General features: G+C 36.5%; 6 protein-coding genes across 8 annotated transcripts; 2 read left to right on the forward strand and 4 right to left on the reverse strand.

The window, feature by feature from the left end:
• The first annotated feature begins 19,352 nt into the window (after nucleotides 1–19,352).
• slc25a48 (solute carrier family 25 member 48) lies at nucleotides 19,353–26,479 on the forward strand. Its single transcript, XM_053505316.1, has 7 exons — nucleotides 19,353–20,059; nucleotides 20,711–20,754; nucleotides 21,725–21,796; nucleotides 22,018–22,270; nucleotides 22,498–22,779; nucleotides 23,016–23,149; nucleotides 26,104–26,479. The coding sequence occupies exons 1-7, from the start codon at nucleotides 20,014–20,016 to the stop codon at nucleotides 26,209–26,211; spliced, it is 939 nt and encodes a 312-aa protein (XP_053361291.1). The 5' UTR covers nucleotides 19,353–20,013; the 3' UTR covers nucleotides 26,212–26,479.
• Nucleotides 26,480–36,914: 10,435 nt separating this feature from the next.
• On the forward strand, nucleotides 36,915–57,783 carry cplx2b (complexin 2b). The gene is made up of 4 exons (XM_053506303.1): nucleotides 36,915–37,014; nucleotides 51,593–51,749; nucleotides 55,382–55,557; nucleotides 56,525–57,783. The coding sequence occupies exons 2-4, from the start codon at nucleotides 51,719–51,721 to the stop codon at nucleotides 56,720–56,722; spliced, it is 405 nt and encodes a 134-aa protein (XP_053362278.1). The 5' UTR covers nucleotides 36,915–37,014; nucleotides 51,593–51,718; the 3' UTR covers nucleotides 56,723–57,783.
• An 8,997-nt stretch (nucleotides 57,784–66,780) lies between these two features.
• thoc3 (THO complex 3) lies at nucleotides 66,781–71,359 on the reverse strand. The gene is made up of 6 exons (XM_053505318.1): nucleotides 71,157–71,359; nucleotides 70,719–70,875; nucleotides 69,352–69,556; nucleotides 68,314–68,475; nucleotides 68,012–68,112; nucleotides 66,781–67,858 (listed from the first exon to the last, which is right to left on the reverse strand). Exons 1-6 carry the CDS (start codon nucleotides 71,334–71,336, stop codon nucleotides 67,695–67,697), a joined length of 969 nt encoding a protein of 322 aa, XP_053361293.1. The 5' UTR covers nucleotides 71,337–71,359; the 3' UTR covers nucleotides 66,781–67,694.
• A 4,157-nt stretch (nucleotides 71,360–75,516) lies between these two features.
• On the reverse strand, nucleotides 75,517–94,425 carry shtn3 (shootin 3). Its single transcript, XM_053506334.1, has 18 exons — nucleotides 94,357–94,425; nucleotides 94,148–94,212; nucleotides 92,049–92,109; nucleotides 86,087–86,181; nucleotides 85,754–85,916; nucleotides 85,206–85,303; nucleotides 84,839–84,920; nucleotides 84,368–84,462; nucleotides 83,946–84,092; nucleotides 81,631–81,784; nucleotides 80,146–80,314; nucleotides 79,936–80,006; nucleotides 79,731–79,831; nucleotides 79,598–79,612; nucleotides 79,122–79,187; nucleotides 78,890–79,010; nucleotides 78,289–78,526; nucleotides 75,517–76,255 (listed from the first exon to the last, which is right to left on the reverse strand). Exons 1-18 carry the CDS (start codon nucleotides 94,382–94,384, stop codon nucleotides 76,111–76,113), a joined length of 1,914 nt encoding a protein of 637 aa, XP_053362309.1. The 5' UTR covers nucleotides 94,385–94,425; the 3' UTR covers nucleotides 75,517–76,110.
• Nucleotides 94,426–95,939: 1,514 nt separating this feature from the next.
• Nucleotides 95,940–98,877, reverse strand: tmem216 (transmembrane protein 216). The gene is made up of 6 exons (XM_053506344.1): nucleotides 98,846–98,877; nucleotides 98,141–98,154; nucleotides 97,914–98,007; nucleotides 96,790–96,882; nucleotides 96,476–96,677; nucleotides 95,940–96,279 (listed from the first exon to the last, which is right to left on the reverse strand). Exons 1-6 carry the CDS (start codon nucleotides 98,856–98,858, stop codon nucleotides 96,264–96,266), a joined length of 432 nt encoding a protein of 143 aa, XP_053362319.1. The 5' UTR covers nucleotides 98,859–98,877; the 3' UTR covers nucleotides 95,940–96,263.
• Nucleotides 98,878–100,854: 1,977 nt separating this feature from the next.
• LOC128531601 (matrin-3-like) lies at nucleotides 100,855–116,998 on the reverse strand. Of its 3 annotated transcripts, none has more exons than XM_053505582.1 (21): nucleotides 116,933–116,998; nucleotides 111,860–112,667; nucleotides 110,029–110,090; nucleotides 109,829–109,867; nucleotides 109,487–109,497; nucleotides 108,788–108,894; nucleotides 108,015–108,076; nucleotides 107,327–107,365; nucleotides 107,200–107,231; nucleotides 107,069–107,115; nucleotides 106,846–106,965; nucleotides 106,426–106,550; nucleotides 105,312–106,110; nucleotides 104,329–104,410; nucleotides 104,182–104,219; nucleotides 103,411–103,542; nucleotides 102,942–103,075; nucleotides 102,704–102,767; nucleotides 101,505–101,592; nucleotides 101,278–101,399; nucleotides 100,855–101,157 (listed from the first exon to the last, which is right to left on the reverse strand). In XM_053505582.1, the coding sequence occupies exons 2-21, from the start codon at nucleotides 112,646–112,648 to the stop codon at nucleotides 101,125–101,127; spliced, it is 2,925 nt and encodes a 974-aa protein (XP_053361557.1). In that variant the 5' UTR covers nucleotides 112,649–112,667; nucleotides 116,933–116,998; the 3' UTR covers nucleotides 100,855–101,124. The 3 variants fall into 3 exon arrangements, with proteins under 3 accessions (XP_053361557.1, XP_053361556.1, XP_053361555.1); XM_053505581.1 differs by having other exon boundaries at nucleotides 111,860–112,976; nucleotides 116,933–116,992; XM_053505580.1 differs by lacking the exon at nucleotides 116,933–116,998 and adding an exon at nucleotides 112,852–113,714 and having other exon boundaries at nucleotides 111,860–112,763.
• Nucleotides 116,999–117,693: the final 695 nt, after the last annotated feature.

Consider the following 117,693-nt stretch of genomic DNA (forward strand, 5'->3'; position numbering starts at 1 on the left):
ATGATAAACTACAGACCAGGATTAGCCAACCAATTCAATAGTAAAATGATTAATTCTCAAATATTAATTAAAAACCATGTTCTGTGATGAGATTAAATACATTATCTTGGGTATAAAAAGAACATTTACTGATTTTACTTGGAAATCCAAAAATAATCTTTGGAAAAATGCCCAGCTTATGCTGGCCTATATAATCAAATAGAATCAAGAATATATCTGTATAACTTAAGAAAATATACCCCATTTGAATTATAAGGTTTTGTCTGACTTTTTTGTTGTTTAAATGGGTTATTCTCATTTTATTATTCAGTGGCAACTTATTAGGAATATGTGAATTGTTTTTTTAGTTATATGCATTTGTGGACACTTTATTTGGAAAATTCAAAAGGCACAGCAGAGTATTGCTCGATGGAGTGCAAAAACTTTGAAGCACAATATCTAAAAGCTGCTCAAAATGCAGATAGAACCTTATCATTCCAAGGGAACGAATAGCAGTTATAAGATGTTAGAAGTGTACTTTTATAAAAATGGAACCTTAAAAGTTTATTAGGAAACTCTAATAAAAACGTTTAAAAAATAGGGTGCTATAAAAAAATCCAGTCAAACCATTAGGAAGCTACAGTAGGGATGCATAATTATCCAATGATTCCTTGATAAAGCAATATTATTTTTCCGTATTACCTGGTGCAAATAGTAATTATTGGTAATTGTCAAACATGTAAAAATAAGCTAAATTGAATTGGTATCATTTGGTAATATGAATTTTCGAATAAACAAAACACTAACTAAATTCTCCTCAGGAGCTGGACACACACTCTACCCAGAGCACTTTGAGTTCTTTGAGGGTTTCCGGGATAAGTAAGATCTCTTAAAATCTTAGCCTCATAAAAGGGATCCTCCCAGAGGAACAAACAAAGAACCTTTAAATGGTTTAATTCTTTTAAGAGTGATGGTTCTGTGTAAAGCCTAAAGTGTATTAGCTACTAGAAAGTGCATAAGTGACTATTCGCTGTAGGTCCAGCCAACACAATAGACTAAAGAAATATCTCTTATTTGTATTGGACAGTTGAATTGGATGACTATCACAGAATTGGGGGGAAAAACATAAAATGTGTGTACATAAAGTACTCAGTAGTAGGTATATGTACAATCTGCTCTGTGTCTCATATTTCATAATGAACTGTTTCGGTTTTGCTTTAGGCCATTATATTCAATAAACATCAAGCCATAGGATTCTATTGTTATTTATGGACTGCAGCATCTGGGACTTCTCATATCTCAGTAAATATGGGGAACTGTGGGTGAAAAACACAAACAAACAAACAAAAAAACATTATACTGTAAGTGTTCTTTACTACGTTTGACAATCAGGCAGGTCTCAGGGCCAGAAAGGACCACATTGACTTTGCCCATGACAGAGAATAGCAAGACCTTTCATGGATGATTTACCAAACACATAGATCAGGCACTGGCTGTGCAACCTTTAAAATGCTGGACTGATTGCAAATTACTATTTGTCCAAATTGGTTTTATCACATGGTGCAAAATTAAACAAAGGCATAAAATGGTGTTAGATATTCCATTATAGAGAATCAAGTAATTTAGCTGCCTAGCTTTTTCCACTAAAGACTACAATTATTTTGTGCAGTATCATGTACCATTTCTTTCATTGCCCCTTGAGAAGAAACCAGTGATGATATAATATCATTCCAAAAATAATAGGGCTTTATTCTTAGTGTTTTCCCATAATTTTCCTTTTGGGGTTTTCTTTCCAGATTGCAGAGACATAAAAGTTGATTTTGCCCCAGTGGTTTTAATTTATTAGGTTTCCCCAAAGAGTATGATATTTCAGTCCTTCATACACTACCATACAGTCCTTTCCATAAGTCGACATGTGTGACACAAACAAAATGACAGATATTTCAGGCAGCTATTTTAAGCTAGACATTCTGGTTGCCAAATTGTAATCTATAGGCTACCTGTCAATTGGGAGATAAAATCAACAAGTTCTGATTATACCATTTTGTTTCTGGTTATAACATTTCTCTGTGTTTTCTAATTAGAATGGAAATTGGAATTTCATACAAATGCATGCTGTCAGCAGAGAATTAAATGTGCTAGACCAAAGCCAGGGGAAGTGTTTCAAGTAGTTTTTGGATCTAATTAGAACATTGACTTTAAAATATTTGTGTTTCCGCTAACATTAAAAGTGTAACCCTTTTTATGCAATAAATCATCAAAGCCCATCTAGACTTCAAATGAAGCTATTTATATTGACTGCTGTAGGACTTTATTTTGTAGGACCTCAATGGGGCATTTTACCACTGAGGATTATTAGAGCAAAGCACCCTGTCGATACATTTTGATAACTCAAAGCTTGACAAACTCAAATCATTCATGGAATCGAGGACAGTGCCTCCCTTATCATATCACCAGCAGCGCATCCTGTGACCAATATGAAGAAATGGCAGTAGTGACTAAGCACAAAAACACGTACAAAAGATGCAAAGCTTTTAAACGTATTAGTTTTTTTATGGAGACTAACAACAAACTAACTATTATAACAACATGTTTAAAACGACCCTTCTAAATTATCGATTAATACTTTATTTCCTGTTTCTCTTTCATATATCAAAATATCACATCTGTGCCCTGTCCACTTTATGGTTTGTTGTAACTTTGTTTGTTTTAAATCATGCATTTTTAGAACTTTGGCACAATACATTTTTACTTGATCTACTGTTTGGACAGCTCCAAAATCAGCTTTTGTTTCATACTAGCCTATCTAATCCTCTCTTTGTTACTCCCATTGGGGATTGTCTCAGTGTACAGTATTTTTATTTCTGCATGTTTGGTTTGACACAGGTTTTGCACCCGATTCTGAAGCATTTTATCCTACTGCCCAGATTTGGTGCATTGGCCAGGAAACAACTCACAGACCTCTCTCATTGCAGAAGAGGATTCTACCCCTGTCCAATGCCTACTACTCTCACACTAGTCTATAAGGTTCAACCAGAGCTACTATTTAGGGCTTTGTTGGCAGTAATCCCTAAAGAGAACCATACCACACAGGACAGATTTCTCAAAGTTGATTGGAGTGTGTAAAGCAATGCTGATGGGGCAAACCACTTCTGACCTCCTAGTCCTGGTGTCACACTCTTGTCTTTGGATGATTTTCTGGCAATTTCCTCTTAGTGGAGGGATCAACATCTGCATTTTATCTTACGCAAATAATAAAATAGTTGATGATATACATAAGCAAATATGTAATGAAGCATTATCAGGTACATCTGGACATTTTGGTTGTTTGGGAACTCGACATGACACAAGTATAATGTGGTCCAGACCAGTCAGCCATGAGTTGTCATGTTTGTGCACAAAAAAAGGAAAGTTGTCACTTCAAAAGCTTTTCATGAAGTCTTTTCTTAGTGAAACAGTGAATCCCCCAATGATAAGGTGTAAAAATACAATTCCACTGTTTAAAATTGGGTTTGAACTGTATATGTCATGTTAGTTGCTCTGTAATATTCTTATTATTATTATTATTATTATTATTATAAAAATAATAATAATAATAATACATCTATAAGAAGGCTAGAGGTTAAACTGTTTAGGAACTTATGAAATGTTCTACATCTATAATTACATAATCTGTTTTGCCATTTTGTTATTTAGGATTCAAGCAAAATACATAAAGTCATTGACAATATACAGACCCTCTGATACAGAGGCTCATGTAGAATTTGATGTAGCAAAGACTGAACATGAGTTTAGGTAACGAGAGATCAACACACTTACCCTGGTGTAGAAAACTTACATATTGTCAAACTCTTGATCAAGGTTAGTCTGAAAGAGATGTTTCTACAGGGGTTGCCTTTTCAAGGCATCAAAGTAAAAAATAAATGAATAAATAAAAACATGAGTAAATGCCTGTCTTTAAAGAACACCATCAGAGCAAGATGTCAACCATCTCAAGATGCTGCAAGAAGCAAAAAAAGAAATTATACAATTATAGCTTTTTCTTTCAAGTAACAATCTGTAGCATCCACACTTTAAGATACCAATCAGCCATAAAATTAACAGCCGGCTGCACAGGGGGCCTGGCAGAGAAAGAACCCAGGACTGCTGACCCAGCCTCCAAATTAGCCAGATCCCAATCCATGGGATGTACCGGACAAACAAGTATGACCAAATGAGGCCTCACCTCATAACTCACAGTACCCAAAGGATCTGCTGCCAAGGTCCCTGTTTCAAACACTACATCACACCCTCAGGGGTCTTGTGAAGTCATATGCCCAGGGCACAGAGCAGCCCTGGAGGCACACGGAGAACCTACACAATACTGGGCATAATGTTTTGTGTTGAAATGTTATGGCTGATCGGTGTATCTGTAAAGAAATGCTGCTGTAAGATTTTTCTTTTTTTGTAAGTGAGTAAAGTATTTATTCCAGGATTAAACTTGTAGAAACCCCAACCAGTCAGCAGCCAGTGCTGTTTGCCTGACCATATTAAAAACACTAAGCATTAGTCTGTGCATCTGCTTAATTTGTTGCATTAGGGGTAAAGGTCAGCTTTTACATTAGCACTTTATTCGTGTGCAAACCATTCCTGTGACTCAAAAATTTTAAATCCAGTATAGTGAATCAAAGAAAACCTTCACTCTGTCTTTCTCACAGACACAAATTTTCCACTTTTTAAACTGAAACCCAAAGAAATGCAAAAACATTAGCTGGTATAAATGACAAGATGCAACTTTTGGTTTGTATTCGCATTTTAAATTAGACGATCAATCTGTTATCGTTTAAATGTTTGCATTTGTTGTTATAGTCACACAGTTTGTCCTAACAGCTCCAAGTTTAGTCACTTGGCAAATTTGTATTCCTTCTTTCGAGCTCTCTGTTGTCCTTGACTTTTAAAAGGAACAGTTCCTTGAATGCAAATGAGCTCTGTACATCTGCTCACAAGTCATCGTGCCGAGTCTTGCCATGTAGTTACAGTCTGTATGCATGCAAGATCACTGTAAAGACCAGGTTTACAAATGAGACTGTGCCCTGGCTAATAAAAACACAACCCTATGGAATTTGCAGCCAACATGAGAGACTAGTAAATGGGGAGAATTGTTAAGATGCTTCAGTCTTACAAAATTATAGTGGGTTTTTTCCTACCATGTTGTTATTTGGCCACTCAACGACAGCAGAAGCAACCGTCTAACCCAATATTGCAAATAGCCAGATGGACTCAGAGTAATTATCAGCCTGTAGTTTCCAACATTGCACTTGTACAATGTAGCTGGTGCCAAAATCTGTAACACTTTAAGGATGAGATTTTTATTTATTTTTTTTTGCTTTTTCCAGAAAACTTTAGAAAATTCCCAGGTACTTAGAGGTGAGTGCAGTGCAACCCTGAGTCATTTGACAAAATGCCAATATTGACCAACATGGTAAGCAAAACCAGGAAGGTAAGCCAAACCAATAAAGGTAAATCATCAATTAATTTTCCAGAATCAGCAACCAGACATGGTTGCGTCTTAAACTGCTTATTCTAGTGAAGCAGTTAGAGAGTCCAAATTAAGAAGCATATGTTCATTTGCTTTTCCTATTTAAAAGAACACCTTATTAATGTCACTGCACACTGCCTCATTGTACTGTGGCGGAAAATTCCACGAGAACAGGCTGAAACACATTACAGATTAAATGCGTAGTCAAGACAACTAAGATTAGTTAAGGAAGGTGCATGGAGGACAGAGAGGGGGATTTATAGAAAAGCTCTACAGACTTTGGGGAACTGTTCCAAACTCTTACACTTTGTAACAAAAGACTATCAGAATCAAGGAAAGGTCAGTGGTAATTTAATCTTTGAAAAGGTTACTATTAACCAGGGACCACCAAAAAGACTTAAAACAAGAAAGAAAGAAAAAATACATATACTGTAGATTGCGCTCTTCTGCCACCTGCAGGAATGAAATGCAATTACAGTAAATGCAATAATAAATACAATGTTATTAACAACTTTGTTGTAGTACCTTTTATAGGTTACATTTTAAAAGATTTAAAAATATTTTTGTTTTATTGCATGTTTTGTTAAAATGACCACCAATTTAAATTTAATTGAAATACCAATTTAAATTTAATTTGTTTCTTCTTTTCTTCCAGGATAGTGGCTGATTGTGATTTTTATTGTGTCTTTAAAATAAAAGTATATTCTTCAAGAAGTTACACTTAAGCAGAAACACATGTCAAAACCCCTTTTATGAAAGAAGTAAAAACATGACCTTTTGGATTACAAGTTATTTTGGCAAGGTTTGTTTGAATTTCTGCCAGTTTCTGTCAAATTTGACCATGGGTTCAGTCTTGTTTTTATTTCACCATTTGAACTGATAATGCTGATGCTCTACTCAATTCAGGGTTTAAACAACTTTGATCTTTAGACACATTAAGCAAGGTGAGTGGGTTGTGTTGATGCATTAGGTCAAACACAGATATGAATGAATGTCCATAGCACAGGGTTTTTTCCCCCTCTAAAAGTGATTTGCAAATACTGACCTGGTTCAGGGCCCTGTGGCTAGAGTCGGGGCCAGTCATATTATATATACAGTGGATATTAAAAGTGTAGACATTTCTTCAGATTTTATAAATCAAAATACCTACATTATGTTTTTTTTTCACCTTTAATGTGGTATAACATGCAAATAAAAATAGCTTTAATATCCTTAGGTTTTTTTTTAAGCATGCACACCTGTTTATTATCAGCAATATAATTGTGTGCAGAATTAGCCAGTCATATTCAAACTCATGTCCAGATGTAATTAGCGTATTCATACCATAAATGTCCGTAAAAGTCACTGTGTTTAAGCCCAAATAAAGTTCATCTGTTTCTGTAGAATTTTATTGACACCTTGGATTTATTCGACTGCTGCAGCCATGGTTGGGAAAGAGCTAACAAATATAAAGCAGCCTTTATTTTACACATATACAGTACTGTACATTCCAGTACAGTGAAGTTTATATCTTTGCATGTTCTAGATTGTTAGGACTTTTTAAGTCGGAGCACACTGTCAGGTATGATACAGTAGTCCTGGAGCATAGAGGATTACAGGCCTTGCTCAAGGGCAGAATAGAGGCACCTTGGCAGGGCTGAGCTTGTAAACCAACATTCTCATGAGTTGTAAACATAAACCACTTGAGCCACCATTGCTGAAAATTGTGCACTGGATCTCATTTAAAGAAGTTGTCTATCAGATCAGTGGCACAAAAGAATTTCCAAATCTTCAGATATTCCATGGAACGCTATGCACTGCAAAATCAATACTTAGATTAAAGGGCACACCACAGGGACGTTACCAAAAACATAGTACTACCTGCCAAACTGATAAAAAAAAACAAGAAGACTATATATAACTAAGCCTACAAAGAAACCCATGGTGATATTAAAGGAATTGCAGGAATATTTGGAATAATAATCTCTTGGAATTTTGTAGGATGACTAGACAGAAAATAACAATGACTCCTTTTTAAATCATTCAGAGCCAAATGGAAAATAGTGTAGTGTTTTACCGCCAGGAGGATCTTGGAGAACAAGTGATTGCTGCCCAATGCAATGGCTGGGAGAACTTTATTTCACACACCGTCACCACTACAGCACGGGAAACACATTCACTCGAGAACCACACCCACATAATTCAGCCAAAGCATGAACTGGAGCACAGTTAGCACGAGGTAGCACACACTTAACACACAAACATGGCCGAAGCCACCAACCTAACTAAACTTCCCCAACAGGGTGAACACATAGAAAACCCCCCGCAAGGCATGATGTCGTCAGCTGCCGCGCTGACTACGCCACAATATACAAATTTCTGAAGCAAAAGTCATACAAAGATTACCATCCACACCCTAGGGTTAGGGTGGCGGCATCATGCTACAGGTTTCTTCGTTTTAGCTGTTTGTGAGGATCTAGTCAAGATACAGGTAACCACTAACCTGAAGTGCTCTGTTACATAGCTGCAGACACAGAAACAGAACATTCACATTCAAGCATGATAATGATCTTAAACACTGGAACAAAAGGACATAGTCTCATCAGAAAAAAGAAATCAATGTTTTGGAATAGCTCATTCTTATAAGTCCTTATATAATTCTGGATAATTAAGGTTTCTGAACTCTATTTAAATTTTCTGGGACAACGGATGTTTATGTGGTTACATACTGTGGTATATCTGCAAATAAATTACTATAGACTGAGAACATATACTAGAATTTTTCTCATGGAATGTAAATGGTTAGTGTTTACGTTTCACATTTCCAAACTCATCAAGTGTGGTGAACAAAAATGGTAAAAGTAAAATATGCAAATAAATGTGTGTGTATATGAATTTTTTTTCCCTCCGACCCACGTCAAGTCACCGCCCGCATCTTTTTGAATTGCTTGCTCACGCCCCGTTAGGGACGCATAACACACTCGAGGACAGCGCTATCTGCTCCTTCCGCTTGCGTGAGCTCACAGACACCCTTCATTGTTACAGCATCACCCGGGGATCGAACTCGCGAATAAATGTATATTTACCCAGTGAGGAGTTTGTTGACCTGTTTTGATCTTTGCAATCCCAACTAAACCCAACCATTGATCTGTCAAACCCATCGGACGTCAATAGCCTTGAACTGTTGTGCCCTAACATAAAACAGTATCTCTCTGAATTAAAATCAGCTGAAATGTTATGGTGTCTGCGAGACACTCAGAGTAGGAAAATGTCCAGGTAATCGTACATCCACTCTGCAATGATTACACCAGGCAGCAAAGATTTCGTTTCTTGATTCATTTTGGGTGCATCATGTAAAACTTTGGCTTCTAATAATAATGCGAAAATATCTTACCATCATTTTATTGAAATGTTCTGCTTTCTCACTGTATGATAGTTTGTGCAGCTCATGCATCTCCAGGCATTCACTCAGGACAGATTGCATACACTACTGCTCAAAATCACTTGCAAATTGCTTTATTTTTGTTTAGTGATTTACTTTCTACATTATACAACAATATTAGGGATTTTAAAACTATGAAATAACAGATATGGAATTAGGTAATTATGTAACAACAACAAAAATAACAACAACAGTCAGTTGTTGTTTAAAGATACTCGAAGGTCAGCCTTTCTGGAATAGTTCTAGTATTGTCAATTGCATTTGCAAAACCCATTAAGCACAATGATAAAACTGGCTCTCAGTTCTCAGGAAAGCAAGAGCAAAACTTCTCTCTGCTGCAGAGGAGAAGTTTATTTAGAGTTACCAACCTCAAAAGTCACCAATTAACAGCATTAGATCAGATTCGAACTGTAACTGTTCAGAGAAGATTATTGCATATTTCGGATGCCTTTAGCATTGCTTTACAATGTAGGGAAAAAATCAGCAACGACCATGCAGTTAGAAAGGGATCCCAAGCTTTTGAGCAGTAGTGTATGCTCTATGCATTGTACTTAGCAAATGTTTTGTGCACCCTGTCATTTCAGGGCAAATTTTATTATTTAGTCAGTACAAAAACATTTCTAATTTCCAAACATCAGAATCCTAACACAAAATGACAAAGTTGCAAAAAATATTTGTATGTAAACAAAGAAACGTATTATGTAACAAGTCACTTTTTAGACAAAAAGAAAACTGCTGAAAAAGAAGCAGGCGCAAGAGTCCTCAAAAGAAATGTGAGTGGTTCTACAGGAATCTATGTAAAACTTAGTGGTTTAATTTTTTCCTGATGAAACTGCTCAAACTCTACCTGACACTAAAGGAGCTTCAAGGCAATGTCACACAAAATACTGACTTTGTTTCATGAAGTTCTTTTTCCTTTGAAGGAATTCCTGCTCTACAGCATTTATTGCATGCTGTGAACTACCTGTTGGCTATGGGGCACACAACAAAGAAACAAATGAAAACATGGAATTGTCGTTAAAGCATATGCAGTACAACAAGTGCAACCAGAATTTTGAAAAGTAATGGGTGTGCTGCATGGAACACAACTCGTACTATACATACTGTACGCAACTCGTACCACTCGAATGTCTTAATTTGTGAATGGAAAAACATTACATTAAAAAGAAATTGATACCCCAAAATAATTTGGTTCCAACAATGATATTTTTGTGTCTGCATTACATAATATTCAAACTGATGAAAAATTTCGTGAAAATGGTTTACAAGATGTTTTCAAGAATAACTATTTAAGCAAGGCCAGAAAAAATCAGCTGAAAAGCATTTGAGAATGACTTTAAAAATTGCCTTGGCCACTACAGAGCACCAAGTTACATACAGCTGGTTCAAATGCTTCTTACAATATACACACCCACAAAGTGTGAAATGTCACTGAAGATTCCTTTTCTGCATTCACACTTGGTCTTGTTTTCAGAAAATCAAGGCTCAGTCAATGACGAACATGCTAAACATGCCAAAAATCAATGTTGGTTGAGTATTGTTGGATACTGCAATGAGACACACTGGACAATGAGTACACACAAAAATCAGCAGCAAACACTTTTACTGCTTTTGACCCTGCGAATCATGTTGAAAACCTTATCTTAAAAAATACTACATTCATTAAAAGTGAATACATTGTTTATTAAAGTTCCTGCATGATTCAGTCATTCTGAAATTAGGAGGGGACTTTAAGTTATGTAGAATAACAGAACACTGTTATGAAGTAAAAACCACCTTTAATTTTTTTTATATAATTCCATGCATACAGTCTTGCACTTATCCAAGCATTTTACTAGTGCTTGAATACCATGAGGATAGAAAGTTCTCTCAGTACACCGGAGGCATGATGGAACACCCTGACCTTCATTCCTGTCGAAACGTTCCTTTAACTCACCATAAATTAGCAATCTTTTGTGGCGGTCAACGGCAGAGAGCACTCCCAATACACACTGTGCGCTCACCTTCCAGAAATGAAGGTGTTTGTGAATGATTGGGTGTACAGTTCCTATGGACAGATGCATCTGGTTTGCAAGTTGGCAGCAAGTTAACCATCAAATCTTTAAAGATCAGGCGTTTTCTGAACTTTCTGAATGTTAACGGGAATGACTGCATTGGGTTCTGAACCACCTCGGCCGGGATCATCATTTACAGACGTACAGCCTCCTTCAAAACATTTACTTTACTCAAATGTCTCAATCATCGCAATGTGATTAAAATCGTCTGTAAATGTCAATCGTTTTTCACGCCTTCATTCTTCCGCTCACGAGATGACAAGTCCCGGTTTGACATGACCGTCATTCATATATTTGTGTTCAGCATGAAGGTGTATATAATGAACAAAAGCTTTTCAGGAACCAAAAACCTTCAGGTCTTACAAACCAAAGGAATGGGATAATAAAGGTTTTGATTTCATTTTATTTAACTAACTTATTTTTAACTTAGTTAAGGGATAAATGCCAATTACGTTATAAAAATGTATATTCTAACTGCACATTTCTTGCCCTAGTCAATAGAACTATAAACTGTATATTCAATTTTAATAATTTGATTGAAATTATTAAATTTACCTTGGATCAGTTCTTCTGATATTTCCTTGCTGCAGTTGTCTTCACATAAGCATCCACTATAGTATCCACTACATCACAGTCATCCTATTTCTCATTTTTTTATTGTTGAATGATCCTTTCCTCTCATATTGTTATTGCTATAATATGAACTGTAGGCTATTCCCTATTTATACCGATTTCATTAATTAACTTTTATGCATTCCTAAAAATGTCTTGTAAAAGTACACTCCCAAAATCTACTGCCTCCAATGGAAAATCCAGTCAACTCATTTTTAGTGCAGGCTGGTGACTAATAAACAGAAATAAACAAGCTCTATATATTCAATATATGTTTTACCTCCAAAAATAGAAGTAGATCTAAAATACTTAAATATCTTATTCAAATAAATATGTCTGATATGTACCTGTGTCCCATGTTTCAGTTAACATAGGTCCCAGATTTTAACATAGGTCCCTCAAACTTCCTCTGTTTCACTCCTCTTCTTAACACACTGTTTCAAAATCTGTAGAAATGAACTACTGTCAAGGCCTTGCTCCACCAGAGATCAGCATGGTTAAACAACAAGATGGAAGAGTACCTTCTTACTTGGGGTAACTTCTAATATTGGGAATCTAGTTTAAATCACAAACTAGTGTACTAGATCCCATACCTACAGGTTTCCTCAAACAAATAATACCAAAAATAGCTGAAACGTTGTTTTAAATAGTTAATCTTTACTTAGAACTGGCTACTTTCCTAAATCTGTTAAAATACAGTTATTAAATCTTTAATTAAGAAACCTGATATTGAACCCTGCATATGCAAATATCAAAATCCCCTTTATATCCAAGATCCTAAAAAATGTTGTCGCACAGCAACTATGCTCATACTGTAGCACTGTTGAAAGTGGTAAATGACCCCCTACTGCCCTTTAATCATTATTGTCTCACCTTGTTTGTGTTACTTGACCTTAGTGCCACTTTTGACACCATTCATTATACTATTGTCCTTGATAAATTACATAATGTTGTAGGAGTTAAGTAAACGTCCCTCTTATGGCTCAGGTCAAATTTAACTAACTATTATTAGTTTGTAAATGGTGACTATTCTATGTCTACTAAGGTGAAGTCTGTTGTACCACAGGGTTCTGTTTTAGGTCCACTGCTATTTTCACTTTACATGCATCCTCTGGGCAACATAATTCTTAAGCATGGTCTTAGTGTTCACTCGCAGTTCTACTAAGCCGTCATTGAATCCGTCCTGTGCATTTAATACCAATAACTGTCTGGTTTGTCTCAGCTACGAAAGCAGACATCAAAATACTACAAAGGACGGTTCGGACTGCTGAAAGAATTATTGGCACTCCCCTACCCACGCTGCAAAAACTGTATACATCCAGAGTGAGGAAAGGGGCTCAGAATATCACTTTGGACACCTCACACCCAAGCCACCTTCTATTTGAGCTTTTGTCGTCGGGTCGACGCTATAGATCACCAAACACTAGGACAGTCAGGCACAAAAAAATTTTTTTTTCCCCAGGCAATCTACCTCATAAACAGTTAAACATCATTCTAACTGTCAATAAATATATGTGCAATATTGTGTACAGTACCACTGTGTAAAATACTGTATAATACCAAAGATTTCAGATATTCATGTAACTTATTTAAAAGTATCTCACACCCTACTCCATTTGATGTCAACCTTTTTTTTGTGTGTGTCGTGCTATTTTGTCTTGTCATTATTTTTTTTTCTGTTCTGGAAGCTCTGTCACTAAAACAAATTCCTTGTACATGCAAGCGTACTTGGCAATTAAACTCTTTCTGATTCTGATTCTGATTTATGCTGATGACACACAGTTATATACGGTTATATAAATACCAGCTTAATAAAATTGTGGAGAGTGTGAAGGACATTAGATACTGGATGCTTATGAATTTCCTCCTGCTTAATCCTGCAGAATTACTGGTACTGGGACAACGTGCAGCTAAAAGCTTTCTGATCTCACAGTTAATCTGCATTGCCTTTTTCTTCATTGCATGCAGCAGTAAAGGACCTTGGGGTAACGACGCAGGTCACAGACCCGCGCATAAACTGTTCAGAACGGGCAGATCCACAGGCTGCTACCACGCCGAGTTCTAAACAGGCAAAGGCGCGGCCGTTTATAGACACACACAGTTGCCAGGCAACGCTGCAAATCAGCCTAAATACGCTGATTTATAGCCCCGGCCGTTTTGGATTTTTCAGTTTTCTTTTGGTTTCCTTTTAAGTTCCTTAATTAATAATCCCACAGAAGGGTCTTCCCGTGCATATCACAAGCACTTTCACAAACTCCTATTTCACTGACCCCCTCTAAAACCCTATGTTAGGGCTCTTATTAATAATATCTCATACTGTAACACTTGGTAGGATTATTGATTGCAGTCTTTTATTTGACATTTATGTAGATAATATTACTTGGATGGTGTTCTTTCATCTTAGAAATATTGCCAAAATAAGTTATATATTTTCACTAGAAAACTAGTTGTCACCTCTAGCTTGAATTATTCTAAGGCCTTGCTGTCTGAATGTTCTATTAGATGCATAAACAAGCTCCAGTTAGTCAAGGATGCAGCAACCAGAGTCCTCACTAGAACCAGAAGATATGAGCACATCTTCCCTATCTTTTCCACACCATATTGACTCCCAGTGGAATTTCGCACTGATTTTAAAATACTACTATTGGCCTATAAAGCACTAAATGGTCTCACAGTACCTGAGTGAACTGCTAGTGTTTTATGATCCGCCATGCCTACTTTAATCAAAAGACGCAGACTACTTTACAATACATCGTATTATGAAAACTACAGCCGGGACTTACTTCTTACAAAGTCCAAAATTCTTCCAAGAACCCCAGACACACCTTAGTGTTTAAGTCTAGGCTGTAAACCTATTTATTTGTTCAAGCTTTTTGCAAATAGAATTGTAATAGGTAATTTGGAGGACTTCTCGATATAGAGTTTTATGGCAAATATTCTGTACATCTGTCAAATGGTTCTTTTGTCCTTCATGCCCATTTAGAAGTGGAGTTTGCACAGAACCTGGCATTGCATGTGTTCCATACATTTTGCGTGAGACCTTGGTTTGTTTAAGTCCCAGGCAATGTTTTGTTTCATATGTTTCTCTTGTACTTACAAGTCTAAAAATAGCACAAAAAATAATTATGAATAATAGGTATTCATTGAGTAATAAGCCATTGTGTTCACAAAATGTGTGAGTTTCTCTGGAACACCTGCAATGCCGGATTTTGTGCATACTCCTCTTTCTGTATGAGTATGATCAAATGAGCTTTTTGACAGATGTATAGAATGTGTAGGGCAAAAGTATGCAGCTTGACTTGTGAGCTATGCAAAACGTTTAATGAAAGACAGATTTGTAGTCCGAAAGTGGGCACAATAAATAAGCATAAACCACCCACATACTGTACACTTCCTGGCAGGAATGTTGAGAGCAGCACCCCAATTATAAAAGTGGGAATACTACTCTTTTGACAATTTCATGAGTTAGTAAGCTGCAAGACACATACCTACTATCTTATAGAAAAGCATACCCACCTGTCAGTCAATGTACATTATCTCAGCCAGAAACTACACATGGGTTGGCCAATGTTTAGTCAATTTCAAAAGACGGGTATGATATTTCAAACCTTGATGGCAGAATAGAAATCACAAAAAAAAAAGACAACTTACTGCCTTATTTATTACAACTTATTTATTGTGGGTCATTGACAGAGCATAACCATACTGTAGATATAGCCAGAATATATTAGGAAATTCAACAATGAAAAGTGTCGTCGTATATCTGTCTGCACTGTGATATTTTACTGCTACAGTATATACATTTACATATTTGGCAGATGCCCTAAGCCAGAGCAACTTACATTTTTTAAATACCATTATACATCTGAGCAGTTAAGGGGCTTGCTCAAGGGTCCATCAGGGACAAACTTGGTGGTCGTGGAATTTGAACCTAGGACCTTCCGAACCATAGTCCAATGCCTTAATCACTAAGCTACCCCTGACCTTATAAACTAGTCAGCAACTTGCTATGTAAATATAAAGTAGCTTTCTTAAGACATTAAAGATTATGCGGACAGGTCTAAATGTAGCCCTTTACCCCATTATTTAAAGGTTTTTACAGTAATATTTTATTTTTGAACTGCAGTCAAACTACGATATAAACACGTCTTATAAACATGGTTAAACCTAAATTATCTACAGCACCCTCTTTGTCATGGTTTAGGAACAGCACCAGCTTGATGTCCATATTAACATTGGTGTCTAGTTGTATACCATTACATTAGGTGTTTGTGTTTAATCAATTAATAAACGAATTACATACTCTATGCTGTTAAACTGAGTGCCTGCTAAAGCTGGGACAAGCGAACAAACACTATTTCTCTCTTAGGCTGAAAGATTCTCACCAGGTTGTCATATGCAAGCATGATGTTCTGTGTTAATATTAAGAATTATGGATGTGTAATTCATCTAGTGGATCTGTAATCCATCCTGCCTACACTTAGTAGGATGCGTGAATACACACCAGATGGAACATTAGTCCATTGCAGGGCACCAGGTGTGTGCAGATACACATACATACATTTATCCCTAGGACCAATTTATCTTCACCAATCCATTAACAAGTTTTTTGGAAAGAAGACCCTGAAGAACACAAATAATATGCAAACACATTGCACATACTGTAATCTCAAGAGGTTCAAGAGAACTAAAGCTGTGAGGCAGTAGCACTACCCTATGCACCACCATGCCTGAGATAGGTTTATTTAAGCGATCTGAAGTGATGTTTGTCTTGCTTAGAAAAACAAAAATGTTTAATGTTTACAACATCTCTATAACACAAAGGCCAAGGTGACTATCTGCAAAAGTGTGTGTGTGTGTGTGTGTGTGTGCTTGTGTGTGTGTGTGTTCCCGCTTGTGTGCATGTGTGCGTGCATGTGCGTGTGTTTGGAAATGGATACAGGAAATCCAACTGGAATTGTAAATGAGCTATCCAAGTCGATATTTTCATTTACTTGTCCGGCCATTGTTGTGTGTAGCACTATAAAAGATCCTTGCAAAGCTCATTCACAAATGAAACCTAAATCAGCAGTTTTCAACAGTGTTCTGATTAATTATACTATCAGGTTAAAAATTGAATTGGCTGTTCAGCTTTCTGTTGCATAGCATGGTCTAGGTAAGGTTATTAAAGGACAACCCATGAGGTCATGACAAGTTCTTAAGTTAATCATAAGACAAAATTACCAACAGCTACTGTTGAAAGAACTTTTATGGAAACAATTCAAGCTATCTGTCAATTCTTAGATAGGGTGTGTTAGGGAAAAGAGAACCGATTTACTGAACAGTGAGCTAATGGGAAGTTGTACCCTAGGGTTAATAAGTGTTTCAAAATAGATCAAGTGGCCTTTTTACAGGTAAGTATTTTATTTATTTATTTATTTATTTATTATTTTTAACCATAGATCCAATCCAAGGTTGATATGGCATGATTATTTACATATGATTAGCTCTGTGTTTTCTAATAGAGGGAATAGTAAAAATCTAATAAATTACAGACTCTTTTATTGTGTTTGTTCTCAATAGTATTGCGTATCGTTCTGATCTCACGTTTAATTACTTAAACTTGTAAAATTGTTCCAATACTAATTCACCAGGTAAAATTCTTTAAGGCAGAGCCAGTGCTACCAAAACTGCAAAAAATAATAATTTGCAGGGACGGAGGAGAGGGAGTGATGTTGTACAGCCATACTAATAATAAGTAAAACCAGCACGACCTCAAGGGTGATCGTTTTTTCATACAGTTGGATAGTCTAGTTATTTCTTGCAACTTGCAGAACTAACTAACCATAACTGGAGAATAAAAACAGTCAATTAACAGAAATAGAAGTAATTTAAAATGCCTACGGGTACTATGCAGCCAAAAGGTGATGAGAATAACCAATGAAGGTGGTGGAAAATCCTGAGAAAGTTTTTGTAAAATAAAGAAACGTATGTCTCCATTTATTTTACTTTAGAATAGCCTTAGCTAACCAACTGTTCTGGAATTGAATCCCAAAGTGCTTTAAATGGAAAGCTAGTAACATACTGTATAGTTAAACATCACAGTGTTGTTCTGCTCTATATCACATGCTTTATATGGAATGACTCTTGTCCAAATAAAACAATCAGAACTGTTCTTTTTTAGACCTATACAAAAATTTTTATATACAATAAGAAATACAATAATTCTTCTAATAATTAAAAATATTTTGTGTAGTTTACAAAATTCAGCAGTTACATTGCGACACTGTTGTTGTTTCCTGCGCAGTTCCCTTTGTACTAAAAAACAACAAGGAGCCCATTAATGTACTTAGTAGAATGTACTTAGTGTTAATTGGAATTATCAAATTTGTTAAAGTGCATAGTTTTTTAGTAAATACAACTGCATGTAATGTAAAATATTTTATCCTACACTAAAAACAAAGCAGGAGGTCAGCCAAAGTGGATTAAATGTGAGAAAAAGCACATCAGAGGGCTTGATAAGGATTTCACTCCTGGATTTGACTCATGTAGAGTTGTTCTACATGCTGAGCAGTTTCAGGGTTCACACATTAACAAAGCAATAAATAGTGAATTTGATGATATGCTTTAAATGTGAAAAGTACTGGTCATGCTGTGCTGTAGGATAGCATCAGGTGCAGGTATTGGTACAGTTTCAGCAAGCTCCAAAATTAAGGTATTTGTGTTCTACTTGACAAGAAGTGGTATCATGGCATGTCTATGTTTTTGCTTTCAACTGTTATTGTTGAATAATGAGGATGTATAACTATTCTCCAGCAGCCCTTGTTGTAAGGGGATGAGATGTTACTGAGGACCCCAACCTTCTGCAATGTATAAACACACACATCTACTTGGACACTGTGGATATTTTGGAAACACCAATTAGTCTACAATGTTCTCTAGTTTAACTAGTCTGTATGTTCTCCTTAGGTGTGTTCATATGATCTTAAGTCAGAATAATGTAAGTCAATCTTTAACCTTTGTTTATCATGTGGTTATCAGGTTATTTTTATATTACTTTGATGCACTTAGAACAAAAATGATTCCATGTCTTTTTTTCTGGTATAAGGTGCTGCCATATGTATAAGACACCACTGGAAGTAAGAATCAAGAAGTGAAAACATGTTTAGTAAAACCACAGGCAAAGCTATATTTAGTGACGTTAGTTATGGTCATCAAATTCCACACAGGAATGTGAATGGCACCATACTGCCTGTCATCATCAACGAAATCATGTTGTTATGAGATGTTATGAGATCACAAAAAAAAAAAACAGATTATCATCCTATAATCAGAAAACATTCAGTATGTATGTCTTCTGATTATAAGATATCATCTGGATATAAGATAAGGTACCAGGTCTCGGTGTTTAATGATTCTGTAAAAGTCTACACGAAACCCTCATATAGAGCCTCATCTTATTACTGTAACAGGTGCAACTCTTCTAGTAACAGTATCTACAGTAAGGGGCAAGTAAGGGTTATGAATAGCATAACAGCATGTTATGTGTGCCAATAAATCTTAAATCATTTTGAATTAACCGTGACAAGAAGAATGCTATCCTAATACAATGTACACAAATACAAATACACAAATACAAATAAACAACAAACACTAATGTATATTTAATCAAATTGTTTAAGATTTTATATAGGTATAGGTATATATATATATATACAGACACACACCCTGTTTGTGAGTTCTTGTTCTTCGTCTCTGTTTGTTTGTTTGTTTGTTTGTTTTTTGAGCCGGGCCAAATATATGACTTTCCCGCTTCAGCAGTCATCCTAATGACAGCATCCTGAAATGCATGGCATCTCCAAGGTTAAATGTGATCATTTACAAGCACAAAAGACTCACATGATAATGCATCATTGCTCATGCACCAATAAATATTTAAACAAGATTAATAATTAAATAAATAATGAATAATGCATAATTGAACAATTCTCGAACTGTCAAATGAATAAATGAAGGTGAAAAAATCCATAAAACATGCATGATCACATTCAGTGGCTACATCTGCACAATATACAGAAGCCTCCTGAGTAACACTAGTGCACGACACATACACAGTATTAACACACTGCAATACACACAGTATTAACACACTGCAATGACAACACGGCCAGAATGTAGGGATATTTGGCAAGTGGCCAGGTTTTCTTCCAGATACCTTCAAGCTGGAAGAACCTCTTGAGATACCATTGGTTCAGGGAACCGTGTTTCCACAAAGCCTCGCCCCCTGAAACGCACAGATCGAATGAAAAGTTGTTTTTGCCTGAACTTGTTTTTTGCACTCAATAAAAAGCCTGTGATCTAAAATGCTGTCTGCAGTTTGAACAGGTCGCTTGTTCGCGCTGAATGCGCAAAAAAAAAAAAAAAAAAAAATTTTAAGGATCTGGAACAAGATGAGTTTGTTTAAGGTGGAGGATTTTTTAGCGGGATGGATAGGAGGTAAGCAGTTTATTTATTTATTTTTTATATTTATTCATTCACGTTTGTTTAACCGTATGGTAAGTGGATTTAGAAAAGAAATGAAAAAACTAATTCTGGCTTTGAGAAGTGGGTTAATATATTGGGAAAGGTGGCTCGATGAGTGCTGTGCAAAGTCAAATGAAACATCGTTACGAGGGTCGATAACACGCTGGCTGCCTTCTCGTCCGTGTGCTGAATCAGAATGCTGAAACTCAGGTTAAAGTGCTGCACTGGTGTTTAACCCAAAAAATCTCGCATGTTTCTAGAAACGTCTGGAAACTTTCTATACTTGGTCGCAGGAAAAACATGAAACGGTTGCATCTTAACCCCCTAACAGCCGGTTTAAAAGAGCTGTGCTTTCAAGTTTGTTACAATTAATTTACACCCATAATTCATGCTTTTTTTCAAAGTGCCGAAGTTTACTTGCATGTTTTTTTGTTGTTATTGTTTTTTATAGCACGGAGCTGCAATATTATGCATGAAGCACACAATGTGTGGTATTCAACAGAGAGGACAAAGTGTTATTCATTCAACAGCGCTCAGGCTGGACAGGAACATTTAAAGCTGAACTCCAGCAGCCTGGTGCTTCTCTTTAAAACCGGCTACTGAAACATTTTTTTTTTCCATCAGGTGCATCCAGTGTGATTGTAGGACATCCACTTGACACAGTAAAGGTATCCTCAAAATAGTTACACAATAACAATGGCTATAGCTTTTAAAAGCTGGGATTTGAACCTTTCATCCCATTCTTGTGCTCAGGTATTATCTGAAATCTATACCGATCAGCCATAACATTATCATCGTCATCGTCTATACTGCTTCGTCCTGTATACAGGGTTGCAGGGGGCCTGGAGCCTATCCCAGCGCACAAGACGGGGTCCCAATCCATCGCAGAGCACACATACAGTACATACACACACTCAGTCATGCATTCACACACCACAGGTATGACTGAGTATGGGAACGGCAATTAGTCTAATCTGCATGTTTTGGACTGTGAGAGGAAACAGCAAACTCCATGCACACAGACAGTGCTAATCACTAAGCCACTGTGCCACTGCCATAAAATTAACACCACATAATTATAACACATTAACACTGATTATATCAATTAAATACAGTACCAGTAACCCAGAGACAGAATCATGGCTTATTTATGCCTTTGGGGAGCAAAGTTTACCCTTTCTCGTCTGATCCCACTGAAAAGCCACTACAATACATCTTGTTGGAAAAAAGTCAATATTGGCCATGATAGAAAAGCACCAGAACATGAAGTGTGCCAAAGCACACAGGGCCCAGCAGGCAAAGAGACCAAGAAAACCCAGCTGGCTTTCAAATTCCCCAGATATCAATCTGATCTAGCATCCATGGGACGTGGTGGGCAATCCACGAAATGCCCACCTCACAGCCCACAGCACCCCAAAATCCATTGCCAACGTCTGATGCCAGACTCCACAGCACACCCCAGACGTCTTGTGCAGTCATGCCCCAAGGAGCCAGAACTGCCCAGGTGGCACAAGGGATACATGCAAAATACTGGTGATAATATTTTGCGTTGTAATGTTATTGCTGATCAGTGCACTGTACTTATGAGAACTCATTATTCTTTGTTAATGTGTAATCCTAAAAATTTCCATTTAACAGACACGTTTACAAGCTGGAAAAGGGTACAAGAATGGCTTCCACTGTATCCTAACCATCTACAAAAAGGAAACTGTAAGTCATGCAAGCATTTCTTTATACTCTATGGATAGTTACAAAAACATATTAAAAAGATCTCATTAGGTTATTATGTCTCATTATGTTGTCCCCTTGTTGATTCCTAAATATTCTATGAGACCAAACATTTTTAAAATGTCCCTAGAGGATTTCTATTTTATACATGTGTAAATAATGTCTTAAATGAATACAACTGACCTTTTATTTTTCACTTGCAGCTTACTGGCTTTTTTAAAGGCCTGTCCTTCCCATTAGCAAGCATCCCACTGTATAACTCAATGGTATTTGGCTTGTTCAGCAATATTCAGAGATTTATTAGTGATATTCGTTATGGTGACAGAAGACACCCTTGCAATATTCTTGACCTTACTGTGGCCAGCATGGTGACTGGCCTCGTATCAGTGAGCCTGGGGGCCCCAGTGGACCTGGTCAAAATTAGACTGCAAATGCAAACTCAACCCATCCTCACACGTAAGTCTGAAAGTGAAAAAAGAAGGCCTGATGTAGTGCTCCTTCTAGTGTAGGTCATTTTCAAGTAAATAAACGGTGTGCTCTCCCTTGCAGATGTAGTTGTTAAATTTTGACGCAGTGCAGTAAGATTTGCCAACGTCAAATCATTGTTTAGGACTGCAGAGTTAGCAGAATGGACACATATTTATGTACAATGTCTCAGGTGTTATAATGGCATATGTTTTTAGAAAACCTAACACTTGCTGGCAGTGGCAGCGTCCCTCTTCACTCAGTGGGACTGCAGCCTACAGAGTGTCCTGTATACAGAGGACCTCTTCACTGCATCAGCAGCATCCTGCAGACTGAGGGAATCCAAGGGCTGTACAGAGGAGCAGGAGCCATGATACTCCGTGATGTGCCTGGTTATGCCCTTTACTTTATCCCATATACACTCTTGTGTGGCTGGATGACCCCTAATGGTAGCAGTTCCCCTCACCCCTGCTTCATATGGATTGCTGGTGGGTTAGCAGGTAAATGACACTATGGCGTGACAAACTTCATGAATTAGGAAAAATAAAAACATATTGTTAATATTTTAAAAAAACCAACTTAAACGACTCAGTCCTGTTGTGTCTGTTCCACATTTGTTTCTACATGTTAAGATTAGGTCTTTTGGCAAATTCTGAATGAACCAACAAAATTAGATTGTTTATATATTTCTCACTCAAGCATGTGTCTTGCTTTTTAAATGTGTCTTGTTCCACAGGATCTATCTCCTGGGCCACAGCAACCCCAGCTGATGTGGTTAAGAGTCGCCTGCAAGCTGACGCAATGCACCATAGAAAATATAAAGGAATCATTCATTGCATCTTACAGAGTTATAAGGCAGAGGGAATACATGTAAGTTTACTTACTAGTTATCCATGTAACTGTAGTTACAGAGTATGCAACAAAATGACTGCACTGTGTAATATGTCATATGACTACTGTTGTTATACAGACACATTTCACTTTAACATTCTCACCATTGTGTGAAAAGATGTAGGTTTCAAAAGACAGGCAAGCTAACCCTGGAGATTATCTTGCGTTCATAGAACCACAGTTGTATACATAAAAACCTGTAGGCCTAATTGATGAAGTCTATCACCTTGTTTAGAAGGCTCTCTCAGACAATAATCCTGCAGGGTGCACACTGTGCATAGAATTGAACACCACAGGTTCATATCAAGAAATGCTGTGAGGCCAATACATTGGTTAAATGGATGGTTTGGGCAAACAACAATCCTATATTCTCCACGTGCCTGGTTATAGGTTTGATGGCTAGATAAACATTTCTTTCTAAAAGAATTGAATATTCAAGTTTGCCTAAAATTTTGCCTGTGTTATAGTCTGACAGAGCCATGGTAGAATTTTTTTTTGTTGGCATATTTCAAAAAATATCATACTCATAATGAATATAATACTCAGGATGGTAGAGACACGTCATTCTATTGGCCTGCTTTTCCTCATTTGGGACTAGGACTCTAGTAAAAATAGAGGAAATCATTGATGGCTCCAAATACCAATCTATTTTAGTCTCTGTTAGACAGCTAAATAGCAAAAGTTACATATTTTAACCTGATAATGACCCAAAGCACAAATGCAAATCAACAAATTAATAGATTCAACAGGAGACATTTTGAATTGGCCCAATCAGAGCCCAAGCCAAAATGCTATCCACTACCCATTTACTTGAGGAGGGCTGTGCACAACTAAAGCATTTCTGCAACGAGTAGTAGAATTAAATTCCCAAATTAAAATAGACTAATTCTAATGTTCTGAATTTATACTATGTATACACATATGCCACCAATAGTTGGTTTGCTATGAAATATTAAAATAATAAGGTGCCCCTAATCCACAGCAAGGTGTGGAGGATAAATAGGCTGCTAGGAGGATAAAAACATGACACTGTCTCTTTGAGGTTAACTTGTGTAGTTACCTTGCCAAAGAATCAGACTTTGGTGACCATGTTGTTTCTGAGACCTGTGTCCAAATAGGTTGACTATCTATCTATCTATCTATCTATCTATCTATATATATATATATATATATATATATATAAAACACATTTTGGCACATACATTTGATCATAAAACTATGGATTTCTGGTTACTTCTTACATGTCTTTGTATGTGGTCAATAAGGCATCCAAATGTTTCTCACGCCCCACAGCAGGGGAATATTATCAGTCAGGTATAGCACAGCGTAACATCATTGCATACAAGTTCATAGATTAGTTAGGTGCATAGAATAATTCATGTTTAAACAGTTATAGTTTACTTTTAGCTTCTAACGTGATTCATTCTACCAGATAGTAGTAAGCAGTAGGCACTCAAGGTATTAGTAAAATATGTCTCAAGTTGTTCTCTGTACAAACAAAAAAGCAGATGGTGAAAGAACAAATAATATTGAAGGATTTAATTAAGCTTTAAGGAACAAAAAATAGTTTTGTGTTGTTGCCATAATAATTAATAACTAACTAACTAACCAACTAATAACATAATAACAATAGTAACTCCTAACATTATATCTAACATGATTTTGTTTTATCATGATAATACCCAGTCTGGTCTAAAAAGCTGACCAATCCTTATTTCATGATTCACAACAACAGTAACTTAACAACAAATCCATCCAGAGTTGCATACATTTTGGCTGACATTTTGTATTGATGAAGGAAGAGTCAAACCAGTATATTAGTCTTTTCCAGCATAATGGGCTTAAAGTCACGACTTTGTGGTGGCTAGTTTATGTGTGAAAGTGATTCCTCATGCTCTCAGTATTACTCTTTCACAATTTAGGCCTGATGAATCTTGGTATTATTGGAATCATGAAATATGTCATGCCAAATTGATTGTTGGGATATCCTGGTCATTTAGTACATTCAGATCACCATCTGACTTTTTTATAGCATTTTATTGCCACATACAGTAATGTTGCTAAGCCTAGACCTGACCAACAAAAGCAACCTCAGATTATAACACTGTCTTCAGAGTCTTGTACATAACGGGTCATGTATTGTTTTATGAGCTTTGCTTCTTGCTCTGACACACCTTTCCAATGAAATAGGGTCAATTAGGACTCATCAGACCACATGACCTTTTTTCATTGCCCAGTCCAGTCTTTATGCTCCCTACAAAGCTGAAGACTTTTTTTTTCCAATTAGCCTTACTAACAAGCGGTTTCCTTGTGGCCACACATCTATTTAGAATAGTTCTTGCCATATTGTGTGAATGGAAATGCTCTTACTTTCTATTGTCTCTTTTTTACAATGCAACTTAAACAAAATTTGTAAATGATCAGTCATGGACATATATACTTTTTGTGACATTTTTTCCGCTAATTTGATCATTCAACACTCTCATTCCAGGTTTTAACAATGTGCTAAACAGTTCTTAACCCAATTCCATTAATGTCGATAATCTCCCTGATTGTTTTCTTTGCTTAATGCAGGCCAATATTTTGATCTTCAGAAACACATTAGCAACATTTCCATGGGAACATATGTCTACCGACATGGTTGTTTAAGAAATGAGCAGCTACTCACTTAATTAGTTAGGGTTAAAATAACTGGTGTCTGCTAAAACATATTATTTACTGAAGTAATTATCTAATCAAAGTCTCTTCAGTATTTGTTTATAACTATTTCTAATAGCATGATAATGCCTTTTTGACAAAATATTATATTACTGGATTAGTATAATAAGGCAACTTATAGTTTATATTATATACTGTTGTGTACATTGTACTAGGATAACTGGATCGTGGAACTATCTGTAATGCTTCTAATCTCTTTTCAATCCTCAATTCAGGTCTTCTTCCGTGGTGCATCAGTAAATGCCATCAGAGGATTTCCAATGAGTGCTACTATGTTCCTGGGTTACGAATTGTCCCTCAAGTTTTTCCAGAGTCTAAAATAAGTGTCCAAAATTCCACCTAACACAGCACCTGACTTTATAAAACATTAGTTTTTATTTGTGTAGTACATGTTACCTGGTTGTTGATACTTTACTTTAGTATCAATTAAAATTGTGCTTACTTCTTATATTAAGAAAAATATGAAGCATATGAATTAAACATGATTTTACAAATCTCAGATTTCTATCGGAACATATTAATATATGTATATTTAATAATGTTGCTTTTGTTAACATGCTTTCTTTATAAATGTTATAGTATAAGTGGCAGTACTTGCAAAATTTGTATTCATTTAAAAATATTTTACTCATTAAATGTAAAACTGGCGAACTTCTAACCAGAGATATATGGTGGTTCAATATGATGTAGTCCTGTAAAAGTAAATTTGAATACAGTTTAATAAAAAGTACAAGTGAGATTGATTAAAAAACAAAAAGTTTATGCATATACATAAACAACATTTGACACTGGGTTTTTGAATCAGAAATAACTGCAATAAAAATACCAATCAAGCCTAGCCTAACAAAGTCACCAAGCCTAACAAAGTCACCAAATGTTTCTACTATAGGTAACAAAATAATATTACTTCCCCTGGATGCCAACGTCTATAGAACACTATCCTTTATTTTTCTTCACTTTAAATGTAATTAAGCTCATCTAAAGAAACTTTAGATGAAAAATTTATTTCTTGTCTTATTCATTTTTACTTTTTATATTTTATATTTGAATGCTTAGTTGTGTGTTTCATTGACCAATAAACTAAATGCACCAACAGACATCTTTATTGCCACCTAAAATGGCATGACTTGGACTTGGGAATTGATTGTAAACAACAAACCTGAAATGACCTCACACTGTTTCCTGAGGCAGTTGAAAACCACCTTTGGTGTCAAACTCTGTAAAGATCAGTGTGAGGATAATTCAGCACTCACCTTAGAGTCACTTCTTGAGAATGTAGCCCTTGGGGTCATCTTCCCCATTATCCCAGAAAGCACTCACTGCACTATAGCACTTACTAGCCTCACAGTGGGAGGTTATTGTTTATAAAAATGCAAGCAGTTACAACATAAGCGCAATAAATCAATATAAAATGTTGTTGTTCTTTCGGCTGCTATTAAGGGGTCGCCTCAGCAGACCGTCCAGTCCACACAAACAAGCACAGGTTTTATGTCGGATGCCCTTTCAGATGCAACCCTCTCATTTTATCTGGGCTTGGGGCCGGCACTGTATCCAGTGGCTGGGGTCTGGGCACTGGCTGGGAATTGAACCCGGGCTTTTCGCATGGCAGGCGAAAGACCTACCACTAAGCCACCAATGGCCATAATAAAGCAACATATGGTAAATGTAATATGAACAAAAGGACCTTGGAACATCTAAGTGCATTAGAACACCTTACTTTATATACCCTGGTTCTGTGACTTCTGTGAGCACAAGGTCGGTTTATACCTTACTGTCAAACAATATGCAGAGATGAAATGCTTCTTACTTTTTATTATTATTACCCCGTTGAACGGCTACTCCTCTTTCCACAGCTGTTGTGAGTTGGAGAGGAGGCTAAGTTTCCCCAGCAAGGGCCGAAACCTCTTCAGACTGTCCTGTCGAGCTACAATCCTTCTTGCACCTATTTCAGTAGAATATTTATTTATTTTAATATTTATTATTTAAGCTTTCAATATAGCTTGGGACATTACATCACCTGTAGTTAGGAATAGTTATTACATATGGCTACTCAAAACATTAGTATGATCCATAACAATATATACAGTATATAATGCGTGAAACATTAAAGAGAGTAAACTAAAAACGGGTGTGATACATCTTTCCACCAGGTGGAGGCATTGAATCAAAATTTAACGGTCTGAGTGGAGTGCGTTGTCTGTTCCTTTTTTTGCCGCTAGGGGTCAGTAGATTATATACAGTGCTTCCGGAAAGTATTCACAGGGCTTCACTTTTTCCACAATTTATGTTATAACCTTATTCCAAAATAGATTAAATTCATAATTTTCCTCAAAATTCTACAAACAATACCTCATAATGACAAAGCAAAAGACATTTGTTTAAAATATTTGCTGATTTATGAATAAAAACAAAAACGAGGCACCTTTGGATTTGTGCCTCGATACAATCCTGTCTCAGAGATCTGCAGACAATTTTTTAGAATTGTGCTCTGACTTGCACTGTGGAACCTTATATAATCAGATGTGTGTGTGTGTGTGTGTGTTTCCAAATTATGTCCAATCAACTGAATTTACCACTGGTTGTAGAAACAACTCAAGGATGATCAGTGGAAAGAGGATGCACCTGAGCTCAATTATCAGTGTAATGGCAATGGCTGTGAATACTTAATAAAAATGTATAATAATTGTTTATGTTTTATGGTGCGTATGTTATGGCTGATCTGTGCATTTTATAAAAGGTTATTTTACAAATATTCATCTTATTAGCAAACTACATAGTTGCTTAAGCATATTCATTATACATTATACAAATATACATTAAGTACAATGCCTTGCCAGTATTCATTCTCCTTGAACTTTTCTACACATTTTTCACAAGTTACAACCACAAATATAAATGTATTTTATTGTGATTTTATGTGATAAACCAACACAAAGTGGCACATAATTGTGAAATGGAAGAAAAGTGATTTAAATTTTTAAACCTTTTGCTGCAATTATAGCTGCAAGTCTTTGGCACATCTAGAGAGTGAAGTTTTTGGCCCAGTTCTCTTTACAAAATAACTCAAGCTCAGACAGACCAGTTAGAGAGCACATGTGAACAGCAATTTAAGTCTTGCCACAGATTCTCAATGGGATTTAGTTCTGAACTTTGACGGGGCCATTTTTTAAATCTAAACCATTACATTGTTGCTCTGACTGTTAAGGGTGCTTGTCCTGCTGGAAGGTGAACCTCTCATGTCTCTCATGTCTTTTGCAGACTCTTTTAGCAAGTTTTCTTCGAAGAAACTTCCATCTTCCTATTATCTCCGACCAGCTTCCCTGTCCCTGCTTAAGAAAAGTATCCCTGCAACATAATACTGCACCACCATGTTTCACGGTGGGAATGGTGTGTTCAGGGTGTAGTTGCATTTATGGCAAAAAGTTCCATTTTGGTCTCACCTAACCAGAGCACCTTCTTTCACCTGTCACCCTGACATGTCTTGTCACAAACTGCAAAATCTGACTTTTTATGTCTGACCTTTAACAATGGCTTTCTTCCTGCCATCCTTAAAGGCCAGATTTGTGAAGTACACAACTAATAGTTGTCCTATGGACAATTCTCTCACCTGAGCTGTGGATATCTGCAGTTCTTGGAGTTACCCTGGGCCTTTTGGTTGCTCCTCTGATTAATGATTTTCTTGCCCAACCTCCTTGTTTAGGTGAATGTCCTGGTAGGTTTAAAGTTGTGCCATACTCTTCCCATTTTTATTTGATGGATTGAACAGTGCTCTGTAAGATATTTTTTAATAACCTAACCCTAATTTAATTTTAAACTTTATCCCTGACCTATCTGATGTGTTTTTTAGGCTTCATTGAGCTGTTTAGTGAGGAATGTTGTCTAACAAACCTCTGAGGGCTTCACAGAAAAGCTGTATTTATACTGAGAATAAATTACACACAGCTGGACTCTCCCACAGCTGGACCCTCTCACTCGCTATTCACTCATTAGGCGACTTCTGAAGTCAGTGGATTTTAGTTAGGGGTATCAGAGTAAATACAAATGCACACCATACCTTTTAGATATTTATTTATTTAAAAAAAAACATTTATCATTTTACTTTCAATTCACAATTATGTGCCACTTTATGTTAGTCTATCACATAAAATCCCAATGAAAATACATTTACATTTGTGGTTGTAACGTAGATGTAGAACTGTAGAAAAGTCTAAGGGGTATGAATATTTTTGCAAGCCACTGTATAATTGATTATCATTGTTAATGTTCTATGGTGTTAATGTTATGGCTGATCAGTTCCAAATGTCTGTAATATTCTTTTTTAAGACCTTCTGGTAACTTTCAAAACAAAATTCTTGTTATTTAGTTTAAAAATTGTTTGCTTATAGGATTCTTCTATTTTCTATGATAAAAAGATGCCAAAATGGATGTCATTCATCTACAGCACGTGGACACTGAGGCCAGAGGCTCAAGCTGCCATAAGGGTGCATTATGTTTCAGTATAGCTGAAAGCCTTTAGCCCTTGCTCCACATGCACCAACTGCTTTCTTCCATTAGCATCCATTAGCAAAATGAGTCAAGTCATGGGTTAAAATCAGCAAGTTACTTGAAAAAATATAACATGTATTATGATTTACTGTTTTATTTTGATGTGTTGTTTGGCAGTCAGTATACTGCACAAACTCCAGTGTTACCATAGGATAATGGTAGCTATAAATAAGGAAATGTGTTATTTAAAATATGATAATCATAATGTAGTAAGTGATCTTACTAATATCTGCATTTTGTGACAAGACATTGCATTTTAGCATAGTGGTTACATGGCAACAGACAGACATGTTTCTTCCGTGATTATATTATTTCTGACTGGTCATAAAATGTTGTAGATTAACGTATTTAAAATCAGTGTCTAAGAGGTTGTGTCTTCATTACAATTTAGTGTTAATTCTAAGCAACTGAACAATATTGAATCTAATAATCTCTGTGTGACTGAGCAGGTTAAATAGCAGATGATCAATACTCCCAGATCCAGCACACAAAAAAGGTGCATGATCTTGGAGTGCATATTATATTAGGACCACAAAGGAGATCAGGTTTTTGCATCATCTTAATGCTTTATGTCTGGGGAAATATAATCTGTTTCTTTCTACGAAGAATTGAATTTGATATACAACAAAATATATGGAAAATCCCACAGTAAGAAAATGAGAAACGGCAATTTGGTCATTGATTTCTTTCACAGGATTAAAATGGAATCTAGGGGGGTTCGAAACCTCCTGAGCCACATAAATGCATGTGCACTCCAAACAGAGATGGATTGACCTCCTCATGTCTCTCAGCCTAGTGATGTCTGCTTGATTCGTCTGCTTTAAAAATAAAAATAAATCACAAACCAAAATACTGACTGTGTTGCAACAATAAAGGAAAGAGTAATATTCATTTAGTTAGTTAATGTTGCAAAATTCATGGCATATAAAAAAAAATCAGATTGTTTTCTGATTTAAATATTAATTAAGGAAACAATATGTTAAAAATAAATTCAGTTACAGTTGCACTTAAAAGGCACTAATCTTTGAGTCTCAAAAGCACTGGCAGTCCACATGCTTTAATTCATTGTGCATCAGCGACTGTTTCTCTGCAGAGACATTGTGATTGGGTTACCTCAGTGTTTCCGTGGATGTCATGAATAAGGTTTTATTGCTCTTTTATTGTTGAGACAGGGAAGGTTCGCATGCCAGCTGCTGCTCCTGGCTGGTATATAAACCCCCTGAGTGCACCTCCCTACAAAAAGCAAACATGAGACAAGAGAAACATAATGATCAGCCTTTGCACTACCTGGGGATTCCTCTTTACCAAACCGACAGACTGTATAACAGGTTATCTGGACATTATTTTTATAGCAGCGACATCAGTGATCTGACACAATATACACCAATAATAAGAAAAATTCAGTCGATACAACATGCACGTTTTGATTGGCACAAAACTTCCTAAGTTAGATTGAATAGTATTGAAAACATATGCAAATGTAAACGCATTAGAGTGTTACACAACGCCTTGTTAAAATTGTATATACTTATTACAAAAATACTTATTTTTAAAATAAGATCAACCAAAGGATAATCGCAACAAATCACAATGCTTTTAAAATCCTTGATGAAATTACTTGACTGAAATCCTTGATGAAATATGTTCACTGAACAACATTATTCTTGATAGTAATGCACAATGTACACTACTTGGTCTAAACAAGACATATATTTCCCCTGTGGATCATCAAGCTTATCTCAAAGCTTAGGCTAACTTAATTACCTTGAGACATGTGCTTACAGTAGGTGGACACTGTTTCCTCAAACAGACTAAAAAACAACATGGTCTTACAACATTTTTATATTGCGTTTATTATAATATTTTATGTCTGATATTGAATTTGGAACATGGATATTCAATTCAATTTCTATTTTATTTATATAGCGCTTTTAACAATGGTCATTGTCTTAAAACAGTTCCACAAAATAAAAAAATATATATGGAGATGTATATAAACAAGTAAAAATGTGTATAGATCATAATGATCGGATTTTCCCTGATAAGCAAGCCAAAGGTGTAGTCGATGGTGGCAAGGAAAAACTCCTTGAGATGGCAAATAAGACAAAACCTTGAGAGGAACCAAACTCAGCAGGGGACCCATCCTTATTTGGGTCATAACCAATAGCAGGAATTTTATGCCAACATACTGTACTGTACTGTATTAGGCAGCTGAAAGTTCAATACAACAGAAGATGTCCAAGTTAACATGGAGTCCAGGATGAGTCAGACAGGTGCAGAGGGCAGAGGTGGTATGGATCACTGGGAGCTCAGGAGCAGCAGTATAGCTGCAAACCATCATGAAGCAGAATCCAGGTGGAGGTTGTCCTTTTCTGGATGTCTCAGGATCCTCACAGGGTTGGCCTCTGTCTAGTGGAGTTTGCACAATCTCCAGATGCCTAGGGATGGGTAGAAAAAGAAAGAAAGTGTGGAAAACAATTAGCGTAGCTGCCGTTCATTATATAAGCAGCACTAGATGAGAGTGTGCATTTAAATGTACATGACATGATTTAGAGCTGTGTGTTTTAGAGAACAAGACAAGAGATCAAGAGAACAAGATGGATTAAATTACCCATATTGACAAAATAATCACTTTGAACTGATTATTCCTTTTTCTCGCTAGATGAGTCAAAATGGTATGTAAATTGTACACACTATGTTAATTAGCAGTTTTTTCTTTTCACTTGGGGTTTTTCCACATCAGATGATCTGATCCACAAGTTATTGGCACAGGTTTTATGCTGGATGATTTTCCTGCTGCAACACATCAATTTCTCCAGGCTTTGGACTAGTATATATATATACTGTATATATATCACGCCTAGGCATAGGGTTAGGGACCTTGCCCAAGGGCTCAACAGTGGCGGAGTTGAAACCCCCACCCTCCAATCAGCAACCCAGAGCCACAACTGCCTGCCCCCCTGCAGCATAGTTACCTTATTATGGCAAATCACCGTATAATCCAAGTTTTCTTTAAATGTTCTAATTATTCAAACATATTTCAAAGCAGCATTGTAATACTCAATGCATACTTCATACAAGATTGTATAGATCTATTTTTAGCAAATTGCAATCAATTGTTCAGTGAGCTGCAAAGTCATAAAAGAGCTGTCCATATGGTCACAAATCTTGCAGTCAACATATCACTCCTACATAAATGACTAATGCTTTCACATAGATACAGCTTTCTGGACTGCAGGATTTTTTACATAAAGCTTGAATGCCAATACTAAGTAATCAGGTTTCTTGCAAGATACAAATACTGTATTATATAAAAAAATACACAACATACCTAAGAGATAGGTCAGCTGTCATCCAAAATGATTCCTTTTTTTTCTCAAATGCCCTTTTAAATAAATTTATTTAGTTTTTTATTAATGAATGACATGTTGGTTTATGGTTCATTTTAGTTTTATGGTTACTAGCAAAAGATCTGTTATGTAATATCTAAGCTTATATAAAATTGAAAGTTTTCTATTCACTAGTATAAAACCTTTTCATAACCTAGAACTCATTTTGGCTTTAATCACGCAGACATAAGCCTCATTGTCCACTTTCTCCAACGCCAGCCTCAGCATACCAAAAGAAAATGTATAAACAAAAGGGAATTTACTCAGTGTGGGGATTTATTTTATTGCCACATAAGGATGCTGAGCCCAGAACTGACCAACTGAAGCAATTCCAGATCAAAACACTACTTCTGGAGGCTTGTACACTGGCCACTACACTACTGTATACATGATGGGTGCATTGATTTACAAGTTTCCCTTCTTACTCTGACACACCCATACCTCATACTCACTAGACCACAATATCTTTTAATTTTGCTTCAAAGTCCAATCTTTATGATCCCTATCAAATTTAAGCGTAGTTTTTTTTTTTTTTCAGATTTGTCTGACTAACCATTGGTTTTCTTATGCAGTACCATGCATTATGTATATATGACATACATGAAGTAGTTGCTCTGAGCATCAGAACAGAAATTAATTGTTGTCTCTGAAAAGTGTGTAGTTTAAGAGTGTGGGTTGTTTAAATCTTTAAATCATTGTCACGTCTATAACAGAACCAGCATGGCTTGCAAACATGGCTGCCGTGGACTCTTCTTTACTGTTTTTGATTCTGATTTAGTTGTTTGTTTTATAACTGACTTTATTATAACTTGGCTGACCTGTACTTGTAACCTCACCCCTATTTATAACAGTTATAACCCAAAAATTTTCATTAAATATTTGTAAAACTGAGTATAATTAAGTTTTTTAAACAATAATAAATAATAATAAATTCAATTAAATGTGATGTGTGTTTAATCCAAATATATAAAAGTCATATTGCAATCATCTTTTGTCAGCTTCTATGGTTCATAATTTTGTAGCCTGGCTTTGCCTACAACTGCACTGAACAGCTGTCAGTAGTGTTTGTTCGGCTCTGATGAATAGGAGAGATAATGACAGATGAGTACAGCATCACCAAAAACCTGTAAAACCCCTCTTATAAATAAACTAAAGCTACCGAACCCATGTAATGCTAAGCTGTTGATTGATGCTCCCAGTAGGTAAAAAGCAATAAAACACACAATTCGGCACTGATCTCTTCTTTAGCACAGGTGAGAAAAGATTACATGGCAGACTAAGTAATTAATGTTAGTAAAAAATTAAAGTAGTTTAAATCTCCTTAAAATGTTTAATGTCTTAAAAAATAATTATCAAATCACATGCCAGAATAGAATATGGCTAATTGTTTTACTACTTTTGTCACTACTGAAGTACAATTCCTAACGTAGTATAGTTTAAAATATCTTTACAAATTATACATCCATAATACTGTACTGTATATGAAACATGCTAATAGGCTACAAGTTATCATTTTAATCTAAAATTCTAATATTTTTTATTTTGTTGACAAAAAACAATTTTATGAACATGAGAGTACATTTACTGATTTGAGTGTACGGTACACCTTATGTGATAATGCAACATTGCATGAATAAAGGTTTATAGAAATCTAGCAGTTTTGATGACATAAATTTCAGACTCTTCCTAAGTGATCCTAACAAAGAGAAACATGGGCGTATGTTGAGAATGCTAGTGCAAGAGGAGAAAAGCAGCATGACTGACAGGCAAGAGGAGATGCCTTCTTGTCATGGTTGGTTGGATGATAAAGTTTATTCATGTGAGTGTACATTTAATAGACAGCGCCAGATTGGAGGAGAATTTAACAAAGTATTACAAAAGTTTTTTTTTTATTCCAAGATCTAGTTTAATACTATGAATTACGAACAGTCTACATGTTTCCAGGGCTGCATGGTGCTGCAGCAAGTCACCTCACAGTTCCAAGATGCCTGCATTCAATCCTGAGGCACCTTGCATCTCCAGGGTCTGGGTTCTGATTGATCTTAGGGGAGTTTTTTTTTTTTTTTTGGTACCATATAGGCTTCTGGCCCCCACAATCCTGTATACAGGATAAAGAGGTAAAGATAATGAGTGAGTGACTGAGTGTTGCAGCTCAATGTTCCTAGAATGAATGAGTAAATGAATGCAACATTGTAAGCAGTGAGTAAGTGAGTATGTGTGTATGCATATGGCCCTGTGGTGGTGTTGCAGCTCAGTGTTCCTAGAATGAATGAAATTAATGAATGCAACAGTGTAGGCATTTATTCAGTACCATATATTTTCATTCAGGGTGTACAGTTTAGAGACATAAAATAATATAAGTGGGTGGCATAGTGGCTTAGTGGTTAGCACTGTCATCTTGCATCTCCCCCGTTGGGTTTGATTCCTGCCTTGGGTCCGTGTGCATGGAGTTTTTGTGTTCTTCCTGTGCTTGGTGGGTTTCCTCAGGTTTCCTCCCACAGTCCAAAAGCATGCGGATTAGAGTATTGTGAGTGTGTGTGCACTGCAAGTAGAGATGATGAGTAAGTGAGTGAGTATGTGTGTATGCATAAAGCCCTGTGGTGATGTTTCAGCCCAGTAATCTTAGAAAGAATAATTGAATGCAACAGTGTAACCATTTATTCAGTACTGTATATGTTCATGACATACAGTAGAACAATGTAAGTGTTAAAGTGCATGTAAGAATATACAATATTCATAACAACATCATTTCATCCAATGCATCACTGTTAGGTGTTAATGCAACAGTGTAGGTATTTAGCACAAGCATACTGTAACATATTGAAAACGCCGATGTAAATGTAATATTAGGCAAATGTTGTTGTTATTGTTGTAAGTACTGTTGCATGTTTTTGCACGATTTTTTTACGCGTAGGATTATTGATTCCTATTTATAGCAGGCTTGCAAAGACTGAAGTGAGGGGACAGAAAGAGAGAGAGAGAGAGAGAGGAGAGAGGAGGCGGGGATGCACTATGAAGGGATGCACGGAGAGAAGGAGGGAGGAGGAGTGGATCTCTGCGGATGAAGGGAGGGACGGAGGGTAGGACGGAGACTCGGAACAGCGCACGCGAGCAGACGCCGTTCTCTTCAAAACAGATAAGGCGGACTAACCGGGAGAACCGAAGCTCTCTGTCTCCGTCCTGTCGGCGCAGGTCTGTATGTCTTCTCTTCACTGATTCACTTTTTTTTTTCAACCTCTCCATCATCCGCAGTGTCGGGCTCGCGGCCGCACGGTAGCGTCGAGCGCGCGACAGGCAGGGCGCGCGACAGGCAGGGCGCGCGGAGTAAGACGGGATGCGCGGCTTCAGCTTCATGTTGCACTCGGGGGGTGGAGATAAAATCAACATATACACACACACACGCACGCACGCACGCACACGCACAAATATACGCAACACACACACACACACACACACGCACGTTGTGAGTAAAATACCAGTTTCCAGGTGCACGAGCGCGTGCATGTGCGTCTGATTTTATGCGGAGAAATAGAGACGAGACGAAGGATGATGATGATGAGGAGGAGGAGGAGGATGTGTTTCCGATGCTGCTGTATCGGGTTCGATGTGCCTGTTACCGGTGTAACGCTGGTGTCCTAAACCCGGGATCACACGTCCCTTCTTGTCGTTCGGTTCCATCCATCAGTAACACGCACGGGCCTGAACAGATGCACTTTGCTCATAGTTGGCTCTTACATATTTAGTATAAAACCAATTTAAATCATGATGAACGGATCTTACTTGGTGCTTCACGATCATGTGTGTGCGTGTTTGTGTTCTGTAAGCCTTACCCTATGCATAATGCTTCTGTGCCACTATTTTTTATTTTTCATTTTTTTGGATCAAAAGCCTCACTGTACAACATGTATATTAGTACCGATGTGCTATAGCCTGTGGTGCTTAACACAATATATGTTTGTGAGACAGAAAACCCACAGGGCTTCCCTGTGTTGCAGAGCCAGTAGTTTCTGTACCAGTAGACTAAATGCACATTGTTGCACCAACTGTTTTACACCATTGCTTCCTGAGGCAAAAGAAGAAGAATGTGTAGCATCTGAACATGCTTTGTGTGCGAGGATCCTGTCATCGCTGTAACTCTGTCAAACTGTGATTAATGTAGCTTGTACTGCTCAGATTAATGTGTGCTGTTTGGTGTATGAACAATGTTACCTTAATCAAAGGATAAAATGGCACGTAAAAGTTACACAGTTACAAATGGTACAATTATGTAATTCTATAATTCTATTAAATGTAAGCGGACATTAAATGCAAATAAAAAAACAAATGTAAAGGGTACAAATAAAATAAATGAAAAAATGATGTGGAATTTAAGACAGATCTAGGAAAAATTATCAAATTAAATATTAACACTAAAACATACAACATACTGGTACCTCTTTGGGCCACTGGGTCGTAGAATAACAAGTGGCCTTGCTACTCTATTCACTGTGTAAATATTTGTTTTAATCTATTTATCCAGTCTTGAAAGGTCAAAATCCAGCAGAGTTTTTAATCTTTTTTTATTATTATTTAGTTTTTTTTATTATTTCCTTATATTATCATGTCTACTAAACATGATAGCCTCATGGGAAGCCTTTGGCTCTTAATGTCATTGGTGTTGTATTCAGCACACACATTCACAAACACGCACACACACACATGCATTATTTTAAACAAATCAGTTTTGACTATAAAAAAAAGTGAAAAGTGTATACAGCTTTACTAATACAGTATATGAACAATAGGATAATCTGAAGCTTTTTCTTGTGTTTTTCTGTAAAATCATGAGCAGAGACCCAGCAGCATAGAGAGAAATCAAGTGCTAAATTATTCATATCTGCACCAAAGAAGAAGCCCAGGCAGGATGTATTCTGAGATTTCTCTGATTCAGTTATCTTGCTTTGTTATAATAGCATTTATCCCATAGGACTATGTTAGACATGTAACAGCCAGAGGACAAAAAAATTGTAAAGATTTTTTTTTTTCTTCTTTTTTGGGGGGGTTTTGAATGTAAGCTCAGTTATTGCTCCTGTGTGCTTCTAGTAATGAACCTCTTGTGCCGAGCTTTTATTTGGTTACTTATATTGCAGGAAAATACTGTAGAACCTCCTCTGGAGCTTTTTGCAGAGGACTAGTTTCAGTCTTTGTTTGCCAGCCTTAATCATTGCCAGCCTTAATCATGAAATACGTCCAGATCAGTATATTTCGTATGTCTTTTTTTTACTGCGAGAACATACTACATTCTACTTGCTTAGTGTATCAATGTATTTTTACAACTATGAATAAATGTGCACAGTATTGAACTGATACTCAGTACTATGATACTGTAGGTATCGAAGGACCCCTACTTTACAATTTATCTGAACATTTCCCCAATAATACATCTTATCTTCATCACATTTATTGACCGTCTAAACAATATTAATTGAAATACAAACAAAAGCTTTTCCCCGGCTTGGAGAGCCTCATGATGGCAGGTGTGTATGCACAGGTGGGAGTGTGAATGATAGACATAGACAATGGAACAACCAAAATATAATAATAATATCAACTTATTCTTCTTTTTTTTTCAGATTTATGCGTATCAATCATTTTGAAAATGTTTACCTTGTTAGTCCAACATTAGAATGACATAAACATAACCTTTTTAATGGAAATATGGTTTAGGAATTTAGAAATCTTTAGAAACAAAGATCCAAGTGTATGAGGGTATCACTTAGAATTAATCATTTCGATCCCAAACAGAACAGACAGTAGGTGTTGCATTTGGCAGTAAGGCATTTGGGAAGTTAGCAGAAGACCTTTATTTAGACTTAACCGTAAGGGTTAATTCTTTTGGTTGCCTACACACAGCAAGCATTTTAAATCAGAGCTTATCTGTCTTGTCCCCATACATCTTACTATTAAATGGTGCACGCCTAGGCAGACACACAGGACACCTCCAACTCACAACAGATATCTAAGGTACCCAGATGTCACTTCTTCTATAATTAAGTTTGTTATTTTTACTTTTGATACTGTTTAGTTTGTGTGATGTTATGTTTATGTGTATATGATATGCAGCACAGTAGCTTAATGCCTAGCAGTAATGGGTTAGCAGAGTTAAGGGTTTGAGTCCTGCTTTTGGGTCTGTATGTGTGGATTTTGTATGTTATCTTTATGCTTGGGTACTCCGGTTTCCTCTGGCAGTCCAAAGACATGAAGAGTGTTTCCAAATGACCCCTACTGTGTGAGTGAGTGTGTAGATGCATTGGCACCCTTTTCAGGGTGTACCCTGCCTAGTGCCTTAAGTCTGCTGGGATAGGCTCCAGGCATCCCGTGACCCTGTACAGGATTAGTAATATAGAAAATGGGTGAGTGAATAAGTGAATAAAATAGAATAGAAATAGTTTTAGATTATTACTTTTCTTTCTAAAAAAATTACACACATTTTAAATAATTAAATAAATGAAAGGCTCTATTATACTTCATAAAGCACAGTAGGCCTTTTCCGGTGCCACAGATGGACTAATATCTCTTCCACAGGAGCACAACAGCTTATATCATTTTGCTAATCTTAAAAACTACATGTGGTGTAAGAAAATCGAAACTCGCGTTCATGTGAACGCCTTACATGACAGATGTTTCAAGCCTGTTTCGTTATTGTTTATAAGATCCGTTAACTACCTGCTGTTTATACTGATATAATGAGAAAACAGCAGACACTGTAGTAATTAGCCTTTCCACCAACCCAGTAGTCATTGTAGCACACTTTACAAATTATTTGTACATGAAACAAGCAGAGAAAAAAAAACAAGCCAAGATTGAGTTGGACTAATAAAACATCGATAAAAAAATTATAAGTAAATGCTAAGTGATAATTTAGTTACCAGACTTTTAGGCACGTACCTTTTGTAAAGCAGTTGATGGCTGCCAGTGATGGTGTTTCGATTTTGTCAAAAGAATTAAAAGAGTTGAGATTTATTATTGTAGCCAAGTTCAAAATCTATCAACTGTTAAGACTAGAAGTTCGAACCTTGTTCGTTAAAACAGACAATACATTAACTTAAAAATGTTCACATTATGGTGCTAATAAATAATATTCCAAACTTATTTTTTTCTACTATTTTTTTTTTACTTGCAACAGAGTCCAGTAATAAATAGTAATACATTAATATGTTTTGACTCAGTCTTTCATAAAAATATAATTTATGTGCTTCTTAATCTGTTTAAAGATTTTAATACTTTGATTTACTTGATTGAAGGAGGTAATAAGTCATAATCATATAAAACTTAAAGAAGACATAGAGAGCTCCCTTTAGGTATCCAATAATAAATCAAATTAGTGTTCCAGTAAATTTACATTATCCCTGCACGTTATCTTGTGTGTGATTTCTGTTGGAACTATGTACTCTATTCAGCAGACTGTGATGTAGATGTGGACTGTGATGTAGACATGGTGTTGTGACAGAGGCTAACTGGCCGCCATATGAGAATGGAGCTTGTGACCTTCCAGGTTATTAGCACACAATGATAAAATGATATACTTTGACATGAACTTAGCAGGTGGTTAGAAAAAAATAAGTGCAGAACCCTTCATTGAAAGCAACTAGCCCCAACTCCTCCTGCAATGAAAATTTATATATTTATATATATTGGCCTAAGTGGGTGGTGTTTGAGGCAGTATACAGTATAGGAAAGAAAAACATTGACAGAATGAATAATATGTGATATTTTATATTTTCATTTAATACGCAATATACAGGTAATATTAAAGATACAGCGTGTATTATTTCTTTAAAAAAATGTGCCTAAAATCAAAGGACAAATTTTATAGTGTATAATAAGATGCTCCTGAGTCACCCTGGCCATCCTGTTCTAGTAATTCATAGAGGGGTCAGATTGGAACTGGCAGGAATTATAGCAGGTCATATGTCAGCTGGGATATTTTCAACATCACAGCCAAATTCACGAACAAAAGATGTCTGGTTTCACCAAGACAGGCAAGTACCATATGCTATGATTGTGTTTATATCCATGAAGAGGTGAATATTGTGTGAAACTGTAGGGACTAGGGTTCAATTCTTGCCTCGGGTCAATATGCATGGAGTTTGCATGTTCTTCCTGAGCTTGGTGTGTTTCCTCACATAATCTAAAAACATGTTTATTAGAGTAATTGGCTTTTCCAAATTGCGTGTGCATGCTTGTGCACTAGGCAGGACATGTGATCGTCTAGGGTGTGTCCTGCCTTGTATCCCTGGGATAGGCTTCAGGCCTCCTGCGACCCTGCACAGGATAAGGAGTAAAGAGAATGAGTGAGTGAGCATTAGTTTTTTATTTAGAAAGCTTGCAAGAAAGATTCACAGGGCATCATAACTAGAGACATGAATTAGGACTGAGATCCCACAGGACACAAAAAAGTCACAAAAGCAGAAGTTTTTTACTTTCATACAGGTATGAGCGAGTAGTCAGTTATCAAGTTCACAGTACAGGTAAGACATGCAGCACTGCACAGTGTCCCTAGTAACTTCAGGATCAGGAGTTTCAATTTGTAGTAAAAACAGAAGCAACTAAAAATTTTGCAGTGCAAATAATAATAAGTAAAATGCATGAGCAGAATGGAAAATCGGTCCTTGTTGAGGCTAATTATAAATTTGAATTGTTTAGCTGAGGTTGAGGAACTGTCAGTGCCATATTTCATATGTTTTTTCATAAGCCTGTGCTGACAGTGTTTGCATTTCAATTTCTTTTTTTGTGTGTGTATTCCATTGTTTATTGTGGCATGGGGTTCATATTTCATTTAAACGATAAATAAAACTCTTTGGTTTAGGCCACCCACGTCTACTTTGGGTTTTAACCTGAGGCTAAACAGACACCAATCCAAATACAGTTAGTATCAATGGCATGTGCTACTAATCTCATAATTTAGTGTGATAGATAGCACAATTGAACACAGAAACATAAAACCATTTTGAACATCTGTTTGTTGATAAATCAATTTTAGTTATATGCAAATTAGTCTGTTTAACAATGTTTTAATATTTTATATGTAATTTAATGCAAAAAAAGCTTGTTTTTTTAACAGGATAACATCATTTTGATATAAGTAAAGAAAAAGGCTGTAGCATACAGTATGTAACCTGAACTAATAAAAAAAGACCTGAGAACTTTTTGCTGAATAAAATACAGAACAGATGTATGTAGCAGTAAAAAGTACAGTGACTGATATATCTTGTAGACAGTTTCTTACTCATCTTCACTCCATCATTTTATTGGCCATGATAATTAGCAAAAAAATATTATTCCTTGACAACTAGTTGACATTTCCAATTGACAAGGGCCTGAGAGATGATGCAAAACCTTGGCAAAAATTAGCCGAACCATATTCCAGTCAATGCAAGCTTTATTCTGTAAGTCCCAGGTACAACCTGATGTGTGGAGAAGCATACAGTATTTGAAAAGACTGAAAGGTAATGAAAAGTTGATGTCCTGGAGTCTGCTGTGCTCCACTAGGCCTCATCATCTCCTCTTGGTACCCTATATTTTACATGGGAAGCTGTTGCCCTGGTAACAACTCTTCACACCTGATTCCTAAACAACACTTCATTTGCCCTTGTCAATTTGTGCGATACACTCAGGTGGGACCTGCGAGGTTATTTAAATTCACACTTCGGCTAGATTTCCAAATCTCTTTTTCCTTGAGTATTAGCTTCGCAAATCGAATTTAGAATATTCACCACTGGAATGTTTCAAAAACACAGCACCTCCGAAATGCTTTTCTTGAGAAAATTAACAAGATACTGTACGTACATTATCTATATATGTCATATATGTATATAGTTATACTTCATATACACAACAAAGGTGCCCTTTTTACTAATTGCCAATATAGGAACTATTGGGGTGGTGTTGGCCAAAAAAAAGGATGGGAACCCCTGGATTACAACAAATGTCTCATTCAAACTCTACACATACTGTCTCAGCAGCACAAGGAACACCGTCACTCATTATTAAAACCACAAATTATTGTTCAGTCAAGCATACATGAAGCAGGCAAAGCTTTGGCCAAAGTTAATTAACAAAACAGCAGGAATGAAACAGAAGTGAAGAATCCCATGAAGTCAAACTTCACACAGATATGTAATGTCTTTTGATAAGAGCATAGACGTCCTCAAGAGACATACCAGGACTTTAATTTCCCACATGCAAAGCCAGCTTTCAATTACTTATCAATTTATTGGGCTTTTTTTTTTTTGCCGAAATTAAATTTTGTCAGGTAGGTTTGACCACTTTTATAACAAAACACAATAAATGCCATTTTAGACCTTAACACATTTTGGCAAATCATTTTTCTCTGACACACAATTTTTTATACAACACAAGAATAACATTTAATTTGACAACCCCTATGTAATCTTGGTTAAAAAGCTTTAAACTTCCAAGTAGGTGGCATGGTGGAGTAGTGGTTAGAACTGCGGTCTCACACCTCCTTGGTTGAGGGTTTGATTTCTGATCTGAGTGTGGAGTTTGCATGTCCTTCTTGTGCTTTTTGGGTTTCCGCTGGCTACTCTGGTTTCCTCCCACAGTGCAAAGACATGCATATTAGGCTAATTGATGTTCCCAAATTGCCTGTAGTGTGTGTGGGCGTATGTGCCCAGTCATGGATTGGCACCTCCAGGCTGTACCACTCATGTGCACTTTGTGCCCAAAGGCTCCAGGGATAGGCTCCAGGCCTCTACAACCCTCTACACGGGATAAACGATATAAAAGATAAACGAATGAATGAATGAACTATCAAGTTTTAGGCAAATGATGACATGCAGCAGCTACATTTTCAAGCAAAAGCTGACACATCATGAATAGCCAATTAAAACAATTCTTTCCTCCACATGATCGGGGTAGCAGAACCACAATTAAATAGTGGCTTCTGTGATTAAACAAAATGTGTACAGGTTATTTTTGAAGAATGTTGGAGCCAAAAGAAAAAAAAGATTTGTACACACTGTTACTGCCATTGCAGTCACCCCAGCAGTAATGAATTACCTGTATTCATCACTTAATGTTCATGATATGTTCTATAAAAAGGATATTATGCAATTTGGTTGTTGTGCAAACAACATAAATAAAATACACTTAACCAAGCTATGTGGGATACTGTAGTGTAATCAATGTGTCATTTCCAAATTAATACAGAGCCAGGATGCACTCGGCTATGAAATAAAAACACTTAAAAGACATGTGCACTTTGTGTATGAGAGACATGAGATGCATGTGCTTTTTATGGGAAGACTTTGTGTGCATTCACTTTGTCTGCCTACTGTACCTTAGAGGGCTACCTTAGGGGGCAACTGATTTGATCTGCTTATGCACAAATGTTAAACAGGGAATACTTGTGATATTTGAGGGAGCTGTGGTCAAACTAAAATTAGTAGAGGAGGAGGCTGATAACGCTGTAAACAGATCAATATTTTTTTCTTCATCCAAATCACAATCAAAGCTTGACTTTTTAATAGTATTAAAACTCAAGCAAAACTATTTTATATTTAAATATTCACAAAAACAACTGCAGACTGATTTATCCATAGTGACAAAACTATGGGAGGTGAAGCTATCGCATTTTGAAAAATCACACAAAATTCACACAAATGATTGCGACCTTTTTTTTGCGAATTTAAACTTTGACTCAAAGAAAACATGCACAAACTAGTATGTATAATTTTGCAATATGTCTTCATTTTTTGTGCTGCTTAATAATGTTCATTTTCGCTTTTCCATGAGCCCCTTAATGCAATACTTTAATGAGTATTCTATTTGAAATATGCCTATATACAGTAAAGACAAGGAAAGGGTTAATGCTTCATGTGATGGATCTGCACAGCATCCTCTCTTGGCTCTATGTCTTTCATTTAATCTCACTGTCTATGGTGCTTTGCTGTCAGAATCATTTTGTAAACCAGGCTGGGAATCATGCAGTTTAATTTAATTATTCTCCATACCCTGACTTCCAGTATGCTGTCATATGAACCCCATTTGTGTGTTCATGTTGAATAACTCTCAGTTGTTTCTTATGCAGCTAGGAGCTGATTTCTTGTTTTTTAATATAAAACAATACAGAGATAGTCTACAGTAAAAATGTACCGTAAATCAAGTATATACACTGCTTGGCTAAAAATAAATAAACAAATAAAATAAGTTATAAATAAGTTATTTAAAAAACGAATTAAACTGTGAAAATTATTCCTCGTGCCCCCAAAGAACTGCTCTTTCACAATTTAAGTCCTGGAATAAGCCTCTGCTATCAGGAAAAGAAATGGATTGATGTAATAACCTGGTCATTCAGATCATCAGCTGACATAATTTTATTGCCACATAACATTGCTGAGCCTAGACCTGACCAACTGAAGGAACTCTATGCATGATGGGTGCATCGCTTCATGCATGTCCTTCTTATCCTGATGCCCCCATCGCTCTGGCATGGAGTGAATCTGAGCTCATCAGACCACATGACTTTTCTCCAAAGCTCCATGTCTGATGAGTCTCACTAACGAGTGATATTCTTTTGGTCACTAGCGATTTAGTCCCAATCCTGTGATTTCTCATCACCTTGTGTGTATGAAAATATCCACTTGTGTTCATTAATAATACATAGACGTTCGATGGGTTCGATTCCGGCCTCGGGTCTGTGTGCATGCAGTTTGCATGTTCTCCCTGTGCTTTGTGGGTTTCCTCCGGGTAGACCAGTTTCCTCCCACAGTCCAAAGACATGCAGGTTAGGTTATTTGACGTTTCCAAATTTGAGGAGGATTGGAACAAAACATGAAGGTAATTACTACAAGGATAATAAGTAAAACCCAACAGAAAGTCAAGCACATTTAAAAGCACATTAAATCAAAGTATTCAAGGGAGTCATATTAAGAAATTCGACGCTTTATGTACACAGAGATTTTGCGGCAAATTTAAAATCTCTATTAAAGAGCACTTTATCATGGTTGATCTGCAGAAAAATATGCCAATTTTTTTTTTTTTATTACTGCACATTTGAAGGTAATATCTACATTTTAGTGCATGCTGGTAAACATTTCTACCGTTCAGTGTTCCAAATAAAATAAAAAAATACAGTAAAGGGGTAATATAATATCCAAAGAGTTGCTAATCACCACTCCAAAGTCAAATACTCTTTTATAGATTACAACTACAACGTCACTAACACATATATATACAGCCAAAATAAAAAAGTTGAAAGCAACAAAAAAAAGCAAGTAAAAAAAAAATCTAAACAAACACTCTTAATTGCAGTGTAGTTCCTTGAATCTGTAGTTTTATAGAGAATTTATATATACAAAAAAAAAACAATTATAATAAAAAGAATCTCCTCGTGCCATTTAATTTTTAAGGTTCATTTATACTATGAGATATCAATTTTGTAATGACTTTGTTCTTCAAGCAATGGGAAATGAGATGGCTTTTTTTAGAATCTATTCTCAGGCTATGGGGTAAAAATGAGTTGAGTTCCACTAATTTGTTACAGACCTCTAATATGATGGGCTTGGGCTATGATTGTAGTAAAAAATTAATGAAACCAGGCCACCTTTCTCTCCAGCAGGACCTGCTGCTATAAATTATTACCATCCTGCCACAGGCATAAATGATTTTCATCTATTAACTTAGCAGTTATAGATGAGAATATTTGATGGATTAAGGTATTTGTTTTATATATATATATATATATATATATATATATATATATACCAAATAACAAAATAATTCAATATAATTTTTTTCAGTTAATATGAAACAAGAGAGGATGCTGCTTTATTTCTATTAAATGTCTTAATAAATAAATGACTTTCTAGCCAAACAGCAATTTCTGTTTATTTATCTCTGACAGCTTTAAAACACCCTGATTCATTGATTTTCCCATTGCCTTGTCCCACTCGCCAAGGTCATTATGGTTTTCCTGGAAACCCAGGGTTGCAATAGAATTATTGCATGTAACCAGTGACCAGAAGACATTTTACACCCAGAGGCAGATCAACTGACATTAAAACATTTATGCATATTGATCTATATGTATATCTATGTCTATGTCTATATCTACATTTTTTACATATATAAATCTATTATGTTTGTAATATATACTGTACGTGTAATATACTTTATGTTTAAAATTAGAAAAAGATGTTATGCTCACTCTATATATCCAAGTATTTGAGTTTGATCTTAAGCTTAGGTACAGTCTGGAAGTTTTTCCATGTCCATGTGGGTTTCCTTTGGGTTTTCTCTCGAAGGTAGAACGAGTCTTGGGCCTAGTGTTTCTGGAATAAGAAGAATTTCTTTGGATCCTGACCCTGCATATAGCAGTTAGTGATTACTAATCTATGAGAAAAAGTTTATAGGATTGGTCTTCTTCAATCAATATTCTTGTTTGTCCAAAGGATTTGATTTATAAAAAGGTCTGATGCATCAAATCAATAGATTCTGTTAAGATAATAAAAATGGGGTATGCAATCTGGTAACATGAACAATTTTGATTCATGCACATTCACATTCCATACAAACTTAAATAATTCTTTTGATTGTGTAAAGCTGCTTTGCGACAATGGCAATTGTTAAAAGCGCTATACAAATAAAATTGAATTGAATTGAAAAAAAAAAGTACATACATTCTTGTATAGACCTAGCTGAGCCACTTTGCTACTCTATTTAAAAAAATATTTATCCTAAAAATGCAGTATGTCAAAATATTAAAATATTTAATTTTGAGTTTGAGTGAATTCATACAGTATAAATACCATGCATCTATTGATCTAGTTCGGGGCCAGGGGTAGCTCAGTGGTTAAGGCATTGGACTACGGTTCGAAAGATCCCAGGTTCAAACCCCACAACCACCAAGTTGCCACTGTTGGGCCCTTGAGCAAGGCCCTTAACCCTCAACTGCTCAGATGTATAATGAGATAAAAATGTAAGTCGCTCTGGATAAGAGCGTCTGCCAAATGCCTAAATGTAAATATATGGGGAAGATTGGTGAACAGTTGTCAACCACAATCATCAACAACCTCCCCATGAGGGTAAGCCACAGAAGGTTCCCTTTTGAAGCATATTCATAGAAAGTTGACTGGAAGTAAAAAGCATGGTAGGAAATTGTACACAAGCAACAAGGATGACTGCAGTCTTAGGAATATTGTCAAAAAAATATTCCAAGAACTTGGGGTTCATGAGCATTGGAGTGAGGCTGGAGTCAGCGCATCATGAACCACCACGCACAGACATCTTCAGTTATGTTGCATACCTATTATCAAGCCACTTCTGAACCGGACACAACATCAGAATTGTCCTACCTAGACAGAACTAGATCCTTTCAGTGCTTCGATCATCTTTTCAGAAGAAAGCAAATTTAGCTTTTTATTTAGAAATAACTAACCCTAACCCATGGTCAGAATCTAGAGGAAAAGTGAAGAGGGAATTGAATTCCTAGTTGCTTGATTTGTGGTTCCATCTTTTCTGCTGGTGTTTGTCCACTGAGTTTTATCCAAAATCCAAAGCTAACACAGCTATGTACATCAGGAGGTTTTAGTGCATTTCATGCTTACTTCTCTTAATCCACCAGGACAAAACTACCACTAACTGCTGGTTTGCTGATCATGATATTACTGTGCTTAATTGGCCAGCCAATTCACCTGACCTGAATTCATAGAACATAGAGAAACATGGACCCAACAATACAGACAAGCTGAAGACTCTTATCAAAGCAACCTGGTCTTCAATAAAATAAATTAAAAAAATATTGTAAATTGCATCCTGATAGTTTTTCAGATTTTAATTTAGGCGTAACCGATTTCCACCTGCACTCCCACATCAAGGCTACAACCACCAACAAGGAAGGGCGAAGGCTAGCACGGGTTTCCTCCAAGCCATGTGGAGTCACCAACCGCATCATTTAGAACTATGAGCTTATGCACCATAGGGGGTGGTGTAACAGACGCCGGTGATTGGCTGTAGAGCCTTGATTGACATGTGAGTGCTACAGTAAGTGCCTCCCATCCCTCCCCTCTAAGAGAGCTTGGCCAACCAGCTTTGTTTAGGCTACAGCATTAACTTTGATGAGATTGTTACCGTTGTGCCACTCGGGGACTGTGGTTTGTCATTTTTTAAAAATGGGTCTCTAGAAGAAAAGTTTGGGAAACACTGCTGTAGTTTGTTAAAGTCTATTATGGTCTAGTACTCATTCAGACTTCTAGTTCTTCTAGCATTATTTTGTTATGTCTTACCGGTGTAAAACCTTTCTTGTATGTGTGCTATTAAACGTGGATGTATGTTTTTAATTTACTGTTACATCAGAATTCTTTTCAACATTTTGGGTTGATCCAGACGTTATGGCTAATCATAACTTTCCACAGGTATTAACAGGTTTCTGGTCAGTGATTTTATGCACTCTAATCTAATAAAGTCTTTTCAAAGACCTGTCAGTTCAGCAAGATGGATGACATGAGGTTGTTTCTTTAACAGCATAATGTACTGCTACATATATTGCAGTGCTCAGGGATGGAAACTGAAATTAGGTTTAGGATGTATTTCCAGTAATGATCTACACTCTGAATAAGATTACTGTTTGGCTCTTGTTTTGCTTTATTATAATAATAATAATGCATTTTGCTCTTTCCTGAATTCAACTCTCAAAATGTCTGTTTTATTTCATAATGTTTGTCAAATCCCACAATATTACAATCTATGCATCCTAAATTATCAGAAAACATAAAGAAGACTTGATGGTTTATTAGACATAGTGATTGCAAGAGATTGCTGGTTCAGCTATGCTATGGAAGATTTAAATACAGTACCAGAAACCTATCATACAACAATAAGAGCTTATTGCTTAAGAAATGCATGCATTTATGTTTAATAGGTTTAAAAAAAAAATGCATATTATGCATATACCATTTTTTCTATTTTGTTTCAAGAGATTTTCTGTAAGCATGGCTTTCTATAATTTCTTGTTTGAGTATTTTTTTATTACTTTTCAAAAACATCTTGTGCTGCTAGGGAAACCATGTCGCCAAGGACATGATTAATAGAGGCCGTTTAATTTATTTGTTCTATACACCTATTTATAATTTTGTGCTAGGCACACCACCAGAAAAAAAAACCCTTTAATGGATTTGATTCCCATTAACATGCTATACATCAGCTATCTGTTTGCATTTCGGTCCATTAACATGATCTAACAAAATATCATGCTTAATTTACCCAAAGGGCAGTTTGTTGTAAGCATTTTGGGCAACAAAATGGTACATTCTTGATTTACATTGCATATCACAATATGAGGTAATGTTTCTGCTAGATCAGATACTTAATTTGATAATTAAATCCTTAAATCTTTGCATTTTATGAATGTGATTTCCTCAATCTGGTTTCTCAGGTTTGCAGACTTTTAAAGGAACCCCCACCAATTTGCAAAGTGTGTGTTCATAATTAATTTTATTACTTTACATTGACTTGGAGCTCGACTCAGTTATGGAAGAGATTATTTGCACCACATGGGTCAGATTTCTCTTGCTATAGACAAAGAGAGAACAGACAGCACTACACAAAAGCATCCCAATATAATATATATGTAAAATGTGATTGTTAAAGTACGATCTTAACTGTAATATTGATTAATAATATTGGTGATTGCAAATTTAATGTTGTCTTTTTTATCTGGTAAAGATGTAGACCACTTATCAGCTTTTTGTCTTTTTTTTTTTTCCAACAGACGTGAAAGCACCATCACCAAGCAGAAGAGAATACACACTGTAGTGGCCTAACGCGATTGGGACTACAGATAGATTACATGCAAAATTCTCTCTAGCTTTGTCCGGACCAGATATCAAAGTGCATAATGGATTTTGTAATGAAGCAAGCGCTGGGAGGTAAGTAATATTTTCTAACCACTAATATAGTCTTTATAAAGGCAACAAGCTATTTTCAGACTAAGCTTAAAAATATGACCATGACATGTAGAACAATGACCTGGTTTATTGTTTCTCAATTTTACACAAGGCAATAGTTCAAACAGGTTGTGATTTCAGACATTTATTTATATGAGATATAGATTTTCTAATTTAAGAGGATGAGGTTTTCTTTAAAGGGCAACTCCTCAAATCAATTCCATGCATTGGTTTCATCAGCTAAATGCCTGTCGATAATGTATTTCCCAATTGTCTCGGATGGGTCCAGATGTGTCAAGCACTGGAGAGCCAATGTGATCAGACGATGACCTTTTATGTATTGTGTCTCAGGCACAAAAGCACTAGGCTTGAATTACTGCCTGGAATGGCTTTTTTGTCTGCCAATGTTTTAGCACTTCAATTAACAATTGTTCCCCTAAATTTGTTCTGAGCAACTGCAGTGCGACTGCTACTGGACTGTGGCTTTCCACCCATTGCAGTTACATTCATATCTAAGCACTGACTTTTGTCATTTTTGTCAATTTTTTTTTTTTTTTTCGCTGGCGGGGATAGGACCATAATTGTGCTAAAAATTCCAAATTGTGCTAATTCTAGATGCAGGGCTGTTTTTTTTTTTTTTTAATAAAGCATTTTATTCTTCAAAGTGCCTTAGAATGTCCCGTGCCAAAGCAAATGCTTGGAAAATCTACTGTATGTTTAGAGCATATTAAATATTTATCACATAACATGATTATATCCAGACACATCTCACACCTTGCACCAGTTGGTACACACTGTAGGTTTTCCCCCATGTTTGACGATTCTATTTCTTTGAGCTAATCTGTGTGCAGTTCTGTAGTAATAGTATCAGTACATGATTTATCCATGAAGGCCATCAATTATTCAGAACACTTCTACTCAGCAAACATCCACATCCTGTACAAATTATTAAGTAGTATATACTGTAACATTTCAGGGACCTCCTTAGATGCAACCTTTCTTCAATTGAAAAGATTTTTTTAATTATTATTGAAACTTCATTTTTTTCAATGAACATTTTTTTTATTACATTGACATCAGTATAGACTGCATTAAAAACATCAGAATTAATGTTGAACTTTAAATGTTCAGACACTGATGTCATGATAGACAACTAAGACATAGTTACATCGAGTATGATTTTCAGTGACGATTCCTTATCATTTCACAATACAATGATTTTATTGGCACATGGGCACAAACGATGTAGTAAGAGATCTCTTTTAATACGCTGCCTAATAAGTTTTTGGCCAAAAAAAAAACCTAATTAGTATGTTCAGTTGATTTTTATATAATCAAGAACAAGAGCTCCTCTCTGATATATGAATTTCCAACCGCAGTGTTTGATAAATCATCAGAATGAGCTGGCCACCCATCCTCCATCCTCACAGTCTGTTATTCATTCAGTGCTTCTGTGAAAAGCCATGCAGAATCTCATAGAAAAAAAAAAGAATGCTTGTCTTTTGTAATGGTAAATACATTTTAATGGCCTACATATTTCCTGTATGCTTAGTGAAAAAGCTATTGTATTTATTTGGTAGAAGAATTTTCTCAAAGGAATAATATGAAGTGTGACAGAGCGTCTACATGAAATGGATGGTTGTTATTGAACTATTGACTCAAATTAAAAGGATTCAGTAGAAAAGTGTTTTCATTGACCTTTACAGGGTCAAACCTGTGTATTATATTCTGCTGTTTGCCATTTAGTTGTGAATAAAACAGCAATGACCTTGGATACATGTGGAGTGTACTGTAGTCAAATTCAGTTAGCCAAAAGGCGACCACTGGGGTGGCAAGTCAATTATCTTTTAGGAAGCTGTGTGGGTGTGTGGGTGGTGAGTGAGGAGTGGGAGTGGAAATGGGCAGTCCAGTCCTGAAATTAAGAGCGACCTTTTACTGTCTGCACTCTAGAGACAGTGCACGCAGCTAGACCATGCCTGAACGTTAATCTGTCAGCCCAAGGTGTCCTAATCACACACACGTTTGCCAATTAAACCCTCCACTGGCAGTCCTTTTGCCAATGAATGCCCTGGGAGGCCTGCGAACATAATTAATGGCAGGAGAGGACTGCACATTATCATTTAGAGTTGATTTGAAGGGGGGTTTTGCCCATAGCATTGACTGAGCATTTGGATTTCAAAAGCATGTTCGCTCCAATTGCTTATGGAAAAATGAGCTGTGCATTGATTTAACAGATGAAGTCAATGACCGCAAGAAGCACTTAATTAGATTCTGTCATGCACTACCTTTGCTGATTAGGTTCACATGGATTCGCACAAAACAGATATTCTGGTACCTTCTGCACCTTACGTACGTGAAGCAGTGACTCACGTGGGTTCATACAGAATATATGCGTTCCCTATTATGTTGAACTGCAGGAGTTCAGAACGCTTTTCCTCAATCATGTCCATGAAACTAAGGGGGAAAAAACGTTAATCTAATATACATATGTAATGTATTACAGCTGAATAATGCATTGGCTAATACAATTAACATCACTCAAATGTTCCTAATGGCTGTTCTGCAGTTTTTGCAGATAAATCACGCACAGGAAGGATCATTAGCCGCATAAAAAATTTACGCAAATGTTGAGTGTCATGTCGGGGTTTAGTTTTAAAGTTTTAAACTAGAGAACTTTCAGAGCGTGAGTAGGGTCATGTTCATGATTGCAGTGTTCATTCTATGGTCTTGTATCTTGTAAGCATTTTATTTCATAAGTGCAGACAGTATTTTTTTTATGTCAATAGTGGATTTTATTATTGGGGATTAAAACATTTTTTTAAGAGTTTTTGTTCCAATTTGCTTGGAAATCAGTGATGAGGCATAATTAATAGTTACTGAAACATATTCATGAGCAATATCATGGAGAGAGAATAGGGGGGGGGTGAGGGGGAAGGACACAGTGGCTGGCTCTAAAACAGCTATCTCTCAAATGCAGACTTAGACAAGTGAAACAGATGGCTATGAGGAAGAAAAAGCATGTATCTCTCCAGTGGCCCTGTTTGGCTTCTTTATTTTGGCTCAGAGATATCCATTTAGCCAGCGTGTCACACAGAGAGCACCACAGCATCACATACAGTGAAACAGCCTTTTCACAGGCGAGCGGAGGACACTCAAAAGTGTGTAATCAAACCTTTGATTCTGGTACGGTTAAGGCTTATTTTGGTTTTGCTGAGAATGTATTTTGCTTTACTCTGTTGGGTTATTGACTTATTGATCATACTAAACTGGCAACTTGGATTTAGAGCATTTCCTGTATGTCTACATGTCCTTAGTTAGTCGCCCCTAACACCTGCCTTACAGTCTTTACAATTGTGACTACATTTCTGTTGGCCTGATGTCCCTGAATAATTCATTGTAGATAATTACTAATAATTACGATTAGCATGGGCAAAATAATTTTGAATCAGGATCAACGCTGATCTATCACATATTATATTGTTTATATATATATATATATATATATATATATATATATATATATATATATATATATAAACAATATATATATATATATTTTTTTTTTTACACAATTAAAAACCAATAATAACACAGATAATGGCTGCCGTCTACAGGGGCCACCAAAGACATGGGGAAAATGTTAGGTGGAGAAGAAGAAAAAGACCCAGATGCTCAGAAGAAAGAAGAGGAAAGGCAGGAAGCACTGCGGCAACAAGAGGAGGAAAGGAAAGCCAAGCACGCTCGCATGGAGGCCGAGAGAGAGAAGGTCAGACAGAGCATCAGAGATAAGGTGAGCTTCCGCAAAAACCCCTGGAAATTGATCCAACACCACAGTGTCATTTATTTGGTATGCCTTGTTTTTATGTTTTTCCTTATACTTATTGGGATGATATTATAAGAGTAAAATGGAAAATCTAGCCGTATATTTCTGTTTCAGTTGTGAGACTATTGTTCATGTCTATAGCGCTTCAAAAAGATCCTTGATACAAAGTAGAAAACTATTTGAGATGATGTCATACTGTATATGCATGCCCTTGAAGGTATTATACAGTTTCTTAGTGCTGACATACAGGAAACGATTCGATTCAATTTAATTCAATTGTATTTGCGTAGCACTTTTAACAATAGACCTTGTCATAAAGCGGCTTTACAAATCTGAATTCTGAATATAAATTTATACTAAGATCTCTAAGGAGCAAACCAGAGGTGTTTATTTAAAGGAAAAACTCCATAAAAAGACACTAAGAACTATTATCTTCTAAGTGGCACCTGACTGCGTGATTATGAAATAATTCAGCTGTATACTGTAAAGAGTAGTAAGTGTGTCGGAAGGATAATAATTAGAAATCAGAATTAATTTGTGTTATACTTCTGAATGATTGAGTTCTGACTGTACAGGGTGCTTATGAAATGTATATTTGATTTAGTTGAGTATCAGTCTCGTGAGATGATGCACAGCTTCTGGTGATTGGTAAACATTAGACCTTTTTACCTGGGGCCCTTATACGTGACGTGGAATAATTTAAGTGTATAATTGAACTGAGGGTTAAGGGGCGTCCTTAAGGGCGCATTTATTTTTTTTTATTTTTTATTTTTTTATATTTTACCTTTTTTGAAAATTGAGAAATTTTCCCAAAAATTTGTCAAATCACTTTAAAAGACATTCAAAAACTCATTGTTACAAACTAAAACCTAAAAGTTTCACTACTTGAATGCTTCACCTTTGCTTGTGGTCTGAATCCATTATGATTATATAGTACGGACTGAAGAAGAAGGAGGAGAAGGAGGCTGAGGAGAAAGCTGCCATGGAGCAAGCCTGTGAAGGCTCGCTAACTCGCCCGAAAAAGGCCATTCCGGCAGGGTGCGGGGACGACGACGACGATGACGAGGAGAGCATCTTGGACACCGTCCTGAAATTCTTGCCGGGACCTCTTCAGGACATGTTTAAAAAGTAATGGACATAAGACTGTTTTTGGGGGGCTGCTGGGAGGTTTACTTTTGTGGGGAAGTGATTTAGTTTGAGACAGGGGATAGTGGGAATCTTGCCAAACTGTGGAAGGCTTTTCACTGCCTCGACAAAAGTCTTAGTTGTTATTTCCACTGATAAAAACAATCCATTCCCCTACAAAGTTGGTCTTGTCACTGCCATTCAGGTTCAAGTTGTTTATATGTTAAAGATTTTTCTATTGGTTAACGTATATGCACAACCATGGCCTCATACTCTGCAAATTGTGGGCCATTGGGATCCATTATAAAGGACACAACAGGAATACTTTCCATCAAGTTGATAATAGTGAACACTGGCACTGGAATGAGGTGTGTATGTGTATGTAGCTAGTTCCCTGTGAAACTCTCCCCATTCCCCCTCCCAACACTTGTAAAAGTTGAGTAAAAGCTGAGAGGGCAAAAGGGTAAAAAAAACAACAGCAATTTAAGCATGATGCCTTCCGATGACTTTCTACACATTTTGGTTAGTGTTTTTTTTTTGTTTTGTTTTATTGTGAAGGACTGAAAAAGTATTCTCTCTCATGAAGGACAGGAATCGAATGAATTCAGGACATGTTTCACGAGGTGTATTGTCTAGGTTTGGCATTGCCCTACTTAGACCTAAAAGGGAACGTGATTGTGTCTATAATGCCCTTCTAGACAACTTGAATGCTAATTGTCTAATTGCCATTTCTTGAATACTTTTCTTCCCTTTTTTTATATTCTTGTCTTTTAACATGTAAGAGAAGTAATAGTCATTGTTTACCATTTGAAAGAGAAGTAATATGCACATTAGTCCTGCCAGCATGAGTTTTTGGAAGGAAAGCATGTATAGGTTTGCACTGGGAAAAAAATAAAAACAGAACACTGCCACATTTTAGCAAGCCAATTGTTTCAGTGACCAAATCTTTTCTATAAAAGAAAAACGTACATAAAATGAAAATGCATAAAAAAAATTATACTTGCATTTGTAATCCAGCCTGGAAAAGCACTGCACTGATGGGAGCTAGATTTTCTATTTATTTAAAGACAATCAACTACAAAAAACCTTGCAGTGCAGTTAAAACACATCAGTAATAAAAGTATTAAATTGTCTGCAAGTTAATGTGCATTCATTTGTAGAGAAAAAAAAAGTTTTTCATTCAAGAATTGAGCAGACTACAAAACATTGATAGAAGACGTTTAGAAAAATTTAACTTGAGTCACAAATTAAAAATTTCAGTACACAAATCCAAAAATGTCTACAAAATATCTTGTTTCCATTTTTAGTCTACGGAAGAATCAATTAAACAATTGAATGGAAATGAAACAAAATTCTAAAGTCTAGCTCCCTGACAACTATACTGCCAAGATCTTATGCTACGTAAAAAAGAAAAAAACATTTTCATTTTTCTGGATAGATAGCTATATCTTGGTTTACTGGGGGGTCCATAACTATTTGAACAATGAAATAATATTTGTAGATTTGAGATGTAGCACCTGAAGATGTGATTAAAGTACAGTATACACTGGCAACTTTAACTCAAGGGTTTTAACAAAAATATTGCAATAAACTTTGATGATTTACAGCCAAAGACTTTCTATTTTCATAGAGTGATTGTGTTCAAAGCCAACATGACTATAAATATAAGGATAATTTATATCACTTGGATTTAAAACATTTGCAGTCAATTACTGCCTGAAGTCTGGAACACAAGAACATCACCAAATTCTGATTTTTTCCTTTAAGATGCTTTGTTGAAATTTTATTTTACTGCAGCCGCCATCAGTTATCTTAAGTAAGCATAAAACATGTTCAGTTGAGTTGAGGTAAGGTGACTAACATCAAGGACATTTAACTTTAGAAGCCTTAAGAAGCTCTTGGGTTGGATCATTTCCATTTTGGATCATTATCCATCTGTATTGTGAAGCTCTGTCTTATCATTTTTGCAGCATTTTATAGTATCAGGAATACCATTGACCCAGTTACATTGGCAGCCATACATGCCCGAGTCTCTTGTCCGATTATTTTTGAACCTGTGAAAATTGAGGAACCTTCTAATAATGGCTGTAATTCTCGAATGGTTTTTGCAATATTTTTGTTAAACCTGTTGAATTAAGCCTGCGGGTCTTTACGTCAACCACTTGTTAATAAATTCCAATTAAATCCTATGTTGTGCTACAGAGGTGCAAAATAAAGAAATAATTATGGACCCAACTGAATTCTAAGCTATTGTTACAGTTCATAGCCAGTCTATGAGCTGGTCTATCTAACAAGATAAAAAAAATAAAAAATAAATTTTAACCACTGTGCCATTTTTTAAATCAAATATAACTATATTAAGAAGATGGCAAAAAGTATTTGGTAGAAGGGTTAACTGGCATAATTTGAACATTTCATGTTCTTTATTTCTTTATTCCAATTTCATAGACTTTTATCAAGAGACATTTTGAGGAGCTGTATATATACACACACATACCTATTTAATATTAAGAAGACAAACTCGTCAGGTCAAAACCTGGGCTGAGCAATGCATTAGGGATAATATGCTAAAACCTTTAACTCTTGTTCGTCACGAATGGATGGTAGTTATACGTAGTTAGTAACTGTAGTTTACAAAAAAAAAAAAACCTCCCTGAGTTACTCATTAAATTGGCACAAGAGGCATGTGGAGGGGCTAAATATACACATATACTTATTTAATATTAAAAAGAAAAGAAAACCTCATCAGGTTAAAGCCTGACCTGAGCAATGCATAAGGGGAAAAATACTAAAACCTTTAACTCTTGTTAGCCGAGCAAGGATGGTAGTTACATTTAATAGCTGTAGTTTACAAATAAAAAAAAAACCTCCCTGAGTCACTCATTAAATTGGCAGATTTGCTTCAAGTAAACATTGACAGCAGTTTTAAGTCAAATCCAGCAAGTGAGTTTTTGTATTTTGAATAGATAGAAAGATAGAGGGAACTATTTTCTAGTGCTGAACATTTTTTTTCACTAGTCAAAGCCATATTGTTTAGACTGCAATAATTACTGAAAATAATATGTAGGTAAACAATTTTCAGTCATGCATTCATTTCCTGTAAAAATGTAGAAGTTTGTGGGCGCTCCGCGTGTCCACTGGTCTTATGTGTAATTTCTGACATCATGTATGTGAAACTGTGTATATACCAAGGTATATATGCAAACATTTCTAAAACGAGAACATACTAAAAGCCATTGTTAAAGTCTACTCTATGTACTACGAGTTCTCTACGTAAATGTGTGTACGTGTCCGTGCTCGTCCGTATTGTTTGACATGTTGTTAGTTCATGTACTGTTGATGCTGTGGGTGTTTCATAACTGAATGTGCACAAGTCTCATTGTCTCCGAGACAGCACAATGTCTGACTTGCATGCTGTCTGATACCAAAACACTAGGTTCAGTGCTGTTTATGTATAAACGTCCCTGCAACAGAAGCTGCTCATTAGATCGGAGAGTCATTTTGTTCTTCTCTTAGAATAGAAATGAATCTTGTATAAAGGCCAATATATGGGATTTACAGCAAACACTGTCAACTCAGTTCAGATTAAAATATACTTCTTTGTTTTAAACTATACACTCTTAGAAAAACTAATATCGTACATTTGAAAAAAAAAATGTACTGTATCTTTAGAACTGTATCTTTCTTTGTTCTTTCCTGAGACAATTCCATTACATCTTTTGTACTTTTAATATGCATCTTTCATCTGTAAATGTGGATAGATTACACCCAGAATAATGATTCAAGTACATATATGGAGATTTCTTTTGTAAAGGTTTAAAAAAGCAACCACCTCAGCAACACTTTTTTTTCTAAGAGTGTATGACATTCTGAATATAACACCATGACTTATGAATTTCTTTTAATTAGAACTCTGACTTTTTCTTTTTCAGGACTTTAATCTTAGAATTTTTTTTTTTTAACTTTAGGCTTAAATCCCAGATTAAAGTTAGAATTCTGAGATTAAAGTTAAAAATCTCAAATTGCTTATACTTGGCCTAATCCACTTCCATCCACACTTTTACATATGACAAAAGGAAATAATTTAAATTCTATTCTGAAGACTGTTTCACTCACCACAGATTGAACACATTTAACACATTTATAATTTATATAATTACTGCTGTTTTTTTTTTTCCATTAGAAAACATTGTGTCCTAGTCAACTGGGTAAAAGGGCTTGAAATGTAAACTTGTTCTTCTCCATTTTAGGCATCCTTGATAAAATTAGCTCTTTTAGTTTTTACTATACAGCTTGTTTAATTTTTGGTGGTTTGAATTTCCGTTTAAATCATTAATTAATTTATTGCTTCATCGTTTCATATCGGAGGTAGACAGTTACCAATAAATCTGTGTGCTTTCATTTCACATTCAAGCCTTACCATGCGTACTTAATGTATTATGTGGAAATGATGTGTGTCTGTTGGCTCTTGTCTCTGTTTAAGGCAAACTGCATAGAAACTACCTATGCTAAGGGCTATCAAACCATGCTTATTCACATTTTCTTCTTCGTTCATATTTTTTGTTGCGACTTCTGCAGGCAAATTCATTTTAAATAGGAAAACAAAAGTTTACAAGAAGGGTAAAACATTTGTCTCTTCATTCTGAAACTTTGACATTAGTAAATTCTTTGTGTATGAAATAAAGTAAATAAAACAAGACCCTTTGGGTGAATGTTATCTGGATGACTTTATTTCACGTAGAAGCTCAGAATTTGTTGAAGTGAGATTTAGAAGAGGATTTAACATCGGGCTATGGCAGATGTTTTCTAACTGCTTTTTATGATACAAAAAAAAAACAATATATAAAATATATAAAACACATATTTGTGTTGCTAATGGTTTACAGTGGTGTTTCTGAGTTAAAGAGTGAATATGAATCCAGATCTTGAATAATTTACTCAGTTTCTGTTGCCAGGGACCTAAAAACTTCAATCAGGGGAATAATATTATTTCTCAAAATCTGTTGTTACATACTGTATTTCTTATAAGAACTTTGACATTTTTCACATAGAGTGTATTTAAAGCTTGGAATGTTCTTTCTGGAAAAAGCAATTATACAAAATGTAACTAAACATGTGACGTGTGAATAGACTACATGTATTAATGTTTACTGCTTGATGATTTAGTCTTGCACTTAATGGGTATTACTGCTGGGGTTAGTAATCGAATCTAATCAATTATTCTATTTAATTAAGTTTAACTTTCAACTTTATCATGTCAGAAATAAAATTGTAACTTTTCTTAAAATGTTGTTTTTGTTCTTTTTTTTTATATAACGTATTTTTCTTGTAGAACAGAAATACTTTCTTGCATGTAGATTTTTTAACCGCATCAACAGTACCACTGTTAAACCTTAATAAGCACCTGCTGTACCCGTAAACACCCATACCAATTACAATTATTGCAAGCAACAGTTGAATGTAGATAAAATACTGAAAAGATTTTAATCAAACAAGCACACAAGCAAATATACAAACTGAAAATGTATTTTTACCAAGATGATCTGCCAAAACATCTAATAACTACATCAATGTCATTTTCTTTTCTTCATTTATGCTGATTCACTTCTTGGTGTGCTAGTGTATAAATTTTTTATTGTGCAAGATAATGATAAAGTTGAAAGGTATTGATTTAAAAAATAAAAAAAGTAGTTTTATTGACACAGAGTGTGTGTGTGTGTGTGTAAGAGAGAGAGAGAGAGAGAGAGAGAGAGAGAGTGTATGTTAGAAATGTACAGTGTGAACTCAGATGAGATATTTATTTGATTGCATGTCACAGTAAAGATCTGTCAAACCAAACCACTGTAAAATTGTCATTAAGAAGATTTAAAAGTTGAATTTAGCCTTTTTGGAAAGATCATGCACAAATAAAATTGATTTTTAAAAACATTTCTGTGTTGAACTTTTAATGAAATTGTCTTTATTTATACATTTGTACTTTGTTTTACAGATTACGATGTATTATAATAAAAGATAAAAACGTCTTTAAAACAACAGAATTCAGTAGCTGCATGTATTATTATTATTATTATTATTATTATTATTATTATTTAAAAACTGTGTTAGTTAATATCAGACCATGATCTTAAACCAAAATGCCTAAAAGAGAACAGCAACAGATTTTTGCTAGTGAAGACAAATGTAAAATAAATTATGATTCAGGCTTAAAAAAAATAATAACTTTCTGTTAAGAGCTTTCTTAAAAGAAAATATGGGCAGAAAGTGCATGTCAAGTGTGGCTTATATTAAATAGAGCATGAGTAAAGAAAAAAGACAGGTTGTTAAGAGTGAAGGTAATTCATTAAAGACAGTCTGGTGGCAACAAAGGGTTAAAAACAAAAGAAAAAAATGAGAAAATAGACCATGCATTATAAATTATCTAATTATATTTGAAAAGGTCTACAAAAGTATAGATTTTTTTTTTTGTATACCACAAATGTACCTTATACATGTTGACCTGGTCTGGATCCTAAACTGCCAGACCTGTAAGTGGATTTCGTGATCATCTTGTAGATGACTGGTGCCTTGAAAGCAACAAGATTTAAAACACTCCACAATGTGTCTTCCTCTGTCCAGAGATTCCATTTAGATTAGCAACACCAGACCTATGAATTCTGTTATGAGTATCCAGGCTGTTCTAATCTTGTTTTATTTGTATTTGAGACCAGGCCTTTCCAATGATCAGATTTCATCACTGAAAACAAAGGCTTGTGTTGGTGATGCAGAATGTTAAGGAAGGATTTGAGAGAAAAAGAGAGAAATAACGACATGGGGCATATTTTCATGATTATTTGTGGTCATTCGTCTATTTATCTTCAGTTTTCCAATGACCGTTAACATCTTGCTGTAAAAGATGCAATGAGGCAACAGTGCTCAAAAGGAACCGAGTCGATTTTAAAGCCTATTTGCCGTTTAACCATTTAGAAATATTATTCATATTGGGTTTTATAAGTCTAGGAAACAGTGACCAGACAAACAATCTGATGACCCAGACCGAAACATTTACATCAGATATGGAATCACACTAAGATGCTTACAGATTGTATGGGAGAAAAAAATGAGATACCCTGCAAAATGACATCATGCCAGTCCTCAACGCATAACCACAACATCAATCTGGAACAGACACAGGGGAAACAGAGGATGTCAAATGGAGAACATTTTGTGAGCCTCAGTCTACGGTTACACTCAAATGCCCTTGGTTTCTGTTTCCATCACACTTGCACACTGACAAGCTCTTCATACTGGTCTATATTTACATCCATTTTTCTAGAAGACATTTCCAGCCACGCGGCTGTGTCATTTTTTCGTTCCACCGTACTTACTGCACACCGGCAAGCTCAAAGATGTGGTCTACTGTATACTGCATCTCACACAACAGAACTCATAATAAACTTTCTTTGGGTATTTTCTTTCTTTAAATTGCTTTAGAAAACATATGAGATATATTTAACAATTTCAACTATAAATTATAATCAGTAATAAATCTGCTATTAACCAGGCAGGAAGAACGAAAAGACAGGTCCCTCCTACGCTCACCTGGACAAGACAAGAGATTATGGATCTAAATTAGGTGTAATTAAGGTGCATTCAGGAGGTGCTTATAGCTCCCTGTGATGTGTAGGAAGCGAAGAAGTGAGACATCCTGGAGCCTGCAGGGCTGAGTCACTGGAGAATGGGGTGAGGACAGCTGCCACTAGTTCGCGTGGACACACAACGCTCATGCTGGGAAAGTCTGTCACCGCTGAAGAAGATTAACCACACGGCTGTGTCTAATCTTCCTTTGTGCCTCATTCCCCAGTGACCGGAGACTCCACGTCTACAGGAAACCAGTGTTTACTTAATCAATGGTAGTCCTCTGCTGCAGTCTTATTTAATGCATGGCACAACTTGAGCATGGCGACTGTTGACCTCAGCATGTAATAAGAGGCAATGAGTTGAAGAGAAACCACATTGCAGGGGCAGCAGTTTCCAAGTACCAGATAAGTGGCACAGCTGCCAAATGTCTTTTGCTTCCCCAGTGGACCTAACTTATCCATTCTAACTCTCATGTCCAGGTGAAACGCCAAAATGGTAGCCAATTTTACAGCATGTTTTTTTTATTTTTGTATCCTGTACAGTATATCTGATTGAGTATGTCTTACGGGATGTAGCCAGCGAGACTAAACATTTGAGTGCTGATTTTAAATCTCCTGAAGTAGCACTAATTTCAAAGCATAATGATTTTAAATGCATGAATGGGCCCCAAAGAGAGGTCAGTGTAGGTGAACACGGAGTTACAGTTTTCATTCTGGGCACCACGGTTCTTCATGCAGACCCACCATATGGCCATAGGTTTCCATACACCTAACCATCGCACCCATATGTGCTTGTTGAACATCCCAGTCCAGATTTAGTCCTTTGCTTTTATAATAACATGGAGCATGGGGAATGTGGAGAGTTACAGTATCTAAAAAAAAAAAAAAGTAAACCCTCACATTTCAGTAACCATTTTATTATATGTTCTTAAGGGACAATATTATAGAAATGAAAATTGGATATAGTTTAGAGAAGTCAATGTGCAGCCTGTATAGCAGTACAGATTTACTGTCCTCTAACAATAACTCAACATGCAGACTTTATTGTCTAAATAACTGGCAACAAAAATGAGAACATGTCAAAACTGTGTCCAAAGTGTCAATATTTTGTATGAGCATCATTGTTATCTAGTCCGGCCTTAATCCTCCTGGGCATGGAATTCACCAGAGCTGCATATGTTGCTGGCATCCTCTTCCACTCCATAATATCCTCACAAAGCTGCTGGATGTTAGACACATGAATAGGACATGTGACTTTGCATAGATAAAAAAGTACAGCTGTTATCACTAAGGGTGTACTCACTTTTGTTTCCAGCTATTGTGACAATAAATCTATACTGTTCTACTCTAAAATATATCCATGTTTCATTTCTATAGTATTGTCCTTTGAGAAGATGTACTACAATGTGTGCTGAAATTAGAGGGGGGTTCTTACTTTTGTGAGTGGGTGTAGTCTTTTAGCCTCAAGAACATTAGTGAGGTTAGGCCAAGGAAGCCTGGGTTTGCGGTCCATGTTTCTGTTTATCCTAGAGGTACAAACTAAGTGGGAGAGGGAGAGATGCACCCTGGATGAGACAAGCAAACCCACAGACTCAACATTAAAAAATATAATCATGCAATTCAGAACCACTAGTAACTTGCAGTTTTCTTTGGAGTCAAAATGATTCGTTCAGGAATACTGATAAAACCAGCCGTGTGTAACTTTATAACATTTTGATTTTGCCTCTCATGCTAATCAACTGGATTATACATGCCAACACAGAAACCATCACTGAATTGGATTGAATTAAAGTGTTCACAGATGCCTACTGTACTTACGGCACTAGAACCTCCCAAGCTCCAGCACTTCCAAAGCTGCCATAGGTGAGCCCTTGAGCAAGGCCCTTAATCCTATCTACTCCAGGGGGGATGTATCCTGACTGACTCTTTGCTCTGACCACAGCTTCCTAACTGGGATATATAAAAGAAATAATTTCACTGCACTGTAAAGTACATGTGACAAATAAATAAATGTTAAGAACACCCATGAAGTAAGTGCTCTATTAGAGATGAATGCCATGTTAAAGTCCTAGCAGTTCAAACACAAGTCTTCTGTCTGGGTTGCATGAAAGATCAGATGTTCACTATCTGGTAGGAAAAATTCTGAGCACAACAGAGAATGGTATACTGGTTTACCTTCGTGAAACTCTTAAAGATTAATCACAACCAGGCAATGTAGGTGTGTAGGTGTGCTTGAAGACACAACTCATAGATTCAACTACAAAGACACTATAGAGGCATCTAACCACCAACACATACAAAGCAAGCTTATAGTCAGAGTATGTGCTTCTCCCACTCCATTGCTTACATAATCACTAGCAAAAAGGTTTTTACAGACACCTATAAAATATACAGTATGTATAGAGGTCCAACCTATACAGTGCACATCATTCACAGAACAGAATTCATCTAAGAGCATATATGACTTTAATTAATTAATGCAATGGCCTTCCATTTATGATTACCAGTTATAACTTAGACAAACATTGGTGCAGAGCTCTAAATGAAAACTAAGGAGTCTTTCATAAGGGTAAGTTGGAAAAAACCCTATACAGTGCATGGTTTTACCCGTCACCCCCCAAAATGGTGTACCTTATACTGCATACTGGAGTGTTGACAATACAGATCTGTTCAGTATATAGCTCTCTAAATGACTTTGCTGTATACAGTTTACTGATACTAGAGTGAGCATACTGTGTCCCCAAAGCAAACATGAAAGGCAGAACATTTGCAAGAAACCAGCTGGATTTTATACTGCTAGATCATCCTGTGTGTACAGCTAGCAAACATTGATAATTGCCAGGCTTTAGCAACACATTCAGATAATATAGAAAAAATGATTAAGATGTATATTACAAAACTGAAATAATATAAAATTGTTTAATAAGACACAATAAAACTAACTGTGGAATATCTGCAGTGAAAAAACATCCAGCAAGTGTGCACTACTCCAGAAATGGGCACAGTGCCCTCTAGTGTCTCTATTTTCCAAAATGAACCACAGTATCCTATTATCTGCAACAGAATTTCATTATTATGTGAGGAAATGTGTCAAACTACGTAAATGGGCCTGTAAAATAAATTCCATTTATGACAATATCAGTTTATATATAAACCACAGATTTTTGTACAGATTTTCAAAGCAGTTGATAGACAGAAAAAAAAAATCACAATGAGAAGATACTAGACAACAGTCCCAGGAAAAAGGTAACGAGGAAGGATTATGTCCTCATCTTAAAAGAGCAATGAGCATGTAAAGAAATGCTGAACAACAGCAGACGTTTTAAGAATTTACAAAACTGTGTCCATGTTGAATTTAGCTCTTTAAGAGTCATTAGGAAGGCCAAAGAGCTTTACAGTCCCTGCCTCCCGATTGCTGTCGTATTTGCCCTCCTTGTCATCGCAGGCATACGCCAGCAGCGGTCTTTTAGGGTGCCAGGCCACAGTGAAGGTTGGAGACTCGCACTGCACTTCCCAAAGCTTTTCTCCTGCACAAATACACCACAAAAACTTTTAATGAACATCAGATAAAGCTTGGATACTATGAATGCTAAAATCTTTTGTGCGCTGAAAACAAAATTAGAGGGCAGAAAACTAAGTCACGAAGGCTGACAGTCGAACCACAACCGTGTATAGCTTACCTGTCTCTACTTCAGCAATGTCAATAAAGTGATCCTCAGAGGCGGACGCCAACATTTTGCCATCATGACTGAAACTCAGTGTTCTCACTGGCCAGTCTAACCTGCAGGACATCCAATTAAGAGAAGACAACGTAACTTGATATCAATTTGGGTACATGAGTCTTCTTTTGCAAAAAAAAAAAAAATTATATATATATATATATATATATATATATATATATATATAAATTATACACACACACATTATATATGTATGTATGTGTGTGCATTTATATATGGAATAACTGTTAAAACCTGATTACCTAGAGAAACAGCGAACACACACCAACTCCTCGACATTCCAAAGACTAACCAGGGCATCTGCACTTCCAGTAGCAAAATATTTTCCCGTAGGATCAAATTTAATGCAGATACAATTAGATGGATGGGCATTAATTGACTGGATAAGCTTCAGGTCAGGATAGCTGGAAATTAAAATCAATCATGAAACAAAAGTAAAAGAAGTACACGAACAAAATGTACAAACTGTGCCATATTTTACTGTTAAAGGTTTGCCCTGATGATTATGAACCCAAGTTGAATGAGATTCAATTTCTTTTTCTCACCGATGTTCTTATTAATCCATCGCATCCTGTTACTTGGTGGTTCTGTGCCCCTCACTAAACTCACATTTATTTTCTTTTACTTGTTTTATAGCTAAAATCATATTTAAAGTCTATTAAAAAAAAATTATGTTAAAAACATTTGATTTAAAGTTGAATATAGACATGACGTTTCCAAAATTAATGAGTTATTGTGTTAAATAGTCATGATCTCGGAAATTGACCAAAATAATTGTGATTATGATTTTGGCCATAATCGGCCAGCTCCAATCCAAACTTCCTTAATTTTACTTCTCCTCCAAATGCACCATTTCAGTGTCTATTTAATTGAGCTACTGCTGATGAACGCCCCAAGAGGACAGCAGTGCTGAGCAACAAGTCGGGGGGAAAGCATCCTCTCATATGAGGTCACAATAGAGGAAAAATCTTATTGCCTTATATAAGCAGTGGCCACTACAAAAATAGAAAAGCAGGGAATGTCCCCCCCTCCCCCTTATGTTTTTTGTTTGCACTCAGTGAGTGAACAGTAATTTCTTTATGATAGACCCCCTTTAAATGACAACAAACTAATATAATTCATTTGCATATACACTCAGTGTTTTCAAGTGAACCAAAAGAAAAAACAAAACAAAAAAAACTACATTTGCATTCTGACCTATTTCTTCACTTCATGCGAGTGAACAATTGCTATGCTCTGAGAGAAATAAATGCTATTAAGTTCTGAATGTTTCAGATTACCTCAAAATGTTAATGCAGCCATTGCCGTTTGTCAAAAAGAACATATCGTTGTCGTTGTTCCATGAAATCTCGTTGACCTCAAACTTGAACTGCTCTTCAGCACGAGGACGATGAGTCTTTGCATCGATGAAAGTCACCACATCATCCTTATTCCCAACAGCGATGGTCTGGCCATCAGGACTCCAACATATGTTGATGTTCTCTCCTAACATAATAGCGCATTTGTAAAAATCGTTTTGTTACTTTTTACGTGAACTGAGTAAATGAGCAGATATGATGCTCCATTCAAAAAAATATTTAGAAGTTATGATAAGTAGTTATGAATATGAACAAAGAATGTGCAAACGCAGGAAAACACAAAATTATACAAATAAAAAAAACTTGCAAATCCATGTCTCCAGCATTTTCTCCAGCTTCCTACATTCACTGGGCATAAACCCCTTTTAACCACCATATATAACAGATCCGCAAAACAAGATGAGAAAACATGTATAACAATATACATGAAGACAAAATTCTAATAAAAAGATGAAAACATCTTCGCCCTCAAAACTAGTGATTACAAGAAACAACAATGCTTCTCAATACATATGGATACTACAAGTATACATAAACGCAATGAACACAACAAGGTATTATTGAGGTTATAGAACAAGCTTGTAAGTTTACACATACAGTAACATGTATACGACCAACAATTACACAACACCCAGAGTCTCAGATGGGATTATCAGAAGCTATGGCTTTAAAAGAGATTTTGTAGGAAGGAAGCACTTCTTCAGCTTTGGATGGTAGGAGCATGGTTTGGATGTAGTGTCTGAACCCTTCTAGAGTGTGAACCCTCACACTGAACCCTTCTAGAGTGTGGTCCGATTAAATGTTCAGCACAAACATGGCCCTTCCACTTCCCATGCCCAAATTAAGTAGATTTGATTAGAGCTGAGAAGAGCGTTTACCACTTTTTAGTCCTTCAACTAATAGCTTGTGAAACTTGTCCAGGGGACGCCACAGCAGACCATCTGATCTGAACACAGGTGTTCGTGCCGGATGCCCTTTATGACGCAACCCTACTATTTTTCAATCAGGCTTGTGCCTTTGCATGCAGTAGTTTGGTAGTATGGTGGGTGGGCGTAGGGTTAAGGGTCTTCACCAACAGTGATAACCGACTGGCGGCGAGACTCAAACCTGGATCCTCTGATCAACAACCTAGAGCCTTAGACGGCTGAGCCACCCAGCCAGAAATCCCACTTTGGCACATGCTGTTAACTTTTTTTCATAAGTTGATGGTTTTCCCATAACAGCATGACCGGCAGTGTTTTATTCATGAATTAATTCACATCAATAAGAGAAGGCGTAAGAGGTTTAACCTTTTGTGCTGACCGTGGCCATGCATTTCGTAGTGCGGACGTCCCAGATCCGGATGGTTTTGTCTCCTGATGCAGTGACGAACAGATCTGGGTTGGTGGGGTGCCAGCACAGCTGATCCACACTGTCCCCATGTCCTCTGAAGTTATTCTCCTTCACCTGTGTTGGAACAGAAGGACGCTTTAAGTCCTAAACCAACTCCAACAACCTAAGAGTCATACTTCTGTTATCTGATAACAACTGAAACCTTTAAATATGACAGCATGATACAAAAAACAAGCCACCATGAGCATAAGAGATTAGTGTTAATGCACTTATTGACTCATTGAGGGAGCATCAAGGTGTGAAGTATGACGTAATATGAATTAAGCTACAAGGTAACAGTGTAACATTGAAACACACTGTTTATGGGAAGAAGTGCCAGTAACACCTGTACCCACCAAGCGGTCTTTTTCGAGCACAAAAACACTTGCAGTTTTGTCGAACGAACCCGAGGCCAGTCTCCTTCCATCACAGCTCCAGGCGACGGAGTGAACTTTCGCGCTGTGTGCCGGAAACTCGCGACTTTTGCTGTTGTTTTTAAAATTCTCGTGCATCTCATGATAATAAGAGGACGCCATGCCGCCATCCGCTGCTTCCTTCCTCACCGCGCCGACTGTGTGTTTAAAATGGACGTAATGTAATGACAGCGCCACCTAGTGTGCGGGAGGACATCTACCCTCCGTCTTTGTTTCTACTACTCGTTCCAAATATTACGAGGGTGAGTCAAAAATGAAAAAAAAAATTTTAAGTAATTCAAATAATTATTAATAATTTACTATAACTATCCTTCAGAAAAGATAAATACTTATATTTTTTAAATAATCTACTTGCTTTTCAATGAGCTTTGTCCGTCTGTCGACAATTTCTTCTATTCGTTCGTTAAAAAATGTTTTATGTTGAGCTGCAAGCCATTAATGCACCGCTGTCTTCACTTCTTCATCAGAAGTGAATCTTCACAGTCGTACGGCTGCTTTCAGGGCACCAAACAGATGAAAGTCCCATGCAGAACTATATGTAGGATGCTTTAACAGCCCAGATTTTCAACAGTGTGCGCAGTAATCTACATTTAATCCAAAGTTTAGGTCTCACTATAACGAGCACTGTTGATTGTTGAACCTTTTAAGCATCAATTTTCCAGCTGATGATTGACTTTTTAACTTTTCTTGGTCACCGATTGAGGATGTTTCCATTCCACACTGTCAGGCTCGTAGTGATGAGTTTGTGTCTCGTCACCCCTAATGATTCTTTTAAAAAAAAAAACGTTCACCTTCCTCAGAGTATTGGTCCAAATTTAGTTTTGTCAGATATCCAAACACTTCTTTTTTTGCTCTTTTATGAGTTGTTTCAGCATTGGGTATACCCTCAGACTCCAAAAACTAAGCAGTGCTCGCTGCTCTTCTTTCGTGCTAATCACAATCATCCAATTTTTTCTCACACTGCAGTTACAAATTAAATGATGTAACACGTTCACATCTGCACAGCAGGGCTTGTGGACACATGTAGTCTTGAACAGAAAGCGCTGATAAGACAGTGTGGCCAAGAGAAGTTTTAATGTAACTGGAGTGCAGAAATTTTTTACTCACCGTCATCAATATTATATTGCCAAAAATGTATGAAAACCTGAACCTATACCCATATGTGGTTCTTCCCCTAACTGCTAGAACCAATTCAGAAGCATACGGTTGTTTGGGAGGTGTTTGTATGCTGTAGCATTACAATTTCCCTTCACTAAAATTGAAGTTCCAGCATAACCATACCCCTGTGTACAAACTGAGCTCCTAAGTTGTGATGTAATGGAAGAACTCAAGTGGAATTCACAGAACAGTGACGCAACCCTACTTAACATCTTTGGGATAAAATGTAACTCTAGGACTGTACAAAAAAAAAAAAACAGTACAGTGATCTCTATGAACATCACTTCCACATGAAATAGTGAATAGAGTTTACAATGCAACACAAACAGACATGCAGTGAGGTCATTAAGTATTTGATCACCCTGTGATTTTGCAAGTTCTCTTACTTAGAAATCATGGAGGGGTCTACAATTTTCAGCATAGGTGTATTTCCACTGTGAGAGACAGAATCTAAAAAGGAAAAAACGGAAATCACATAGTATAATTTTTTTAAACAATTTATTTGTGAATTACTGTATCAAATAAGTGTTTGATCACCAGATTTCTGACCCTCAAAGACCTGTTATTTTGCTTTAAAATTTTCCAGCTACAATATTTCCAGAGAACTTGCAAAATCACAGAGTGATCAAATATTTATTGACCTCACTGTATGTTATATAATTTTATGAAACAAATTTTGTTGTGTAAGGACATCCAACAGCTGAGATAATGGCCAGCCATGATGAAGAACAGATTCTCAATGCTGAGAATATAGTGCACACATGAGTTCTCTAGTTCTCATGAAATATAATAATTATGAGGGAATTAATATCTGGCCCAATATGTTGATTAAATCTGAGTAAATCTATACTGCAAATTATGTCATAAAGGAAGATCCTACAAAGACCTTAACAACATAAGTGCAACATTATAATTGTAATGCAATATCAACTGAATTTGTTTCTCTAATAAACCCCATTTTAATTACAGAGCAAAAAACCTTCAATGCATTCTGTAAAGACTTGTGAGCACTGACAGATCTAATGGACAAATCTAATGATGTGGAACCCTGATATCTTTGAGCCACTACTGACCACACAGGAGTTCTCCAGAGGTTACTGAACACTGATTAGACTGATGTCTTCCCCAATTTGAAGATTGAATCTGACTTCATCTATACTCCAAATGGTGTCCTTAGGGAAGAGGGTAAATTAAGTCAATGGAGCTAAAGAAACATTACATTTACAGTGTGACAGCAACAGTCACCCTACGAACCTGTTATTTTAATGATCTCATTTTAATTGATAAATGCAACAAAACCTTCCAATCAATTCTATAAGAGAATGCAACTGCTGACGGTCAGCACTAATGTGGACAACCAGTGTTGTTTTAGAGTTCTCCAGAGGACAATGATTAGAGCAGTGACAAAGAGGGATAGACTGAAATATAGGAGTGACCATTTGTCTCACAGGAGTCTGTGGAGGACAGTCCTACCACCCCTGTTGGGGCCATGGAGATATAAAAACAATGACAAGGAAAGAGAAATTCTTCGAATGTTTTAGCTTCATAAAGTTATTCATAAAGTTTCAATTGCTCTAACAGGGAAGCACTGTAGTACAGTAACTTCAACCAAAGGATCCCAAATCTGACATCCTTTTAACTTTACAAATAGTGTATTATACAGTATATAGAATTAATTCACTTTTTATTTGCACTCCATACAGTTTTCACACACCGTAACGTTTTCTCGCATTACTGTGAAATGGAAAGTAAATTGAAAATGTAACCAGTAATTTCATCCATCAAACTAAACTATCGGACTAAAGGTCTACTATAAAAGCTTAAACCTTGACTTGCCTTACACATTAAATTCTTAAATTTGCCTGTGAGTGTGTGAATGAGTGTGTGCCTTGTGATGGAATGGCACCCCATCCAGGGTGAACCCCACCTCATGCTCAAGTCTCCTGGGATAGACACCAGCCCTCCCCTGACCCTATACAGCAGTATATTAAATGAATGAATGAACATTTATTTTTGTTTAGAGATGGAATGACAATATGTAATTTTCAAAATTTTAATTCACTTAAAAAAAAGAGAAATACAATGTGTTCGATCATGATGAAGCTTTCTCTTCAGTGTATCAGTGAGATTTTTATTTAGTCCAGTTTAAAAGGTACAATGCAGCAGAATGTCATGGTTTCAGATGAAAAGGTGCACTCATTTTAAAAACACACACGCACACACATACACACATTATATGCTCACAACAATCAGATAATCTAAATTCAGTGTAGCCTACAAAGATACGCCAATAAGGGTGAGGAAGAACAAATGGTGTTCACAATAAGGCCAAAAAATATTTCAAAGGTGCTGACTATTTAATTGGTCAGGTAATTTTTCCCGAAGAGTGTATCCTATAATTGTAATGTTTTACTGTGCCACAAACATTAGGATTAATTCTTGATGGGTGTAGGAATAAAAACGAAAGTCCAGCAGGCAAAGTATTTTACAGCTTATACAGTAATGATTTGCAAAGATCAAAATCTTATGAGAATGAATTATAGACTGAACCACAGTGCCTCAGATGGGAAAAAAAGTGCCTCAATGTGCATTAGGTCCAGTGCACACCATTACAATTTGCAGATGTTATTGCATTGTCCGTGAAGGCTATTTATCTCATCACACCTACTGTAGCTCTACCCTTAAACTGTATTACATTAGCAAATGTAGTACCTTTGAACAGTGCATCCATTGCAGTGCAAAATGTTGGGCAACACAGGTGGAAGACATCAGAGGAAAAACCCTTCTTTCCTTGAGAGTGCTGACATTTTATGATGTAGAGATGTTGTACAATTAAAGCTAACTAGGAGTTTGTCTTATAGGAGGTAGAGTGAATAGACCTTCACTTTTCTCCTTCATGCTTATCCACATCAGTGTGAGCCCTTACATGGCTTATATTTGCATCGCAAGAGGACAGTTCACAGAGTGAACCATATACACCTCAGAAAGGACAACAAAAGTGCCTGGATGTGCAGTAATGTACTCAGACTGGGTCAGAATTGTGGGTGGGCATTGCAAACAATGATCTTTACTGTTAACATTTTTAATGAGAGAACATTTTTCAATGAGAATGATGAAACCTGCCTAAGAAAACAGTTATTGTTAACTGGTTCATGGTCTTTTTACACTGTGAAGTGTTTATCAGGACAAACAATGATTATAGTAAAAATCATAACATTAATTAAGGGCTTAATGTTCAGCGCTATTCGTGCTGTTCAGGTAACTGAAAGAAGTCGTCGTAGTTGGGTGGCCAACATTAGATCAAGACAAATAATTACAAACCAAAAAAAAGCATTAAAATTACTTAATAACCAACACCCAAATACCCAAAAGACACTGGTTAGGAATGCGTTTCATATGATGCTTTTAAAATCTCTTTGTTCATTGTACTCATTGTGGCCATAACTAATTTGCAAATAGAATTACCACAGGATCTAATAATAATAATAATAATAATATCAATTTCAATCATAATATCAATCAACTTTTCAACTGAGCTTGTGCCTTTTAGGTGTCAAAACATGTTGAAAAGAAAAAAACTGTTGCATTCCATAAGAAGGCAGTTAGTAACTAAAACTAAAAATATATCTGGACTTTGGAATAAAAAATTAAATGAAAAGGGACAAAGAAAGATTCTGTGCAAATGTTGCAGCTGTCCTGCTAGTGCCATTCATTGCTGTTAACACTCAGCATCCATGCTGCCGTTTGTTGCGTTGGTACTGTCTGCCGTGGAGCTGATCGTCACCTGTGGGTCCGCCTGTTGAGCCGGGTGACTAAGGCCACTGTGTCGTCTACTTTTCTCCTGTTCTTCATCCTTATGCTCTCTGAAACACACCATGGAAGATTTGTAAGCTTTTCAGTTTGCTAGGGAACATTTCAATGTGGAGCTAATTGCAGATTAAAAACTCCTGTTTTATACACTTCCTGACCCCCCAAAAAAGTTACCATTTCAGCAGGGACAAATTATTGGGCTGCATCAAGCAAAGTAAACAAATAAGCAGATTTGAAATTGCTGGAACTGGGTTAAGAACCCTTCAACACATTATCAAAACCTGGAAGGATAATGCTGAACCATCAACTTTGTGAAAGAAATGTGGTAAAAAAAAAAAAAAAAAAATTAGTCAGAAACAGAGATCACTGAAACATTCAGGAAAGTTGCTAAAAAAAAAAAAATGGTAAAAAAAAATCAACACTAAAAACCACAGCTCTGTTTAATAATCAAAGTAAGAACAATTCCATATGCACACAATGTGATGACAAATCACATTAAAAAAAAACATCTGTTGGTGAGGCAAATCAGAAAAAAACTGCTTCAATTTGCTATGTAGCATAACGATCGAACTTCAGTAAAAAATCAGTAGAAATTACAGCTATGATTAATAATGAAATTAGGAACATTCGCAAATACATGATGCACTAAGAACTCATAGGATTACAAGAAGAGCCAAATGGCCATTTTTTATTGAGATCAGAAAAAGGGCTTCAATTTGCACATAAGGCATATTCCAGGATGCAAACTGTGGAAAGCAAATGGTGCAGGGAGAATGAGGAATCATTATGCACTGTAATCAAAGCTAAAGGCAGCCGAATGAAATCTTGTAAAAGTGTGTGCACCTTTTTAATCACTGGTTACTGATCATCCCTCAACAAAAGTGAAACAAGGGCCTGTATCCAAGGCTGGCTTAAAGTGTCCTGGCAGGTTGAGAAAGATTATTCACGAGTGGAAAGCATTCAAACAAGGTCAGACCCCAAGGTCAGACTGTGCAACGTTCAGAGAAATACAAAAAAAACCAAGAGCTACATCTCAGACCCTACTGGCCCCCACGAGCATTGTTAGATGTTAAAGTCCATGACAGCAGAATTAGAAGTAGACCATAAACTGCTGTATACCAAATTATTCTAGAGGCAAATGTAAGACCATATGTCTGACAGATAAAGCTTGGTCAAAATTATTTCATAGACAATGATCTGAAGCACACCAGTAAATTCACATCAGAATGGCTGAAAAAGAAAAGAATCAAGGTTTAAAGAGAGCTGTGTATAAGCGAAATAAGCCAAAAATCTCAAAGAACTGAAGCAATTTTGCAAAAGAAGAATAAACCAAAATGACGTGAAAGACCGATAAAGTTATTTAGGAAACAATTACTTTAAGTTATTGCTGCTAAAGGTGGATCTACAAGATATCAAATTAGGGGATACTTAGTATTGCCCACATGTATATGTTGTTGTTCATCTGAGGTTGTATTTGAATAATGTTTATTTGGATATGTATTTGAATAATAAAATAATAAATAATAAAATCTTATTAATGAATAATAAAAAAATTACTATTTTTTAATTACCTTTTATATCTAACTTAATTACTTCATTACAAAAATGTGAATATACCTACTTTGTACAGCTGTTCTTATTGTTCTATATTTCTTCATATATTCTTCATATATTTTTTATATTGTGTATTTTTGTTGTACAGTTACTTTATTTTATTCTTTCCTAGTTAAATTTACCTTTATTTTATTTTTAATATTTATTTCCTATTCATAGTCTTTTATTTTAAGGTCACGAGCACTGATACCTGCTATGATCAGACATAAAACATAAAATTAAATAAGGGTGCACTAACTTTTACACATGAAAGATAGATAGATTAGGAGGGATAAAATTGAAAATGTTTATGCTGACTTTTCGGTGGGATCGGACCAGGGGGACTAACCTTTGTGTCCATGATCCTGTGACCAGTTTACTGATATATAATTGATAATCAATGTTATTCTGGCAGTAATGTTAGTGTTGTAGCTGATCGGTGTATGTCACACATCACACATTTTTCTATATTCTAATGTAGGAGTAACTTTACCGTGCAGAAGAATCATTGATGACCAGTTCAGCGGACTCTTTCCCTGAAGTACACACAGAAGGATTTTGCTTGCTTGCATTTGGTTCAGTGCCCAAATCGGAGCTGCTCCTGGGGCTGGAATCACTCCCTGAGAGAGAGCTGCTGCTTGGCCTATCTGTGTCTTTTCCTGAGTCTGAACTGTGCCGGCCGTTCAGACTATCAATTGAGGACACTTTGCTGATCTGACCTTCCACCTCATCTATAAAGGTATGAAAACAAAGCAATTAAATTGAGCTTACGGTTTAAAAACATATTAGAGAGACATACAGTATGTAAGAGTTAAACTGCTAGAAATATGTACGGTTTTAAGATTAATCAGATAAGATTAGTCTTGTGTCATTAGACAGCCACAAATTAAAAAAGCTACTTTATTAACTTGTAGGTCATTTCCATTTAAAAAGCCTGATATCTCTTAATCTGATCGTACTAAATAGTTAAATCTACATTACATGATTTAGAATCACATCTTCAGTTAACATGAGCTAACTCATTAATGCCGAGATTACTTGGTTCAAGGACACCAAGATAGACACTAAAATAGTTTTTTTAACATTACACTAACCCGCGGAAGCTGGTTCACAGGCCTGCTTGCGTCTCCTCCTGAGAATAACTTCCAATTCACTGTCCTTCTTAACAGGCAATGTCTCCTGAGAGCCACGACTCTGACTCTTTTTTACTGTATCCTGTAAATAATAATATTAAAAAAAAACATGAATTTCATACACACTTTTATATAAATATATAATGCATGTTCATAGTCATATGAGTAGTATGTATTGAAGAAAGTAAGGTACCAGGATGCCCTTTAGCTCCTCCATAGCACTCTCCTGGTGCTTTTCCTCACTTGCTGGAGTTGTTTGCTGTTGAACAGATAATACATACAGTACAGTTTGGCACTTTTGGACGTATTCGAATAAAATGATTCGGTTGCACAGATCACTTTCAAGCTTTAAAACTACAAATCATCTTCTTCTCCAAGTTATGCTTCAAAAATATACGAGAAGGGCATGGGCATTCTGACACTGAATCCCTGAACAGATGGTGTATTTTAAAATCATGACCATGGGTCCAAACTATTGATTTCAACCCCTATGGCCCTAGTGACAGAGAGAGAGAGTGCTGTCATGGTGGCTCACTCAATCAATGCCTTTAACCACAGTCAATTAACTCTCTCCAAACGACATGTCCACCTACCACACAGACTTAATAATCAGACAGTTCCTTTGGGATCATGAGCAAATATTCCAAAAGGTCGTCATTCATTACTTACCTTGGAAACAAATCTCTGCAGATGTGACAATCAGTTCAGAAGACCACATGAAAAAAAAAACATAATAGAATTACATACAATTTAATACAAAGCACTGGACAATAATCCACTTAATTAAGACATTATGCATCACCTTTGTGTCCTGTCCTTTTACAGGTCTAAGAACCACCCCATGCTTGATTCTTTCCATCATTTCATTTACAGCCTTTAATTTGACATCATCTGCTTCTGGAGCTGCAAACCAGAGAAGCCAGCAGGTCAAATCAGGAAGAAAAAAAAAGAAAAAACAAAGCAACATAGACTCCTTTTAAAATGCATGGACCCAAAGGCCAAGTCACCTGGAGCCTGCTCTAATTTTGGAGATCCTTTTCCAGCCTTGGAAGATTTCCTCATGATTGCGATGAGAGAGCTGTAGACAAAGATTTATTTGTCTATCATTAAAACGCCGTTTAAAAAATATGTTTGATTATCAGTCATTAAAACCATTTTTGTGACATAACACAAACTAGAGACTAGAATATGTGTATGGTCTGGTCGAAACATTTTACCTGATGGGGTTGCAGCGTGAGGGAGGTGGTGGTGGAGGAGGGGGAGGAGGAGGAGGAGGAGGCGGGGGAGGAGGAGGGGGTTGAGGAGGAGGAGCAGGGGGAGGTGCAGTCCCAGGAGACGGAGCTGGCACTGATTCACTCTTCTTCTGAGACTCCTGCAGCTCTTGCACTGCAGAAAACAGGGGGGGTTGTTATTGCAGCAGGTTTATTACTTATTTAATACAGGTTTTTACAGGGTTTGGACAGTGTTTCATGCTTCTAAAGGTTCCTCCTAATTTTTTTAAATATATAAAAACTAAAAGCATCATGTGTAAAATGTGGTGTGCAAAATTTTATCATCCCAACATCAAACCGAACCATGATTTGATAATTTATAGTTATCAGTCTGTTGGCAAACACTGTGCTGTCCTAAAATAATAACAGTCAAAAAGTCCATATAAAACCCACATTATATATGTTGTTAAATATTGACACAAATCTAGCTATGGACAAAACAATGGTAATGCATTATGTGGCAGCAGAATAACCTATATATTGATTTTCTAAAAACTTAGGTATCAGTTTGTTAATAAAGATCCAGTTATTATAGTTTTCTTTAAGCCGAGGTGCAAATTTCATGTTTGTCTACAGTATATACTGTATGTAGTTATTGTAAGTCTATAAAAAATAAACAGTTTAAGATTTTTTAGCATTTCAATAATATTTATTTTTAGTTTTCAGTTACTATTTTATAGATGACTATTTGATCTTTGATGGCCTTGTATATTCCTTATATTTGTATGGAATACCAAAAAAAACTAATATTAAAAATGTTTTTTTTTTTGTAAATCTTCATTTGCACACTGCTGGGCTGTAAATGAATGTGAAAATATTGTCACACTGCGCTCTCAGTTCAGGTATTGTACATGCCTTGACCTCGGACCACTGCATATATGTTTGCTCAAACAACCCGTTTTTTTTTTTTCTTCTTTTTTTTTCTCATTGTGGCGCTTGACATTTCTGCTTTTTATTATCTCTTCAGTTTCGGATCATGTGAGACAATCTGTTTTTAAACTTCCCGCAAGAAAAAATAAACATGTATTGATCTGTCCATTCATGTTTGAAGGTTTTGTTTTCATAGTCCGCTTTCTTTTTTTTTTTTTTTTGATTATAAGCCATACTGTGTCGTACTTTTGTTTCTTTTTTTTCCACACAGTCTTTCTGTACACTGTAAACTATCACGCTGATTGGCTCTTTTGTTTAGATTACTGGTATATAAATTATTTTCATTTATCAAAAAAGCATCATGGTCCGGTTGAAACTGTCACTCGGTCTGTGTCTGGACTGCGGTCCACCATTTCATAATGCCTGGTCTATATAAACAAACAGTGATTAGTTAGTCTGGTTTCTTTAGTTATCTTTAGTATGTCTCTGATGAAGATAATCTAATCATCAGCCTGGCCTGATAATGGAGGCCCAGTTGAGATTAAAAGGATGTGAGCTCACCTCTGCTCTCCAAGTCACTGTACTTTTTCACCTCCTGCTGGAGACGCTCTTCCACGTCTTTTTTCTCCTCGTCCAGTAACTCCAGCTGTTTCTGCAGCTGTTCTAGTTGCTTACGCAAGGCACTCTGATCCAGCTCAACCTCTAATGCCTTCACCTGCATAGAGAGAGGAGAAGGGAACATGTAATTACAAAAACATTGGGAATCATACTGTAGTTTATCCCTGCACTCCACTTGTTAACATGTTAAGGAATGAGAGGTCAAGATAAGACTTTACTCTAAAGTGACTGTAACATTGCAGACAGCCTGTCATCTTACTCACTTAATTTCTATACCGCTTTATCCTGTATTCAGGGTCGTAGGGACCTGGAACCTATCCTAGGAGGCTTAGGCCATGAGGCAGGGTACACCCTGGACAGTATACCAATCCATTACAGGGCACACACACATACACACACCCCGGAGGAAACCCACCAAGCACGGAGAGAACATGTAAACTCCATGCACACAGAGACAGGAATCGAGCCTGGCCGGGAATCAACCCGGACCCTGGAGGTGCAAGGCAACGGTGCTAACCACTACACCACCGTGTCTGTCATCATTGCGGAATATTGATTTACCCTTGCCCAACATTTGCATGCAAGCTCTGGGCAGCTGCAGACTTATTGATGTCCCACTAGCCATACCTCACCCTGTACTTGCCTGCCTGGAACAGCAGTTCTGTCAGCAGGGCTACAGTATGTCATTAATCCAGAAACCGCTCATTTTATTCTCAGCCCAGCCTGTCACCTGGCACACAATATTTTAGATAGCAATCTGAAATATACGTGAGCGGCTTATGATGTCAGAGAACTTGGCGCTTTCTGTAACGCTTATCTGTAAAGAATTTTCTCTAATGCTTTGGTTTGTTTAAAAACTGCTGGATTTCCCCTCTGTTATGCTAAGGCTGTATGTAATGCTTTGCAGGTGTGGCGGCAAGGCAAGCTTTCTACGCGCATTCTCTTATTTGTAATTGTTACTCAGGAAAATGGATCTGCTGAGCTTGCAAGCACAGAGCTAAGAACACTGCTGTACTGTTAATTTACTTAAAACATCGACAAGGGTTACTGCACATCACATCACAGTGTGCTTTTTTATGTATTGTTTGCATCAGAGCTTTTACACTACTAACTGTGTCTGTCCTCTGTATCTCTACTCACATTAACTAGCAAGTTTTGTATCAGATGCGTAGTCTTTCTATTTGTGGACAATCAAAAGTTTTTAAAACGTGGTAATGATATTTACTTAGGCTTGTCAGCAAGCCTATATATTATATTATGATAGGAGGGTTGGTTTAGTGCTGCTTGTGGAGTTTAGAAAAAGAGTCGAGGGTAATTTTATTAAGAAGCATACACCTGTGTGTGACTAACAGTGCCCCATTTATACACGGCGTGTGTCGCAGTAAGGTGCTGCATGCCAAGCAGAGAGAGCGGTGGTGCAGAGTAACAAAACTTCTCCTAGCAGTGTCCTGCTATGCTTGTGTGCATGTGTAAAATGTAAAGCTTTTTTACGATTAAGAAGCCTGCAGAAAGCCCAGGCGAGTTGAATTTCCCCCATGTCTGCCTACTAAGATCTCATTTCTTTACACCATCCAGGGTGTCACATGTCAAAATGGGACTTTTGAATGAATTTGAAAATTAATACATTTTTCTTACTTCTTTTTTTCTTTTGGGTGTGGATATGTATACAGTGCATTTCATGTATAAAATAAATATAGAAGATCTTAACTACAGTTTGGTGATAAGACTCTTAGCCGCAGTAAAACATTTGAATGCTGCGGAAAAAAGTGTCTCTGAGCCCACTGCACTTCCCTTAAACATTTAGTAAATGGAATGCTTTCAGGAAAACACAACCTGATTTGATCACTAAAGTGCTCTGTTTTTGCAGGACGATGCACGACCTCATACTGCCCACCACACGGCATGCAGGCTACAGGAACTCGGCTGGGAGTTACTGCCATATTCCGTATACAGTCCTGACCTAATTTTTGGGCCATTAAATGAGTTTCAGCAGTGACAATGATGTGAAGCAGGCAGTCCAATCATGGCTTTGGCGTACTGAGAGAACTTTCTACCTTAATGGTATGTAAGAACAAGTGAAATGCTCGGATAGATGCATTAGTGTAGCAGAGGATTATATAGAGAAACAATGGTAGTTTTTACTCTCATAACTGTGTTCTGATATTCTTCACAATAAAAAGTCACAAAATCACACAGCTGCCGATATGTAATTTTGCAGTTAAAGCATTTTATGATGGTGTAGACACAAGACAGTCAACCTTTTCTTGGTGCTGCAGGCGTTCCTGCTCCAGTGTTTTGGTTACATTTGCTACGTCCTCTAGTGCTTTGAGCAGCTGAACACTAGGGTCCGCCTGCTGCAGGAGAATCATACTCTGTCTGTTGGCTTCTTTCTGTTTCACCAACATCTAAATGTGAAAAAAACAAAACCATTAATCACAGCTGCATTTCCAGCTGAAGTAAAAACAAAACACATGTTTATAAAGATAAGTCCTTAAAACAGATATCAGGTCGATTACAACAAATATTAGAACAATAGGAACAATAGGTTACATGACTTATAAATAAATATAGAGAAAAGCAGTGTATAATATTAAACAGTAATACCACTAGTGATGCTTTACTAAGATTTGTTTAATATCAGATTTGTATTATCAGTCAGAACTTTGCTAATAAATCATACCTCATGTGCATAGGTCTCTGCCTTCTGCCTCAGGTTCTGCTCCAGATCCAACTGTTCCTTCAGTCCTTCATATTCATTTGCCGCCATCATGGACACTGAGAAGAGAGACATTTTGTGAGTGGTAACCCAAATTCACGAATGGTACAGTACCAATCTGTACTATTTGGGTCTGGGAAATAAATGTGTAAATATCAGGTCAAATTATATTTCTCTATCTAAAGTTAAGAGATTTCCTGTGCTGGATCTCATCTTGTTAATTCCATCAGGTTCTTTAATAAGAGTTAGGACAAAGTAGGCTGGATGCAAAACAACTCAGGTATGGTGATGTCATATGGAGAAAGGTGAATGCTTGGCATCACAGAATAAAAACAGCCACATAACTGTCACTACTTGATCAGATTTAATAAGAACATCTTTGTTAATCAGCAGTTTCTGTATTTCATGACCAAGAGGCACCAGAGTAATGCTCACCTCTGTTGAACCTCTTGATGGTCTTGTTTTGCTGCTCAATGGTCTTGTGAAGCTCCTTCATCTCTGCTTGCTCTTTTTCAGTCTGGTAACCAACACAAAGTGTTTAAAACACATATCATATAAATCATAGTCAGGTCAAATTCAGACTGAAAATTTTTCATTTTGGATGTGAAGAAACTCATGAAAATGTTTTTCATTTCTCTATTAACACTTAAAGACAGATATATAAAAGTTACAACAAGGTTTCATTACAGATTCATTTATAATTTAAATGGGTCATGGATGTAGTGCATCTCGAAGTCCCTCCCACAGCTCTTTTACGCACGAGGAAACTCATTCTCCTGTGATAACAGCGGTCAGTACTTACAAGTGCTGTCAGCTCCTCGATCTGTCTTTGCTGCTCCTGTAACTGACAGGCTAGCTGCTTTTTTTCCTCCAGTAATGTGTTGACTGTTTCCTGAAGGTCTACAGAAGAAAAGTAGTGTTTATAGTAGTTGAGAGATTTAGGTCCATAAGTATTTGGACAGCAACATACAGTAGTTTGGAACCTATAGACATCAAATATTGAATTTCCTTCTTTGAGCTGCTTTGCCCAAGAAAAGAAGATTTGTTTTTAATTTTTTCGCCTTGCTTGTGTATCTTTCTGTCTAAAGTTTTGTGTCTGGTGTACATAGGCAAAATAAATAAAAAGTTACAAAGTAAAATTGTTACACTGTCCAAATATTTATGAACTTAACTGAGCGAAGCAGTCTGCATAAAGCTGTCTTTATTTAAATTATTTAACATTTTAAATATTATTTTATAATTTTTTGGTTACATGCTCCTTCAACATCCTACTGAAAAATTACCTCAGAATGACAAAAAAAAAAATCATCTTACATTATCTATCAATAAAGTGTCATTAATAATGTATACCTTTAACCTGCTGTTGGTACTGGGTATAGGGGTCTGGGCTGTGCTCCTGTGGATCGCTTTCCTCCTCCAAAGCGATGCAGTCTGAAATGCTGGGCAGGAGCTCATCCAGACAGGGTCGAGATGACAGACTCAGATATTTTAGCTTCTTGTTCTCACAGTTCAGCTGTCAAAAAATTACACAACATTCAGGCATGCTGCAATTAATACTCAGGCTACAATTATAATCAAATAATTATATAGACTGGGAATGATGTTTAAGTGATTGGGGGATGTGTATTGTATTATAAACATGCATTAAAGCTGAAGATAGAGTAAAGGGTAGTTTTTTTTTACCTTGGTTGCCAATGCTTCAGCATTTTCCCGACAAGACTTCTCAATCTCAAGCTGAGTCTGTAGCACGTTCACCTCCTCAATTACCATTTGAGAAACTACATGAAACAACAACAATATATTAATAATATAATAATATAATAATAATAATAAAATAATAATAATAATAATAAAGCTTCTAAAACAGAAAATGGATACAGAATCAAAGAGATTTAACTTTATGCTGTAAGTATAACAACAAAAACAAAACTTTCTAGCATGTAAGAGAAACCGCCATGATGGTTATCTGTTACATGATCACAAAGGAGAGCATCTCAACAGTTTTGACAACACTAATACCCTCTCTGTCACAGAACCCTACTAGAGTAACTCTACACCATGTGGAAGCCATTACAATGGCAGGTCAGTTGTCAAGGCATTACAGCAAATTCAAGCAAGTTCACATTCAAAGAGGTAGAAGAGTACAGTGGAACTGTAGAGTGCCATGGTGTGTAGATGGAATCTACCATTTCAGTCTTTAATTGAGTTGTTTACTTTTCTGTGCCAAAGTGAATTCAGAAACAGTGGAAAATGTAGAAATGCATGAGCCTCAACCAAATTCTACATATGACTCATTTGTGACTCCATGGAGCTGAATGAAGATGAGCTTTAGATCATCAGGTCTTTCACAAAGCAGCTTGTGAATAATGCATGAAGAATGCTCCTCTCAACATGCAGTCAGACAGAATTATATCATCAGTCTGCTGAACTACACTTTATTATTTCAACAAACATTTTTCACACTAACGCCAAGTAAGCACGTCATCAGGTTGTAACAGTGTTTCCTCGATAGTCTCAGTTTCCTGTTCTTGGCAGACAGGAGTGCAACATCATGTGTTCTTCTGCAGCTGTAGCCCATCCACCTTAAGGTATGATATCTTTCATGTTCTGAGATGCATTTCTGCTCAAAACTGGTGTAAAAAGTAATTATTTAAGTTACCATTGACTTTCAGTTTGATCATTATCTTCTGGTCTCTCTCATCAAAAAGGTGTTTCAGCAGTAGAACATTTTTTTACAACATACTATATAATATCTAGATACCGTTTCCCAGGAGATCATCAGCCCAGAGATCTACCAATAACCATGCCTTGGTTATAAAGATCATACATTTTTCCCATTCTGACATTCCGTCATCATCTACAAGTGTTTCTCACTGGTTCATGAGTTAAGTCGATGAGTTTTATGCTTGAATAATTCATAACTCACTGTGTGGCTAAAAATGAGAGCCAAGAAGTTTTTAAAGTAAAATATAAAAAAATTAGGGGTGGCTTAATACTTTTGCACAGTAATTTTAACATGCTGACACAAGTGGTAAACAACAGCTACTGTATGGTCATATGAGTAAAATACTACTCCACAACTCTATTCCACCTCTAAACAGCTAATGTTTCACTCCAAGATGATAATGGATGACCTTAAGCCTCTCTTGGCAATGTTGAATATTTTGCACTTTTTCCTATTAGTCATCGCTGTAACACTTTGATGATAAATGTTGCTTGATATCTAAGCAAAGCCTCCCAGAAATCCATTGCTAAAGTGGGTGGCAAAGTGCTAAAAAGCTTTCTGCTGTTTATTCATTTTAGCAATTTTATGAATACTTTGGAAACAAACTTTTTAGTTAAAGCTTAATTCCAGCTAGCATTAAACAATACGTTTAAAAACTAGGAAACCATACAGGCAGGACAAACATCATGTAAAAGATTGCAATCTACAGTAAGTGCAATTACAGTACATGCATAATATTAGATGCTATAACACAATTCCATCATGAGTGGGAAAGATGCCTCCATGTGATTTAAATAAAGGAAGTTGTGTAAATAAAGTTTTATTTTGGAAAAAAAAATATTAGACTTTTAAGCAGCTTCAGAGTAAAATACTCTTGTTGCTGTAATATGATACGACATGATTCAGTATTGTGCAAAACGGTGACCTAAGTATGGTTGATTCATACCTTCTAATTTATTCATAAGAATGAGACAGGATGTACGGGCTGTTGATAGCAAACATTCAGGTGGACTGTGGTTATAGTCTAAAAAAAGATCATGGTTCTCCATCCTAACAAAGCCCTCTGGACATCAGCTCTGCTCTTTTAGCTTCCTAATGACTGACTGAACTCGGCTGTTCAGATTCTAGGTCAGCAACTCTGTTGTACTGTGTGAGGACAATATGGCTTATGATTCGCTCTATCAGCCAGTCCGCTTGAGTTTAACTAATATTAGAAAAAAAAATTAACACAGAGTATCCCTTTTGATTACAGTGATTAAGCTCTGCTGATAAATCTGAACAGCCTGCGGTTAATAACCATGCAATTTCGCTTGTAACTTGGGTCCTAATTGCAAACAGAAATTACAGCCTTGCATCTTTTCTAAGCCATCACTGCTCTCAGATGCATAAAATGGATCCTTTTGAATTTAATTTTTTCTAAAGCTATGATACAAATTTCATTCTCTTTGGTAGAAAATGTTCATGAAAGCATTTTGTAACCAGGGTTGAGCTGCACTCTTCCTCCAGTGTGCTTTTTCTCCTTTGACCTACTGCATGTCACCAACTAGGCCAAATTACACTGACATTTGCAGAGTCATCTTAGATCCTGCAGAAAACTATGCTAACTGTTAGTGGGAGCATGCAGCTCAATAAACGGACCCACTGCACACTAGCCCCAAGATACTACTGTATGTGTCGTACACATAACACATTTAGTTCATTTATACATGTAACACAATGGAAATATGTTTTTAACATGGACTGCAGGAAAATATAATTATAAAAGCAATCCTGTGACACTATACTGTAACAATATATGCATTTCCAAATTAGTAAATAATTAATAATTGTATTTTTAAATGATTCAAAGGGAAAGAGCCTGGCAGAAATGAGTACAGTATTTGGTAGAGTCTATTAACCATCCCCTGGGGATGATGATGATAGCTCTGATTGTTCCAGAAAGAGTCTGGGGCTTCATCTGACTGAGCTCTATTGATCAATACTGCATGCCCTGGTGAGCCATGTACTACATAGAGTACATGTAATAAAGAAACGAATGGGAGTTTCTATAAAATTTAAAAGCAGCATAAAAGCTGCAATGTAAGAACGATTAGTCCCACTTTTTCATTTTGAGAATAATAACAATATCAAATATCATTACTTATAATGTCAACACATTAATGAAATAAAATGGGTTAACCCTAACCCTTCCAGATCTACAGTAAATAAGGTTCATATAATTTTTCAGTAAAAAGTTATAGCAATTCCTTCATATTTTAAAACAATAAAAAGAGCAGAATTTCAACTTATAACCAGAAATGTCCTGATATGGGATTTTCATATCATGTTCATTTTATAATACATTATCAAAATTTGAAATCTTGAATAAACTGTATAAAAGAAAAAGAAAGGCACATCTCGTTGTAAACAGCACTCAATTAACTGATTTTTGGCACACAAACGTATGTATAATCATAACTGACTGTAAAACATAAGCTGCACTAATGCTGAAAAAATGGCAAGAAAAACAACCATCAAACATTAGGAAGAGGAAATACAGCCCTACATGGCAACCTGCTCACCTGACTCTATGATCCAACAGACAGTGCATAAGTAGTAGGACCTAAAGGTGACCAGACAGCACATCCTCATGTGGCATAAAGTGCAACTAAGCTATGAATCTGCATCCAAAGGAGAAGTGATGTCTAGGATTGGCTCTAAGTGGTCATGGGGTGTGGGATACCATTGTTCACTATTCAGCAGAGGCTTATTCGGATGACAGCTTGGAGGCAGTGTGATAATGAGATGGGTTACACAGGAGGTGACATCAAACACGTAGCCGAGACACCAAGTGTCAGATTAAAGGCATAATAAAGTGATCGTCTCCCATAGTGCCCTCAAGGGTAAGTGGATGCTGCTGGCGCCCATCACCACACCCATTTGTAGTTTATTATGTGAAATACAGCAACAAAAAAAAAAAAGAAAATTGGTACCTCCACTTTTCTAAATTTCCAGTTTAATCTTGACACTTCCTGCAAAGATAATCTTGTGCATGGTGATAGTTAAATAAATACGGAGGCATGGCTGTGCAATATCGTGATACATATCAGAGGACAAATATATGTAGACATTTCCTACATTTTTTATATCACCAATGTCACCAAGGTCGAACTTGGCAGCACTTAGTGATGTGACAAGCAGGGAGGAGTGAAACTCCCAGCAACACTTTCCATGATTTCTATAAAATCACTCACATGGTGATTTAAGATTTTGCTCATGTCCAGCACAGCATGATAAAAACAGTCAGTCTACCTAGATATGTCCGAATCCTTGCTACCTATGTGTAAAACCTTACACAGTGAACCCTAAGGTTTGATCAAGTTGTTTCATTGTAACAGAATCTCAAAATGCAGTTTGCTTCCCTTACACTTTCAGAGGCAACTGGATTTGAAAAGGACTATCTATACAGTACACTGTGTTTAGTCATACTGTACATGCACACTGACAATGTATTATATTTTAGGAAAGCATCACTACAAACAGTAGAATTGTTTTAAATTACACCACAGGCATCATTTACCCAGCCAACCACTTGTATATGCTGAAAATGTAAAACAGCATGAGTGGAAAGATGCTGACTCTGCACAATATGTGTCTTACCCAGCGTCTCTGAGCCTTGATGCTGGTGATGAATTACTTCTAAAAGCACTACACACTGTTTCCTTACCCATTTAGAAAAATCACACACAAGGTAAAACCCAAGAAATTGGGAAAAAGAAAAAAAAAGAGAATCTAATGAGGAAGGAACAAAGAGAATCTATCTCTTCTGGGGTTTTTATAAAAAAAAAAAAAAATGTAAACATTGTCAATGGTATATAGACAAGATTAGAATGAACAAACACTGACGCTTTAAAGGAATTTTATTTAGGTTTATAAAAGTGGTAGCACAGCATTTAAACTCTGAGGGGTTTTGATTGTGCAGAACAATATAACACAGTTATGAGATTAAGAACTCACTTTATTTCTCTAAATGATTTCCTGCTACAACTAATGCAGTTACCAAACGTTTCACTAGAGTATCGATACCATTAAGGTAGAAAAAATTTTTAGTACACGGGTGACATTATCAGACTGCCTGCGTCACATCATCATCACTGCTGAAACGCTGGAGTCCAAGGAACTTTTATGTCCTTTTCCTTTCATGGAAAAATGGTCTGGTTTGATCACCATAGTTGTTCTGTTTTTGCAGGACAATGCACAACCGCATACTGCCCACCACGCCACTTGCACATCACAGGAACTCAGCAGGGAATTATCGTCACATCCACAGTACAGTCCTGAGCAAGCCATTTCCACATGTTCGGGCCATTAAATGGATTCCTGGTAGGCCAGCATTTCATACATAATGTAGGCAGTCTGATCATGGTTCACACAACTAAGAATTTTCCACCTTGATGTGCACCAAAGCACCAGTGAGACACTGATTAAAGTGCATTAGTGTAGCAGATGATTATATAAAGGGAGTTTTTACTTTCATAACTGTGTTTTTTTTTTATTCAACACAATCACAATTCCCGGTTTGACTTGAACACCACTTGACATTAGTGCTATTTGAAATTTCATTTACAACAGACCCCAAGAGTTGCTGTTCATTGTTAAGGAAAACCCTTACCCTTTACTACTTAGCTCTATGCATGGATTGGCTTTGGCCTCAGTGGCTATTTAGAGAAAATTGTCAACCAAATAAACAGATTTATATATTCATTAATTTTCTTAACTAATCTCATATCACTGACCATTTCATCAGCTGGTTTAGTAAAAAAAAAAAAAAAAAAATTAATAATAATAATAAAAAAAATAACACAAAGAATGAAATAAAATAACCCAAATGGCTAACAGCAGAGTACTTACTCACCTCAAAGAGCTTTCAGGTAACCTTACCTCTCTTAATGTGCTTGAGCTGTCTTTCAGCTTCGTCTCTCTCTTCAGTCAGTCTCAGGCACTTCAGAATATATAAAAGGTCGCTTTGTGTTAGACACGTCACAATGGAAAGCAATTTAAGGTTACTTGAAAATATTCCACATTTCTACACAAATGTTAATGAAATAATAAATGCTCTGCTAAGAGATTCTTTTTGCTGTTTTTTACTCCAATATGTTTCGTGTGAAGCTTGCCCACTAGAAACGTTGCCATGATATGTAATCATTGATATTTTAAGCAAAAAAAAAAACTCAAGTTGCAAATAGGATTAAAGGGAATTACCAGGCTGTCTTTGAGAATGAAATGTCTAAATGAAGTGCTGCATTTCCCCAGGCATAGGATTCGAACTGTAATATTTCAAGTCCTAATATGGGTCAGTGTACATATTCTAAAAAAATAAAGGTACCAAAATATTTTCTGCTTATTTCTATAGCATTTTAAGAACAGATATTGCAACAAAACAGATATACAGCACGGGTAAGGTAGATTTACAGTATATGTACATTTCTAATCAGCAAGCTTAAAGCGACAGTGAAAAGGACACATGAGTTGACACCTGCTAGTGGGATTAAAAATCATAACGCTTTCATAATTAAAAATTGAAAAGTGTTCTGTTCGCTAGACCTCACTATTACAGGAGCACATATTAGGTACAAGTCCACAGTATCCAGGTAAGATTATCCCTTCATCCATCCATCATCTAGTAATGCTTATCCTGTGAAGTGTCACGGGAGAATTGGAGCCTATCGCAGGGAACTCAGGGCACAATTGTGCACAAGCATGCACACAACCAATCATACACTATGAACAATCTGAAAATGCCAATTATCTTATAAGGCATTTCTTTAGACTGTGAGAGGAAACCCAATTACTAGGGGGAAATCCACCAAAGACAGGTACTGTAAAAAGGTAAGATTGCCCACTGAAGTAAAGTGAGGCCTGGGCGCAAAAAGGGTGAAAGGATCTGTCTACGTGCCATCCGGCACATCGGGCAACGGATACACCTAATCGCGGAGATACACTATATGGACAAACATATTTGGCCAAACCTGTTAATTATTGAATTTGGGTGTTTCAATCAGGCCCAGTAAATGATACTTCAGCATGCCAAGACATCTTGGACAATGCTATGCTTTCAATTTTTGTGGCAACAGTCCTTTTCTTTTCCAACAAGACTATAAAGACATGGTTTAAAGAGAAACTTGACTGGCCCGCACAGAGCCCTGACCTCAACCCTATCGAGCATCTTTGGGATAAACTCGAACAGAGATTGTGAGCCAGGACTTCTCGTCGAACATCAGTGTCTGACCTCACAGTAGCTCTACAGAGTGAATGGGCACAAATTTCCACAGAAACACTTCAAAATCTTGTGGACAGCCTTCCAAGAAGAGAGGAAGCTGTTATAGCTGCATAAGGAGGACCAACTCCATATTGAAGTATATGTCAGTCATCGCAGGTTTAGCCAAATAGCTTTCGTTAGTTAAATACAGAGAAGGACCTTGCTCAAGGGTCAAACAGTGGCAGCCCGATGGAATGGAGATTCCAGCCCACATTAAAGTGTTGGGCTGCTCTAAACAGCAAAACACTTTAACCACTCACCAGAGAACATCCATGTGAGATGATACTACCGTACTTTTAGTGTTGATCTTTTATATGGTAACGTAGCATGGTTTAGCTTTTCAAGCACCTATTTAAACATCAGTTGCCCGTATGTGCATAAAAATGTTGAAGTCTATATATATATATATATATATATATATATATATATATGTATATATAGCTTGTGTAATTATCACTGTTATTATGGGCAGTAATAAGTGTAAACATCTGCCCATTAATTAAAACGAGGAACAAACAATTCGGCTGCAGATGGGTGTGTGCCACTCTGGCCTGAATAAATCAAAATGCCGGTTAGCTGGCGTGTCGAGCGCTTTGTGACTTAAAGAAACTCGATATTACGCGTTATATACGACTTACAATCACCCCAAGAGCGTATTCCTAATGTGCTTTATTCTTGCTTCTTCCTTTTTCCCCCTTCTTTTTACCGGAGCATCTCTTACCTCAGTCTTGACTCTCTCCTCATCTCCATGCTCTCCTCCTCCTCCTCCTCCAGCCTCCATCGCCTCTGAAATGATGAACAAGGCAAAGCGCGCGCACAATAGACCGTTAAAAGGGATACTAAGTCTGTTTAATATGTATAAAAACTGATTAAACCCTGAATTAAAACCTGCTAAACTGACAGAAATTAAACATGTGCTGGTGGAATTACCGTTGCCAGACAGCTGCCTCGCTTCCATAGCCCTTGTGCAGACGGTGCGCGGTCCCACCCGCAGCCTGAGAAACCCCGCTACTCCCTCTCTCGCGCTCTCGGCGCGCGCGCACCCAGCCTCGCGACGGGAGCGCGCGCGCCAGCGCAATGATGCGCCGCGTGCTAATTCTTAAATAAAGATTAAACAAAGCTTCGCCCGTTCAAAGCTCAATAACTAAGATATAAGTACAGATAAGATAAGATAAGTAAGGGGGATTTATTTGTTTATTCGAAGATGTTAATTAATCGTGGTTCTGGTGCAAGTAGCATCATTTTACCATTTACTACCACGTGACGTAATATTTAGCCAGACCTGGCTCCGCCCATATGACGTAACCAAAAAGCTGGTGCTTTCTCTCTCTTGTCCACTGTTGTCTCGCACCTTCAGTGTCGAGGGGTCGCTTCCCTCCCTGGGCCCGTGTGTGTGTGTGTATGTTACACTGTGCTTGACTGGTTTTCCTCTGGGTACTTCAGTTTCCTTTCCACACCAAAGACATTCAGATTAGGCTAACCGGCATTCCAAAATTGCCTAGAGGGTGTATGTGTGCCCTGCGATGCATTAGCACCCTGCCCCTTGTCTTCAGGAAGGTTGGGTAGCAATGGGAGGACAGTGGTTCAAGCCTTAGCTCCACCAAGTTGCCAGTGTTGGGACCTTGAGCAAGGCCCTTAACCCTATCTGCTCCACTGTGTGTATAGTTTGCATGTACTCCCCCTGCACTCTGACCTAAGCTACGTTAGTAAATGCGAATGCAATTTACATGTGGAGTAATGTATATGTGGGGTGCAGGTTCGATTCCGAGTTCGACGGGATAAAACGATATAGACGTTGTGTGAGTAAGTAATGTATACGTAACAAATAAAGACTAAGTCTTAACTGAATAAGCTTCAGGCCTCCCTACACCCTGTAAAGCATAAGCGATATAGAAGATAAATAACCTTTACATTGTTGGTAGGACATTCTAAAAATGAGCCACTGATTTTTGTTTTGAAAGTAAAAAGGAATAAATCTTCATAATTCATAAACTTCATAATCCATCAAAAGTCTCGTTCATTAAGACTTTATAAAAGACAATTCTAATAAACAAAGATTCAACAAAACATTTTCTTGATGCTTTCGTACATTCTTTTGCAAAAAATATAGAATGCATTTATCAAAATATAAAACTATTTATTTAATACAATATTACTGAACAATCCCCCAACAATATGGGTATTTACATACATAAAATACAGTTTAAATATGACAATAAGACAAATATTTTTTACATATATGTCAAATTTCGAAAAAAATATTAAAGACTATATGATATGTAATGTTAATTGCAAAACAATATCAAATCTTTGGCGAGAGATTTAGTACATCAATAAGAGCTAAAATTAAGCGAAATATTAAAGCTTAAACTTTAATTTTAATATTTAGCTTAATATTTGCAATTCATGAAAAGCTAAGACATGTTTCAGTAAACAAAAGACAAAATACTTAATACATAAATTGTATAAAAAAAAGACAATAGGCCTACCTTAACAAAATAAAAGCAATGCGAAAGAAAATGATGTTTAGCAAAAATATTTAAATGTATTTACTTTAATCGCATACAAACCAGTCATAAAGACACTGTAGGAAATAACAGCAATAAAGTCCGTTTGTGGCAACAATAAAATAATAAATATTAAGTATTTCATCCACCTGCATTTAAAATCATGACATCCGACATTGATCTCATTTGCAGTTAAAAGAGGATGAGAATGCAATAAGTGGTGAGGATCCACACAATGATGAGAAGCACTGCTTGTTAAAAACTGGATGCCATACAAGAATTCAGAATATTTTTATTTTACCATAAATTTCCAGGTATTCATAAACATTCTCAATATACACTTGCCCTGAAAGAGTAAAAATCATGGTCATTAGCTTTTCAAACAACAAAGGTTATAATGTCAAAACAATTTAAACATAAATGGTTAAATTCTTGCATACATCTAACACTTATTAGTACTTAATACGATTCATTAATGAGCAAAACTGCCTGTGTCTGATGAATAAAATAAGCTAAACACAAAAGAACATTATCAAATTTACCTGGAAAAGGCTGCAATGGTTATTAGAGCCAGAACGAACTCGAAAGCATAAAAGCAGAGTAATATAGCATTGAGGATAAATTCAAGGCGCAGTATAAAAGTCTGCAGGAGCAGATAGTAGACGCTTAATACAGTGCAGGGCACCAAGGTGCCGACACTAATGATGAGCATCAGAGAGCGCTCACACAGATTTCCCTTCCAGCCTGAAAAAGAAAAGTTTCAATTACCAAATCTTCAATTTAATTTAGATTTGTTACAGAGCATCTGAAATGGTTGGACATCATTGAATAAATCCCAAAATTTCTTTATACTGACCATAAAAAATTCGCAGTGTTTCCAGACCAAGAAAAAGGAGAAAGAGAACAATATCCAGTGTAAGATTAGCCTGAGGGTATGGCAGCAATATTCCTGAAGAAGAAATCAATAATAAATCTAATCAATTATTTAATTTGGGATGCACTTGTCATTACATAAGGGGGTCCTGATGGTTTCGAACTTCTTCCCCTCATCCTAATGATGGAGGCCACTGTGCTCATTGGGACCTTGAAAGCAGCAGAAATTTTTTCTGTAACCTTTTATGCCTCAAGAGAATCCTGTCTCGGAGGTCTACAATGGCATTGGCCTTTGACTTCCTGCTTGGTTTGTGCTCTGACATGAACTGTCAACTGTGGGACCTTATATAGACAGGTGTGTGACTTTCCAAATCATGTCCAATCAACTGAATTTACCACAGGTTGACTCCAATTAAGCTGCAGAAACATCTCAAGGATGATAAGGGGAAACAGGATGCATTTGAGCTTAATTTTGAGCTTCATGGCAAAGGCTGTGAATACTTATATACATATGCTTTCTATTTTTTTAAAAATAAATTAGCAAAAATCTCAAGTAAAGTTTTTTTCAAATTATCAATATGGGGTGTTGTGTGTAAAATTCTGAGGAAAAAATGAATTTAATACAGTTTAGAATAAGGCTGTGACATAACAAAATGTAAAAAAAGTGATGTGCTGTAAATACTTTCTGGATGGACTGTATATACAGTAACTGATGTGGCCCATGTGTTGCTCTGCATAATTTGTAGTAAGTGGCATTGTAATCGTACTGTATGTGTTGCACCAAACACAGTCCTTATTATACATGTCTACCTTTTACATGGACAGTTATCCTATTTTCCCATGCACTACTTGGGATAGCTGTCCTCTGGTATTTTAGTTGCTTCTATCATGTCACCACTACCATGTCAGGTTCATTGCTCTTCTGAGAATGGCCCACGCCCCTCATACCCAGGCAGCAGTGACTTTACATTCATATCCATCTTCATGGAGAGCCAAAGAGTGAACACACAGGGTAAGTGCATCTAATACACTGCTAAACTAAATGCTCAATTCACTCTCAAATTCAGAAACATGAAATAGGCAAGAAGTGAGGTCATGCTCATTTACCTTTATAGACAAACATTAGAATTTCAGCTATGAAGAAGGCAGCAAAGTACCAGCTGTTCAAATAAAACAGGACCTGCAGAGGCATGGAGGACAACTGACAGTTTGTTAAGTAGGTTAATATCACAAATGTTTTTTTTTTTACAGAAACAATCTAGATGTTAATTTAATGAAACAATATAGGAGTTCAAAAAAGTGGCCCAAAATATAATTCTATATACAAAGGATACAATGGGGTGTGATCCTAAAAATAAAGAAAAGAAACAAAATAAAAATATGGTTGTAATCATGTTTTACATCAATTTATGGTTTAATCTAATCAAGAGAAACTCCCACATCCACGCAAACTATCAATAAAACTGAAGTGGAATATGTGTCTGGCTTTAAGTTTCTTGGTGTCTACAACTCAGAGGATATGTGGCACAATAACACTTCTCTTCTAGTTAGCAAAGCGCAATAGCATCTCTACTTCCTGAGGAGATAGAGAAAATAGCACTGATATATAGACTACTAGTTGCACTTTTGGTAGATGCTAAAAGATGCTAAACAGCATTTCGTTGCTGAGTAAAATTTTACCTACCTACTGAAACTACAGGTTATACAGATCTATAGTTTGAGCAGCCCATATAAAATGATGATAATAAAATCGTTCGATAGATTTTATAATGCCCACGACTAATAAGGTTAAGCATAGGATAAAAGCCTTATAAGAGCGTGAGCAAAACTAAATAACTCATAAATTGATAACTGTCAGGTAACACTAAGCAATTTTACTAGCAGACGCAACAAAGCCACTAATTCTATAACAAACAAACAAATAATTCCGTTTTTACTTGATATTTACAAAAATCTCTGTGCAAAACAGCCTTGTCTTGTTTTATTATCCAAACGCAACCAGTTACTATTAACGACTTAAATCTTTACGAGCGTCTTACCGCGGGCCGCCATATTGGAACACCATGGAGACGCGTCGTATTGTGAGAGTGACCGTTACTTCCTTTCCAATGAATCGTCGTAAAATAAACATGTGACTTCGGACCAATCAGACGTCTGACAATGAGCATGCGCAACAAAACAGGAGCGCCGCCGAACAATGCGGGGTTGCCAGGTCAGCGAGATATTCATGCATTTGCCTAGGTGTAGCCATAGTTGTGTCCAAAAAGTTTAATTAGCAAAATATTTTTTTTATTATATTCAAAAAGTCAAACTCCTATATAGGCTAGCTTCGTTAGAACCCCATGACATATTTTTTTACATTTAAATTTCAATGATTACAGCTTACAGTCCATGAAAAAAATCCATTATCCCAAATGATTAGAATATTCCAAAAATCAATTAAAAAAGGATTAAAATACATAAATGTTAATCTCTAAAAGAAATATGTTCATTTATTCACTTAATACTTTGTTGGGGCTCCTTAAGCGTGAATGACTATATGTCTGCAATAGTTTATTAAGGATTAATACTAATTAATAATATGATGAACAGGTTTCAGTCAAAACTATGACCAACTCTTATTAAACATATTCTTTGTATTTAGTTTGTGTTGAAATAAATAGTGTAATGATTTACATAAAATATTTACACAAAGACAAACTTGTTTAAAATATTAATTCGGGTAGTAAACCTCTTAACATCTTAACTAAACACATAAATTCACAGAAATGAAAGGCTGGTCTCGTAGCCCTGTGGTTCAACAGCGCCATCTTGTGGAGCTAAGCATCATAGTGTGTCTGTTTTCTGTAGGTGAATTAAACAGGGTTCAGTAGAGCTCTGTACTGTCTGTTGAGAATGTAACAATCACACAGATAAACTATTGCAAATTATAAAGCCTTATACTACAGTAATCAATCGAGTGTATATTATTTTTCTTAATTGTTTTATTCTCACCAGACATGTGCAGCCTGATTACATGCAAATGGCCCGGTCTATCTGCACAGGCTTCTATTGTTCTGCCATTTAATGTCAAACATGAGAGCTTGGACTCAATGAAATTAGAATTTACACATTAGGTAGTTTAAAGAGATAAACAGAACTGCAACTGGACGGTTGGGTCCATAGAGCCTGCACTGGCCAGCTAGCAACGATGTTCACAAAGATATTCAATCTCGCCTTCACATGTACCCAGCATGTCAATGATTTTGGCAGTGGAAACAGGTCAGCTTAGACATCCTGACCTGTCAGCAGCTACGCAGCCCCATAAACAACAAACTGCAATGCACTTTGTTCTAATACTTTGTTCTTTTTATCAGAATCAGCATTACATTTTTTCGGTAAATTAAAAAGGTCTTCTATTGGATTAGACAACACCAGCCCAGTCTTCACTCTCCACATGCATCATGATCACTGATTCACCAGTTTACCTTCATATATTAATGTTAATGGTTTTAAAGCTATGGCTAATTGTTGTATATATACATATTCATGTGTGCAAAAATATTTATTTTGAATTATTCATTTATTTTTCTTTACAAATGGCATCAACAACACTGGATGAACATGACAAGATAGTGCCTCTTGAAACGTTTTTTAGTCCCTGACCTTTCCCACACCCTGCATCACCTCTTAAACTTTTACATAAAAGACATCAACCCATTTTTAACATCAGCTTATATTAATGCACTAATTTGGCAATGTACCTCCCAGTGAAGCTTTTTAGAATTCTCATTTTTTCCATTCTCCTTTGGATCTCGAAATTTCCTGCATAGCAGCATACACACACTCTCCCTCCTGGGGGTAATTTAGCATAACCAATCCATCAGCGTGTTTTAGAGAAACCGGAGAACCTGAAGGAAACCCATATCTAGCAGGAAGGAAACAGTAATCAAAGCCCAGGATTAATCAGAGTTTGAGCCTGCATTATTACCTCCTACATTTAGCCAATATTCTACAAAATATTTCACATTGCTCCTGCAGTTGCTTGCAAAACTAGGAAATTTACACATTTGATAGACAGACAAACTTGATTTAATACAGATTTAAAAACTACATCACTTACAACAGTAAAATTACAAATCCAGCTGAACTTGATACAGTATCCTTGGCATATAATACAGTACCTCTAATTACCTGCAAAACTGCTTTAATTAAACCACCAAAAAACAATTATGGTACAGGCGAGCAAATGATAACAAGAACTGTCTTTATTTTCATGTGATAATTAAGAACAACTGAAAGCCTTTCCAGGTAGGTCTGCGCTGCACCTTTGACCCGTTTATTTTTTACAGCCACTTTCTTCCTTGTGTTCCTAAAAGGACAAGAACAAATATAAAGGATCGGTACAAAAAGGTATATTAGGAAAATAAATGCAGGACATATTCAAATTCAAGGCAAATTGTTTCAAAGAAATAAACACATGACTGTTTACCTTCACTTTCTCACGGTGTGATAGACTTCTGCAGTGTTCCTCTTTTGCTTCCTCCTCACTGGCATAGAGAATATTGCAGAGGGTACAGGAGTAGCCAATTACAGGTCGCACAAACTCAGTTCCTGTGAACAGATCATCAGAAGTTTTATAAACCAGCACACGACATACATCACCAATCATGTAACATAATATGAGGCAGCAGGTATGAACTGTACTGTATCACTTACCTACTGGACCATCTGTTTTAAGAGCTTCATCTGAAGACTCAGATGCGTCACTATTTAGCTCATCACTCTGCTGCTTATTTTTTGACTCCTTCAACAAGAACATGTAATAATATTAATATAATAACAACAATACATTAATTGGGAATGCAATGTAAATACAATTTGAGAAAGAAGAATAATAGTTTCAACAACTAAAATATTTTGATATTTACATAATAATGCTCAAAAAATAGCCCTTAAATTCCTGAAGATGTAAATGTAATTATACAAATGTTAGTTCCAACTGTGTTATCTAACTGGATGAGAGAGATTGCAAGAGTGGTGATAATAGACAGTAACAGCACTAGGATGTTTAACGACATGTATCACTCCCCTTCACAGGTATTCTAACAACCCTAACCCTCATTCACAGCACGGCTGACAGTATTGTAGTATGGTCTTTAGTACTGTCTACCAAGACTTATGTTCAAAACATGCCACACAGGCATTTTTAGCAAGAAAACACATCTTATAATGTCATGTAATTTTAAACCACTGCTTTTTATGAATACAACTCTAACTTGCTTCTCTCACAAAGCTCAACTGCAAAATCATCTCTAACCCCTGATTAAGGGCACTACATAGTGTGTGGGACAATAGATTACACACCCTAGCACAATTAATACTATTTGGAATTCAACTACATGTTGACTACATGTTATAAGAAACAGTACACGCGCACTGTACACACACGCTTACAAACACGTAAAAATACGTTTTACGCGCACACACATGGTCACAGTGTTACAGTAAACAGTACACAAGTGTTGAGTTCCACCAGTCGTGAAAGGATATGTATTGGAGAAGCAAAAAATAACTGATTAAACACATACAAACAAATCATTATCTTTAGCCAAAAATGGATCTTGTAAAACTGTTATAACAAACAATATTAAACTCAAGGGCGTGCTGTTGCGCTAAATATCAGCATGGCTGTTTTGTCTTCTGCACTCGGGACTGCACCCTGATGCCTATGACTGCACCACACCTGTACTGATATTCAAAAGCAGCAGCACTACATCTTGTGTAATACTGCTTAAATAACATTTCTGCACAACATACAGGAAGGCAGTGTCTCAATCCTTTTCAAATCCACTGTATATTTTTAATTCTGTACGACCTAAATCTGTACCTTGTCCTCCACAAGGTTGTGTTCTCACCTTAGATAGTTCTTCTTTTCCTTGACCATCATCATCATCATCATCGTCATCATCAACATTAAATCTAAAGAAAGCCAAAAAAAAAAAACATGACTAAAATGTATCTTTCCTAAAAAGAAATGGTCAGCTGGACTTGTTCCTTAAACCTTTGTATAATGTATTTCCTTGAAGTGAAGGTTTTGTTTGGGAATTTTTGGTTATTCAAGCATGTGGAATCAATAGAGTACAAATAAATTACCCTTCTTCTGGTAGATGGCAGTATTTCTCAGACACTTCAATCTTCAAGATGTTGCCACGCAGCACTATGTCTTGATTTTTAGAATCAGCAGCAATTCTCTCGGCATCTGACGCAACCACCATCTCAACAAATCCCTATTAAAAAAATGTAAAAAATAGTAAATATACAGTACAATTTTAGACTTTTTAGACTATTTACATAAATATTAAAAGTGTTAAAATTGGTACATTTCCTATTGGGAGAGTTAATATAAAATGAAGTAAAAGTTGTTCAGGTTAATTATTTCCCCATAACACCCACACCACCAACCTTTTGTGCTTTATTTCAAATATTCACCCAATGATATATGCATGTAGGACAAATAACGCTGCCTGTTTTTTAACACTTACAATTTCAGATTATAAATGCAGAACAAACTGAGACCTGATTAAGAAAATAGAGAAGAATAGAGGGATTTGTTCTTATTTACCTTTCTGATACTTTGAAACAGCACATGGTGAGTTACATCGCCATATCGCTTTACGATGTTGATAAAATCAGTGTCTGTATAGCGTTCAGCACTTGGTAGATTTCTGACCTCGAGGACTTTGCCGAAGGTTTCCTAAAATATTTCAAGAAAATGTATTTCTAGATGTAATTATAATAACATTTAATAATAATAATAATAATAATACAAGAAATCCTCTTACTTCTCCTATTAATTATATAAAAGCGAGAGTGTAACACAGTGGGGTTGTCTGTCATTTCCTGTTTTCCCTAACCACCCTATAGTAATAGATGCATCAGAACAAGGAAAAAAAAAACGCAAATGAAGCGATGCACCCTTAGGCACAGTGTTATGATCTGTGGTTCCTTGAGTTGGTCGGCTAGTCAACATTATGTGGCAATAAAATGAAGTCAGTTGATGACCTGAATGTACTGAATAACCAGAGTATGCCAGGTTATCAATGGAGTTTTTCCTTCCCTGATGGCACAGGAATACTTTAGAATTAAAACTGCTAAAGAAGTGGCACTGATAGTATAAAGCATCATTTTAAAACATGAACTGGACATCATATTGCGCACCATAATCAACCTTAAAGGTGGTCTAACAAAATGCTAGTGTGTGCGACTTTTGTTTTGGCCAGGCAGTGTATCGATTTTAAAATCTGTAAAAACCAAGGCCTGATCTGCACGAACTCCATTCATGTGATGACTGAAAATAAAAATTTCAGGTTCCAAAATTTGAAAAAAGACTAACCTCAGTTTCTGGGATCAAGGCCTTTGGTTCATTAGATTCTGAAATATACACATAAACAGTTATTCTTAATCCTACAGACCTGCCACATAAGAGCTAAACAAACAAGAAAACTCTGAGGTGTTCTGATAATTGTGAAAAAAACAAGACCTAGACGATCTGAAGAATTTTCTTCTTTGAGCTCTTCTAAAGTCACACAATTTTCAAGACTTTTTGGGAAGTCATGGTCTTCCTGTAAAAAAGAAAAAAAGTAGTTCTTAATTAAAGTTCATATGAAAATGTACATACATTGACTGGCCTCTTTAGTAGAAAGACTTGTACACCTGCTCATTGGAAACGGATACATGTGAAAGGAGCATAATGGCATGCTGATTTAGGTCAAGAGGTCATTGTTTACATCAAATATCTGAATGGAGCAAAAATGTGATCATTGTCATATTATCCATGGCATAATTGTTGGAACTAGAAGTTATTCCAGAAACTGTCCTTATTCAGATACATGAAAACAAAATCACCACACAGGTTTGAGCTAATAAGTGGGAAAAAAAGGACTTTTTCCTACTTTAATGAGGAGAAAAGCACTGCATACAACATATTGCACCTTATTGTAGATGGGTACAGACCAGTCTATCCATTCTCCTCTGACCTCTTCAACAAGGTGAACCTTCCCACAGAACTGCCGGTCACTTTTTTTTTTTTCTTTTAACATCCTTCTGTGAAAACTGTTGGGTTTGCCGTGCATAAAAACTACATGAGACCAGCATTTTCTGTCACTGGAATTCACTAAGATCATAATTTTTTTAATATGACTCCATTATAATGTTTAATGTCAAAATTGACTGAAATGATTGTCCTGTGTCTGCATGATTTTGGGTCGCAGGCTATAGCATGACTGATTAGATCATTGTTTCTCAGCCTTTACTCCAGGAGAAAAAGGCTGTTAATAAGTTGAATAGTTAAATCAAGTGTGCTGGGCGCTGAAAAAGAACTAAAATGTGCAGGGCAGGTGATAATTTAGGACTACGCTTGCGAACCAGTGGATTAAAAAATGAACGAATGAGAAAATGTTCCTAAAAATGTGGCAGATAAGTTTATACACTGTAAAGTGTACTGCATTGTTTCAGTAAAAGTACCTCTATTTTGTGATCTTCTGGTTCTTCAATCTTTTGTCCCTCATTTAAGCTGTTCGATGCCTCTGATATATCAGCATTTGGAGAACCTTCTTCCGTCTTTACTTGTTCCTTTGTATGAACGTCTGTTATATCCACTGGTTCTGATGGTAAATTCTCCTGGTCACCTTTTGTAGACTCAGAATCATCATCACTGTCATGGACTAATTCTTCATCGTCTGCTAGCACTTCTAGGCCTTCAAGGTCATCGTCTGAATCTGTGTTTTCAACATAGTTGTTGCTCACATTTTCTTTTTCCTCTGTATCTTTGTTTAATTTTGTGGCTGTGTCTTTATCTTCTTGCTCATTTCCATGGTGACTACTAGAAGAGTCCGTCCTCTCTACTGAATGCGTTCTCTTCGGGCTAGACCGAGTCCTCTCTGACGAGTGTCTTCTCTTCGGACTAGAATGAGTCCTCTCTGACGAGTGTCTTCTCTTCGGGCTAGAATGAGTCCTCTCTGACGAGTGTCTTCTCTTCGGGCTAGAATGAGTCCTCTCTGACGAGTGTCTTCTCTTCGGGCTAGAATGAGTCTTCTCCGATGAGCGTCTTCTTTTGGTGCTAGATTGGGTCCTCTCAGATGAGCGTCTTCTTTTGGGACTAGAGCGGGTCCTTTCTAACGAGGATCTTCTCTTAGGACTCCTGGAGCGAGTTTTCTCTGAAGAACGTCTTCTCTTGGGACTAGGAGAGTGCCTCTGAAGCTTGTGTCTGCTTGGGCTGGATCTGCTGTGCTTATGAAAGCTCTGTTCATTAACTTCTGTATCTCTGGGCCATAAAAAAATATGATACTATTTTCACCACCATAGCCCAATTTTGCACAGCATTGTATTGTACACACAACTGCTCATCTGTCCTTTATTTATAATATAATCTTGCTGTTTTGCCATCTGGCTTTTTTATATTTTACAGTATATTGGTATATTTTTTGTTTCCTAACTCTATAAAATTTAATTCTAGTTTCTGTAAATTCTATTTTAATAACATGGACAGTTGTAAAAAAAATATTTCACTGCACGAGGCAGAGGCTATAAAATGTATGAAGGCCACCTATATTCACATGAATGCATAAAAACTACGTACCTCAGTGAGTTATATTCACAAGAGAAGGTGACTTGAATTAATTTGCCTTTTAATTTAAGTGGACTGGCTGAGTAGCGTTCAACCAATTTCTTGGTATCTGATAAACAACTCATTTCCACAAAACCCTGTAAAACAGATGAAGAGTACGATTAGAAAGCATAACTTATCTTGGTGGGAGTGGGAAGCATGACACCTGACTGTTTGCCTGTGGACTGCAGTAATGAATGAATTTCCCAAATCTTCACTATTTAGGGTTTAGAGAATTTTTAAGGAATCGACATAAACATTTAAATGAGCAGGAACACGTTAACTTGTAATCTAAATGACCATAATATGGTAATTGTGTTTCCTATTGTACATAAATCTAAAATCCGAGTTTCCACACAAATTAATATTTAACATCCACATATGCAACAGTACCCGGTTTGGCAGAAACAACGATTTCCTGACGGATCCAAATCGTTTAGCAATGGCAATCAACTCTGCATTGACACCATCTCCAGTCGGTAACGGAGCGAAGCTCACAACTCGAGAACTCGGCTAAAAATAAAATAAAAAAATATATATTAAAAATAAGAAACTAAAATAACTGATCATCTGTAGAATTAAAATGTACGGTAATAAACAGCTAAATAATACTTACTTCATCTTTTGCTTGTGACCTCTTCATGTCTAAGGTATTTTTCTCATCTTGTTTAAGATATAGCACAGTTACTTAACAATATTATAAGAACCAACATATTTAGCATGCTCAGGAAAGATGAAGACTTTTACCTTTTAAGTCATTGGAGGTGTGACCATCATTTCTAATGAAATTCGGCAAAAAAAATGTTACTTGCAATATAACATTTATATACAATAAAAATATGTTTATTTTACTTTCTTGACCAGATCTGTTTACCTTCTAGCAGTTCGAACAGTCCCATTCCACTCTGGGTACCTACAGAAATGTAAGGAGATTTACATTGCGCTTTATGAACACGCCTTTTTTGTTGTTGCAAGTTTGCAGTTTTTGCTAGTAAACATTAGTTACAAACAATGTCGTGCACGTGAGTGTCATTAGCAATGTTCCTTGCTAATTTTTCCGACAAAACAGTCTTGCCGTTAATGTGTGTGTGTGTTGGGGAGAAAAGTTTACTGTGTAAGATGAGAAGGTAATTACTGCCAGATAATTTGACAGTATAAAGTTTAATCGACCATTCCATTTGTTTTTATTGGTTCTCATAAATTAATGGATTATCAAGCACGTGCATAAACGTAAACTCATTTTTACTTTATTACATGAATATTTTTTCCCGTCACTTGGAGTAAAAAAAAAAGTGGGGCAGAGCATTATTCTGGATTTAATCTAGTTCTACATTAGTGCCTCAAATTTGGCATAAACAAAGGTATAGGAAAAAATTTATCTGTCATCATAAATACATCGGAATGGCCCACTCTGGTATATACTGTTGACACAGCCTTGCACACCATTCAGTTTCCAAGTGACTAGAAAATGTATATTCTCTAGTGTACAATATAAATGTTTATTTTAGAGCTAAGGAAAAAATATTTAAACATTGTTCCAGCACGATGAATAATTGACTTACATTGCCATAAGTTCAAGCTGGCTCTTAGCATGTAGACCACCTGTAATGTGAGTAGTCCATTCCTACAAAAAGGAACCACACAGTTACAGTAGTGTATATCACATGAAGCTCAAATAAACATTTAGTGCAGTATATGCATGTACAGAACCAGGCCAATTTTTGGACACAACTTCTAATTCAATGTTTTTTTTGTGTGTGTGATTTATTTTCTACATTCTAGAACGATGAAGTAACACATACAGCATTAGGTAATTAAGTAGTAACAACACCAACAGTAAATGATTACTTTAGGACACGAAAGTAAACTCCTCTGGAATAGCTCTTGCAAGAAGAATATTGTTGAGAGCCATCAAAAGAGGCATTTGCAAAACCCATCACGCACCATGAAGAAACTGGCTCTTATAAAGAATATCCCAAGAAAGCAAGACCAAAACTTACCTCTGCAAATGGAGAACTGTACACATGAGTTTATTGGATATTTTGGATGCCTTTAGCATTGTTTTACAGTATAAAAAGAAATAAAACTTTGACCAGACCACTGAATTAGAAGGTGTGTCTAAACATTTGACTGGAAGTGGAATCTCTAGCAACATGAACTAGAATTAGGACTGAATTGTTCTAATTCCATCACGGAAGGCAAAATCACTTTTTAAATCTGTTTTTACAGAATTAAATCTGTCCTAATTAATTAAAAGTTTAAATGTATTAGCTGGCACTTTACTTATATAAATATAAGAAAATTAATTAATGCTGCCTCTATGAAGACTACTTACCTTTTCAGAAAAGACAGTGACCTTGCAGAGAACACACATGTACGGGAAAACTGAGGGAGTGGTGCCATTGAAGTCTATGGCCTCCTTCCTAGTTGGCACTTTGAAAACTGACAGGACATTGATATATTTGTTAATCCAGTGATTTCATCATCAATGACAGCAAAGAATATGAGGCCTTTGATATCTACATTCCTGCAAGAATAGCTCAAAAAACATGATCAAGTCTTAATAAGAACTACAACCATGGGAACAAAAGGATTGAAGATATTTTAACCTTCATGCCTGTAAATTTTCTGGTGTTTTCTGGCACCAGTTAGCTTTTGTAACCGAAAACCTTTTTCTTTTGTAAACTCTTAAGGAAAGTTATGTTCACCTTTGGTACAACAATGGATTAATCTAAAACCTTAAACAAATTATTGTTCATTTATTAATATTAGTAATAAAAATTATTCAGAAGCAAACCTCTAGTTTGGCACTCTGTTCATATACCAGCCTTACTATTTACGATGGATGGTATTAAAGCACATGCTTTAGTCAGGTTAACACTTTCACATATGCACTGTTAATGCAGAATTAATAGACAGAATAGGCTGTGTGTATGTACTTCAAAGCAATGAAGTACATACACAATGAAGACTTCTCCAGCCTTGGCATTGCAACATGATTTTAACAAGTTCAAGAAAAAGTGAAGGCTTTTACCTCTGTCAATCCTGAAAAACAAGAATATAACAATATTTAATTAGAGTTGTGTATATAACTCCTTCTGAAACAATATGACACACATTTTATAACAAGAAATATGGGAGGATACAGATGGAGTGTGGAAAAAAAAAAGAAATGCTGAGTGCCCAAAGATACTAATTTATGAATTTAATAAAGATGAATGAGCCAATGACTGAGGTGCCTGAATTAGTTGCGTCAACTTCCATGACTGATCCAATACATAATTTAAATTCAGCGTATTGTAAATAGTATAACCGGCTCTGGTTCTGTTTTGAACAACTGAAGCGTGATTCAAATTCTTTTTATAACATTTATTACCTTCTTGCAGATTCAACAGTTTGATCCCACTTTGGGTAGCTACAAAAAAAAAAAAAGATTAATTCACCAGTAATCTAAACTCTATACAAAATAATAAACATACAGTATATGTATATATTCTAATATAATGTAATGCATTGTAATGTAATTAAATACACACAGCTTTCACAACTGCGCACGCACAGCTGGCACACACTTACTTTCTCACAAGTTCAAGCTGATTTTCTGCATGCTCTCTACTTCGAACATGAAAAAGCCACTCCTACAAAAATGTGTGGGGAAGAAAAAACAAAAATATATCCACATTGTATATTATTAGATTAACATACTAAATGTCACGCATCATGTTTCACGATGCCTTGCAACAGGCAGGATTTTTTTTTACACTGTCCTTTTGACAATGTCAAATCATTTTATAGAATAAAAAAAGCAAAACCTAAATTGACAATTGACAATCAAAAAAATGCGCTTGATGATAAATTAAATAAAATACGAGAACATCATCCTTAAAACCAAAAAATTGGCAAAGTTTAGTAGTCTCTGGCAGCAACATTTTGTGCCAAAACTACTCAATTCAAAAATATTAGCCTACCTAAATTAAACGCTTTAGCAGAAACTATTCATAAAAGTTAGAAGCTTTCCAAAATTTTATGTTGAGTTTAAAAGACTGCCTCATACTGAAAATAATTGGACTAATATCTTTTAACATTTAAAGAATTAACATCAGAATATTGTTTTTAATTTTTTTTTTTTTTTTATAACTATCGAACAAAAATATTCATTAAAACAAATATATAATTGAGGACAAATATCAATATGAACATCAAACTACGAAAAATACATAAATCCATACTAAAAATAAAACCAATTTTAATCCACAAATATACATTGATCAGCCATAACATTAAAACCATCTGGTTATTATTTTGCACGTAACAGTTCTGTGGCCATAAAGGCATGGACTCTACAAAACATCTCTAGGTATGTGTCTCTGGCACCAAGGAGTTAGCAGCAGATTCTTTAATTAGTAAACTTGTTAGTCCAGCGCACATCTCACAGATGACTGAATGGACTAGGATCTGGGAAATTTGGAGGAAAAGTTTTGCGGTGTTTGCAGGGTGCATTATCGTGCTGAAAGGAGCCACTGTCATTAGGCATAATCCTGTTACCATGATGGTCTGCAACAATGTTTAGGTAGGTGGAAGGTGTCAAAGTACTGTAACATCCACAGGAATGGGAAGATCCAGTTTCCCAGCATCACAGTGCCCCTGCCAACTTGCAGTCTTCCCACCCTGCGACGTGGTGCCATCTCAGCCATCCTTATGATGAAAATAAGTCATGGATCATCAGACCAGACCACCTTCTTCCATTGCTCTCTGGTCCAGTTCTGACAGTCAGAAAGTCGCCATTGTAGGTGCTTTTGCTGTTGGAGACTAATCTGTTTGGGCACTTGGACTGGGATGTGGTTACATAGCACCATACGCAATAAGTTCATAGCCATCGTTCACTTTTTTCAAGAATCTGTACTACAGTGGCTTTTTTGCGTGATTGGACGATACGGGCTAGCCTTTGCTCTCAACCAATGAATGTTGATTGTACGCGACCCTGTTGCCGGTCCACTTCTTGTCCCTGCTTGGAACATTTTTGGGTAGGTGTCTAGTCGCTGTATACTGGAAAAATCCTGCCGCTTTCTAAGCTTCACAATTCGGGCCTTATCAGAGTTTCACCGATCCTAACACATGCCCATTTTCTTTTATGCTGCATAATATATCCCATCCCATGACAGGTGATGTTGTAATGAGATAATCAAATGTTATTCACTTGACCTGTCAGTTGTTTTGTTGTTATGGCTGATCGGTGCATATAAAATAAAATGTAAATGGTAACACCGCTCATAGACTGCAGTACTGCTATTATAGCAACTGTGTTTCCCAATAAACTTACCAGAAAGTCCAAAGTTGATGCTAATTTACATCTTTTGCTGGTTAGGAGTAAAATGAAAGCTGTATCAAAACTCAAGAAACTACTTACCTTTGTAGAACTGACAGAAATGTCACAAAGACAACACTCATAAGGAAAAGCTGGGGGGATTTTGCAATTAAAGTCTGAGGCCTCGTGTCTACTAGGCGTTAAAATTGGTGGCTCTAATTTCAGGGAAAGCAAAGGCCTTGGCCCGAAATCAGCAAAAGGGCCTAATGGGTCTTCTGGTAAATCTGTGGTACTGTAATATAAGTCACTGTAATTGGGGACGCTGTAGTCTGGAACACTGCTGCTTTTACTGCTGGAGCTGCTGGTTACAGTATTCGTTCGTCGAGGATTCCCCCACCGGTCTTGCCAGGTTTGAACTTGCTCTGGAGGAAGAGGGTACGCTGGATGTGCAGGTCGATCGATGGGATACTCGACAGGTTTGCTGTGGCTGCTACCCTCTCTGGCATGAGTCGAGGTATTGTCAATAGGCTCACTTGTACAGGCCACCCCAGATGATGATAATGATGTGCTGGACAATTTACGTTCTTTGATCTGTAAAAGTAATTTGGGAAGTGTTTCAACTGTGATGAGATGCTCAGGAAGTTCTGCAAGGTGGACAAGGTCGCTCGAGTCCAGTCCACAGCTGTGAAGAAATGACAAAGCCATTCCAGGTAAGTGGAAAAGAGAGTCCACAGTTCTGTTGGAAGATGTTGTAGGGCATGGTTGCTCCTGAGACGAAGCTCTAACTGTTGGCTGATACGTATTGGACTGTCTCTGGTATGAGTCTGCATACATGTCTTGATGCGAGAGAAAGTCATCCCCTGTGTTCGTGTGGGGGTATTTCTGAGACATGCTGTATGGCCAAGGATTTCTGGATGACAAGACAGTAGAGAAGCAGCTGATCAGCAAGAGCAGTTTTCAGGGGAGAGAAGTTGATTCTGGTCAAGTCGTAGATTATATTTCAAACCTGTCAATAAAGGTTGGATATAAGAAGATAATCAAGCACTTAAGGTCCCACTCGTAGCTAAGAAACGAGTCAACAAGGTCAAACTTACCTCAGCGTCAATGAGACATAATCATTCAGATGCTTGTGCATTATGCAATCATGTCAGACCCACCATCACACAGGGATTTTGTAACGGGTTGTTGATAAAGTGCAATGCTAGCTAAATGCTGTTTCCTGTTTTTGAAGACATTTTCAAAGAAGGTATATATGTAGTAAAGGTCTGCAAACCAAGGCTTTTCTCTACACTGGTCTGGTTACGCATTAGTAAAGTTCTCATAATAAAAAGCTGTGCTGCAGACTAGAGTCTGTGCTGATGTACCCAAACAAGTACACTAGCTTGAAACACCTTCACTTTGTGAAACAAATAAATAGCAGCAAGAATTACAATACTCCTGTTTTTTTATTTTATTTTATACAAGGCATTCCCAACACCTGAGACTCTCTCTGGCTGGCTAATTCATTTACGCTGGATACTGCATGTGGACCCGCATTGATACGACAATAAAAAGTAACATTACTCCCAGGATTGCAAAAACACCTTACAGACACATATAATTTTGTGCAACGTCTACAAAACAAATCCACATCACCACTATATTATTACTTTTAATCAAAGTTATAATGCAAAAACGTGAAGCTCATTATTGTACAGGGAAACCACAACATGTAAACTTCTCTGTTTTGAAAAAAAAAAGTTGGTCATGAGCTATTACGGAGAACTGTACATTAGCATAAATATTTGATTTAACACAGTTGTATTTTTATTACTACAGGAACAGCTTAGACCCAGGTGTGTTCTGTGAGTGGTCCACCATTCAGGTCAGCGCTGCTCCTTTGACAGTCCCCAATCACTGATGAACAAAGTGAAGTTAGATGACACAGCTGCATAACAGCTGGGCTCTAATCAGTGTGTGTGTGTGTGTGTGTGTGTGTATACACACATACACAGGTGCATTTCAATAAATTAGAATATTACCAAATAGTTTTAGAGATGCAATTCAAAACGTGAAATTATCACTATATAAAGTAGACTCATTACACACAGACTGATATAGTTTGAGTGTTGATTTCTTTTCATTTGGATGATAATGGCTTACAGCTAAGGTAAACACAAAATTCAGTACCCCAAAAATGGTAATATTGTGAAAAATATTGGAGACTTAGGGTCATGCTCTAATCAGCTATTTAACTCAGAACACCAGCAAAGGGTTCCTGAGCCTTTAAATGGTCTGTCATTGTGTTCATGTGGGGGTATTTCTGAGACATGCTGTATGGCCGAGGATTTCCGGATGACAAGTCAGTAGAGAAGCAGCTGATCAGCAAGAGCAGTTTTCAGGGTAGAGGAGTTGATTCTGGTCGAGTCGTAGATTATAATTCAAACCTGTCAATAAAGGTTGTAGATAAAAAGATAATCAAGCACTCAAGGTCCCACTCGTAGCTAAGAAACGAGTCAACAAGGTCAAACTTACCTTAAAGCGTCAATGAGACATAATCATTCAGATGCTTGTGCATTATGCAATCATGTCAGACCTAAGTCTGGTTCAGTAGTATGGCTGTTCACATAGCACATCCGAACATAATAATGGAAAGTTGAATGGAAGCAAAAAATGTGGTTAAAAACAAGCAACAGGAATAACTGCAGCCTTGAAAGGATTGTGAAACAAAGCCCATTTTAGAATTTGAAGGAGATTCAGCTGGAGTCAGTGCTTCAAGAGACGTATCCAGGACATGGGCTACACCTGTTACATTCCTTGTGTCAAGCCACTCTTGAACCAGAGACAATGTCAGAGGCATCTTACCTGGGCTAAGGACAAAAAGTACTGGACTGTTGCTTAAGACGGTCAAAGTCCTCTTTTCAGGTAAGAGGAAATTGTGCATTTCATTTGGAAATCAAGGTCCAAGAGTCTGGAGGAAGAGCTAAGAGGCAGAGAATCCAAGTTGCTTGAGATCCAGTGTAAAGTTTGCTCAGTTAGTGGTGGTTTGGATTGGAGAGAATCTATGGGGTATTGTGAAGAGGACGGTGTGAGACTCCACACTCAACAACATAGAAGAGATGAAGGCACTATTAGAGCAACCTTGGCTTCCATAACACCTCGGTCGTGCCACAGACTGATCGTCTTCATGCCATGCCATGCCACATTGCTGCGGTAATTCAGAGAAAGTGAGTCCCGAACAGAGTGCTGTACATGTTTATACTTTTCAGTAGTCCAACATGTATATTTAAACTGTGTTAAATGCTTTTTTTTTTAAATAGGTAATAATTAAAGTAATAACAAGTAATAATATAATTATCTGAGATACTAAACTTTGAGTTTGCATTAACTGTAAGCCATAATCATCAAAATTAAAATAAACACTTTAAAGATATCTGCATGTAATGAGATATTTGAGTTCCACTTTTTTAATGGAATGATTCAAATAAATAACGTTTTCGATGATATTCTAATTTATTGAGATGCACATAGACATACACATACCAGACATCAATAAATAGACACAGACCTGACACAAACCAATTGACAGTTCTAACTCGACCATGATGCTTTCCTGATGAATAAAAATAATTAATGTATCAGTAATCTAGCGCTTTTTTCCTTCGAGGTAGGTGTGGCTATACTTGCCACTCAACAAAGACAATCGGCGAGATTATGTTTAAACAGAGTGTGCAGAAGAAACAGGAACAAAAGTGTGACAGAGCGTGACTTATATTCTTTTAAAAAAGGAAAGTAGACGATGAAACCAAAACCATGAGAAAGATAAATGGACAGATCGATACATGTTTATTCTTCCCGTGGGAAGTTTAAAACCAGTTTATCTCACATTCTGAAACCGTAATGCAGTGATGTGAAGCACCACCATGAGACCACCAACATGGCAAACATCTCCGCAGCAGTCCGAAGTGAGGGCGTGTAAAATACCCAAACTATAGGCTGGGTATGACTGAACAACTAGAATCCATACACATTCATTTACAGCCCAGCAGCATGCAAATAAAGATTCATTAAAAACTGCTGTTTATATTCCATACAAATACAAGGAAATATACAAAGACATCATAGTTCACACTGTCCGCATGTTGAACGTCGATACTGGATATAATTGTAATGCTATAGAAATTTTAAATTGCTAGTTTTATAGACTTACAATCACTGCATATAGAGAGATATAAATCATAAATATAAATTTCAGACTCGGCTCAAAAAAATAATAATAATTGACTGCACCTATACCTACCAAAATTTGCATTGTGTGTGTTTGTCCCATATCAGTAAACTGGACACTAAGTGGATGCGGTAACATCACTGTAACATTATAGTCTGCTTCGCTACCTTAAACAATTTATCTAATCTAATGCGTTCAAGTTTTAGTTAATTTACGGTCAAAGAGATGGCGATAAAGCCAACATCCATTCCTGTTCTCAAATGCTTTTCGAAGAGATTAAGCGTTTGCGAGATTTTATAAGTCAAGACCAGAAGCTTCAAAAAATAATCCTTTCATGTGTAAATTAAAGATACAAATAGTAAGATTCCTTTGATGGGTTTTAAATGGTCTGCCCATGTGTAGTGCAATAAAATGCATCAATAACCCAGTCAAAAGTGAAACCATTTTACCTCAATTCTAAAACCTCTATTGTAATTTGATTACAAGAATTATAAAATATAACATTCTTTACATTTGCGCAGTATTGGGTTAATAATTAATTTTTAAATCAATTTTAAAGAGCAGCAAGATTAACACTTTTAGACAATTTTAACTTGATTTATGTTTTGTGTGTAGTTTGCATAAACACCACAGACATGCAGCACTGAGAACAGCAAAGGAATAGAAGACACTGGACGTTTAAATCGTTATATTACTCGTAAAAAGAGAGACATGCGCGGAAGCTATTTCCAGAAGTTTTAAATGTGGACATATTTTATAATATTACCGTTATTCTAGGTTTAGCTTCGTACGCCCTTTCAGCTGTTAACGTTCATACCGAACCTGCTAGCATGCTACCTTACATACTGTTTACACAAAAACAGGTTTTTCCCCCTGACATTTCGATTAAACGCCAAACTGGTCGTGTAAACTAAGAAAATGTTTAATAATAATTTTAAAAAGCGTACACGCATACAAATACAGCATACCTTGTGTTGCGTTTAGGGAAATTAATGTAGCAGGACGGCTAAAGTCCACCAGCCAGTGAAATACGGAACATGAAGCAAAATAAAAGTCCCTACATGACAGATGATTTCAAAATACACAACACTACAACAACAACAACGATAATAATTTTTAAGTTGTAATTTTAGATTTTCTTTATTGTGTATGGAGCATTGACATAATTTAGAGCAGGAGCCGTATTTTTAGACAAGTAGTTATGACACACACACACCTATGTATTTTATCTGCATAAGTAGTAACTCTTTCATCCTGCTCAGTGGGGATGGATCGAATGTGTGTATGGGAACAGAGCAAACACAATAAATCCTGGGATTTTATTTGTTTTTGGATTACTGAAAACTTTTCCAGCTTTTATTTTTTATTATTTTTTACAGGACTATTTAACCAGCAAAGTTTCAGACATTTTTACACAGACTGAATGCTGAAAAGTATAAACGACAACAAATGCTCAAAATGATTACATCTGGCTTTGTGGCACTGTATACATTAAATATGAGGTGGTATTTTCTTCTGTGATTAATACATTTCTTTGAATCTTGAAATAACTAGTAGTGACCTTCACAAGTCAGGGTGCCAAAAGACACCATCCTGTGTATGCCAGGAGCTGTGCACCTGATGCTATTCTGACCACGTGCATTGCCCATTGCAAATTCATCCCCTGGGGCAAATAGCGAATTTAACTTTTAGGCTTTAATCCGTCTGAGGGTTGACATACGGCAAAAGT

The sequence above is a fragment of the Clarias gariepinus genome, chromosome 10, assembly GCF_024256425.1.
Source record: "Clarias gariepinus isolate MV-2021 ecotype Netherlands chromosome 10, CGAR_prim_01v2, whole genome shotgun sequence".
NCBI classification, from domain to species: Eukaryota; Metazoa; Chordata; class Actinopteri; order Siluriformes; family Clariidae; genus Clarias; species Clarias gariepinus.

Excerpts from the sequence above, each read along its gene's own strand:
- tmem216 (XM_053506344.1), bottom strand. Across the intron at positions 96,883-97,913 it reads TCTAATGTTTGTCTATAAAG|GAATATTGCTGCCATACCCT; the intron begins GTAAATGAGCAT and ends TTTCTTCTTCAG. Across the intron at positions 96,678-96,789 it reads AACACTGCGAATTTTTTATG|GCTGGAAGGGAAATCTGTGT; the intron begins GTCAGTATAAAG and ends TTTCTTTTTCAG.
- cplx2b (XM_053506303.1), top strand. The coding sequence starts at position 51,719 with ATGGATTTTGTAATGAAGCAAGCGCTGGGAG. Across the intron at positions 51,750-55,381 it reads AATGAAGCAAGCGCTGGGAG|GGGCCACCAAAGACATGGGG; the intron begins GTAAGTAATATT and ends TGCCGTCTACAG. Across the intron at positions 55,558-56,524 it reads GACAGAGCATCAGAGATAAG|TACGGACTGAAGAAGAAGGA; the intron begins GTGAGCTTCCGC and ends ATGATTATATAG.
- slc25a48 (XM_053505316.1), top strand. The coding sequence starts at position 20,014 with ATGAGTTTGTTTAAGGTGGAGGATTTTTTAGCGGGATGGATAGGAG. Across the intron at positions 20,060-20,710 it reads TTTAGCGGGATGGATAGGAG|GTGCATCCAGTGTGATTGTA; the intron begins GTAAGCAGTTTA and ends TTTTTCCATCAG. Across the intron at positions 22,271-22,497 it reads AACTCAACCCATCCTCACAC|AAAACCTAACACTTGCTGGC; the intron begins GTAAGTCTGAAA and ends ATATGTTTTTAG.
- LOC128531601 (XM_053505582.1), bottom strand. The coding sequence starts at position 112,648 with ATGTCTCAGAAATACCCCCACACGAACACAGGGGATGACTTTCTCTCG. Across the intron at positions 109,868-110,028 it reads CAGCTTGAACTTGTGAGAAA|CTACCCAAAGTGGGATCAAA; the intron begins GTAAGTGTGTGC and ends TTTTTTTTGTAG. Across the intron at positions 101,593-102,703 it reads GAAAAGAAGAACTATCTAAG|GAGTCAAAAAATAAGCAGCA; the intron begins GTGAGAACACAA and ends TTCTTGTTGAAG.
- shtn3 (XM_053506334.1), bottom strand. The coding sequence starts at position 94,384 with ATGGAAGCGAGGCAGCTGTCTGGCAACG. Across the intron at positions 80,007-80,145 it reads TCACGCTGCAACCCCATCAG|CTCTCTCATCGCAATCATGA; the intron begins GTAAAATGTTTC and ends CTTTGTCTACAG. Across the intron at positions 76,256-78,288 it reads ATCAATGATTCTTCTGCACG|AGAGCATAAGGATGAAGAAC; the intron begins GTAAAGTTACTC and ends GGTGTGTTTCAG.
- thoc3 (XM_053505318.1), bottom strand. The coding sequence starts at position 71,336 with ATGGCGTCCTCTTATTATCATGAGATGCACGAGAATTTTAAAAACAAC. Across the intron at positions 68,476-69,351 it reads GGCTGCATTAACATTTTGAG|CTATCCTGACCTGAAGCTTA; the intron begins GTAATCTGAAAC and ends TTTAATTTCCAG. Across the intron at positions 68,113-68,313 it reads TGTGTTCGCTGTTTCTCTAG|GTTAGACTGGCCAGTGAGAA; the intron begins GTAATCAGGTTT and ends GATGTCCTGCAG.